This window comes from Aquarana catesbeiana, linkage group LG03 (genome assembly GCF_042186555.1).
Source record: "Aquarana catesbeiana isolate 2022-GZ linkage group LG03, ASM4218655v1, whole genome shotgun sequence".
Taxonomy (NCBI): Eukaryota; Metazoa; Chordata; class Amphibia; order Anura; family Ranidae; genus Aquarana; species Aquarana catesbeiana.
This window is the reverse complement of record NC_133326.1, coordinates 625,663,453-625,788,372: the sequence shown is the minus strand read 5'-3', so window position 1 is coordinate 625,788,372 and position 124,920 is coordinate 625,663,453. Positions and strand designations below refer to the sequence as shown.

The window sequence follows — 124,920 nt, the reverse complement described above, 5'->3', positions numbered from 1 at the left end:
AAAAAAAGAAAAAAAAAAATCCAATTTCTTAGCGTATATTGATTGGTTTGCACAAAAGTGATTGCGTCTACAAACTATGGGATTTTTTTTTATGGCTTTTTTTTTTTTTTACTAGTAAATGCGGCGTGCAGAGATTTTTAGTGGGACATTGCGGCGGACAAATCGAACACCGAACTGACATTTTTTACACTTTTTGGGAATCACACTAATACAGTGATCAGTGCTAAAAATATGTTACTGTACTAGCGACACTGGCAAGGAAGTGGTTAACATCAGGGGCGATCAAAGGGTTAAGTGTGTCCCTAAGGGATGCTTTCTAAGGGGGGGTGGACTGACTGGAAGAACAGAGATCCGTGTTCCTGCTTAGCAAGAACACAAGATCACTGTGTACTTCCCCATATACATAGGCAGATCACTGTTCTGCCTCTCTGGCGAAGGACTGGCGGGTCCCGGCAGACATATCGCGTTTGCCGAACCTGCTCCCCCTCTGGCTATCTATTGCACAAAATTACGTACAGGTACATCGTTTCATGCAATAGAGCCACCCTGCCGCAGTATATCTGCGGTGGGTGGTCTTTAGGTGGTTAACTATGAAGTCTCTGTGTGTGTCTCTCTCTCTGTGTGTCTGTCTCTGTGTGTGTGCGCGCGTCTGTCTCTCTGTGTTTGCGTCTCTCTCTCTGTGTCTGCGTTGCTCTGTGTGTGTGTGTCTCTCTCTTTGTGTCTGTCTCTGTGGGTGTGTGTCTGCGTCTCTGTGTCTCTCGGTCCGCGTCTCTCTCCCTGCCTCTCTCTCTCCCCCCCTCTATGTGCATGTCTCCCTCTCTCTGTGCGTGTCTCTCTCTCCCCCCTCTCTCTGTGCGTGTCTCTTTCCCCCTCTCTCCCTGTGCGTGTCTCTCTCCACCTCCCTCTCTCTGTGCGTGTCTCTCTACCTCCCTCTCTCTGTGCGCGTCTCTCTCTACCCCTCTCTCTCTCTGCGTGTCTCTCTCCCCCCCTCTTTCTCTCTCTCCGCGTGTCTCTCTCCCCCTCTTTCTCTCTGCGTGTGTCTCTCCACCTCCCTCTCTCTGTGCGCGTCTCTCTCTACCCCCCCTCTCTCTGCGTGTCTCTCTCCCCCCCCCCTTTCTCTCTCTCCGCGTGTCTCTCTACCTCCCTCTCTCTCTGTGAGAGTCTCTCTCTACCTCCCTCTCTGTGCGTGTGTCTCTCTCCCCCTCCCCCTCTCTGTGCGTGTCTCTCTACCCCCTCTCTCTGCGTGTCTCCCCCCCTCTGTGTGTGTGTCTCCCCCCCCCCCCCTGTGTGTGTCCCTCTTTCCCCCCTCTCTCTACCTCCCTCTCTGTGCGTCTCTCTTTCCCCCTCCCTTTCTCTGATGCGTGTCTCTCTCTACCTCCCTCTCTCTGTGCGTCTCCCCCCCCCCTCTCTGCCCCTCTCTGTGTGCATGTCTCTCTCCCCCTCCCTCTCTCTGTGCGTGTCTCTCTCTACCTCCCTCTCTCTCCTCTCTCTGTGCGTCTCTCTACCTCTCTCTCTCCCCCTCCCTCTCTCTGTGCGTGTCCCTCTCTACGTGTCCCTCTCTACCCCCTCCCTCTGTGCGTCTCTCTCTACCCCCTCCCTCTCTCTGCGTGTCTCTCTACCCCCTCCCTCTCTCTGCGTGTCTCTCTCCCCCCCTCTCTCTCTCTGCGTGTCTCTCTCCCCCCCTCTCTCTCTCTGCGTGTCTCTCTCCCCCCCTCTCTCTCTCTGCGTGTCTCTCTCCCCCCCTCTCTCTCTCTGCGTGTCTCTCTCCCCCTCTCTCTCTGCGTGTCTCTCTCCCCCTCTCTCTCTGCGTGTCTCTCTCCCCCTCTCTCTCTGCGTGTCTCTCTCCCCCTCTCTCTCTGCGTGTCTCTCTCCCCCTCTCTCTCTGGTGTCTCTCTCCCCCTCTCTCTCTGCGTGTCTCTCTCCCCCTCTCTCTCTCTGCATGTCTCTCTCCCCCTCTCTCTCTCTGCATGTCTCTCTCCCCCTCTCTCTCTCTGCGTGTCTCTCTCCCCCCCTCTCTCTCTGCGTGTCTCTCTCCCCCTCTCTCTCTCTGCGTGTCTCTCTCCCCCTCTCTCTCTCTGCGTGTCTCTCTCCCCCTCTCTCTCTGCGTGTCTCTCTCCCCCCCTCTCTCTCTCTGCGTGTCTCTCCCCCCCTCTCTCTCTCTGCGTGTCTCTCTCCCCCCCTCTCTCTCTCTGCGTGTCTCTCCCCCCCTCTCTCTCTCTGCGTGTCTCTCTCCCCCTCTCTCTCTCTCCCCCTCTCTCTGCGTGTCTCTCTCCCCCTCTCTCTCTCTCTCTGCGTGTCTCTCTCCCCCCCCTCTCTCTCTCTGCGTGTCTCTCTCCCCCCCTCTCTCTCTCTGCGTGTCTCTCTCCCCCCCTCCCTCTCTCTGCGTGTCTCTCTCCCCCCTCCCTCTCTCTGCGTGTCTCTCTCCCCCTCCCTCTCTCTGCGTGTCTCTCTCCCCCTCCCTCTCTCTGCGTGTCTCTCTCCCCCTCCCTCTCTCTGCGTGTCTCTCTCCCCCTCCCTCTCTCTGCGTGTCTCTCTCCCCCTCCCTCTCTCTGCGTGTCTCTCTCCCCCTCTCTCTCTGCGTGTCCCTCTTTCTTTGTGCCCCTGTGTGTCTCTCCCCTTTGCGGGCAACAGCATGTGGTGAAAATTGTGTTTTTTCCCATATCTTACATATTCCTCTCTAAAAAACGCTTATAAACGAAAATGTGCATCAACTCAGATTACAGCTTTTACACAAGATTACAAGCATTTGGTTTGAAATGCCAGTAAATGACAGTCCTGAATGCGATTTATCTGCTTTCATAAAAATGCTAGTAACCTCAACTGCCTCTAAACTGCTGAGTGTACATGTACAGAAGATATCATAGAGGAGAGTTGAGGGGCTGCTGGAAAAAAAAAAAAAAAAAAACCCTACTGCTCCTAAACGTTTATCAGCTGCAGTGTACACAAGGCCTTCGTAGAATGCCAAGGACGGCTCCAATAGACAAAGCATACAAAATGAGGAAAAATGATATTCCTAAATCTAGAAAAACAGAAAACTGTATAAATACTTACCGTAATTTTCCTTTTCTGGTGCCTATACATGACTACATACCCATGTGCTGCCTTGAAGGCACCAGGAAACTTTTTTTTTTTTTAATATATAAAATATACAGGGACTCTGGGGTAAGATACATGCTAAAATTGTTTTAACAATGGGCCAACTTTGAAAAATATGATTTTGGTCTACATGGTGAAACATCTGGATCACTATGACAACCAAACAGCTAACATGATCTGAGTGGTCACCCATGGCTTTCGTGGACAACTCCATGAACACAGATATATAGTCAGACAACACACTCCCGCTCTCTGAATACACTACACACGATATGACTGCGTTCTTACAACTCTGAAGCACCCAGGATAACACACGTAATGACACAACTTCCTCCACACGGCCTTGCGCCATGTCTGCCGCCCCCTCACACCACACTAATCATGGCCGAAGGAGCTTCGCGCAGCTCTAGGACGTCATATCCTTTCCCAGCAGCCAATAGCTCTCGAGCTTTCAGTTTACGCCAGCAACGGATGCCGAGTCGACCAATGGGCGCGGTGTGCTCGAGGTGTGCTGTGCGCAGGCGCAGTGTCTGCTCTGGAAGTTGTTCCCCCGTGCTGTGGACATGGATGGCGGTAATAGAGGTGAGGATGGGAGTTCAGGGGGTGATTACTGGCGGGGGGCATGCGGGGCTTTGAATGGAGTGGGAGTGCGGCGTGAAAGGAATGCAGGAAGTGGTGGCTTCTATTGAAGAGGGGGAGAGGGCTCAGTATAAAAGGAGAAGTGTATGATTGGACATAAGAAATCTGCTTCCTGCTGGGCCTCCCTCATCATTTTGGAGTTAAAAAAAAAACAAAAAACTCACCTTTCAATGCAACAGCTGCTGTATGTTGCCTGACCGGTCAGTGATTTGGTTTCCATAGAAACACAAGCTTCGGGGCATCCTCCTGAGCCTGGTGCCTACTTGCCAACTAGCACCATAGGCTGTAATTGGTTTTTGCCTCTTCCGTTAAGGTATACGGCTAAGGGGGTCAATTACAACCTACAGGACTCCAAGCTGAAGAGGACATCTCAGTCTTGTGTTCCTTCAGAAACCAGGTCACTGTCTGGTCAATCATAGAAATGCAAGCACCCGGTTGTTCTCTACAGCCTGGCACCTACGCGCCCAGTAGCCCCATAGGTTGGAACTGATCTCTTCCTCCTCCGTTAAGGTATAGGGCAAAGGTCATCAATTATAGCCTGCAGGGCTACAGGGTGCCTAGCTGAAGGGGATGTCTTAGCGCTTGTTTTTCTTTGGAAACCAGATGACTGGACAATCAAGGAAACGCAAGCACCTAGGTGTCCTCTTCAAGCCTGGCACCTACACGCCCAGTAGCCCCCTGGGCTGTAATTGGTTTTTGCCTCTTCCGTTAAGGTATACGGCGAAGGGCGTCAACTACAGTCTACGGGGGCTACAGGGAGCCAAGCTGAAGAGGATGTCTCAGGCACTTGTGTTTCTTCGAAAACCAGATCACTGACTGGTCGATCATAGAAACACAAGCATCCAGGTGTCCCCTTCAGCCTGCACGCCCAGTAGCTCCATAGGTTGGAACTGATTTCTTTCTCTTTCGTTTAGAGAAACGCAAGCACCTGGGTAATCTCTTCAGCCTGGCACCTACGCGCCCAGTAGCCCCATAAGTTGTAATTGATTTCCGCGTCTCCTGCCAACCTATAGGTTGATGGGTGTTTGTTACATCCAACAGGGCACAGAGGGGACATCTCACTACTTACAAATTTTTGAAGACCAGACCACTAACCGCTTGGGCAGTTTATAGCAGGGTCAGGAGGCTTGTATTTTTACTCTAAAAAGATTAGAGAGGGCTATCGGGAGCATATTTCTATTAAATGTATCATCATACACTTTTTACTATTATACAGGGTTTATGGAGTACCTACAGTTTGCATAGTGCTTTACAAAATAGAGCGAATTGGTACCAGTGAAATAAAATTCAAGACGAGGATTAGAAGAGCCTTGCTCATGAGAGCTTACAATCTAAAGCAGCCTTTTTCAACCAGGGTTCCACCAGAGGTTGCCAGCAGTTTCTTGGGCAATGAGCAAATTCTTCCACTCAGATCAGTAACCACTGACACCAGCGATCTTCTCTCTGAAAGGGGGAGGAATTATTATTTTCAATGACCACAAATGTAAGGAGTATTCCTCCTACTGACCATCATGCTTATGTACTGTGAGCTGTAGATAAAGTAATTATTAGTAGGGGTTCAGAGACCAAAAAGTTATTTCAAGGGATTGTCCATGTTAAAAAGGTTGAGAGAGGCTGATTTAAACAGAAGGGGAAGTGCTACAAAAGGAAATAACTATGTGGAGATGACTTGATGGAGAAAATAAAATTGAAGTTGTTAGATGGAGGCAGGATAGTTATCTTTAGAGAGATGAGTTTTCAGGGATCATCTAAAGGTGTACAGAGTAGGAGATAGCCGAATAGATTGAGTTAGGGAGTTCCAGAGGAAGGAGGTGACAAGGGAGATAAAGAGCAGGAGGTCCTGGGATAAGTGAAAAGGACAGTTTGGGTGATATTTATTGAGGTAGGGCGTTCCAGAGGATAGGAGATGCTCTGGAGAGGTCCTGCAGGCAAGCATGGAATAAGGTGACAAGGGTGACAAAGAGCAGGAGGTCCCGGGAGGAGCGAAAAGGACAGTTCAGGTGATATTTATTGAGGTAGGGAGTTCCAGAGAATAGGAGATGCTTTGGACAGGTCCTGGAGGCATGCATGGGTGGAGATGCCAGGGGAAATAAAGAGCAGGAGGTCCTGGGAGGAGTGAAAAGGACAGTTTGGATGATCTTTTAGGAAGAGGCTGGTGGTGTAGCTGGGGCAGAGTTGAGGATGGCTTTGTAAGTTGTTAATATTTTGAATTTTATTTGTTGGGCAGTCGGGAGCCAGTAGAGGGATTGGCAGAGAGGGGAGACACACTGAATGGCTGCTAAGATGGATGAGTCTGGCAGTAGGGTTCATGATTGAGAGAAGGTGGGTGGGTTAACCTGTGTGGAGGTACACCAGTGGGGAGGGAGTTGCGATAGTCAAAGCAAAAGGTGATAAGAGAGTGCATTAGTAACATGGTGGGGGTCATTGGTTAAGAAGGGTCAAATTTTGTAAGTATTACAAAGGTGAAAGTGGCAAGATTTGAATGGTAAATGGATGTGGGGGTTGAATGGAAATGTTTGCGTCCAGAATTACATCCAGCACCTTGGCATTAGGGGAGAGAAGAAAAGTTGTGCTATTAATCTCAATGAAAAAGGTTGGGTGGGGGGGGGATATTATTAGCTTGGTTTTTCAAAAATGTATTAAGTTTTAGGAAGCCCTGTTACTTTTGTTGAAAAAACTATGACTAATAATGTCTAAAACTAAATCGAAACTTGACATCAGACAGCGGTCAAAAAGCAATATTCTTGTTTGTTCACAAAACTTGGTTTTATTTTATAAAGATGTTGCTTGATACTTGTTTTTTCATTTTTAACAGAGAACTGTTTAAGTTTTTATATTCAGGTAATATGTGCAATGGCATGACAGCCGATGGAGTTTACAGTTTTTTTGTTATTTTATCTATTAAAGTTGCACTTCTGTTTGTCAAAAACCAATATATGTTTATGATACTGGAGATTTTAGTCAGCTAAAATGTACTGGAGATTTTTGTCGACTTAGGCTGGATTCACACCTATGCAGTTTTAGTGCTTTTTGCAGATTTGCACTACAGTCCATTTAACATGGTTTCCTATGGAACACATTCTGTAGTGCAAATTGCAAAAAGCACTTAAAATGCATAGATGTGAATCCAGCCTAAGACTGAAACAATTCAGATGACTAAGGTATCACTGAAACTAAAATGCCATTTTAGTCAAAAGAATAAACTAAATTGGAATTTGACGTCAGAATTAACACTGTTAGGAAGTGGTTTAACATCCATACCGATAGTAGTTTAGTGTTGTGCAAGACTGAAGTGGTTAGTTCAGGAGTAGGAATACATTTGGTTGTTATCAACATGGAAATGGTATTGAAAGCGATGCGAGATTATCAGATGGTCAAGGGAGGATGTAGATAGAGATTCGGAGGGGTCTTATCCTTGAGGAACACCAAGATAGGTAGAAGGAGAACCAGGAAATAGCAGAGTCTTGGAGGCCAAGGGATTAGAGTTTTATGAGGAGGAGCGGGTGGTCAACTGCGTGGAAGGTAGCAGAAAGGTCTAAGATTAAGAGTACTACGTGCTGGCCTTTTAGTAGCTAGTAGGTCATTAGTAAATTTCTGTGAAGTGTTGTGGGCAAAAGGCGGAATGTGAGGGGTCAAAAATGTTATCTGTGTGGTAACAGGTTATACAGCTGTAGACTAGGAATTATAGGAGTTTGGGGATGAATGGGAGCAAGGAGATGGGTTTTAGATTGTTTTAGACTGTTGGGGTCCAGCGAGGGCTTTTTAAGTATCACAGTGACCGGTGCATCTTTTACAGAGTTGGGGAAGTTGACAGTACAGAGGGAGCAATTGTAAATGGGATTAAGAGAGTGTAAAATAGACCAATAGGGTGACTGGAGTAGTTGAAATGGAATTGGGGGCAGGTGGGGAGGTGGGCATCAGAGGAAAGTTTAGCAACATGGTAGATGTGGTAGAGATGGTATGTTAATTGGCAGAGATAACTGGATAGTATCAATCTCATTACAAATTGTCTATCTTGTTTTTGAAACGACTGGCAATATCCTGGGCAGTGAATGAGTTAGTGGGCAGAGGCACAAATTAGGAAAGAGCTGCAAAGGACTAAATGAGAGGGCTTTATTGAGAGTGATAAAATAGGTCAGTTTGACAGCACAGAGGGAGGTATTGTATTTTAGGAGGGCAGCTTCATTCAGGGCAAAGTCTCGCAGGGACCGAGTTTCATGCCACACCTAATCATTGAAAGGGAGGAAAAAAAACGTTCAACCTAACAAATTCACCCTCTTCATCCCATAATACATTACACAATCCATTCTGATCTATAGGGCCACTTCAGACAGACAATATTACGTCGATTTGTTGCTTAGTCACTCAGTCAACTTGTTTGGTGGCAAGTTCACCAGTGACCATCCCTTTGCATTCACCTTCATGACATAGCTACAAACTGCTGAAGGAGAGCGATTTGTAGCAGCCAACGTTAACATGATGACATGGCACAAGTTTTACCCATACTAAGTTGCTTCTTGGTGGAAAAAATCAGCAGCGCCTATAGTGCTTCTGCCACTAGCTACAAAATGCTGTCAATTACTGGCCTTAGCAATTTGCCACAGCAAGGAATCTCTTCTACAAAATTGCCAGTCTGATGTGACTCATAGATTGTGTGCACATGGAGGGGAAGTTTGCTGAACCTTGGCTTTTGCTACAATCTATTTGTACTGTAGCTTTAACAAATTTTGCAGCCATGCCTCTAAATCAAGTGTGTCCAACCTATGGTATACGGGCCGCATGCGGCCCAATACGGCTTTGAATGTGGCTTAACACAAAATTGTAAACCTACTTAAAAATTTCGATTTATTTTTTATGGGGAATTTTTTGTAAAAATGCATTTACATTTAGCGAACACATGCGGCCGCAGAAAAGTTCGACAGCATCTCTTTTTTGGACTTTTATACATTTTATTTTGCCAAAGAAAAATCCCCCACTCTTCACAATCGCGACTTATTTTTGTCATCCGTTTTCGGCAACACCTATATTTGTGAGCAACTATTTTCAAGGATGAAGCACACAAAGGCCAAAATTAAAACCAAAACTTCCGATGAGCACCTTGAGAATTCATTGAGAATTGCTACTACACCCATCCAACCAGATATTGATGTTTTAGTTTGCCAAAAACAGTGTCAAATATTACACTGGTTTTATGTTGCCCTCTTTTACTTCTATAATAAGAATTTATTACAAAAAAAAAAAATGAAGTTTTATTACTCAGGTACATTATCTATATCCGTGATTAACTTGATCTGCCTGACTTTTCCTGCTCATCAGCTATCCTTATTGTCAGTGTATTTGTGTGGCCCAAGACAATTCCTCTTCCAATGTGGCCCAGGAAAGTCAAAAGGTCGGACACCCCTGCTCCAAATGATTTGTAACTATCCGCCTTATTTTGTTGTTGCCATTCTACTTAATAAGGGGGGCACCTATAAGACAGGATAGGTGCAGAATGAGGGTTTAGATTCCACAGACTGTGAAAATGGTGCCGCCATCTTTAGAGAACAGTAACTTTATAACACAAGGGTTAGTAGAAAGTTTTGTTTTACACATAGACACTTGTTAAATCAGTTGACTGAAAATATTTCCTTTTTACGTATTATTTTTATTTTTTACATGAACAGGATTCGGACCTTGGGGTCAAGGTAGAAATCATCAAGGAGGTAAGGACCATAGATCATCACTGTGTGATTCCAAGTTTATGCTAATTATTATATTTGTACTATTTCTGGATTTAAGTTGCCAAAAAGCAGGACAGAAAAAGTTGGGTGTTTTCTATAGCAGCTAGTCAATGGTTTACTTTCTTATTCTAAACTAGCAGATTTAAAGGGTAAGTGCCAGGCCAAATAAGATACAGCCTTAGGATAGAATCAGAATATGGTTGTTAGTATGATGCCAGGAGTGAATATCCTGTACTTATTGTAAAAATAATGCTGAAAGTAAAATGGAGTATTTGTTTCTCCCCTAGTGTTCAGCCTGCCATAGGTATTGTATGTACAAACTCATCATTTAGAAAGTTTAAGAGGGTGGAGTGATTAAATAGTTTTGGTTTATTTCAAATACATCACTTACTGTATCCTAAAGGAAATCTATAATAAATGTGTATGTTGGATTTATAGAAAATGGCCTCTGCATTGGAAGGGTTTTGTCTTTGTGTCTTGACTGGGCCTCTAGAGGGAAGTGAGCAGAGAACCCAGAAACTCCATGCTTGTCCTCTACGCCTCTCAGCATGTTCTTGCAAGGGCGACAAGAGGTGAACAGTGACAGGGTCAGCAGAGACAGGGGAAACAGGTGGACGGGGGTTAGCTGGTAGAGAAGTGAGGTGTGTTGGACGTTGGGGTTCAGTGTCTGGGAGGCAGAGAGGTTTAGAGTCAAGGGGGCTCCCTTCACTAAAGCATATCACATGCATTATTTAGGTTTCCAGACACAATTTCCTTAAAGTGGAGGGCCACCCTGAAAAAAAAATTGCATCAAAAATCCTAAAAAAAATTTTTTAAAAATTTGAAAAAAAACAATTTAAACTTACCTGAACCCTTGTTGCTAGGCAGTCTTCCTAATCTGCCTCTTCCTATTCCGCGGCGTGTCCTGTTCCTCGGTGAGCGGCCCCGTTGCCTTCTGGGAATTGTGTATGTTCCCAGTAAACCACAGGGCCATTCACAGAGCGCCGCGCCGCTCGTGTGTGCGCAGTAGGAAACTGGCAGTGAAGCCGCAAGGCTCCGCTGCCTGTTTCCCTTACTTAGGATGGCGGTGCCGGGAGCCGAGGGACGGGTCGGCCTCGGGCGGCCGACATCGCGGGCGCCCAGAACAGGTAAGTCTACTTATTTAAAGTCAGCAGCTACAGTCTTTGTAGCTGCTGACTTTAATTTTTTTTTTTCCTGGCCGGAATCTTGCTTTAAACATCACATGCAATCATGAATCTGTCAAATCACTATGCCATTTTGCAGTAGTTATCGCAAAACGCTGAAAACCCTGTAAATACGTCATGAAAAGGCGTTAAACTCAATTCACAGAAGGAAATAAATAATTAAATGCATGCGTAATTAAGTAGTGGTCCAGGCATGCGGTATTTAAGGAATGTAAAAATATAATAGCCAGCCATGGATCAGTTCTCTCAACAGTAATGCATAGAAACCTAAATATGGAAATTATTGGTGTTGATTTGCTTAAAGGGGTTGTAAAGTCAGAAGGTTTTTTATCTTAATGCATTCTATGCATTAAGATAAAAAGCCTTATGTGTGCATCAGCCCCCCTAATACTTACCTGAGGTCCCTCTCTGTCCAGCGATGTTCACGAGTGTCTCAACCGTCTGAGATTCTCCCTCCTTATTAGCTGAGACACAGCAGCAGCGCCATTGACTCCCGATGCTGTCAATCAAAGTCAGTTAGCCAATCAGGGAAGAGAGGGGCTGGGTTGGGGCTCCGTGTCTGAATGGACACAGGGAGGTGTGACTCAGCTCGGGTGCCCCCATAGCAAGCTGCTTGCTGTGGGGGCACTGAACAGGAGGGAGGGGCCAGTAGCACAGAAGAGGGACCCGAAAAGAGGGGGGTCAGGGATACATTCAAATCCACTGCAACAGAGCAGGTAAGTATAACATGTCTCGTTTTTTTTCCTATAAAAATAACAAACTTTACATACAATCCACTTTAAAGTGTTACCTAACCCACCACAGTAAAATTAGTGTGTATATGCAGTAAAGTATGCTTGTTATACTCACCGTGGAACCTAAGGGGTTAATCCTCTGCATTGTGTATAAAGGCTGTGTGATCCTGTCTCTCTGATCCTCCTCTTTAATTGACTCCAACCCATCTACTGCTAGAACAGAGCATTAGGAGTCAGGTTGCACTTGCTCGGTTTGGTGTGTATTGCTGGAGACTTTTTGTTTTCTTGGGAGAGTGCATGTGAAAAGCACAGGGCTAATCGGTAGGGGTGCGCATCTTCACTGGCCTCACAATTCGATTCGATTATGATTATCCTGTCCACGAATCAATTCTGCGATGCATCACGATTACTGCGCACCGTTTCGTCCAAAAAATTCAAGCAGTCAGAAGAACTCCATTTTGTTTTTATTTTATCTGTTCTTAAAAAAGAAGAAAAAAAAAGACAACACTCCCTGCATGTAGCAAAGTATAAACACAGCAGACAACGGGCATGATACAAAGGAGGGTGAGAGACTGCGGACATGATACAAGAGAGGGTGAGAGACTGCGGACATGATACAAGAGAGGGTCAGAGACTGCAGGCATGATACAAGAGAGGGTCAGAGACTGCAGGCATGATACAAGAGAGGGTCAGAGACTGCAGGCATGATACAAAAGATGGCCAGAGACTTTTGTAGCTACACAAGACACTGCACCTTTCCTTCTATGGGTTCCTCTCACAAATCCTTGCACAAAGACTACCACTGCTGGCAGCTATTTACTTTGGCGTAGGAGATCTATAACAGCTGACAACATTTGGATCCTTGCACAAAGACTACTGTTCATCTGACTATATATGTAGTATACTATACAGGGGTAGGTAGGTTCCCAGCACCACACAACCAACCCTTTATCCCACTTTTCATGGTCACAAATTATAAGACTTTGGTGCTTTCCTTTACGTGCCCAGTCCACTCTTTAAGCCACAGGAGATAAGATGGTGCTGTGCTGTCCACAGGAGACAGCCCATTCTTTATACTACAATAAGATGGTGGTTGGTTCCCAAAGTACATGATGATGATGCCCGCAGCAGCAGCCTGTGAGGAGGACTGGAGGACAGAGGTCAACCATGGCCGTCTGGCGTCTCGGGTCTCCCACAGCAGCCTGTTGTAAAGAGGACAGAGGCAGCCTGTGCACAGTGTGAGGTGAGCTAAGGCGGAAGGCTCTGGGGACCGGGTCATGACTCATCGGGAAGTTGGGGGACACTCACCCCAAGTGTCTCGCAGCAGCCAGTTCAACACGGCGATGCCGTGCGGCTGGGGATAACGTCAACGGGGGGGGGGGGGGGGGGCGCAGCTATTGCCCACAGCTCCTTCGGCTGCTTCCGGTTCAGTGCAGACTCAGGCAGGGCATATAGCGGTGCAGGGATGACGTCATCAGAAAATCGATTGTGCAAGTCGTAGCATTGATGCCGCATTGTGGGTGGTCGAATCGGGATGCATCGATGCTACGATTAATTTTAACGCCCCTACTAATCGGCACTGTCCACACAGTGGCTCAGAGGAAAATGAAAACTTCTACAGACAGACACTGATGAGAGTGAATAGATTTCCTAAACCCTCTTGCACATGATACTCCTGTTTGAGCATCTACTTTTTCAGACTTTTTTATTTTGTATTGTACTTGTAAATATTTACACGCATTTTCGCGTATATGTGTTTGCTCAATTTCGCATGCAAATGCTCGAAAGCGTATTTTCGTGTTCTCATTCCGCACAGAATGTAAATGGGCATTTGCGCACATTTGTGTGTATTTGCGCACGAGGCTTAAATTACTGACCAAAAAAGCAGATTTTTCTATGTTTTATTTTTTTTTTTACTGAAGAATGCACGGTGCTTGTTTACGTGCCTGTGTGCATTGGCACATTAAAATTAATGGGCTGGATAAGTACCGCTGGGACCTTGAAGAAGGGGACATACCCCGAAAGCTTGCCCTAAAAAATTGTATGTTAGTGCAAATAAAAAAAGAATCATGGACAGTACTCAGTTGTCTCAGCTCCGTAAACAAAAAGCTGTACTGAGCTTTTTCAAGCTGCAGTGTGCAAGAGGCCCAATGGGGGAACAGACTGCAATAAAAACCAAAAACAGGTGTTCTAATACCTCTCCACTCTATCCAAAACTAAAAAAAATTATTTTCCTTTAGTTATACTTTAAGTAAATACAAAATATATTTAAAAAAGTCAAATATAGAAAGAAAATAGTTCTAAAAATCACACACATATATAAATACACTTCAACAACAAAAAAAATGAAAATACAACATTGTATTTTTTTATCGGTGGACGTATAGTAGTTGTAATTATGTGTGATTTTTTTTTTTTTTTTTTTTTTTATACTATTTATAAAGATATTTTGTATTTACTTAATTGAACTTTGGTGTTTTTGATACACCACCTGTGTCCTGTGAAAGGAGCTTCCCTTTTGGCTGGTATTCTGGTCAACTTTTTTTCTTTTGTATTAATACATATACTGCAGGGATCACACTGACTTTGTGAGTTGGCATATTTCTACAGTTTTAACCATTTTACCTCTCTCTTAGTAATAAAAACTGATAGGTGTTCTAATCCTTCTCCACTGTATACATTCAGCCATTGGATAAATATCGCATGGTTTCACGAGATAAATACCGCATATTTATGCGTGTACTATTTTGCGAATGGCAAACATTTTTTTTTTTTATAAACGTAATGCGGTATTTTACCGCATTTATAAAGCAGTAGATGCCGCTTTGTGAATGGAGCCCAGGGTGCAGTGGTAGTGGAGTAAGGGGTGGTGGGAGGTAGGGAGTTTAGAGTCAGGGGTACAGTGCTGACACCCTCCAACTGGGCTGATCTAAGTCCACCAGCATTCTACCTAAATGTTTACCTGTGGCTGGCAGACCTTTTACTTAGAAACTTATAGACTTCTCTGAGGCAGGGAGACTGATCAGTCTCCCTGCCCCAGAGAAGTCTTCAGGGTTCTACAGTGCAAATGTAGGACCAGAGACCCAGACCAAGTATTTGGTGACAGTGCTGCTGATTTCCTATAAGCTCCAGCAGTCACCACACATACCAGCAATCAGCTCCCAGCACAGGAAGTCTCCCATTACTAGTCTGTGTTGCAATAAGACATAGCATTATAATTTCTGGCCCTGTCAGCTACTTCAACCTCTACCCCGCAGCTTCTGATGCTGGAAAGGAAGACTGCACCTGGAGTCCTTGCTGCCAGCTGTTGGCTTCACAGCTGACACTGTGCCTTCAACCAAACCCCCACCACCATACCAGCAGAGCTGCCCCCAGGTCATCACTTTGCTGCCACCCCTTTTCTCACCACAATGCCTTTAACCTACCTACCACTGCACTTTCAGGCCAACTCCCTTGTGTTCTCAACACCCCAGCTGAACCCCATCCTGCTCCCTACTTCTGCACAGCAATTCCCACGCCTGTGCCTGACCCCATCCCCAAAACTGCAGCCCCCACTTCACTTTCTACTGCACTGATGCATACCAGTGCTCCTCACCATTGTACTGATGTGCACTTCTTTGCTCTCCACCAGTGCAGTGGCAAGTCTCTTCGAATTCAGACCATTTCAAGCAACTGGCACACTTTTGCTAGTGGAACATTAAAGTGAAATTTGCAAGCTCTTTTTTTGTTTTTTTGTTTTTGTTTCAGTGACCGCTGTAAAATGTTAGAATTACTTTGACCTACCATCTTACTTAACAATGCTCACAGCAAAAAGTGATCTTCCAAAAGGGAACACTGGTAGCAATAACAACCTGACTGAGGTTCTACTTTTTTTTTCCTATGTGATCCAAAACTTTGTCTGGAGCTCTCTTGGATAATTATAGTTTCAGATGCAATTACAGTCTAGGTAGACTTTGTGTTGCCAAAATGAGAGTAAATATTGGCACTTCTTTCCTGAAGCAGTATGCTTGAGGTAATTGTTAGTGCACTTGCAAGAAGAACAAAAGTACTGTCTGTGATACTTTTTTTATTTGCACTAACATTCAGATTTTCAGGGTGTTTCTCCTTGGACTTCTGAGAAGGGGAAACACCCATGCAGCTTTTCCTGATAAATTTGGATGCTCATGCAAATAAAAAAAAGTATCACAAACAGTACTCAATTGTTTCTGAAGCCATATGCTGTACAATGTCCATCCTCTATAGTTCAGTGTTTACAAACAAATGGCCCCTGTCCCCATCTATAAGGCCTCATGTACACTGTTGCTGCTAAACAGATGTTTAGGAGCAGTTGGGCATTTTTTTTCAACTGCTCCTGAACTCTCCTCTATGTTATCTTATCAGTACATGTACACAGGGTTGTTTATAGTGGTTTCTAGGCAGTTGAATTTAGAGGCCTTTTTTGGAAAGCAAAAAAATGAGTTCAGACACTGAGTTTCATGGCATTTCAAGCTCCAAACGCTTCTAAACGCGGTAACTCACGTTTAGCCACATTTTGTTTACAGGCGTTTTTCATTTTTGGCTATTTTTTTTCAAATGTTTTTAAACACAAACGCAGCAAAATGCCACTAAATGCAGCATGTAAACACGGTAAAACGCCTCTAAATTCAGCATGTAAATGCGGCAAAACGGACATTTTAAATGTGGGTTTCTATCTGTCAAGTTAAATTGTTCAGGAGAGATTGTAAAAATGTCATTAAGCCTAACTGGCCTTTACAGCAAGCAACACGTGGAAGGGCAGTGTTTATATTCTTGGAGTTCTCTTCTCAGTCCATAGACCAGGCTTGTACTTAAAGTGGATGTAAGCCCTCATATATACCCAGTGAAGTGAACAGCCTCAGATGATGCAGAGATTAAACAAATCTCCCTACATAAGTTTTACATGTATATCTGCTGTCTTCATCTTTATATACTGTTTAGAAAGTTCATATTGTGTTAGGAGATTTTCTCTTCCTAGTTAGCACTGCAGTGAAGCCTGGGCATACAGCCGAGACAGCTGATTGGAGGAAAGGCACACACCCCCTCGCCTCATAGGTAGAGACTTTAAGCTCTGTTTATTGAATCTTTCAGGGCACTGTGACTCTATTTGTAGCATCCTCCCCAACACAAAACTCAGGCTGCTTTTATAATATGTGACAGAACTTGTCAGAAGTTATCATGCTGATAACAGTAGGGAGTAGGAGAAAGCTACGGGACATAGTGCTTTGAAGAGAAATAACAAAACACTGCAGATATGTGCCCAGCTCAAATTTCATGAATCGGGTTTACATCCACTTTAAACCGCGGCAAAGTTTGAAAAAAAAAAAAAAACAGCACCTGTAAGGCCATTGCATATTATGCTAGTATTTGAGTTTAATAGAATGCATGAAGGTAACAAAATCTTGTACCTTTTACAACCACTTTTACCACTTACGGACCGCCCGTCATCGTTTTACGTCACTACTTTGAAGAGCAATATCATTGTTATGGCAGCAGCTAGCTGCTCCAACCCTGGTATCCTCTTCTTCAGCGGTCCGCTTTCAGATAAAAGTGGTCTCTGCGGCAGGTTCGCTGTGTGTTCACTTTTATCGGTGGCGGGCCCCTCCGCGCTCCGGTGCCCTCCGCCTCTTACCAGAGCCATCGGTAGCGGTGGAGGCGATCGGGTTCTTCTCCCTGTTAGGCATGGAGACGAGTGAGGGGAAGATGGTCCCCGCCCGTCTCCATATCATTGCAGGGCGGAAGCGATGTCAAAAACGTCACTTCCGCCCATAGCGGAAAAGGCCTTTTTTATTTTTATTTTTTTCAAATTACACTTAATTTTTTTTTATTTCATTTTAGTGTAAATATAAGATCTGAGGTCTTTTTGACCCCAGATCTTATATTTAAGAGGTCCTGTCATTCTTTTTTTATATTACAAGGGATGTTTACATTCCTTGTAATAAGAATAAAAGTGACACAATTTTTTTTTAAAAGCGAACGCATACGTGAGTAGCGCCGCATATGAAAACGGTGTTCAAACCACACATGTGAGGTATCCCCGTGATAGTTAGAGCAAGCGCAATAATTTTAGCCCTAGACCTCCTCTGTAACTCAAAACATGCAACCTGTAGAATTTTTTAAACGTCACCTATGGAGATTTTTAAGGGTAAAAGATTGCGCCCCGCTCATGGAATGGCGACAATTTTGAAGCGTGACGTGTTGGGTAACAATTTACTCGGCGTAACATTATCTTTCACAATATAAAAAAAATTGGGCTAACTTTACTTTTGTCTTATTTTTTATTTCAAAAAAGTGTATTTTTTCCAAAAATAGTGCGCTTGTAAGACCGCTGCGCAAATACAGTTTGACAGAAAGTATTGCAACGACCGCCATTTTATTTTCTAGGGTGTTAGAAAAAAATATAGACTGTTTGGGGGTTCTAAGTAAATTTATAGCAAAAAAAAAATGTTTTTAACTTGTAAACACCAAATCTCAGGCTTGGTCATGAAGTGGTTAATACATAAGCATATAGCTTGTCCTTTCAAGACAGAGGCCTTTGTTACTGCCAAAAATGGGGCAGTTTTTTAGGGAAATGGTAATGTGGTGAAATGTATTGTACAGCTGGGCTGTTTTCTATTTGTTGCCTCAATAATAAGTTACTGAATGAGTGGCTATCAGGCGAGGGCCATGTTCAGGGAAGATCATGTTTGACAAATCAATGTGCATCAGGGTGAAAAAATAGTCCAGACAGAAAAAGAGAAAAAAGAACTAGATGGGAGAGGGGATAACTTCGTAGGGGAATTGGGGTAGGGGGTGGGGAGGGGGTTAGAGAGTGAATCCATGTCAGCAAGTATCTTCATAGGAGCAAGTCATGGAGATGGTTAATGTCATACGGTCAGCAGACATTGATCAAAATCTTTAGGAAAGCAGTTTTCTATTTATGGATTCCAGATCTGTTAAAATTTGTATACAGTATTGTGTCTTTAAGAAGTTAACTCTCATGGATTAGATACCATGTCAATCCTCCACCTGAAGGATTGTTGGGGTGGGAGACCACCATGCCTTTTCCAGAGTTTATTTTGATTCAGTGAACCGAAACGTCTGCTAAGGTATCTTTAAATGGTTTGAGAGATTAGGCCTTATTCTTGTGCAGTCATTGATTTAGCTAATTTCCTTACAGCGCTGGCTTCAAATGAAGATGATGGGCCACCGATAGATCTGGGTGGAGCTCAAGGTTCAAAGCCTGAGCAAAGCTCAGCAGAGAAAATGGTTTCAGATCAGAGTGCTAGCAAAGTGGAAGATTCTAAAGGTAATGTTACACCTTGTGTCTGTGTGATAGCCAAACAAAAAAGTGTCTTGTTTAAAGCTGAACACTAAGCAAATTTGAGAAGCAGTTCAGTCATCTATTCATAAAAAATATTTATTTTTGTCCACTGAGGGATGCAGGAAGGCCTAAATTCTTAAATCTTCGGGTTATACTGCTGTCTACAAGAGAACTGGACACTGGCAAACAAAAAACCTTTAGGTCAGCCCGGACTAACCCCTCCTACTACCAGCATGGTTGAATTATTTGCTAGTGTACTAAGAAGATGGATTTTTTTTTTTTTTGAAGAGTATCCTATTTTTTTGCTAGCGTTTTTTTCGTCAGTGAAGACTCTTTTCCACATTGCCGGTAGAGTTGGTCTCTACAATTGCAGCTAGCCAGTGCAGCCATCCTCTGCCTAGCTTTTGGAGTGATGCATCCAGACCCTGCTGGACTGGACATTGTGGGGCTAGCCTGGAAGTGAACTTCAGGCACTGGGTTTAGTGTAAGGTGCTTTCTACACCCCATTCTGGTAACACGCTAGCCATGGAATGCTTTTCAGGTTAAGAGCTGTTGACATTTCCCCAGCGCTTGCCCTTTCACCAATGACTTACTCTGTGAGTAGGCTGAGCACAGGGAGCTTCCTCGTTTATTTGGATCATTGGGTAACCTTAAAATTCCTGCTTTCTGACGGTCCCTACTGAGAATTGGGCTAACGTTGCGGAACTGAGTGCTGACACCATCCACTGGATGTATTGACACGTGCGCTTCCAATGCTTCTCCGCAGTTATTTTATCAGTACCTGAGGCCTTGCCTTATTCCCTGACCTTTATTATATTTAACGACCACATGGTTGTAACATGTTTGCTTTTAGACACGGATGACAATTCCCCTGTATTGTTTGCTCCTAGCTCACTCTCTACTACAGCTCTGCTGGTTGCTTAAAGCTCACCCACTGACGTGGTCAACAACGGCAGCATGCAGTCATGTTGCCTTCTGCTCCTGGAATATAGCTAATATATTTACTAAAGTCATGCAAGACTTTGAGACAAATCACCCAGTTATTTGCTAACTGAATGCAGAACACAGAGGCCACAATCGCATTCCCGTTCCTTCTCCTGCATATTCTGTCTTACTTGCCTTCAGCGTTTGAGCCATCAGACGCTGAGACTAATTCTAAGTCCCTCTAGTTCTTATTGGATAAGTATGTGTCAGAGGGTTTGTCTTCTATTACTCCCAAATTAAAAGAGACCATTTTGGTTCCAAATGATGTGATGCACACCACTCTAAAACCAACGGATTAGTCTGTTGCTTCAATTAATGCTATCCCCAGTCTTGGGACTTTTAGAGCTGCCTAGAATTTCCAGATGCACACGCTGTTCCAAATCTTCCTTTATGGAGATGTTTGCTATAACCTCTGCCTGTCTTAGCTGTGAGTTTGCTTTGCCAAACTCTGGCTGAGTGTTCAAAGTCTATTAAAAAAGATCTGACCACTGCTGCCGTTAATTTCTTGGCCATAAACATTTGGAGCAAATGGTCGTAGCCTCAAGCTAGATTTGCGATGGGCTGCTTATCTATCGGATGGGTCTCTTCTCAGTACACATGCAGACAACACCTTATGTAAACTGTTTGACTGCAGAACCCACCTGTAAAAAGTGGGTGCTCTACATGGCCATTTAGGGACAGAGTCTCTTCAAATCTTCTATGGATACCCTTATCAAGGTTACTACAGGTGGCAAGATAATCCATGATTCTCAGCCAGAAAAGTCTGAGGTACAAGCATATTTGTTATGGGGAGAAACGTAATACTATTTTGGAGACCATGTATCTAAAATAAGAAACTTGCACATTGATGAAAATAATACCATTACAGATGTTTTCTATATGAATATTTCAACTCACTTTTTTGTTTTCGTGTTTGTGACCCTATGAGGATATTTCTCAATGTCCACATTGGACAGGAGTGGAAATAAAATCTAAGGGTAGACAAATGGCAATAAAAACCTGGTAGTGATTGTAGCCTTGCCCCCCATGTCAAGAAAAAAACAATGGGGTTGATTTACTAAAACTGGAGTGAGCAAAAATCTGGTGCAGCTCTGCACAGAAACCAATCAGCTTCCAGTTTTTTTTTGTCAAAGTTTAATTAAACAAGCTGAACTTAGAAGCTTATTGGCTACCATGCACAGCTGCACCAGATTCTGCACTCTCCAGCTTTAGTAAATCAACCCCAATGTTTTGGGTGGACTTATGCTCACACGTGGAACTCCAGCTCTTCCCCCTAGGGGAGGGCTGCGGTCTGTGTCTTTGTTGGGGAAATTCACCTTCACTTCCTATGTAATAGTAAGGGGAACAGGAGACCCTTCAGATTCTCTCCTCTTCTCCTGGTGTATGCTATAAAATGTGAGATTTTTCTTTATGATCTTACACAGAGAGCAGTAACATTGTCAGAGGTTCTAACACTTACCTATTAAAATTAAAAAAAACTATGGAGTGGATCTCTTACTTTAAATACTGCTTTTCATTTTAGTATCATTGCAAGCAACTATAGCCTGTTGTGCAAATAAGTTTTTCCTGTGTTTTTTTTTTTTTTTTTTCTGTTTCTAGAACAATGTCAACGGCCTGTAGACTGAGGCTGGAAACATACATTCTTGTTTTGGTGCAATTTTTATTTTCTTTGATGATTTTTCCATTGAAACCAATGCACAAGTATCAAAACAATAATGCTATTGTTAAAACACATTACTTTGCTTTTTAACAGACTTTGCAAAGAGTTTAGCATTGTGTGTTGCACACAATGGGTTGATTTACTAAAGCTGGGGAGTGCCAAATCTGGTGAAGCTCTGCATAGAAACCAGTCGGCTTCTAGGTTTATTTGTCAAATCTTCCTTGAACAAGCTGAAATTAGAAGCTGATTGGCTACCATACACAGCTGCACCAGATTTTGCACTCTCCAGTTTTAGTAAATCAACCCCAATGACTTTCCTTTTTAATATGGATTTCCATAAACAATGATGTGTTTTGTTGTGTTTACATTGAAATTAATGGAAGATGCATTGGGCAGCAACACAAAGGTGTGTGTTTTAGCCTAAGTGCAATCATGTAAGCTGCATTAGCACTAAAGCGATTATGTTCAATTGGTAATTCATTTTATGGTTGATACCCCCGCCAGGCCAAGGTTCCCTTACATGTGAGATGTGTGGAGCGTGCTTTGAGACCCGGAAGGGCTTGGCCAGCCACTCACGCTCCCATCTGCGGCAACTTGGGATTCCAGGGTCAGAAGCCACTGGTGCTGCCATTCATATGCTGAAAGAGATAGTCAAGCAGGGCAAGCTTCCGAAAGATGAGAGCTCATTTGGGGCCAAGAAGGTGGTCAGTCCCCAGCAAGAATCCTCCAAAGCCCGGTGGGGGGATGAGGACGGGCCTTTGAATCTGAGTGAGTGGAGCTGGGAGGCCACTAGTGCCAGGGGTGGGCGTGTTAGGAATGTTGGGAGGCTGGAGGGAGGCATCTGCTGTAATATTCAACCTGCCTTACTCTTTCCTTTTTTTTTCTTCTTTTTTGTCTCCACATTCTTCCCTCACCTGTCTCTGCCTCTACATTTTTACCATTTCTACATCTTTCTTCATTAACACCTTATAATTTTATATTTTGTAAAATGTTTTCGTCATGTTATTTTTCATCATTTCATTTCATCCCCATTTTGTTTTGTGTTTTCTATACCCTCCCCCCTTCATCTTACAGGTGTGGAAGGAGAACCAAACCGAGAAAATGCATGCGAGTTTTGTGGAGCTTGGTTTGAGACCCGAAAGGGCCTGGCCAGCCATGCTAGGGCTCACTTACGCCAGTGGGGAGTCAATGATCCAGATTCAAAGGGTTCCTCAATTGTCTTATTAAACGCGTTTATAAAAAGCGAAGATTTCAAGAAACGAATGTCCGGGCAGACAGCAGTTGACAATGACCCTCCTGCAAAAGCTCCTAGCGTTAGCAGCTCCACAGATAAAGAGCGTAACAGTAGCACAAAAAGCAAAGAAACTGGTTCTTTCGCCAAGCCAGCAGAAAGCACAAATAAGGCAAGCAGCGATGCCTCTCCAAAACTCTCTGAAGTTGGCTCACGATCCATATCGGCAGAGAGTGGTCTGAAATTAGTGGACAGTACAGGGCCTATAGAAACTTCTGCACATTTCAAATCCCCTAGTGGGTCAGGAAACAGCACTCAAATTAAAATAGTTGAAGCTGGTGCTCCTCGTGTCCTGTCTCCTGAGGCTGGGGCTTACTCAAAATTAGTTGATGTTGGCAATTCCCAAGTAAAGGCAGAGGCTGGTCATGGCCATGGTAAGTTGGAACCTGGTAACCACTCAAAGCCTTCCATAGGAGGTCTCCTTCACCATAGACCGCTACATGCAAATACGCCACCTACTAAAAAAATGAAGACGTCTTCTCCATCATTTAAAGCTAACCTGGATTCCTACTGGGCTCAGAAAAATGCCTCCACTCCAATCAATCTTTGTGAGTATTTATTATGGAGATTTATTATAAGAAATATATATTTTGTTGCATGTTTTATTATTGGTTATTATGACCTTGATGATGGATACTTTGTCTGTAGAGACTCTGACTCTTTAGGGTTAAAGTGATTGTAAAGGCAGAAGGTTTTTTTTTTTTCTGAATGCATTATATGCACTAAGATAAAAAGCCTTCTGTGTGCAGCAGCCCCCCTAATAATTACCTGAACCACATCTAGATCCAGCGATGTTGTAGGATTGTATCGGCTGCCCGGGACTCCCCTTCTCATTGGCTGAGACAGCAGCGCTGCGCCAATGGCTCCCGCTGCTGTCAATCAAAGTCAGTAAGTCAACTGGGGGAGAGAAGGGGGGGGGGCGCGGCTCCATGTCTGAATGGACACAGGGGGCTGTGACTTGGCTTGGTTCCTCCGTAGCAAGCTGCTTGCTGTGGGGACACTCAACAGAAGGGAGGGGCCAGGAGAGCAGAAGAGGGACCCAAAAAGAGGAGGATCTGGGCTGCACTGTGCAAATCTACTACAGAGAGCAGGTAATTATAACATGTTTGTTATTTTTAACTAAAAAATAGGAGACTTTACAATCACTTTAAATTTAGCAAAAGGGGCATTACATGCAGTAAGGAAAGCTACATCACTAAACGGTAAAAAAAAAAAAAAAAAAATGAAATGTGCAATTCTTGGGGTTCACTGCTTTTGAATGTCCTTTTGTTTTAATCTGCTTTGCTAAGTAAAATAAAGCAACACAGGATTGTTAGCTGGGTCACTTGTCTTCTGCCACTATTTTTATTCATATACACTGTTTATGATCACCCCTGGCAAAAAAAAATAAAAAAATTGAGTATGGAGCATTTGTTTTCTATGCAGCTTCTGGTAAATTGAAAAACAATGTTTTCATTCTGGTTAAAGCTAAAACGTAATCTGCTTATATTTTCCCTTCCATGGTTTCTTCCTACAGACTTCATTAGCCTAGAAACATTTTTTTTTTTTTTTTAAATAAAACCTTTTTTTTTTCCATTATATACCCTGTTTTATAAGTAGCATCATCGGTGAGTATCTGTGCTTCTCTATGCATTGCAGGCAGATCATGGCTATTGGGAGGGACAGCATGGTGCTGTATATAGCTTTCTGAAAACTTCACAGCACCCTGCCTGAGTACTCCATCAGACATGATGCAAACATTTGGGCTGACTCTTGGAAGGAGACAGCGGGTATAAAAATGCATTGATAGGTGGGTGGTAGTCTGGAGAAAAGGGGTGTCCCTAGGGAGGCTGTATTTGCATGCAGAGCACCCTTGGTAATGCCAACAAGTGATGCTGAGCTGCAGTGAAAGAACTGAAATCCAATGAATGAAAGGGACAGACCATGGACAATAAGCCTGGAGAGTAAAAGACTAGATGATGCTGGATGACCTTCAGACCAGAAATGAGGTGGCCTCTATCTAACTTGTTGCAACTTCTGTTGCTCAGTTTGGGAAGCTCACGGTGTGCAGAGAAATCAGAGTAAGCTATTTCACTGCAGGGAGAGAGACTGTACATCTGGTCAAGTCTAAAGGATTGAGTCCAGCTTTAACTATACTAGTTAAGGTTAACCAGCACCTACACTTAATATTTAATTTTTTTTTTTGTTGGCCCCTCAGTCCTGTGTAAGATTACTTTGAATGGAGTAGTGGGCGGGGGGGGCGCGGGGGCGGGCAAAGGGACAGAGCAGGTATGTGCAGCTGGTGGGGCTGGCACTAAATTATTGCTTTACGTCAAAGTGAGCGAGTTTAGATCATCTTTAAAAACACAAATTCTTCAGCATCTGGGAGAATGGGATGGACAAAGTGATGAAGCATACCTGTTAGTTGTTAGTTTGTTTTTATGTCCTAAGCAAAATTTGCAGCAGCCCCAATTGTAGCCCTGATGTCAACATTGTGTTCGGTCGTAGAAGCTGATGTATGAGAAGTGTGCTAAAGGAAAATGTACTATTTCATTTAGTGAGCTTGTGATGTCTGTTCTACTGTCCAGGATTGAAAACAAAATATGCACTATGATGGTTCTGAATCATGGAAGAATTTTTCTTTAGCACACTTTTCATCTATAATGTCATTGTGAGCTCCATAGATCTGCTGAGGGACATGGAACCTTATGCAAGTTTGAGGTCACACAACCTTAAATTGGGATGCCAAGGGACCCCGCTACATGGCAGTTTTTTTACTTTGCTTTTTTCATACACTGAATTCCTGATCAATATTTCAGTATATATTGTAACTGTTGTTCAAATTTGAGTTTGCGTCTCCTTTTTTTGCATGTACCTTGCTGGGGTTGCGTATCTTCAGTTGTACATAATAAAAATAAGTGGCAGAAGACCTAGCATGTTATTTAAACTGTCATGAAAGAACCAGAAAATCTATATGAACTCACAGCATTTCCCATACATTCTAAATAGCCATGTTTAGTAAAGCTGAAGTCCAGGCAAACCACTACATACCCTGTCTTGCATAGGAGGGGGCCTGATCCTTCTGTGCTGCAATTTTCCCTTCCAGATCCCCACCTTGTGACTGTACAAGAGAAGCAGCACAACAATAAGCTCATCTTACACTCCACGTTCCTCTATCAGCCAGCTCTGCTTGCACATGATTGGCTTACACTCCACGCTCCTCTATCAGCTTGCTCTGCTTGCACATGATTGGCTCCATGTGCTGCTCTCCCCCCCCAGGTTTAAGTCAGTGGTTGTCAACTCCTGTCCTCAGGACCCACTAACTGGCCAGGTTTGCGAGATAACTGAAATATATCACAGATAATATAATTGCTGCTCAGTGATTGCAGCATTCTAGTCTTCATCTCCCCAAGGTAATACTTAACCACGTGCCGACCGCCGCACACCGATATACGTTGGCACAATAGCAGCGGTGGGCAAATGGGCATACCTTTTACATCCCCTTTAATTTGCGGGGCTAGTGGGCGTGCGCGCACCCGCCACATACAGCATGACCGTGCTCGAGGACTTAATGTCCGCCGGTGTCCCGCGATCATGTCACGGAGCGGCAGAACGGGGAGATGCCTATGTAAACAAGGCGTTTCCCTGTTCTGCCTAGTGACATGACAGGGATCTACTGCTGTCATCGGGAGCAGTGATCGCTGTCATGTCTGTGGTAGCCCATCCCCCACAGTTAGAATCACTCCCTAGGATACACTTAACACCTTGATCACCCCCTAGTGTTAACCCCTTCCTTGCCAGTGTCATTTACACAGTAATCAGTGCATTTTTATAGCACTGATCGTTGTATAAATGACAATGGTTCCAAAATAGTGTCAAAAGTGTCCGATGTGTCCGCCATAAAGTCACAGCCATGATAAAAATCGCAGATCGCCGCCAATACTAATAAAAAAAATTAATAATAAATATGCCATAAATCTATCCCCATATTTTGTAGACGCTATAACTTTTACCCAAACCAATATACGCTTACTGCGATTTTTTTTTTTTTTTTTTTTTTTTTTTTAATTACCAAAAAAATGTAGAAGAATACATATCGGCTTAAACTGAGGAAAAAATTAGTTTTTATACATATTTTTGGGGGTATTTAATATTATTTTATATAGCAAAAAGTAAAAAATAATTACCTTATTTTCAAAATCGTCGCTCTTTTTTTGTTTATAGCGCACAAAATAAAAACAGAGGTGATCAAATACCACCAAAAGAAAGCTCTATTTGTGGGAAAAAAAGGATGTCAATTTTGTTTTGGTCTAACGTCTCATGACCGCGCAATTGTCAGTTAAAGTGACGAATCGCAAAAAGTTCTCTGGTCAGGAAGGGGGTAAAATCTTCCGGGGCTGAAGCGGTTAAAATCTGGCTTGTTAGTGGGTCCTGAGGACAGGAGTTGAGAACCACTGATCTAGGTACTTCACTGCTTGCACTTAAACAAAACAATTTAATGATGTATTAATGAATACAGAGATACATTCATTTTAATTTTATATTTGTCTAGGATTCAGTTTTACTTAAGATTTTGGCCCAGATATTTTATATGTGGCAAATAGCTGTTTTTTTTTGTTTTTTTTTTAATAGATTTTATTAAACGATATTGTGGATCTGGCTGCTTAATGGTAACCACTATTAGCAGCCAGATCATCAATATCCTTTAATAAACCCTGCCAAAAAACATTTTGTTCTTTAACTGGCTATAATAGAAGCTGATTGTGTGTTTTTTGGCAATGAGCTTTTGCAGTAGTAGTGTGGAGAGAGATTCCTCAAAATTAAATATTTATCTTCCTGTTAGTTCTATTAAGATTTGGCTCTATATAATTTAGCAGTCTGTTAAAACCCATTTTTATTGTAGGTTTACTGGACTTTCATACTTTTGTTGTTTGGAGTACTGTTTTTGGTTTGTGCATGTATTGTGTATATGGAAAATTATCTCTAAACACTCCACTGTTACATTGTGCTCTTAGGCCCCTTTCACACTTGTGCGACTTTTCCTGCGACTTTGGACATCCGAGTCGCATGACAAGTCGAACCCCATTATTCTTATGGATAACTATTCATATCGGTGCGACTTCAAAGTAGTCCCTGTACTACTTTGGTCCGACTTTGATGCGAGTTGGCATTCCCTGAAATTGCGTCATAATCGCGCCAGCAAAATCACGCGACTTTCAAGTCGCGGCAGTGTGAAGGGGACCTTACTAACATTCTCCTTTCTTCGACTAATAACTGCATTGCTTGCTTAAACAATAAACTTTTTGTTTCCCGAGCGGCCAGACTTGGTACCCTCTACCCCAGCTCTACCATCATGCTATATCAATCGTTTTAAGTCTGTAAAATCTTTTTAGGTGATAGTTCTGTGATCATTTCTCTGAAATCTTGGCACAGTAAGTGGTATAGTGGGATTTTTTGTGTTTGAAAAATTTTGTAGCAGGCGTTATGGGGCTAATGTATGAAAAGTATCACAGTTTTCTTTTTCCACCATTTAGAGCCCTTGTTTAACCATTTGAGTACTAGGAGCTTTCTGCCTAAATCCCTTCGAGTCCCAGACGCAGGTCTGCGATTGCTAAAAATTTGAATTATGTTGTGTTCACTTCTGTGAGCATTTAAAGTGGTTCTAAAGCCCCTGAATTGAGGTAAACATTTTGATAGCTTTCTGTCCATCCCCTTCCCTGTGTGAAAGGAAAGAGAGGGGCTGCATCTCCTCTTTCCTCTTATCCTCTTCACACAAGGACTTGAGCAGGAGCCGCGTTCCACGCGCATTTCCCACACCGCGTTCAAAATGCAGTGCAGTTGCGATCTGCAGAAGATGTTGGTGTTAACCTAATTACACCCCAAATGCAGGTCGCCAACACAGCATGTTTGCCTGCACCAAATCACATGGTACAGTAGTACCATGCAATCCGGTTCCTGTGTATTTTATAAAGTAGTACAATCACTATGTTTAATGCGGTCCAGAGTGGGGTCAGCCCATTCAAATGAATGGGCTGAAATCGCACTGCACCCGGATTGCATGTGGAGGCGCTTTATAGCAGGATAGAGAGTAAAGGAAAACCTAACAGAGCCCTAGATAGCAATAAAAGTCAGACTGGTGTTCAAGTGGCATTCAGTGTGAACCGGGGCTTAAGTGTACATCTTGGTATTAGGCCTCATGCACACAGAATGTTTTTTTTTTTCTCCTCTTTGCTCCAGGGGAGGGAAAAGCAGTGTAACAAATGCCCCTAAAGCCACCTTTTTGTAAACGTGTTTAGGAATGTCATGTGTTTGGGGGTTCCATTATTCCTTTGGCCAGAATATTAATTTATTCTGGCCATTGGAATAATTGAGTGCTAAACATGCCTAGCTTTTAGGCACGTTAACACACGTTTAGGTTCATCCAGTGTTTTTTTTTTTTTCTGTCAAAAAGCTCCAAAAGTCCATTCGTTAGCTAGTCGTCTTCTAGATTTTGTCCAGCACTTGCTAGCAGCTCTAACTATGAGGCAGTCTAGTAATTCTGAGGTTTTGCAGTTGTCCCTAATTTAAATACAGAGCATTCTTTCTGTTCAAGGTATTCTTCAGCAAAGTCTGAATAATTAATCATAGGTTGTTAGAGAAGTGCATGTTCTTGAGATTTATGATAGCTTGTCAGTGGAAAAGCGGTTGTGGAATTAATATTTAGGTCTTACGGCCACTGAAGTTGCTTTATTTAAGACGGCTTTCATACTGGGATGGGGCATTGGCGGTGAAGCGCCACTAGTTTTAGTGGCACTTTACCGCTGTTATAGCGCCACTTTTCGGCTGCTAGCGGGGAGCTTTTAACCCCCACTAGTGGCCGTGGAAAAGGTTAAAATTTTTTGCAGGCGCTTCAGCAACGCTGCCCATTTATTTCAATGGCAGGGGTGGTTTAGGAGCGGTGTATACGCCGTTCCCGCACCACCCCAAAGATGCTGCTTGCAGGACTTTTTTTCCCATCCTGCAAGTGCACCACCCCAGTGTGAAAACACTCGGGCTTTCACACTGGAGAGGCTTGAGAGTCGCTCTTTAGGCGTTATTTTTAGTGCTAAAACGCCTGAAAAGCACCCCATTGTGAAGGGGGTCTAAGGGTCAACTTCAATGATGTGGCTGCTGGTAATGTAAATTGCATGCTTAATCGGCTGTCGAGGACTCCAGTGATGTGAGATGCTCAACAGAGCTCCTGGTTATGACAGACTTCCACAGAAATTACGAAAAATAAATGATGGTGTGACACTTCCTAACAGATCATCAATAAACTAGAATAAACAATGATAACAAACCTCTACAAGGGAATCCAGGAGATATAAGAAACGGGTGGTTGATCCAACCAGCTTGTACCCACCCAAAAAACTTAATTAGTTAAATGCATATAAATACATTCTAGCCAGGTGGAAGCTTTGTTGTTACAAGTTTTCCAGATTCCAGATGGTGGATGTAGCTTGAAGGCTTTCTTCTTTTTCTTAATTTTTTTTTTTTTTTTTTTTTAATCACTAATTTAAAACTGGAACTTATACAGTCCTCTACATGTAATTTTTTTTTCAGCTCAGCTTTGCCTCGCATGGCCTTACCTGATGATCTTGGCTGTGCTAATCTCTCTGCTTTGCTTCCTTGATGCGCTTGCACGCAGTTTTGCTTTCATCAATTAGTATGGTCCTGTGCACTGTGCTCCACGATGAATTTACAGATGCAGACCAAATGGAACTTTTTTACTTAAAAAAAAAAAAAACAAAAAAAAAGTACAGCTTAAAGCTGGATATACCACAAGTTGTATTATTATCCTAATATTTTTTTTCTATTAAGACCATTCTCTGTGCTCCTTTTTAGGTTGATTTTACAGAAGCCTGACTACAGGCCTTGCCCAGCTGCCATTATCCTGTCCAATGAGAGCACTTTAATACTTAAGGACACTCCATAATAGGTGGTCTCTTTTGTAGACGGGACTTAGCCCAGAAATAAAAATTTCAGTCCCTTAGTAACAAAGGGAAAATACGTTTGGAGCACAGAGGACATGGCTATTTAAAGTAATTACAGGGAGCCATGTTGTGCTTTCTCTTACTCAGAACTTTTTAAATGTTAGAATGGCTGACAGGTTTACTTTAATCTTATCGATCATTGATTTAACATTATAGGGTTTGTATATTTGGTAGCAGTGTTACCACATGGAACATGCATTGACTTTAATTGTGTGCTGGTAATAGATCTCTACAGTTACTGCAAGTTTCAGAACAACTCCCAATCTTTGGCCAGTTAACAGCCCTATTTTATTGAATAAAAGATACAGTACAAACGGTACAGTATTCCAATCCAGTGCCAGCAAAAATTCATTCCAGATTTACAGAAACATTCCAAGAACAGAATATCGAATATAAAAAGGGAAGGATATGTTCACATGACCTGTAGGGTAGGTAACCACTCAGGACTAAACAATAGCCTTATTAAAAGGGTTCATAACATAGATGCGAATTCATTCTAATCTTCTTAAAGTGATTGTAAAGCTTTCAATTTTATTTATTTTTTTATGAATAAACATGTCATACTTGCCTAAAATTAAAAAGTGCAATCTGTGCAGCCCTTTACAACTGAATAAATATTATAAATCCCCAAATTTACTAGACAAAACAGAAAAATAACGGTTACATTTGCAAGCTCAAACACTGTTAGGTAAGGCCATACACGTGGGAATTTCTTTTCTGCAACAGTCCATGTTGATGTGGGAATCCCTCCTGCCAGGCCATTGTCTTTTCTGCTGGCAGGGGAAGCCGTCCCAGGTTTGAGACGACATCGGTTATTGCTAGTGTTAATCGCAGGTAAAACCCAGCATGCTGGTTGTACCCAAGATGATCGATTTGATCAACTTGGTACACACAGCCTGCCCATACACTGCTCAAATCTCGGCCGGTTCCTGCTGAATCAGCTGAGCTTCAAACCATGTATGGCCTGCCTTGGAATGAATCCACGGCGCTCCCTAAACTGAACAAATTATAGACACACATTGTAGTGCAACTAAACAATAAACATGGAAATAAAAGAAAGTACGAAAAAAGACCCAATCAGTGAAGGTATTAAACTCTTCAGTATATAAATAATCCATAGTGACATGCATGCACTCCTCCACCCAGAATAGTTGTACATTCGTCTTCTCTTTTGACCTATTAAGGGATGTTGAGGTCAGATAGTGATTCGCCCACTCTTTGGGCTAGTGTAGGGAACTATAATTTATCACTGCTGGTTCAACGGCTCAAAATATCTAGAATATATAAAAGGAAAAAGAGGACTGATAGCGCTCTCTGTATATTTTTTTTATATAGTCAGCAAAGGATTAAAAACGCTTACACAGTAAAATAGCACAAAACAGTGCTTCACAAGCTCAATGGCAAATCTCAGTGTGTCTGTCTCACCACTCAGAAATATCAATTCTAAAATGGCTCTACGGGGCGGAACCTAGCCAATGATAGCATCCCATGGCTGGGTGGAGTGCATGAATGTCACAACACGTGGAGGAGGGCACGCATGTCACTACAGTCTATTTATCTACTGAAGAGTTTAAAAACTTCACTCATCATCATGATTTGATCTCTTTTGGGACTTTGGACTTTCCTTTATTTTCATGCTTACTGTTTAGTTGTACTACACTATACAGGACTAGAGGGGAGAGAGCAGAGAGAGATGCTGCTTTTGCACATGGCGCTGGATCGAGATCGGGCTCAGGTAAGTATAAGGGGGTGAGGGGGGGAACCTGTAGCACAAAAGGATTTTGCCTTAATACATAGAATGTAATTAATGTTATTTTACTGTAATGTCCAAAAGAACCCCATGGGCTACACATAGCATCAGTAGAGAGCCTTTTCACTTTACTCTTGGGCAGAAACACAGTCAGGGAAATTCTTCAAGGGTGTTATAGACACCCTATAGAATTTAGTCAGGGCGCAGCGCTAAAGGTGACACAGTGCTTGCTGCCAATTCATGTACCTGTCATAGACGGGTACATACATTTTTCTGTGAGTTGCTTTAAAATTGCATTTTTGTTTTTTTTGGTGCCCGCTAAAATGCTGTGTAGTTTCGCTTTACACTGTAAATGCTTGCCTAAATTAGGTGCAGAAAGTAGGCAGGTAGTTTGATAACTCCAGCCAAAATGTTCCACTTTAAGTCCTCCTCCCCTGCCACATTTGGCATGTCATTTTTGGGGTGGGGGTTTCTAGTTTTGACAGGTACCCTTTCCCACTTCTGCTTGGATCGCCTTGCTGATCTGACTGAAAGTTTTCTTCTCCCCCTCCCTCCCCATAGTCTTCTGGGACATGTCACAGGTCCCAGAAGACTGTGGGACCATTCACAAAGTCCAGCACTGCTCGCTCATGCACAACAGCTGGCTGGCTGTGAAACCGCATAGCTGGATGCCCACAGTTAGGGTGCCGGCGCCGGGAACCCAAAGACTAGTGAAGAACTAGCCCAGGTGAGGACGGCACTGGATCCCTGGACAGGTAAGTGTCCTTTTATTAAAAGTCAGCAGCTACAGAGTTTTTTGGGGTTTTTTTGTCTTTTACAGAGTGGACAAAGGAAGCAGCAGACAGCTGCTTTTATGCTGATAAGTTCGTTTAGTCAAGTTTTTAAGCTAAAATTTAGATGGTTCTTTTAAAGATGATGCATCTTATGGGCTAAATCTAAATGTTATCAACAAATGGCAAGTTATGTTCATGTGCATTTTCAGTAATGTGTATAGCAACATGCAGTCACTGTAGAAATTACCATGCAGTCAATTCCATGTGTTAATTGCACACCATCCACACAACCACCCTCATACTGGGTCTCATTTTTAAAGCTCAAACAGAGAAATTAGATATATAAAGACGGCAATTTTGTTTGTCATCCACTCCTCCAGCCCCGAGTTCGGAAGTAGTCCGCTGCGAGTTCTGTGGCGAGTTCTTTGAAAACAGAAAGGGCCTGTCGAGCCACGCACGCTCCCACCTACGCCAGATGGGCGTCACAGAGTGGCATGTCAACGGGTCACCAATCGACACCCTGCGGGAGATCTTGGCCAGTGGGATCTGTCCCAGAACGGGCACCAGAATCGGAGGCCCCAGCTTGGAGAAGCTCCTCCCACATCGTCCTCCCGCTTCCCCATCTAGGTCCCACCCGTACAGCGGGTTGGCTCCAGCAATGCATCGCAAGCCTCCTCGGCTTCCTACCTACCAGGCCAGTGAGTGGCCTTCGGAGCTTTCGCCTTTAAACTTGTGTAAGTGGGCAGCTGACCCGCAGCTCTTCATATGCTTGCTCATCCTTTTCATTGCTTCCCATCTTGTCCCATCTTATCTGTTTCATTCATATATTTAATTGAGACCACTTCTGGCTTTCCTGGATAACCCCTTTTGTCATTAAGAATCCATGGTATGACTTTGCATAAGCAGTGAGTTGTTGAAATTGTGTGTTTTTGCAGTCTTTGAAATGTTGCCATGTAAACCTTTGAGCTTCGTCTGAAGCTGAGGCTTTTTTTAAAGAATATTTTGTGTTTCTTTAGCCTAAATTGAACTTGTTTGGTCAGAAACCAGCATCGTATAATCAGAAATCATAGTGTTTTCACAAGCTGTTGGCATTGAATGTGTACTTGCTACGCATGCATAAAGGCAAAGCAATTTATTTGTATTTAAAAGAAATCTGTTCTAGGCAAAATATGGAAGTTGTCATTGTTCACCTTCTGATGATAGCTGTCTGGCAGTTCAATCAATGACCTAAGACCAGGACAAATGTGCATATAAGGATTCTGATGTAGCTTGATCAGCAATGGTAGGCTTCTGTTCTTGTGTTGACTAATTTCCTGCGGCTTTTAATTTGACAGAAAGTGGCCTAAATCTCATCAAAATTAGTAGTTGCATTTAATTTGGTGTAACTGTAACAATAATTTGGCTAGGTACTTCTGAACTGATAGTTTCCCCGATCTACAAAAAGTGGCTGACTCTGCCACATGGGGCTTGCTTTACATGTAAATGAATTAAAGGCAAAACTTTTATTTTGGATAGTGTAAAGGAGAGTTATAACCCTTGTTAGTTTTTTAGTTTTTTAGTTTTTTTTTTTTTTTTTTTTTTAATCTGTGCCACACTGGGGAATTTTTTGCCTTCACTTCCTGTCCCGTAGCCAAAACAAGGAAGTGAGAAGTTGTCCCTACAAAGTGAGGGAGTCCCTTATTATCACTAGAACTAGTGTTCCCATTGGAAGATTTCCCCTCCTATAACTGTTCTGGGAACAGCTCACAATGTGGTATACTTTTGGTGATAACGATAATGATTCAGTCACTGACTTGGAACAAGTATACAGATCAGGAAAGTCAGTAGCTTTGGAAATCCTTAGGCCCAGTTCACACCCGAGTACCATTATCTACTTGAAGCTCGTAGCTCTAAAACGCTCAACAAGGCCATATCCCATTTCAATGACCCCTTTTCGCATCTGAGCGTTCTGTTGCCTGAAGCAAAACACCTGTCGTTCAAAAAAGTACGTGCGATACCTGTTGGCAGATTACAAGTGTTTTTGGCCCCATAGACTTAAATAGAAATGCCTGACTTGAGCGTTTTACGAGTGTGTTTTCTGCTCCAACAGCAGCTCTCCACCCCTAATTTCCTCTCCCTCTAGTGCTTTCTATTGGCTAAAAAAAAAATCCTGAAGCTGTAAAAAGCTTATAATAAATATGCTTCTAAAATGCTTTAAAAACGCTTGTAAAAAGTTGCAAAAACACTTAAAAAAAAATGCCAGGAAATTGCTACGCTCAGGTGTGAATGGAGCCTTAATGTTTCAGTTTGGTAACTCATATTGCAGCTTCCTGTGCCTGGACTGGCTGTATGCTTGTTCTAGGTTAGTGACTGAGAAAGACTTGTAGTCAGAGACAGCCAGAACATTTCAGAAGTGGTACCCTACTTACAGGTTTCCTTTATATAACGAACTGCTACGAAAATAGGTAGTATGTCCCAAACTGTTTTTCTATTAATTGCTACTGGTTGTACTATATTAATGGTTGCAGTGCCATGTTCTTAAACAAATACAATGTGTAATTTTTAAGCCTTCCACATATACAGCTGTACATGGCATTAAGGCTGTTTTCTTCTGGCAAAAGCTTCTATCCCACTGTTGGTGACAATTTTTTTTTTTTTTTTTTTTTTACGCAAACTTTTTCTTCTTCCTATAATTTTACTGTAGCTTGTCATCAGCGTTAGGCAAGTGTTTATTACAGTTTGTATTTCAGAAGAGTACAGTGTATTATGTTAAATTAAAGCAATTATACCTTCATAGATTGGGCATTCTGGATTGTCTTGTAGTAATTTCAATGTTTTTTGTATTGCAAAAATTAGTTTTATTTGAATGGCTTGCTTTCCTATTTTGTAGGGGGTAGGTGTTTTAGTACTTCTTCTTTTTTTTTTTTTTTTTTTTTTTTTTTGCTCTTTCCCATGAGTGTTTTAGGGCCATCTGGGGCACCATTGCGTAACATTAGTCGGCAGCAGTGTGATATCTCCTTATTCCGTCTTTTTCTGTGGGCATGCCTGATGTGATTTGTGAGACGATGAGATTGTTTGTTTCATCTTGCATTGTGTGTGACTTCTGGCAAGTCAGTCTACTAACATTTGTATGTTTTTTTACCCCTTTTCCTGCCTTTCTGCTTTCTTCACCATTTTGGGCCCTCCACTTTGTTGTATTTTTAATATCCAAATTCTTTGTTCTTTTTAGCTTCGCAATCAGACCCCAACCGTGACATCCGCTGCGAGTTCTGCAATGAGTTCTTTGAGAACCGCAAGGGGCTGTCTAGTCATGCGCGTTCACATCTCCGCCAAATGGGTGTAACAGAATGGCACGTTAATGGCTCACCCATTGATACTCTGCGAGAAATCATACGCAAAAGGCGTCCAGCAACACCACAGCAGCAGGTTTCCAACATCAAAATGGAACCTCGTGGTGAGGATGAGCCACTGAGCCCATCACACAGACTCTCACCTCTTGGTGTTGGGCCATCAGTGATGTCACGAGATCTTCCAATTTCACCTCCTGGGCGCCCCCACAACAGTTTTCTGTCACCAATACCAACTAAGAGACCAGCACCTCATGAACCTAGACTTACACAGTCTGAGCCAAAGGGCTATATGAATGCAGAGCCAAAGACTTGCAGCCCATCTAAGCTTTACTTACAGGGTGAGAGTAGACCAAAATCCTATGTTATGGAGGAGGGGCGGCACAAGACCTTTGTTCATAGTGATGTTAAGCCAAAACATTTCTTGCAAAGTGGAGACGGGAGACCAAAGACTTTTATGCAAGAAGGGAGATTAAAGGGCTTTTTGCCAAGTGAAAACAGACCCAAGATGGTGCACGGTGAAGGCAAGCCTAAAATCTATTTGCAAGGTGATGCAAAGCTCAAACCTTTTATTCCTGGGGAAAATAAACCTAAAGCATTCTTGCAAGGTGAACCCAAGCCTAAGTCTTTTTCTCCAGATGGCAAGCCCAAGGCTTACATCCAGACAGAGCTTCCATTTAAGGTCAAGGTGAAGGCATCTCCAGAGAAAGGAGCCACTAGCTGTAAGTAACAGGTTTGAAGTGTGGCTCTGTCATGTGTGTATTACATTGTTTGTAACTTTTTCTTCTCTTCATTCTGTCCATTTCTAATCCTATCAGTGGAGGCAAGCTGTGAGCTTTGTGGGTTGATCTTTGAAAATCGTAAGGCTTTAGCCAGCCATGCCAGAGCTCATCTTCGACAATTTGGTGTAACTGAATGGTGTGTCAATGGTTCCCCAATTGAAACGCTAAGAGAGTGGATGAAGCAGAGACCTCAGAAGGCTGGTGCCTATCTCAGTTACATCCAAGCACGTCCTTTCTCCAAAAAGTTCAAACGTGCTTTACAAAGTCCAAAACCAGGACCAGAGAAGGAAAGCCCAAGTACAACCCCCGTGAAGGTAGCTGAGAAAGAACACAGTATTTCAACGCCAAGCTCAACCTCTGAAAAGCCAGCCGAACCACAGGGGCAAAGTAAGTGTAGTACACTACATAGAATAGATGTCAGGATGGCCTATTTGCATGGATTAGAAGTTTTATGATATTTAAAAATGTATATCTATGTCAGCAGAAGTTGAGCGTCGTCACCCTAAGGCACCTGAGGTTCCACCCTCTCGGGAAGATATTGTCTCTGAACCACTATCCAAAAGTGAAGAGCCACGACCACCTGCAAGAGCACGTCCTGTGCCTTCTCTGGTACCAAGACCTCCCCAGACATCATTAGTGAAGTTTGTTGGAAACATTTACACTTTGAAATGCAGGTGAGATGGCTGTGCTTGTTTTACGTTTTGATCCTCTTATATCGTACTTAAAAAACCAGGTAATAAAAGTTTTGCATAGTGCCCATGTTCCATTTTCTGAGCAAAACAGATTCTGCAACTTTTTGAAAAAATTAAATAAAGATATGGGTTTTATGATGGCTTTCCATTTAAATCCACTAGATATATTCCAGATACACAAAAACAAAACAGTGTTCAGTCTTAGAGTTTGTTTTCTTTAAAAAGCAGCCACAGCTCACGTGGAAAAGCCTGTTCTCTGCCAGCATAGAAGAACCATTGCTGCGTGGGAAGCAGTGCTCTGTCTGTAGAGGGATGACCCGCCCTTTCCAGAGTAAAATGGTGGAAGTTCCTGGCTTTTTTGCTTGACATTTGCGCAGCTATTTATCAAATGCATATTTTCACTAAAGTATTACACTATAAAATGAATTTTAATGCAAACAAATGCCCAATTTTTTTTGTAACATATAAAGGATAGGGATGCGGTGAGTAAATAGATTCCATAAACATCAAGCCTTAAAATTATAAGGCTTTAACCTCCTTTAATTAACATTTTTTTTCGATTAACAATTTTTATTAGTCATCTCAGCAGAGAATGGGACAAAAACAGAACAAAGTAAGCTCCAAGTAATACTGAAACATGGGTATAGCAAGTTCAAGCAACCCTCCTTTTATTTGAATGCACCTGGATTGTATTTAGCTGATTTAAAAACAAAGTTCATTTGGGATTTAGCCCTGGTTCACACTGGTGCGATTTGACATGTCAAAATGCATGTCAAATCGGCAGCAATGGCACCATCCTAATCAGTGCGGTGCTGCATTTGCGGCACCACTCCAATTTCAAAAAGTCGTTTCTGTACTACTTTTTGCGAATTTCGTGCTGCGATTTACACTGCACAGATGTCTCTCAAATCGTGTCCAAAATCGGGACTGACATGCCGGAGTGAAATCGTGTGAGGTCAGCTGAACTCGCACGGCTTCATTCCCGCAGCTCAGTTTGAACTAGGGCTTAAGGGCATCCTCCAGCTAAAACAGTCTCAGTTTTTTGTGGTTGTTTTTAACCGCTTCAGCCCCGGAAGATTTTACCCCTTCCTGACCAGAGCACTTTTTGCGATTCGGCACTGTGTCGCTTTAACTGACAATTGCACGGCCGTGCGACGTTGCATCCAAACAAAATTGACGTCTTTTTTTTCCCCACAAATAGAGCTTTCTTTTGGTGGCATTTGATCACCTCTGCGGTATTTATTTTTTGCGATATAATATCGGCATGCGGCGGCCAGCAAGTGGTTAAAGTAGAACTAAAGGCAGCATTTTTTTTTTTCATTTTGGATAGCGTGATGAAGAGTTATAATTTCTGTCCATTTTTTATATTTATTTTTTTGCCATCTGTGTCGCACAATTTTTAATCAAGACGTTTGTTCACAGATTCGTTCACATTGCTTGGGGATGGTTTGCGAATGCAAGTCCTATACTGTACGATTAAGATAATAGGAATTTTGACTTGCTTGTAAGTTCCTTATCTTGGAGTACAGTACATGACACAGTCCTCTCCTCCCCTCTGTGTTTTAATCACTCATTATTGCTGACTAAAAAGCTGGAGTCTCACTGACTGGGCAGAGTTATGAGTGTGTACTAGGGGTGGCCCTAGCAAATTTTTTTTGGCTGTGCACAATCACTTGAAGGTAGCCTGTGTATAAACATGGTCTTTATGTACAAGTCCTGTACTGTACTCCCAATATAAGGAATTTACAGGCAAGTAAAAATTCCTTTTTTTTTTCCCCCCACTTTGTGTCTTCTCCTTGCTAGCTTTAAGGCCCCTTTCACACTGGGGCGGTTTCGGTGGTAAAGCGCCGCTATTGTTAGCAGGGCTTTATTGTCGGTATTCAGCCGCTAGCGGGGCGGTTTTACCCCTCGCTAGCCACCAAGAAAGGGTTAAAAACCACCGCAGAGCGCCTCTGCAGAGGCGCTTTGCCGGCGGTATTGTCGCGCTGCCCCATTGATTTCAATGGGCAGGAGCGTTGTATACACCACTCCTTCACCGCTCCGAAGATGCTGCTAGCAGGACTTTTTTTCCGATTCTGCTAGCGCACCGCTCCAGTGTGAAAGCCCTCAGGGCTTTCACACTGGAGACACAGCAGCAGCTATTTCGGGTCGGTTTGCAGGCACTATTTTTAGCGCAATAGCGCCTGCAAACAGCCCCAGTGTGAAAGGGGCCTAACACTCCTCTGACCAAAATCTAAACCAAACTGCCAGGGAAACCATTGGTGCTCATGCTAGCCGTTTACTAGACAGTTATGTGCCTCTTTGGTTTTCAGCCACATTAGTTTCCTAGTTTTACGCTTACCAAATGATCAAAAATTAGGTAATGTGAATAGAAGATCCTAAATGCCACCCTACGCAGCATTTTTGATCATATGCCACCCCATTTTATTGCTTGAAACATTTGAATTTGAGAGGTGATTGAAAGCAACATATTTACCAAGTGTGTGACCAGCACTGGGGTATGAAAAGTCCCAATGTGTAGGTTTTCAACTATACAGTAAGTTCCTTAATGCTTTTTTTTACCCCTTTTACCAGGTTCTGTGACATTCAGTTCCAAGGTCCGCTTTCTATTCAGGAGCAGTGGGTCCGTCACCTGCAGCATCACATATTGGAAATGAACTTTTCAAAAGTGCACAGCCCACCTCATGATGAATCATCCGAGGAGCAGTCAGAGGCTGTCAAGACCCAATAAGTTGGCTTTGCAATGATTTGGACGGAGAAGATATCTGCATTGTCTACAGTGGGAGAAAGCAAACCACAGATTATGTGCAAGGCTTGTAGATGGCGGCGTGGAATTTATAACAAAATCCCATGCAGGCTCTGACAGACAAGATGCTTTAAAGCCTGTGAAGGGAAATGGATTATGTCTGGGTATACAGTAAGGGAAGACCAGCCGCAAGGCATCAACACCTTTTAGTAGACTGGACTTGCAATGATAATGATGGATGCAGGAGAGGTGGTGCTATGGGGAACATCAAGGGCATGTTTTGAAGATTTTTAATATTATGGTTAAATGCTGGCAGTTTATCAAATTTTGTATGATTGATTGGTCTCTGCAGATGTAGAATGTTGTGGAAGGTGATATAAATCAATAAGGGAAGAATAAAGATGTAATATGGGTTATTTTTGGATCTGACAGGTTGGTGTTTCACTGTCCCTTTGAAAAGAAATTTCTAATGACCTGTGCTTTTGCTGCTAACACAAAACAGATTCCGATTTTACCTTTTCACTGCAACGTCTTTATTCTACAATGGTGCATAGTCCTTATTCCCCCTTAAAGTGGAACTAAAGTTTGAAATTCTTACCTCTGCCTCAACGGTCCAACACTTGCAAGGTCCCTCCTCACTGGCATTTTCTGTCTGGCTACTTCCAGATGTAGGTCTTCGACCATCTTGGTTGGCCAGTGCAGGATGGCATCACCCATGTGAGTGTGCAGGAGTGCAGTCATCCCGACACGTAGGCACTGTGCTAGAATGCAAACTGAGCTGTACATGCTCAGTGTGCATTCTTCTACAGAAGACTGTGAGCAGACAAGTAGACTTATTTTATAGCTGGAGAGACATTGGGGTTGATTTACTAAAGGTAAATATACTGTGCACTGCAAGTGCAGTTGCTCCAGAGCTTAGTAAATAAGGTAAAGCTTCACTTTGCAAAGAATACACAATCACATGCAAGGAATATGAGGAAAAATAAAACAGCATTTTTGCTTGCACATGATTGGATGATAGGAATCAGCAGAGCTTGCCCTTCTTTACTAAGATTTAGAACAATTGCACTTGCAGTGCACAGTACATTTGCCTTCAGTAACCAACCCCAGTATCTCATGCCGTAAAGAGCCTCCTTTTTAAACTTTAGTTCCACTTAAAACCCATCACAAACCTCCCTTCTAAAAATCCTTTTTAATGCTTTTTAGATTTCCTCTATTGGCTTTGAACTTGGAGCTTAGGCCGAATGTGTGGGCAGTGGTTTTCTTTTCTTCTTCTTTTTAACAAAACACTGGGATACAATTTTAGAAATGTTGTGTACTCCCATCCAGGGAGATTTCTCCATCTTGTCTACAAACTTTTTGATGCAGCCATAATATCAACCAGACCAGGCAATTAGTCTTCTCTTTTGTCTCTATTTATTTCTAATAGGCCTCTGACAGTGGAGATTTGGTTTGACTTGTAGGAATTAACTTCTCCTCAGTCTGTCTGAGCAGGGAATTGTGGTGGCTAAATCTTTTGCACTGGTGTGCCATCTATTTATAAGAGGCTTGTGGCTACTAAGGTGACTCCGTCTACCCCAAGCTAAAATATCAGCTTTGGTGTATTTAGTTCTTAAAATGTTGGTCAACAACAAGCACACAGGATGTATTATTAAATTAGATTTCTGTTTTAGTGATGGTAGTCAACCCATGGTTAGGGGGCTCATTGAGTGCCAACTTGACCCCTTCATTTTGTATTGGACAAACATATCAGCCATGCTTCTTCACTTCTTTTCGAGAAATTGCACATCTTTAGTAACCTCACGGTACACCTTGAGAAAATTTGAAACTGCTTCCACATTGCTTAATGCCAGATTGCCAACTGAATCGAGTCAGGGGCCTTTATGTACTGTATATAATATATAAGTTGTATTATTGTGGTTGTATATATTGTCACGCGACCAACCCCCTCCTTCCCTTTGGGGAGACACATCTTTAGTTTTGGTTCTTTTTCATTTTAAAGATGCTTTCATTTTTATACTCTGAAAATGATGTAAACCCTTTTTCAAACCTGAATGTATGATATACGCTGTTTTAAGTAAACATTAATTACAGTGTATTAAAGTGACATGCCCTTAACAGGATTTGGGCACGGCTTATATAAATATCTCCCACCTCAGTGTTGAGGTATTTTATTTATTTAAATAACTAGCAGTGATAAATTGTCCTTTCCCAACAAGAGTGGTATACATCCTATATTATCAAGTTTAATATTTTCTTCCTTTACTGAGAGGATCTAATGTATGGATGCAACAATATGGGCTTAGTAACGGTGTAGAGGGTTCAGTGACCATAACAGCCAATCATAACCATGCTTTCAGCATCTTGGTAATCAGAGTATTTTGATTGGTTGCCACAGGGTTATATCATGTTCTTGCCTTATTACTGTAAATAAGCCCAGTTGTCTTCCACTATAAAATCCCTCGGTTCTTTTCACTGGAAGCCATGAACTTATTATTTCTTACTCTTACTGACGAAAAGTCCTCCCATCCACCCCATTGTGAAATATTGTGTATTATAGCGATGGGGAGCTACAACTGCTTACACATACATATTTAAGCTTGGCGTCTACCAATGTGGTTTGGCTAGCCATTGGTAATTTGTATCTTTTTTTCACAATTTCTGGCCCTGTAAGGGCAGCTGATGGTTTTTATTATATTTTCTTCTCCTTGCCCTAAGGACTACAATGTGATTTATTTTTTTCTGTCCTTTCATGCCTTTTCTGTACTATTACAACACACCCTTTTCATAATAATCTGCAATTTTATTTACAATTTCAGTTAACCTTGATTTAATACGTTACTGTGTAGAATTAGAGTAAAACAATCAGTTTTTACCCTGAATGTGTGTGCTTTATTTTCAGTTCAACATGGGATTTATAAAATCAAACCTTAGCACAAATTTCCTCTCATTACTTTGAAACTTTGAGTGCCTACATTAAATACTACTGCACAATTGTATACAAAACCATAGATGCTGTTGTTCTTCAACTAAGTTGTTCTACACTTCGCTAACCTGTTTTCAGCCATTGGCTGACATCACTCAGCTGGTCCAGGCTCAGGAAAGATCCCCCAGATGCCTGGACCTGCTCCTGGCTCAGCCTCTCAGCGACCCGTTGAGAACCTGAGCTAGCCCCTCCTGTCCCCTCCATAGCCCTGTGCCCCAGTGAGTGCTGCAGAGCAGAGAGATGGTCCCAGCTCTGCTCAGAGCCTAGGGGGAGAACGATGCCATCATTTGAAGTGCCTCTGATTAACCCCAAATAAAGTTCAGCTGTTCTAGTAGATCTTTCCTGACATTTTCTTAGTCGCATCCTACAGCAAAAGCCATGTTCCTCAGAGAGCTTCCAAAGCATCAGAGGGATCTCAGGAGAAGGGTACAAAAGACTTTCCAAGGCATTAGATATACCATGGAACACAGTGAAGACAGTCATCATCAAGTGGAGAAAATATGGCACAACAGTGACATTACCAAGAACCCTTACCCTCCAAAATTGGTGAGAAGAAAACTGGTCAGGGAGGCTTCCTAGAGGCCTATGGCAATATTAACCACTTACCAACCCGGCCAATTCTGACACTTCGCTCCTACATGTAAAAATCATCATTATTTTGCTAGAAAATTACACAGAACCTCCAAACATTATATATATATTTTTATTTAGCAGAGACCCTAGAGAATACAATGGCGGTCATTGCAACTTTTTATCTCGCACGGTATTTGCGCAGCAATTTTTCAAATGCGTTTTTTTTGGGAAAAAAATAGTTTCATGCTTTAAAAAAAAAAACAAAACAGTAAAGTTAGCCCAATTTTTTTGCATAACGTGAAAGATTAAGTTGCGCCGCGTAAATAGAAACCTAACATGTCACGCTTCAAAATTGCACATGCTCGTGGAATGGCGCCAAACTTCGGTACTTAAAAATCCCCATAGGCGATGCTTTAAAATTTTTTACTGCTTACATGTTTTGAGTTACAGAAGAGGTCTAGGTCTAGAATTATTGCTCTCATTCTATCGTTCGCGGCGACACTTCACCTGTGCTTTCAACACCGTTTTCATATGTGGACGGGATTTACGTATGCATCGCTTCTGCGTGCGAGCACATGGGGACAGGGGCACTTTAAATTTTTTTCTTTTTTTTCTTGTTAATTTTACTTAAAAAAATTTTAGTTTGTCACTTTAAAAAAAAAAATAAAAAATTCATCACTTTTATTCCTATTACAAGGAATGTAAACATCCCTTGTAATAGGAATATGGCATGATCGGACATCTTTACAGTGAGATATGGGGTCAATAAGACCCCACATATCACCTCTAGGCTGGGAAGCCTAAAATAAAATAAAACAATCACGGCTTCCCAGCCGAGGTGGCGCTGTTTTTTTTTAATGCAGAGGCCAGGCGTGACGGCATAACATCGTGCCCAGCCTTCCGACGACCATAGAGACTCCGACGACCATCTGGTCCGCCGGAAATCTCTATGGTGGACATCCGGCGCCAGCGGATCCGTTCTCCAACTCACCGATCGCAGAGGTGAGTCGGTAGAAGCACGGGAGGGGGTGGACGTCCACTATCACTGCCCGTAAGAACAATCAAGCGGCTGACCCGCCGCTATGATCATTCTTGTGGTGTAGGGAATTGCTGGCTGAAAACGGCAATATCTGAATGATACCTCTAGCTGCAGGCATCATTCAGATATACCCCCACGTCCTTGAAAGTCCCACGGTCGGCAAGTGGTTAAAGAAGCTGCAGGAATATGTGGCAAGTACTGGCTGTTTTGTACATGTGACAACAATCTCACGTAATCTTCATATGTCTGGGCTAGAGTGGCAAGACGAAAGCCTTTTCTTAGGAAGAAAAACATCCAAGCCTGGCTAAATTTTGTAAAAACACATCTGATGTCTTCCAAAAGCATGTGGGAAAATGTGTTATGGTCTGATAAAACCAAGGTTGAACTTTTTGGCCATAATTGCAAAAGATATGTTTGGTGAAAAAACAACACTGCACATCACCAAAAGAACAGCATACCCACCGTTAGAATTATGAACAGTTCCAAATACCAGTCAATATTGGCACAAAACCTTCAGGCTTCTGCTAGAAAGCTGAACATGAAGAGGAACTTCCTCTTTCAGCATGACAACGACCTAAAGCATACATCCAAATCCACAAAGCAATGGCTTCACCAGAAGAAGATTAAAGTGGAGTTCCACCCAAAAATGGAACTTCCACTTTTTGGAATCCTCCCCCCCTCCGGTGTCACGTTTGGCACCTTTCAGGGGGGAGGAGGGAGCAGATACCTGTTAATACAGGTATTTGCTCACACTTCCTGGCATAGATCAACGCGGCGCTTGCGGTGACCTAGGCCACTTCCGGCGCCTACACTGTCCTCCCCCGCTGTATTCTGGGAGACACACAGGTCCCAGAACACAGCAGGGACCAGAGAGGACACGCAGCGCGACTTGCGCTTGTGCAGTAGGGAACCAGGAAGTGAAGCCGCATGGCTTGACTTCCTTATACCCTCACCGAGGATGGCGGCGGCAGCAGCCGAGAGCCGACGAACAGGTCGGCTTCGGCTGCCGACATCGCGGGCTCCCTGGACAGGTAAGTGTCCATATATTAAAAGTCAGCAGCTGCAGTATTTGTAGCTGCTGGCTTTTATTATTTTTTTTCCGGCGAACCTCTGCTTTAAAGTTTTGGAATGGCCCAGACCTGAATCCGATTGAAAATTTGTGGTGTGATCTGAGGGCCGTATTTTGGAGATCCCTGCCCTAGACCAATAATAACACATTTCCGGAATGATTCTAATTTCCATTCACATGCAGAGAATTGGGTACCCCAAAGCCTGGTCAGCTGAAGCTGCTTGTAAAACAAACACAGCGAATAAAATAAGTTATAAACACGTCACCATTTTTCTAGGTAAATATATTTCTTAGGCTCCATGCACACTAGCGTTTTTTTATAAGCTCAAAAAAAGTTAGAGAAAAACACTGATAATAGCATTTTTATCCCAGCTTCTAGTAGCTTTTAGGAGCAGTTAGGAACATTAGCATTTTTTTAGCATTTTTGCAGTACAGGAAGAATAAAAATAAGCTGTTAGCATTTTAGTAGCTTTTAGAAGCAGTTATGTGCATTTAGTGTTTTTTTTTTTTTTTTGCTGTAAAAACTCTCCAATAAACGTTTTTTCTGGTCCAAGATGCTGAAGCTCAAAAAATGCTAATAGCCTGAAGTAGTGTGCAGGCACATAGGATAACACTATTTAGCTTCTAGGAGCAGTCAAAAAAATGCCAATAGCTTCTAGGACAGGGGTCTCAAACTGGCCGCCCTCCAGCTGTTGCGAAACTACAGGTCCCATGAGGCATTACAAGGCTGACAGTTTCAAGCATGACTTCCACAGGCAGAGGCATGATGGGACTTGTAGTTTTGCAACAGCTGGAGGGCCACCAGTTTGAGACCCCTGTTCTAGGAGCTTAAAAAAATGCTATCGTGCATGGAGCCTAAAGGTGCTATTGTCTCATTACCAAGGTGTCACACAAGAAACACCTCATGATGGGTAAAATCAAAGAGCTCTCTCAAGACCTTTGCTACCTTATGGTTGCAAAACATACTGATGGCAATGGTTACAGAAGGATTTCTAAACATCTGAATGTTTCAGTGAGCACAGTTAGGGCCATAATCTGGAAGTGGAAAGAACAAAGGTGTCGCCATCCCACACCATCAGGAGATTGTCAATACAGCGACCATACCAAACGATCTGCCTGGCAAAATGATTGCTGGGGAGAACAAATAATGTTCCTCTCAACAGCCCATATAAAGATTCGCCATAGATGGTGAAAATCTGGCACCCATTGATGCCCCTCAGCACTGGACATAATATACACCATCAAATAAAAAATAATTATGCGCCAATAGAAACTCAACACTTAACAAAATAAACTCCTGTAATGCCTGATAATAGGAGCTGTAGCGTTGAAGATGATGTCGGATGGCTTGCAGTCAAGCGCTGTGGGGGATCGAGGAATGAAGAACACACATCAATGACTGTCTGACAGACACTGCAGATGTACTTATGCAACCGCACATCCTGGACACAAACTGTACACTAGCTGAGGAATGACAGCTGTGCCCCCGGAAGTGACATAATACATGGCGCTATCAGTGTCATTAGTGGCAGGAGGGATCAGGGAATGGATGTTCTCAGAGTTCTTCCTGCTTTCTCTGGTGAAGCTGTTAGCATAGTCCTGGGCTCCCTGGAGGAACAGGTGATCCTGTGAGCTTGATTTAACCACTTGTTTACCATGCTATTTATTACTGTGCCATAGTGGACATATGGTTAAAAGAGAAGTATAGTTTTTTTTTTTTCCCAAGAATCATACTTGCCTAGGTGGATGCAGTTGCATCTGTCCCCGCCAGCTCTATAGGCTCGTACACACTATAAGAAAATCGGGCGAACATTTTAGTCCAAAGAACATTCGTACAATTTTTGTATAGTGTGTACACAACTTTCGACTGCCAATTCCGACTTTTCGTACGAAAATTTCCGAAGGGACAAACTCCAAAAATTTTCTTGTACGGGAACAGAACGAATTATTTTCGTTTAATGTGTACCGTTTTCGTACAAGAAAGATCAGAAAAGAAAGCCTGCGCATGATCAGAAACAATAAACAACGAATAAAAAAGCCTTTGTCGTACGAGAATTTTTGTATGAATTTTCATTCACCGGTTCCGGTTTTCTTATAGTGTGTACCCCACATAAGGCTGGGTTCACACTTATGCGAATTGGATGTGGGTTTCTCCGCATTCCATTTGCATAGCAGGAGATTATGACTGGCTCTCTTTGGAACCGTTTCAGACATCTCCACAGTGGCTCCAGTACAAATTGCACAGTCTCTTGGGCCGTTTCAGGTCCAAATTCAGACAAAAATTGGGGATGAAATCGGACCTGGAACGGTGAATGGAGATGCGCCGGACTCCTGCTGTGAACCCAGCCTTAGACTGAGAACCGAGCGATCAAACATCACTGATCGCTTGGTTCTCAGAGCTCCCTGAGCAGGGAGCTGGTGACTGTTAGTCACCAGCTCTCTGCTCTGCCCACCGCGCTCACTGGAGAGCTGGGCTGTGAAGGGGGCGGGAGCGGCTGACTCAGGCTGTCAGCGGCTCACTGAGAGGCTGAGCCAAGTGCTGGTCCAGGGTTGTGGGCGAATCCCGACCATATTGTCTCAATCTTTCTCCAGCCTGGACCGGCTCTTGAAGTCAGCCAACAACGGGCCTCAGTCTGCTGAAAATGAGTCACAGGAGCGCAGAATGAACTGTGATCCACAGGAAAAGTACAGCCAAAAAAAAAAAAAGTACAGCCAAAGGAGCTTTGGCTGTACTGTTCCCTTTAAACGCTTCAGTTTGCTGTAGTGTACCACAACTATTGGTGCTATTTCAGCGCATGACACAAACATCACATTCATTGCACTGCTCGTGGCACTATTAGCCCCATCCCCTCCTCCACCAATTTGCTACCATCTATCTGGGCACTGGATGACCTAGACCCCTTTCACACCGAGGCGTTTTTCAGGCGCCTTTAGGCTAAAAATAGCGCCTGAAAAACGGCTCCCTTGCAGTCTCAGTGTGAAAGCCCGAGTGCTTTCACACTGAGGCGATGGGCTGGCACGACGTTAAAAAAACTTCTGCAAGCAGCATCTTTGGAGCGGAAATGAATGGCCAGCGCGGGCAAATGCTGCTACAGCAGCACTTTGCAGGTCGTTTTAACCCTTTTCCGGCCGCTAGTGGGGGTTAAAAGCGACCTCTAGTGGCCGAAAGCCTCCGCAAAAACAACGGCAAAGCGCCGCTAAAAATAGCGAGACTTTACCGCCGATGCCCCCATGTGAAAGCAGCCTGTCACTTAGTAGGTTCATGTTTCTTAAAAACACTTTGCAGGGAACCACATGGTGCTGCAGCATCATACGATTTCGCAAAAGTGAAAACACGTCACATTTCCTGATTCCTGGAAGTGGCATTAAGAATTAATGGCACTCCTACGCATCTGCTAAAGAGCAGCACATTTTGCCTGCGGGTTAGGAACATACGTGATTATGCTATGTGTTCCTGACCTGGACATTTAGGCTACTTTCGCACTGGGGCGGTGCCGGCGTTAGCGATAAAGCAACTCTAGTTTTAGCGGCGCATTACCGCTGTTATAGCGGTGCTTTATGGCCGCTAGTGGGGTTCTTTTAACCCCCACTAGCGGCTGAACAAAGGGTTAAAAGTGCCCGTGTTGCGGCGCTGCCAAAGCACTTTGCAGGCACTTCAGCAATGCTGCCCATTCATTTCAATTGGCATGGCATTTTGGGAGTGGTGTATACAGGGCTCTTGCACCGCCCCAAAGATGCCGCTTGCAGGACTTTTTTTCCTGTCCTGCAAGCGCACTGCCCCAGTGTGAAAGCACTCGGGCTTCCACACTGGGGAGGCATGAGAGGCGATTTTCAGGCGCTTGAAAAGCGCTTCAGTGTGCAAGGGGTCTTTGAGCGGCTTCACACTGCCCAATGCAGTTCTGCGCTTTGGGCAAAGAGCAGCAAACCTGCGGTTTTCATGCAGGTTAGCTTTGCTTTCCCATAAACTTTTTTGAGGTCTTGTGGTTTCAGATATCACACCAAAGCCGCAGAACCTCGCTGAAGTTTGTGGGAAACACGAAACGAAAACGGTGGGTTAGCTGCGCTTTGGAAAAACCGCAGAAGGGCAGCGTGAAGCCGCCCTTAGCAGTGTATTGTACAGCTGCTGGTGATACAAGGCTGCATTCACACCTCTGCATTCCAGGAATGAGTGAAAATCTTGAGAATAACGCACATCATGCTTGTGGTGCTATTAAGGCCCCTTTCACACCCGGGGGAGGTGCCTTTTTTTGGTGCATAACAGCCCAGGGCAGCCCATTAACCTGAATAGGCTGCCGCACACACAACAAATTTGCCAAAGTGGCTCATATACCTTTTTATTTTGCCATGTTTGGCACATTTTTTTGTACATTTTATCGCTACCCACGTTTGGGTGCCAGTAAGAACTAATGGCACTGCCAGCCTGATGCCAAGGTGTGTATGGGCGCTAATTGTTAAAGGCACCCCACATACTGCAAGGAAACGCATTTTGTTGCGCGACAAACGCACAAAACCACGCGAAGCCCGGAAAAGACGCGGGAGATTAGTTCAGCGCATGTTGGGCAGCCTATTCAAGTGAATATTGTTTTGCGCAAACAAAAATGTGCATTAGCACAAAGTACAGGTGTGAGTGGGGCCTCAGAGACCCCAAAGGGATGCCTGAAATGTGTAGGTATTGAAGAAATACACCCAAAATCACAACCACCCGACCTGAGCTCCCTCTTCTCTCCTGAGGTTATCCCCACACATCCCTACACCCAGAGCGCCCTCTACAGCCGGCTGCAGTCATAATCTCGTCACATGACTCACAGAATTACCAATCTAATGTCATCCGGAAAAGGAGAAGCCTATCAGACCACAATTTAACCAATCACCCGTCAATGACGTGACATGACAGGTAGTGCAGCCAATGGTAGATCTAGAAGGAATGATTAGGAATACCAGCGCCTTGTGTGGGGCGGGGCTAATCTTTGCTGGTCGCAGTGTAGAGCGGAACACACCGGTGTGATGGCGGGGAATAGAAGAGGTGCTTCTGGAGACGGTGCGGGGAGACGGGTCTGCGGGGAGGGGGTGCTAGCTACAGTCTGTGTGTGTACGGCGGGCGGGGGCCCATTGTATGTGTCATGGGGGGAGGGCAAGCTGAACGTTGTAGCCAGACAGATGGAGGGCCTTTAGGCTGCTTCATTGTTCTCACATGTGTTCTATGGAGCTCTTCTGTGTCACTGTGCTTGAAATTCTATGCTGTGTATTGGTATGAGGATACTGACACCCCCCCCTCCATATATTGAGGCTCCGGACACCCCCCCCCCCATAGATTAATGAGCAGCCTGACACCCCCACCCCCCCCCCCCCCCATATATTGAGGATCCTGACACCCCCCTATATATTAATGAGGATCCTGACCCCCACCCTATATATATATTGAGGAGCCTGACACCCCCCCCCTCCATTTATTAATGAGGAGCCAGACCCCCCCCCCTCCTCCTCTGTATGTTAATGAGGAGCCTGGCCCCTCCTCTCTATATATTGAGGAGCCTGACCCCCCCCCCCTTTTTCTGTATACTAATGAGGAGCCTCAAACCCCCCCCCCCCCTTTTTCTGTATGCTAATGAGGAGCCTGACCCCCCCCCCCTGTATGTTAATGAGGGGCCTGACCCCCTTTTTCTGTATCCTGAGGAGCCTGCCCCCCTGTATGTTAATGAGGAGCCTGACCCCCCCCCCCCTGTATGTTAATGAGGGGCCTGACCCCCTTTTTCTGTATCCTGAGGAGCCTGCCCCCCTGTATGTTAATGAGGAGCCTGACCCCTCCCCCTCTCAATGTTAATGGGGAGCCTGACCCCCATATATATATTATTACCATCCCCCATGTATATTGAGGCTGACCCCCCCCCCCCCCCCTCTGTATATTAATGAGGATCCTGACCCCCCCCTCCCCCATATATTGAGGATCCTGAACCCCCCCCCCCCAGCCGTATTATTTAGGAGCCTGACCCCCTCTGTATATTATTGAGCAGCCTGTCCCCCTCTGCATATTAATGAGGAGCCTGATCCGACTGTATATTGAGGACTCTGACCCCCCCCCCCTCCCCTGTATATTAATGAGGACCCTGAACCCCCCTCTGTATATTAATGAGCATCCTATGTATCCCTGGCTCTGCTTGACCGGCATAGTGGGCGCCACAGGGTAGAGGGGAGGGAGGAGAGCGGATATCTCTCCTCCCTATCTTGTTCCTCACTGTGAAGCTCTATGTATGACAACACTTCGGTGTACTCAATGACAGTTTCCATGGCAATCATGGCTGCGAAAGAGTGTAATACAGTGCAGTCTGTACGGCATTTCATTCAGTGGAGTACAGGAGAGACATCCACGGTCTTTTGGACCCTGAATGTCTCATTAAAGAGAACCTGTCACCACATAAATCATCACATAGGGGACTTTTTATTCCCTATGTGATAGAAAAAAAAAGTTAATTGTAAAAAATTTAAGTTATACCAAAGCGCATAAAGTCCCTTGCCAAAAAAAGTTGAGATCCCCCACATGTACACTATATTGTCAAAAGTATTGGGACACCTGCCTTTACACACACATGAACTTTAATGGCATCCCAGTCTTAGTCCGTAGGATTCCATATCGAGTTGGCCCACCATTTGCAGCTATAACAGCTTCAACTCTTCTGGGAAGGCTGTCCACAAGGTTTAGGAGTGTGTCTATGGGAATGTTTGACCATTCTTCCAGAAGTGCATTTATGAGGTCAGGCACTGATGTTTGACATGACAGCCTGGCTCACAGTCTTTGCTCTAATTCATCCCAAAGCTGTTCTATCAGGTTGAGGTCAGGACTCTGTGCAGGCCAGTCAAGTTCCTCCACCCCAAACTCGCTCATCCATGTCTTTATGGACCTTGCCTTGTGCACTGGTGCGCAGTCATGTTGGAGCAGGAAGGGGCCATCCCCAAACTCCATCAAACTATTCTGGACCAGTGCACAAGGCAAGGTCCATAAAGACATGGATGAGCGAGTTTGGTGTGGAGGAACTTGACTGGCCTGCACAACCCTATAGAAAACCTTTGGGATGAATTCGAGCGGAGACTGCAAGCCAGGCCTTCTCGTCCAACATCAGTGACTGACCTCACAAATGCGCTTCTAGAAGAATGGTCAAACATTCTCAGACACTAAAAACATGGTGCCACCTATGTGCAAATTAATACGACAATTTACTGCTGCCTTCAATTTTCGGCTTGTGCCAAAAACCAATCTGTAGGCTGCATTCACACCTCAGCGTATCGTTTTCAGGCAGAAAGTCATGCAATTTTTACTGCAATTTTTGCACAGGTCAAAGGGTCACCAATGTAAAAAGCAGAAAAACGCCTGTAATGTGCCAAAAAAAGAAGCTCCTGTACTTTTTTTAAGCGGCAGGCATTTTGCTTCAGGCGACAGAACGCTCAGATGTGGACAGGGGCCATTTAAATGAATGGGATTTGTCTTGTTGGGCATTTTTAGAGCTGAGGCTTACAGCAGAAAAATGCCAAAAAACATCTAGGTGTGAACAGAAGTGCCAAGTCTCACCACAGGATGGACTGTGGAGACTTAATAGGTAGAGCAGTGCCAACGTCCTAAATCTACAAATACTCAAAACTACACCCAAGGGAGTGGAAAAATGGACTTTGTAGGCACCAATCGTAAAATACAGTAAGAAAATTTTTATTATGCACAAAATATACAAAAATCAACAAACACATATATTAAAAGAGTGTTGCAATACAAAGTAAAGCAATAGCTCATGCTCTCTCATTTTCAAATTGCATCATATAGAGGGGTAGCCCTCACACCATGGAGGGAGACCATAACCCTCTATTCAATGAAAAGAGACAACAAACTAAAAAAGCTCTACATGTTTCGCAATTGAATGCTTCTTCAGGAGCAGTTTGAGTCACCTTCAGTTTTTACTGTTTGGATTGGCTAGTTAATATTCTTTTGCAGAACTTGGTTGTCGTTCTGCTATATACTCATACAGCTATAGTAACTGGCAGCACAATTTACACTATATTGTTTGTATTTAGATCTCTTACCATCCACTGCGGCTGAGCCATTTTTAGGCTGAGCTTGGCAGCATCTGGTGTTCAGCTTTCTGCGCTTTTTTATCTTCCATCGAGGTAGGCCTTATGGTACATGAGTCTCTATACTACTAGCCCCCTTTGTCTTTAAACCCCTTTCTCTCCTAACCCTCTCTTTTCCTCCTCCCCCCCCCCCCCCTTTCTTACTGTATTTTACGATTGGTGCCTACAAAGTCCATTTTTCCACTCCCTTAGGTGTAGTTTTGAGTAGGTGTGAACAGAGCCTAAACGTCATATATTGAGGAACTGGTTAAATGTGAACAAAACTCTAAGACCTCATTAATAAAAACACACTCCAGTGAATACCTCTAATCAATGGATATCCGAATGATAAATACAGTGTAACTTTTGTGCGTTTTCAACCTTCATTCTGCAAAGCCATATGTAGGCAAACGCCTATAATTCTATCTATAAATTAAACAGCTGTGAAAATAACTCTGAAAACAGCTGAAGAAAAATTCCTTGTGAATTTGAATACATCTCCTCACATCCACTCCAATAGATATTCACCACGTGCAATATAATAATAAGTGTTGTTTCTCTCCTCTGTGCTTAAATAATGTGCACCTCCACCTAAAGTAAGGGGGGGGGGGGGCACTCACTAGATCAGTGATGGCGAACCTTGGTATCCTAGATGTTTTGGAACTACATTTCCCATGATGCTCACCTACACTGCAGAGTGCATGAGCATTATGGGAAATTTAGTTCCAAAACATTTGGGGTACCAAGGTTCGCCATCACTGCACTAGATCTATTTGGCCCACTAGGACTCTCACAGTTTTGGGGGATTTGGTTTCTGTGCTGGGTAGAGCTGCACGATTAATTGCCAAGAATTGCTTTCGTGATTTTTTTTTTTTTTTTTTTTTTTTTTTTTTATCCCCGTTTGCGATCTTAACAAAAGTGTTTCGCGATTCTTGCTATGCAAAGAATTCTGTCTGCTCTTCTGAAGCCACAGCCATAAAAAGAAAGGAAGAAAAAAAAAAAACGGGCAGTCTGCCAAGAATCACAACATTCTTTAGCAGTGGAACTTAGAAACATTGTAACAATTTGTCAAAGGAATAGACTTTGTGTAAGTGAGGAAAGGTTAACCACTTAAACACTAAACCTTTTTTCTGACATTTGTTGGTTTCACGTTAAAATCATTTTTTTTTTTGCTAGAATATATTTTTTAGTAGTGACCCTAGAGAATAAAATCGTGGTTGTTGCAATATTTTATGTCACACTGTATTTGCGCAGTTGTATTTCAAATGCAATTTTTTTGGAAAAATATACTTTAATGAATTTAAAAAAAAAAAAAAACACAGTAAAGTTAGCCCAATTTTTTTTTTTTGTATAATGTGAAAGATTTTACGTTGCGAGAATCATGCGAGAGTCCTGAGAGAATCATCTTTTTATTCTAAGCAAAAAAATTGTGATTCTCATTTTGGCCAGAATCGTGCAGCTCGCTGGGTATGTTCTAGACATCCACTCACTAATCTGTATTCTTCAGTGATTTCACCAGGGTTATCTCAGAATAAAAAAAGCCAATAACCGATAATCGTGCAATATGTTTAATAACAAATCTATTAAAATAAGAATAGTGGTGCACACACATTTATTTGTGCCTTGGAGCGGCACCCACTATGCAGAGCCTTGGGTATTACGAATCTCGCCGCCGTTTGGGTACCAGAGGCGGCGTGCGTTCCACCTGGGCCGGATTTGACGTCAATGGATACTTGAAACTTCCACCAATGTAAAGACCTCGATGTATTTCACTGGAAGGGGTCATCGGGAAGTTCCGAGTCTCCATTGATGTCACGTCTGGCCCAGGTGGAACGCTTGACGGCTCTGGTACATGAGCGCTGAGATTTGTAATACCCAAGGCTCTGCATGGTGGGTGCTGCTCCAAGGTGCAATTAAATGCGAGTGCACCACTATTCTTATTTTAATAAATTTGTTATTAAACGTATTGCACGATTATTGGTTATTGTCTTTTTTATTATGAGATAACCCGGGTGAAATCACTGAAGAATACAGATCGGTGAGTGGATGTCTAGAATATACCCAGCGCAGAAACCAAATCCCCCCCCCCCCAAAAGCTGTGAGGGTCCTAGTGGCCCAAATTGATCTAGTGAGTGGCCCCCCTTACTTTAGGTGGAGGTGCACATTATTTAAGCACAGAGGAGAGAAACAATACTTATTATTATATTGCATGTGGTGAATATCTATTGGAGTGGATGTGAAGAGATATATTCAAATTCACAAGGACTTTTTCTTCAGCTGTTTTCAGAGTTATTTCCACACTTGTTTATTTTATAGATGGAATTATAGGTGTTTGCATTTATATGGCATTGCAGAATTAAAGCGGTTGTAAACCCTCAAGGTTTTTCACCTTAACCGGTTCCCGACCAGCCACCGCAGTTATCCTGCGGCAGGTTGGCTCCCCTGGGCGAGCCGTCGTAGCTGTACGTCGGCCCTTTAAGAATGTAGGAGGCGCGCGCTGCCCACAGTGTGTCCCCGGAGCTGATGCGAGTGCCCGGCGGGAGCGATGACAGACGGGCACCCGCGATTGCTTGTAACAGAGTGAGAACCAGGATCTGTGTTCTGACAGGGGAAAGGAGACAGATCGTGTGTTCATACTAAGTATGAACACAGATCAGTCTCCTCCCCTAGTCAGACCCCCCCCCCCCCAGTTAGAACACACATAGGGAACACAGTTAGCCCCTTGATCGCCCCCTAGTGTTAACCCCCTCCATGCCAGTGACATTTATACAGTAAGCAGTGCATTTTCATAGCATTGATCGCTGTTTAAAGGTCACTGGTCCCAAAAATGTGACAAGTTTCCAATTTGTCCGCTGCAATATCGCAGTACCGCTAAAAATCGCTGATCGCCGCCATTACTAGTAAAATAAAAAGGCCATAAATCTATCCCCTATTTTGTAAACGCTATAACTTTTGTGCAAACCAATCAATATACGCTTATTGCGATTTATTTGTTTATTTTTTTTACCAAAAATATGTAGAAGAATACATATCGGCCTAAATTGAGGAAAAAAATAATTATTTTTTTTATTTGGGATATTCATTATAGCAAAAAGTAAAAGATAATGTTTTTTTTTTTTTTTGTTTTTTTTGTCGCTCTTCTTTTGTTTATAGCGCAAAAAATAAAAACCGCAGAGGTGATCAAATACCACAAAAAGAAAGCTCTATTTGTTGGGAAAAAAAGGGCGTACATTTTGTTTGGGTATAGCATTGCACAACTGCGCAATTGTCAGTTAAAGCGACGCAATGCCCTATTGCAAAAAATTGGCCTGGTCAAGAAGGGGGTAAATTCTTTCGGGGCTGAAGTGGTTAATGCATTCTATGCATTAAGGTGAAAAACCTTCTGTGGTGCAGCAACCCCCCTTTTACTTACCTGACCCAGATATTTCCAGCGACGAGAACAAGCCCAGAAGCATCAGCCGCTGTCTCAGGTCCTCATTGGATAGATTGATAGCAGCAGCAGCCATTGGCTCCCGCTGCTGTCAATCAAATCCAGTGACATGGGGGGGGGGGGGGCGCGCCATGTCCTGCCGTCTGTCAGTGGACCCAGTAGCAGGACTCGGGAGCACGCCCGTACAAGTACTCCCTTGAAATGTGGGTCTCCGAGGGATGACGATGTGGGGAGGAGCCAGGAGCCCTGCTGTGGGACCCCAGAAGAGGAGGATCGGGGCCACTCTGTACAAAACCCTTGCACAGAGGAGGCAAGTATAACATGTTTGTTATTTAAAAAAAACAAAAAACCTTTACAACCCCTTTAAGGTTGAACACGCACAAAGTTACACTGTGTTTATCATTTGGATATTTATTTATTTGAGTTATTCACTGAAAAGTGTTTTTATTAATGAGGTCTTACTAAGTTTTTGTTTTTTTCGCATTTAACCAGCACCTCAATATATGACGTTTAAGATTCCCACAGACACTCCTAAACCTTGTGAGAACAGCCTTCCTAGACAAGTTCAAGCTGTTATAGCTGCAAAGGGTGGGCCAACTCAATGTTGAACCCTACGGACTAAGACTGGGATGCCATTAAAGTTCATGTGTGTGTAAAGGCAGGCGTCCCAATACCTTTGACAATATAGTGTACAAACGTAAACACACACCTTGGGGCACCTACGCATGAAAATGTTGATTGTGAGTGCACACAAACTGGCTCCTAACATTTTTAGCTGGCTCCTAGATTCAAAACAAATTGGTCAAGCCCTGTTCTAAACCACTCTGTAGTGATAGGAGGATCCTGACCCCCCTGTATATTAATAGGAGGATCCTGACCCCCCTGTATATTGATAGGAGGATCCTGACCCCCCTGTATATTAATAGGAGGATCCTGACCCCCCTGTATATTGATAGGAGGATCCTGACCCCCCCTGTATATTGATAGGAGGATCCTGACCCCCCCCTGTATATTGATAGGAGGATCCTGACCCCCCCCTGTATATTGATAGGAGGATCCTGACCCCCCCTGTATATTGATAGGAGGATCCTGACCCCCCCTGTATATTGATAGGAGGATCCTGACCCCCCCTGTATATTGATAGGAGGATCCTGACCCCCCCTGTATATTGATAGGAGGATCCTGACCCCCCCCCTGTATATTGATAGGAGGATCCTGACCCCCCCCCTGTATATTGATAGGAGGATCCTGACCCCCCCTGTATATTGATAGGAGGATCCTGACCCCCCCTGTATATTGATAGGAGGATCCTGACCCCCCCTGTATATTGATAGGAGGATCCTGACCCCCCCTGTATATTGATAGGAGGATCCTGACCCCCCCCTGTATATTGATAGGAGGATCCTGACCCCCCCTGTATATTGATAGGAGGATCCTGACCCCCCCTGTATATTGATAGGAGGATCCTGACCCCCCCTGTATATTGATAGGAGGATCCTGACCCCCCCCCTGTATATTGATAGGAGGATCCTGACCCCCCCTGTATATTGATAGGAGGATCCTGACCCCCCCCCTGTATATTGATAGGAGGATCCTGACCCCCCCCCCTGTATATTGATAGGAGGATCCTGACCCCCCCGTATATTGATAGGTGGATCTTGCCCCCCCCCCCCTGTATATTGATAGGAGGATCTGGCTCCCCCCTCCTGTATATTGGTAGGAAGATCCTGACCCTCCTGTATATTGGTAGGAGGATCCTGACCCCCCTCTGTATATTGGTAGGGGGATCCTGACCCCCCTCTGTTTATTGGTAGGAGGATCCTGACCCCCCTCTGTTTATTGGTAGGAGGATCCTGACCCCCCCTCTGTTTATTGGTAGGAGGATCCTGACCCCCCCCCCCCTCTGTTTATTGGTAGGAGGATCCTGACCCCCCCCCCCTCTGTTTATTGGTAGGAGGATCCTGACCCCCCCCCTCTGTTTATTGGTAGGAGGATCCTGACCCCCCCCCTCTGTTTATTGGTAGGAGGATCCTGACCCCCCCCCCCCCCTCTGTTTATTGGTAGGAGGATCCTGACCCCCCCCCCCCCCCTCTGTTTATTGGTAGGAGGATCCTGACCTCCAATGCATAGCTTTTATCTATAGGTAAGCCTATAATAAGGCTTGCGTATAGGTACTGTAAATATCTCCTAAATGTTTAGGAGATATTTACTGTAGATGCAGTCGATGACATCACCGGGGCATGCGCTCTGAAGGAATGGTCACCCGTGCCGTTCCTTCAGAGTCCTGTGCCGTGACCGGCGGCTCCCGCGCAAATGCACAGGAGTGACATCATCGCAGCCCCGGCTACTCGCACAGCCGGAGTCTGTGAACCCGGAAGGAAGACCGGCTGAAGATGGAAGCGCCTTCAGCAGTGACAGCTCGCCGTTCTAAGGTAAGTTTCACATAATGTGCTAGTATGCGATGCATACTAGCACATTATGACATTGCCTTGCAGGTTTAAAAAAAAAAAAAAAAAACCCAAAAAAACAGTGGTCTACTACCACTTTAACTTTGGTTATAGGAACCTGACCCCACTCTATATTGATAAGTGGATCCTCAACCTGCTCTTCCTGGCTTTGGGCATAAACCTTGCTCAACAACTGATCCCCTGTGAAGGAAGAAGATGTCTTAGTAGGCCGAGGTGGAAGTTGGAAGGGCTTAGGCCCTGGATCAAGAATTTAGGGCCTTCATAGCCAAGTAATGGCAATCTCACAAGAGAGGTAGCAGCGGGTGTGTTAAGTAGCATGTTTAGTTAAAGGACAGTTTTTGAAAATTGTGTAATTTGCTTGAATACCAAAGCTATGTTGTTTAACAGTTGTACTGTTTTGTCTTTGTGACCTAATATACTTTTGTGCCTAGACCTGTCTATCAGCAGTTGTATGTCTGAGCCCTTACAGTTGCATATTAATGGCTTCATTAATTCCTCCTATTCACCTTATCCTCCTGTCGTACCTTTCTTCTTTTCCTACAACAGAGCCTGCTCCAGTGAGCTCCACCTTTTAATTAGGCGGTCACAGTAATTCAGCTACAGCTTCAGTGTTACTCATTTTATTGGACAATCCAGGTTTAGATCCTTCAGTTTTCCTTTGCTGATTATTTAACAGGTAATGTTAAATAATGGTGTGCCTTTTAATGCCAAGTAAAGGAGACACTAGGGTATTTTCAGTAAGTACACATTTTGGCAAAGTCTTTTTTTTTTTTTTTTTTTTTTTTTTTTCTTTTGCATTTTTATCTGTTTGATGTCCTGTTTAAATACTTTTACAGTATATCTTACTGATTTTATAAAAGAACAATGCGTTGTTTGAATTCCAGTATAAAGGTAATCCATAAAACAGCTAAAAAAAAGTAATGGTTATTTTATTGTTCAGGAATCTGATGACTGCACACTAGAGCTGCACGATTAATTGTTACAAAAATTTCGATTTAACCCCCCCCCCCCCATCTTAATCCGGCATTTCCACGATTTATTTAACAAGTGTCAAAAAGACAGCAAATGTTTATCAACATTGCTCAGCGCTGAGAGATAACTATATCGTATCATTTGGTTCTTTTAGATCAAAGGGATGAACTTCGGTCTGTAAATGAGGTCAGTTTAACCACTTAAATACTAAGCTTTTTCCTGACACTTGATGCTTACAAGTTAAAATCTGTATTTTTTGCTAGAAAATTTACTTAGAACCTCCATATATATATTTATATTATATTATATTTTTTGGCAGAGACCCTGGAGAATAAAATGACGGTTTTTGCAATATTTTATGTCACATTGTATTTGCGCAGCGGCCTTTCTGAAGCAATTTTTGGGGAAAAAATACACTTCAATGAATAAAAAAAAAAAAAACTAAACGGTAAAGTTAGCCACATTTTTCTAATGTGAAAAATGTTACGCCATGAGAATAGTGATCTTTATTCTGAGCAAAAAAAATGGTGATTCTCATTTTAGCCAGAATCGTGCAGCTCTACCGCACACTAACTATTTCTATATTCTACCTTTCTTTAGTCAAAAAAAGAAATACACATAGATGAATGGGGACCCCTGTCGCGTTTCATGCAAGGCCTTTAATCGTAGTCACACTCCATAGTTAAGCTTCTGTGTACGTAAAACGCATCAAGTGCCTCCATTCATCTCTTGTCTATTGCTTTATGAATGGATAAAGATGGAGTTCTTAAATGGGTGGTGTGCGGTCATCCAATTGATTGAACAGTGGTTATCAGCAAACAAGCTGGAAGGGCACCTGGCTTAGAGTAGGCAAGAGTGGGCCAACCTGCTTTTTTTTCATTTGAATGTGTTTTTTTTTTTTTTAAATACCATAAGTAATGTCAAGCCCCTGTCCTGGTTGGGTCTATCGCAATCTACAGGACCAGGTTACTAGGTATATGATTGTTGGGTATCCTATTCCAAAACAAGCATTACCCCTCAAACACATTCTTTGAGCCTATAATACTCTTCTTGGGAAGCATTCTCCAAGGTATTGAAAGGCCAATTCACACCAGTGCATTTTAGCACAGCTGTAAAATGCAGATCAACGAAAAGGACATCTGAAAAACAATCATTTCTAATCTGTCTTATTAACACCATAATGTTGCGTTGCACTAAAATGCAAAATTATGTCAACGGATGTCAGTACACGTTAAGGCTCAAATAAATTGGATGGAAATGTACATGCATTTAGCACAAGTCAGTATGAATTGGCCTGAAGCGTCTGCTCAGGTTTGTGTCATTCTGTCAAAAAAGGTTTGTATGAGAACCTGGCTTGCAACTGGCGTTTCAGTTCATCTCAGAGGTGTTGAATAGGATCGAGGTTGGGGCTGTGTGTAGTTAATTCCAGTTCCTCCATATTAGTTTCATCAAACCAAGTCTTTATGGACCTGGCTTTGTGCACGGTCATGCACGAACAGTAAAGGAAGTTCCCCAAGCTGTTACCACAAAGTTAGAATTGCACAATTGTCTAAAATGTTCTTTTATGCTACTGTTTGAGGGAGCCTTCGTGGATACATGCTTCATTCTATGCACCTGGTCTTGGAATAGGATGTTCATTAAGCTCATTTACAGCCTCTCACAAACTTGTTAGGACCCTTCACGAAGAAAGAAGAACCCACAGTTTTCTCTAAAATAAGTTGAAAATGACAAAAGTAGTATATTATAGTAGAATATTTTAGCCACTTCCCGCCCAAGGTACATCCAGGGACGTCCTTGACTTTGCAGGGGTATATCTGAATGATGCCTGCAGCTACAGACATCATCAGCCGTGATCGTCAAATTTATTTTTTTATTTCAGGCTTCCCAGCCTAGAGGTGAGATGTGGGGTCTTATTGACCCCATATCTCACTGTAAAGAGGACCGATCATGCCATATTCCTATTACAAGGGATGTCTACATTCCTTGTAATAAGAATAAAAGTGATCCTTTTTTTTTTTTTTAAGTGTCAAACTAAAAAAAAATTAAAATTACAATAAAAAAAAAAAATAAATAAATAAATTTAAAGCGCCCCTGTCCCCGTGTGCTCGCACGCAGAAGCGAATGCATACGTAAGTCCTGCCCACATATGAAACGGTCTTCAAACCACACATGTGAGGTATCGCTGCGGACATTAGAGTGAGAGCAATAATTCTAGACCTCCTTTGTAACTCAAAACATGTAAACAGTAAAAAAATGTAAAGCGTCGCCTATGGGGATTTTTGGGTCCTGAAGTTTGGCGCCATTCCACGAACGTGTGCTATTTTGAAGCGCAACATGTTAGGTATCTCGGCGTAACTTCATCTTTCACATTATGCAAAAAAATTGGGCTAACTTTAATGTTTTGTTTTTTTTTGTTTTTTTTGTTTTTTTTTTAAGCATGAAACAAAAAAAAAACAGTGTTCGAAAAATTACTACGCAAATACCGTGCAAGATAAAAAGTTGCAACAACCGCCATTGTATTCTCTAGGGTCTTTGCTAAAAAAAACATATATAATGTTTGGGGGTTCTATGTAATTTTCTAGCAAAAAAATATGCATTTTACATGTAGGAGAGAAATGTCAGAATTGGCCTGGATGGGAAGTGGTTAAATGTTAAAACAAGTGAATTTTGCACGGACAAAAATTATAGTATTCTTAACCTAATATTTTGATGTACAGCCTATAAAGGCATTTGCAGCAAACAGGCGATTTATGTACCTTCAACAGGTATTTTGATCCATTCTTTTTGAGCAAACTGCTCAGGTTTGAATAGTGACTTTCAAGTTTTAGCTTCTTCCATTGATGTTCAATAGGATTCAGATCAGGGCTCATAGAAGGCCACTTCAGAATAGTCCAATGGTTTGTTTCGGCCATTCTTGGGTGCATGTAGCTTTTTTTGGGTCATTATTCAGGACTTGCAACTGAGACAAGGTTTCTGACACTGGGCAAGTATGTTCCTTGCATGATTCGAGATTTCATTGTACCCTACACAGATTCAAGGTACCCAATGCCTGATTCAGAAAATTAGCCCCAAATTATAACCAAGCCGCCTCTGTTTCACAGTGTAAGCCATAATGGCCAAGAACTGTGAGGGAATCCAAAGGTTTTGAAGTTCCTTAAACACTTTATCAGGTGATTGGGCAACAATCACATCCTATGGTCTCTCCTTCCAGTTTCTCCATGCATTGTTAGTAGCGGCGTTGGGGTTCTGGAGGCTCATGGCATAGTGACGCCCTGTTGAACGCAGGTTTCAGGGGTGTCTAGCCATCTATCCCAGATCTTATTATATTTTTAGGGGCATCCTCTGTGAGAATACATGATTTTTTTTTTTTTTATAGGGCAGAGTGTTATTCACTTTTACTATCCAGTTAGTGAGCTCTGGCGGACTGGGCCTCATCGATAGCCTGGCTATGACTTTCCTCACAGAGAAGAGAGTTTTGTTTGAGAAGATCTTGGTAAATTTATCTGTCTGGTTCTGGGAAAAATGCCCAGCAGACACGGCTTGGGGTGTAATGTCAGGGGTGAAGCCATAGTGTCATGGAGAAACTGTACTATTTGTGCCCAGAATTCCTGAATCTTTGGGCAGTTCCAGATTAGGTGTTAGAACGTTCCTGTTTCTTGATTACACATTGGGGGATTGGTCTTGTTTATACCTGGAGATTCTTAGTGGTGTAAGTTATGTTCGGTGCAGTATAAAGATCTGAGTCAAGTGGTCAGAGTTTGGGTTAGACTAGTTTACAGGTATCTAAGGCTTCCCTCCACTCCTCATCCTCTGGATCCCACCTCTCCCTCCCATCCCAGCTAGTCTTCAATGCACAGGCTGATGTAGATGCGTGAGGGAGTGACAGCATGTTATGATAGTGAGAGATCAATTTTTTGGGGTCAGTGCTTTTAATCACTCCCATTAGAGGGTTATTGTCTTGGGGGGGGGGTTGTCCAGGAGGAATTGTGTTTGAAAGGCGTGGCGGATTTGTAGGTATGGTTTGGTAGCATAAGTTCGGATTTCAGTCTGTCAATAGTCCTTAATTCCCCATCATGTGTAATGTGAGACAAATAGAATATTCCCCTGGAGCACCAAAGTTTGGGGTTTGGGATTGAGTGAAATTCTGGGAGGGCTATATTATGCCACAGGGGAAGTATAGTCATGGGTTTGTGGTAATTTGAGCTTGTCCAATTTGATATCCCACACCCGCCTGTATTGGTAAAGCAAGGATTTGTGATCACCCATCCTCTCAGCGCCCCTTATTCCTCCTGTTATTGCAACCAAGGGGACTAAGATCGAATGCGACCATTTGAGACATAGGTAGATAAGGAACCTGTCTCTGTCAACCTTGTCAATGTGACATAGTTGTGACATTTGAGTAGCTAAATAGTACATGTTGAAGTCTGGTAGAGCAGTTCCGGCAAGGTCGGTAGGCTTTTTTAGTTTGCTCCAGGGGAGTTTGTGTCTGCTGGTACCCCATATAAATGGTTTAAGTATTGCTTCCATTGATTTGAAATGCTTAAACACCAAGTACACTGATGAGGGCCATATCATTTATAATATTTTGTGCAATAGTACCATTTTTACAAGATTTATTCGGCCCATGACTCCCAGAGGGAGTCGGGTCCAAATTTGAGTTTTTCTGTTTAAGCATCTCAAATAATGCCATTATATTAAGTTGCACATAGTCAGCTGGGTCTCGAGTAGTCTGTATTTGATGTTATCTACTCTCTGTAAAAGGAGCAGGGCTTGGTATATTCACGATGAGAAGTTGTCATGAGGGAGTAATTGGGATTTATCCCAATTGATTTGAAGGCCTGAGAAGGTACCAAAACTTTCTATCAAGGAGGAAGTCCCTAAACAGTGTCGTTACCTGACTAGGTTCTGTCACCGGTCCATTCCCAGGAGAGTGCAGTGAAATAACTACGGGTGGCCTCTCCCCGCCCTGCACTGTCCCCAACTGGTGCAGACTTTCAACCCAAACTGCCAACCTGTGAAGAACGCGTTGAAGAGCAATAATAAACACAGGACAGTAGTTAGTGCTGGTGTGCTATAGGCAGCAGTATTAGGATAAGGAGGATATGGGTAGCAGAGCAGTGTCCACCCTTTTCCAGCACAGGTTGCATAATGTTGTACATGGGGCGAAACTTCGCTGTACAACGTAACACATTATAGGACTATGCTCACTTAGTGTTGTGAGCTCTCTAGTGGGTTGTCATCTTCCGCCGGGAAGAACTGGTAAACATGGAAATATCCAAGGAAGGATGGTGAAAGGCTGACCCTATAGTGAGGCCTGCAATCAAAAAGTCATCTTCAGCAAAGGAAAGGGTAGAGCCGGTATGAGTCTATCATTCCAGATATGGGGCAGCAGTGACCCCTGGTGGTAGCTATGATGCAGCGTTGAGGGAATATTTGCAAGGTACATGTCTGCAGACTTGCTGTTTAAGTACCAAGTGTTTCTGTGTCCCAGGGGGGCACATATCGGGCAACAATATCATATCAGAGAGCATGCAGCTTCTCTTTTAGTGTGAAAGGAGTCGGGTAGGAATGAGGGCCCGAGAAAAAAGAAAGGGGTAAATCGCATTATCTGGGTGCTTCTCTCTGCTCAAGCCAGGCAATTGCCGCATCAGGATCTTCAAAGAAACACGCTCTGTCTTCCCCCTCTATTCGAAGATGTGCAGGGAACAGCATTGCATATTTTATGTGTTTGATGCAAAGGCGTCTTTTGGCTTTCGTGAAGGTCTTGTGTCGGCGCTGTACTTCTGCAGAAGAGTCCAGAAAGGCCGCAATCATCTTGTTTCCAAAAGGAATATTCCCTTTCTCTCTGCTTAATTGCAGAATAGCGCCTCTGTCCCTGAAGTTGAGGAATTTTGCGATACCGGTGGCGGTCTCCCAGACATATACGGTGCGCTCGTTCGACGAACGTGGGGGAGAATAACTTTGCCGTATGTGTCACAGAGCAGTCGTTCAAGGAATGTGGGGGGGTCGGGGTCTTTCCCCTCGGACAGGCCAATGAATCTAAGATTGCAGCGGCGGAGTCTGTTCTCAATGTCATCTTGTTTCTGCAGGAGTTGGTGAACCTGCAGCTGCATGGCATCAGTGGTGTTCTGGAGAGGGGGGAGGGAATCCTCCACGTTGCTCAGACAGGTCTCTGTATCTGTGACCCTCTCCCTCAGCTTCTGGAAATCTTGTCTCACTAGGGAGATGTCTATTTTTACCTCCTCAATCCTGGCTGTGAGGGTTGTTTGGCAGGCTGTGATGGCTTCTTGGCAAACTGTGATAGCCCCCAGCACCTTCGCTGTGTCCGCTCCTGTGGATGCCCCCTCCCCCGGCGTGGCACCATCATCTTGTCCCGGGGGGGTGTCCTTGTCTTGCCGGCGATATTTGTCTAGCTTAGCCGCCGCATCTGTGGCTTTTTTTGGCGGAGACATGGTCTAGGGAGATACCTGATGTAGCGGCAGCAAAAGTCGGGCCTTCGGGGAGTAGATGGGGTCCCAGGATAAATGGTGCAGGATATTCAGCCGGTGGAGCTCAGGTCACTAGTGTCCTACTTCATGCCGCTCCAGGCCATGCCCCAACAATCACAGCTTTCTACATGGATACAAAAGCAATATGCAAGATAACGGCAAAATATCAAACTGTGTAACGATAGAAAATAAAGATTTCTAAATACAGTTCATTCATAAAGTATTCAGACCCCCTTTACTTTTTTTTTTTTCCATTTTGTTATGTTGCAGCCTGATACTACAGTTGTTTAAATTCATTTTTTTCTCATTTATCTACACGCAGTACCCTATAATGATAATGTGAAAACAGAATTTTAGAAATGTCTGTAAATTTATTACAAAGGAAAAACTGAAATATCACATCATGTACTTAAAGCGGGGGTCCGCCCACCCCACAAAGAATTAAAAGTCAGCAGCTACAAATACTGCAGCTGTTGACTTTTGATATATTGACACTTGCCTGTCCAGGGAGCCCATGATGCCGGCACACCAGACAATCTTCTGATTGGCTGTCGGGTGCAGCCGTTGCCAGTAAGGGAGCCCTACTGCAACGGCTGCGGGGGGTGGGGGGGGACAAACAAGCGGACGTTCCACTTTTGGGTGGAACTCTGCTTTAAGTATTCAGACCCTTTACTCAGTACTTTTGTTAAATCACCTTTGGCAGCAATTAGAGCCTTGAGCCTTTTTGGGTATATGACGCTGTGTTGCATTTTATATAAATATGATTTTATTCTCAGACTTTAGTGTAGGTGTGGAACAATCTGTTTAGTAGTTTGTCAAAGAAACAGAAATCAGACTGTGTTTGAGTGGATACTTCTCAAACGAATGCCTTTGTAACAATTACACAGGGTGTCCTCAAACAATGGAAACTTAAATACCATTGTATTTCAGTTGACTAAGTCTATTGTTGTGTAACTGTAATAAACAATATATTGACAACCTGGCATATATAACCTATGGCATGTATGATACCAGAGTGCCATCTTGAGGTAGAATTTGAAAATGCCTCTCTAATTGAAAACTCAGTAATCCAAAGGTGCTACGCACATGTGGGGATGGTACAGTTGGAACAGTCTGTTCGGTAACTAAGGTAAACAAGTTTGTAACCGTTGTGGACAAAAGCTTGACAACCTGAAACTTCCCAAATAAAAGCCAACAGCAGAGACAGAGACGACTCCATAATGCATTAACACCAAGGAAGGAAGGTCTGTGCCAGCCTGAACCTGAAGACGCTCTTACCTGATCTCCAGCAACTGCTTAGAAGCTTGAGTCCTCGTTGGCTACGGAGATCATGAACACACAGTAACCTGAGTTAAGTAATACTTAAGCGTACTTCCACTGTTTACAGACCATAATTGCTGCTTATTTGCTTGGCATCTTGCTTGTTATAGCTGTCAGTCTTGTATTGAATTCCTAATATTGTAATAGTTTTGTATGTACAGCATTTTTGTATAGTAAAGCACATTTATACTCTGCAGAGGTCTAAGCTTCCTTGCTTATACCGCAAAGTAACCTTACTAAATAGGTGCAAGCTAAACAGACGTGACAGGCTTTGCATTCTTCTTTGAAAATCCTTTTTTTTTTATAATTCAATTATTATAACATTTTTTATATTTAGGACAAACCATACAATACTGTACAAAAAGATATGTAAAAACAAAGAAAAAAAATAGAGTAGACTGTATATATACACTTTTATCTTTGCTCTTCTACCTTAAATCACTTTTCTCAATTATATCGTTTATCAAACGAACCCTGCTATACAATATCTAGAACCTGCCATCCCCACCTCATCCAAACAATAAAATAAAAAAAATAAAAAAGGGAGGAGGAGGGGTGAGAGGGAAGCCTTTGAAAATCCTTTCAAGCTTAGTCAGATTGGATGGGGACCGTTGGTGGACAGCCATTTTCAGGTCTCTCTACAGGTGTTCAATAGGGTTCAAGTCAAGGCTCTGGCTGGGCTACTCTATAACATTCATAGAGTTGTCCCTAAGCCACTCCTTTGTTGTCTTGGCTGTGTGCTTATGATTGTTTTCATGTTGAAAGGTAAACCTTTGGGCCAATGTAAGGTCCTTGTCGCTGTGAAACAGGTTTTCATTGAGGATATCTCTGTACTCTGTTCCATTCAGCTTTCACTTAACTCTGACCAGTCTCCCAGTCCCTGCTGCTGAAAATCACCCCCACAGCATGATTCTGCCACCACCACGCTTTACAGTTGGGAAGGTGATGAGCAGTTCCTGGGAGAGGCTTCCATCTAGCCACTCTGCCATACTCTGCAATAAGGTCCAGATCGGTGGGGGGCTGCAGTGATGGTTGTCCTTGAACTTTGTGCCATCTCCACACTGGAGCTCAGAGTGACCATCAAGTTCTTGGTCACCTCTCTTACTAAGGCCCTTCTCCCCCGATTTCTCAGTTTGGCTAGGTTACCAGCTTTTGGAAGAGTCCTGGTTGTGCCAAACTTCTTCCATTTGAGAACTTTGGAGGTCACTGTGCTTCTGGCAACCTTCAGTGCAGCAGAACTTTTTTTGGAGCCTTCCCCAGGTCTGTTTTGCAATAATCCTGTGAGCTCCGCAGGCAGTTCCTTTCCACTTCATGGCTTTTGCTCTGATACAGTATGGATTGGCAGCTGTGTGACCTTTTATAGAAATGTGTGTGCCTTTCCAGATCATGTCAAATCAAGGTGTAGAAACATCTGAGCACTGATCAAGAGAAATGAGATTTTTGAAGTGTTTATACATTTGCAAACATTTTATAAAATTTTGTTTTCACTTTGTCATTATGGAGCACTGATTGTAGATTAATGAATTGAATTTAAACAACTCTAGTATCAGCCTGCAACATAGCGAAATTGAAAAGTGAAGGGGGTCTGAATATTTTGTCATAGCTCCCAACTACCCCTAATTTCAAGGGACTGTCCCTCATTCAGAACAAAGTCCCTCTGTCTCTCTTTCCTCCTCATTTGTCTCTCATTTTGGTCTGATCTATATAGTTGTATATAAAATGCACTATTTATCAAAAAGTGTTTTACTGTGCTAAACCTTTCATTCAATTTCTAAATTGATGCATTTGTAAATTCCAATATAAAGGAATAGTAGTGGTAATTGTGGGTTGAACCACTCATTTTATTTTGTACAATACTCCTTTTAAGGGAGGAGTGGGTGTGTCCTATGTAGGGGTTGGGGGGGAGGGATGTTCCGTCCTGCTACTTGTGATAACGGTCGAGCGGCTGCTTAGCCGCATTAGCCGAATCGGTTGTTACAACAAGAAAGCCGACCGTCCGCTCTAAAGAATGGTATAGGGGTGATGGCTGCAGGCATAACCCCAGTACAACCACTTGAAGCAATATCGGTACGTTTGTTACCGATACCGATCTTTCAAAAAAAAGCGAATATCGGCCACGCCGATAATTGGTCGACCCCCTAGTCCTATGCCTGCATACATTTCTAGTAGGTGTCCCTTATTACCATTTCAGAAAGTTGGTAGGTATGACTTTACGAATGCACTGTAAGTATATGTAGAAGAGGGATTTTATATTACATATCCCACAGCCTACAATTATTCACCATACCATAGTCTAAATCCCTTTTTAATCAACAGTATTACTGCTCAAACATCATTGAGCATTAAGGTACTAACAAATGCTTTTGATGTAATCACTTCTTTCAAAAGGAATGAAGCATTGTTTCAGTGTGCTGTAAGGGTGCCAACAAATTTGTCAATGTCTAAATGTTTTATGGTCAGGTGCTATTAACCTTTTATTTCAATATTTTTTATTTGGTTTTAGGGGGGAAACACGACAAAAAAAAGGCGCCCTTAACATTTTGACCATAAAGTATATCTTATACAGGTTTAACTGTCTACAGTAACAGGAAAGGAAAGATGGGTCCTTCCAAAGGTAAGGGGAGGGGGGTAGAGAAGCGGAGAGAGAACAAAAATTGGTTGGGGAACACTTGTGTTCATTATACCAGATTGAGTCGAGACCAGTTAAATGCCTCTGGCTGGAAATATTGTTTCATGGGTCCAAGTTGAAAAAATGTGCTGTACTAATCTATTAAGATGACTAATCATTTTACAGTAATGATTTAATTGCTACAGTTTACATCTACTATAAAATAGGTTCAGTACATTTCAAATAACCTGTTTGGTTGCAGTAAGTGTGGTTGGTTTATTTTTTCTTGTTGAAAAATAAAGCCCTCTTGAACTTTGAGTTTCAGTCCGCAAAATTCAAGCTTCCTCTTGATTACTGAGCTATAGTTTTTACGCAGCATGTCGGACCTCAAATGTATTCAACATATTTTTGTAGAGAAAAAGTTCTTTTTTTTTTTTTTTTTTTTTTTTTTCCGAGGAGCCTGCAAAGCTTTGCACTTGCGATCAGTGGATCACGGATGCAATGTCAGGTTCCTGCAGGCATGCCCTCCAGCTTTCTCAGTTAGAAAGTTGGAGGAAGTGTCAATGGACTACAAGCCACCTGCCACAGTGGCAGACAGGACTTGTAATTTATTTTGTCACAGATCTCAGTAAATGAATGACCCAGCTGTGTGGGTGAAGCTTTTCACAGCTGTCGATTTTGTGACAGCGGCTGCGGGGGAGAAGAACTCCCACCTGCTGTCTTAGGGGGTGCGAGGGAAGGTTCTGGAGCATGTTACACCCTAAATATGGGGTGTAACTTGCAACATGCTCCAAAGGTGACCTTGGCCTTTAAGGTATATTTAAAATTATGCATGGGAATGGGCTTTTAGAACAGCAGCAAAATAACATGAGATTTTATCTTTATTTTATTTTCCGACATGTTGTTTTTGCAAGAATTTAAGCTTGTATTTTATAATGGAATAAAATAATGTGTGCTTTTTTCTTTAATCTGCCCAAAACCTGGATAAAATGGTTACGCAGTTTGCTAGATTGGGAAACAAAGTCTTTATACTTGCCTCCTCTCTAACTTCCGAAGTCCACGAGGTGTCCCTAAACTGGCATCTTCTCCATGAGTACTCGACTTTGGGCATTTTCATTGGCTGGTTTGGGATGACATAACGCCTGTACATGCGCAGGAATCAGTCATTCTAGCACACCGATCGTTCTGGCGATGCACAGCTCACTTTACATGCCATACAATGCTGACAGGTGTATTTTATTGCAGAAGAAACATTACATGTCACTTCTGAGATAAATAGCCTGCCTGTTTTAGAAAAATGCCTTCAGTTGAGCTTTATGAGATGAAGGTTGTGTTTTTTTTTTTCGTTGGAGATAATCAGACCCAGTGTTGGGCATGTACAACTTGAGAAAGGCAAGCCATTCTTTCCCGATTATCAGCATTTCTTGGTTGAAGGTTTATGACCTAGTTGAGGGCAATTGCAAGCCTCTCTGGATGGAGGTACACAATATTGCAAAGGAGATTTTCCAGCCAAATCCTGCAAGCTGGGATGATCTCTTACAATCTTACACAGAAGAAAACACAGTTACTGATCAGCTCACTTGATCCCTCCAACTATTGTCTATCAGCTGAGAGCGCACAGCAGCACTTACTCCATGTGCAGACACAATGGAAATGTAACACACCGGCACTCCGTAAATACATGCAAATTCTTTTATTAACCTAAGATCAGGATAAAACGAGAAATGTCTGTATTTATAAAAAAAAACAAAAAAAAAAAAAACAGAAATGTCACATGTATTTAAGTATTCAGACCCTTTACTCAATACTTTGTTGAAGCACCTTTGGCAGCAATTACAGCCTAAAGTCTTTTTGGGAATGACGCGACAAGCTGGGCACACCTGGTTTGCAGAATTTTCTACCGTTTTTCTTTGCAAATCCTCTCAAGCTCCGTCAGGTTTGAAGGGGACTGTCAGTGGACAGCCATTTTTAGGGCTCCCCAGAGATGCTCAATAAGATTCAAGTCTGGGCTCTGGCTGCGCCACTCTAGGACATTCAGAGTTGTCCCTTAGCCACCTATTGGCTGTAAGCTGTGAGGATCGTTGTCATGTTGGAAGGTGATCCTTTCGCCCAGTTTGAGGTCCTGAGAGCTTTGGAACAGGTTTTCATTGAGGATATCTCTGAACTTTGCTCCATTCAGCTTTCCCTTAACCCTGACTAGTTTCCCAGTCCCTGCTGCTGAAAAAGTATGATATTGCCACCACCATGCTTCACTATTGGGATGGTATTAGGCAGGTAATGAGTGGTGCCTGGTTTCCTCCAGACATAATGTTAAGAATTGAGGCCAAACTGTTCAATCTTGGTTTATTCAGACCAGAGAATCTTGTCCCTCATGGTCTAAGAGTCCTTCAGGTGCTTTTTTTTTTCAAATTCCAAGCGGGCTTTTATATGTTTTGCACTGAGGACATGCTTCTGTCTAGCCATTCTGCCATAAAGCCCAGATCAGTGGACGGCTGCAGTGATGGTTGTCGTTGAAATTTACCCTACCTCCACACTGGATCTCTGGAGCTCAGTCAGAGTAACCATTGAATTCTTGGTCACCTCTCTTGCTAAGGCCCTTGTTCCCCAATTGCAAAGTTTGGCCATGCGACCAGCTCTTGGAAGAGTCCTGGTTGTGCCAAACTTCTTCCATTTGAGAATTATAAAGGCCACTGTGTTCTTAGCAACCTTCAGTGCAACAGAATTTTTTTCCTAACCTTCCCCAGATCTGTGCCTTGCAATAATCATGTTTTTGAGCTTTGTAGGTAGTTCCTTTCACCTTGTGGCTTTTTCTGTGATACAGTATGCATTGTCAGCTGTGAGACCTTTTATAGAGAGGTGTGTGCCATTCCAAATCATGTCCAATCAGTTTAATTTACCACAAGTGGATTCCAATCAAGGAAAAATCTGTTGCAATGGGGGGCTGAATAATTACAGTAAATTTTCCCTCCCTCTTTACCCCTCTCCCCCCCAACCCGTAAATGTGATATTGGTGATATGTTACAATCACCAAACTTATATAATAAAACTGACAAGCTTACATCGTTGTCAGTGGTGTTAAGGGATAATTGTATAGAATCCCTACCAAGTTATGTTAAATATATGGAGAAGCTATTTTCATACTTTTACGTTGGTACCAGAGTATGTTTTGGATCTTAAACAACAATTGCAGAGCACATGTTATTTTTATTCAGTGTAATTCAACCTATATTTTGTGTACCATGTTCTAATTTTCAATAAAAAATATTTGGAAAAAAAAAGGGGGGGGGGGCTGAATACTTATGCCAATGTGATATTTCAATTATTTCCTTTATCATACATTTGTAAACATTTCGAAATTCTGTTTTTCACTTTGTCATTATGGTGTAGCGAGTGTAGATTAATGAGAAAATGAGTTTAAATAACTGTAGTATCAGGCTGCAACATAACTAAATTGAAAAAGGGCGAAGGGGTCTGAATACTATATGAATGCACTATATATCAACTTATGCAATAAGTTTGCATACCATGTTATAAATATATATAAAAAAAAATTAAATCTATTCCTAAAGGGGTCTATTTAAAAAACAGTACATTTAAATGTCACCAAACTAATTAGGAATAATTCACTGTCCTTTAAAACGAAGGACCTGGAAGATTCACCTGCAGAGAATGTTTGCTGAATGTCTGACACACTGCTTTATATACAGTATATGTCCCTTAATAGCTAACAGTAGTCACATTTAACTGAACCTATTTGAAGATGTTTTGTAGCTTATCCAAGCCACTTCACCCCAGCATTTATATTCACACAGGTGGCACTGACCTTTATCCAATCACCATTGAATGTGTAGATGTCATTGTCTAAAGCTGGCCATAGATGGCGAGATGAATGTAGGAATCCAGCCCGCTGTGCTGTTTGTATTCTTACATCTGGAACTTTTCTGCTCTCAGAATACACTGAACAGCACGGCAGCCCCCTAACTAAATTTACATTTTCCAACGTCTCGTTCAAAAAAAGTGGCTAATCAAAATTCTTCAGCCAAGCTGGCTGAATCTCCATCCATCTATGGGCAGCCTAAGAACAGGATGGAAGGTGTAAGCATTGTGGAACTCCCCCTGTTCTAGTTAATAATCCCGTTATTGGTGTCAGGAAGGCTTAATATCCTTCAATTTACATTGTTGAAGGTGTGGATTGTCAAAACACTTGGGTATACAAGGTGACATGGTGTAGTCAGTGCAGGGTAGTGAGGAAAACAGACCTGTACATTAGGGAGATGAAACCTCTCAACAAACGTATAGCCCAACATAGCAGGACAATTCAACTGTTTTGCTACTCAACAGTTTTCCTACACCTTATAGAAAAAGGAAATTCTTTAAGCACAGGGAGGTGCGTGTTTTGGACAGAGAAGAGAACTGGCTTGCAAGAGGTGTGAAAGAGACCCTGTATGTGAAACTGGAACCATCATTGACCATAAGTAGAGGCCTTTGACATATTATCTGCCTTCCTCATATAATGCAGTTTTAACATCTTTACCCTGGTGTTTTGACAGCAATTGACTTTTTCAGCCATCTCATTGGAACAATTATTTCCTGACACTGATTAAAATTGGCTTGGATAAGCTATGAGACATCTTCAACATTATAAAATGAGTCCAGTTGAACGTTACTACCAGATCTACCATGACCTGGATAAATGCCCCAAAATGTAAAGGTCAATGACCCACCTACAATTCCAACCAGACAGTAAAGGGGTATGTAATAATATTGTGCTGGATTGAAGGAGTGCTGTTCTTTTACGTTTGTATAGAAAAATTGTACTATATGACTGCCACTGTTGGCATCAGTCAAGTATCACCCTGGAGCTCACTATGCTCATCCAAGGATGGAACACTCACCTCCTCTGTTTTTGGAGGGAGATCTACCCATCTGTGGACACCCTATGTTATCTCTGTGGGTTTTGCTTTGCTGTGGTTAAACCAAGTTCTTCTTCTTTTTTTTTTTTTTTTTTTTTTTTGAAAACTGCCATAAATCAATAACATAATGCTGCTATTCACAGTACTTAGGTTAAATATACCATCCATTGGTAAATGGAAACAGCTGAAGCATGACGCAAACCCGGGATATACAGGTAACTGCAGTATGTTTTTTCCTCTTCCCTGCATTCCACTAGTCACTGTGGCTGCCAGAAGGTGAGACCCTACTGCAGTAAAAGCTAACTTGTTATGGCAGTTTGATTGCTAATGAGAGTTCTTGATTCCTGTGGAAGTAAATCCCTGCACTATACATAAGTCTGATTAAGCCCCTATATGGTAGAGAATAAAACTGGTCGTATGCATCCATGTACATGATGATAGTAGTGGTACTGCTAAGCCTAGGTTTACATCTTTGCAGTTCCGTGATTGCTCAGGCACAGCAGCCCATTCATTTGAAAGGGCTGCTGTACCTGTGTTTCCTGCAGGAAAAGGGTCCCTGAACCTTTAAAAAAAAAAAAAAAAAAAACACAGCTACACGGAAAGCACGTAGTGCTTTGCCACCATGCGTTTCTGCGTTTTTCAGTATGTGCGGGTGCTATTAAGAGTACATGGCGCCTTCGCATTTTCCTGAAAGCAGTGTTACTGCATGTGGGTACAGGAACCTGTGATTTACACGCAATCCCACACCCGTCCAGATGTGAACCTAGCCTTCGTGAAGATGTAGAGTGTCGCATCAGACATTTCACAGATGTAATATTGTTCTTAAGTGTGTGGGGGAAATACACATACTCCTCTGTCAGGGGGCTAGTTTATGATTCTTCCCTCAGTAAAAAATCAGTTGCCACTTCCTGGATTGAATATCAGGCTTAAATTTAAAAATTTTTTTTACAGGTTTAATATAATTGGTTAATCAGGGGCCACTGAATATTGTATTGTGTAGTAACACTTGAGCTTGCATCTGAGTACTTTGACTTTCCTACAGTGATCTTTTTCTTTCTCTTTGCTGCACATACTGCTGCTAGCTGTCCGTTTGTCTTTCTGTGGCTTTCTAGGCTTTAGATAGTGTAACTCCAACTATGTGACAAATTTGATACCATAAAAGAGGCTGGTGAAGTAACATATTTTGTGAATACTGTTCATTACCTAATTTGTTTGAAGTGTGTTCATTAGTTGTTTTAACATAATAAATTGCTACTGATATCTACGGATCTCTTTCACAGTGCCCAAAAAACGAGAATTCCTAAATATGCAAATAATAACCAAGAAAGTCAGGCCCCTCCCTTTTCTGCACCTCGCTATTGGGTAATGTGTTTGACAGCTTCACAGGCTTTAAGTTTGGATGCTTTACTATTGCTAACCATTTACATGCCCTATAAATTATTTATACAGTCATCTGGATTTTTTTGGGGTATAGGGAAAGTACACACACTTTTCCCTTTTTATTGATGCTTGGCATGCAATTCTGATCACAATTAGTGGTCATTTCGGAGCTCTAAATGTCAGGAAGGTTTTTTTTGTGGCACACTCCTTGGTATTAAGCTTTTTGGCAGAGAAGATAAAGATCACTTCTAAAAATACAAGTCAAAGCGGAATGTGAGCCAAATCTTCTTCTTTTTTTTAAAATTCGGTTTAGGAAGTGTCAAAACTTATGTCTGTGTTTTTGACCGGTGAGATATGTCTACGTGTCCTTTCTCTAAAGGACACAACAGGAAGTAAGTTGGGTCAGAAAATGAGTGGAAGTCGCCTTTTTGACAGTTGCCATTGGAAAATGTGCCCCTGTTGGAAGTTATTCCATTTCTTCCTCCTCTGGTGGTAATTAAAAAATGTTATTTCTTCCTAACTTTTCCACCCATTGATAGTGGCCCCTAGTACAAATAGAGGTAGGATGTCCCCACTGGACTATGTTAGAGGGGACTCCAAACAAAAAAACCCTGTGGTTTATGCTAGTTACCCATTGCACCCTGGCACCTGCAAATCAAACAGCTGCTACAATGGCAGCTTCTTTGGCTGTAAAGGATAAGATGGTCTAGTTCCAGTTTAGGTCTTTATACATATATAGTAGAACACAATAGATAATGAATACTATTCACAAAACTGATTATTTTATTACACTGGTTTAGAATGTTAAATCAGCCAGAAAAGTGAATAAAGATAGAGTAATCCTTTTAGATAAGTTATCATTGTCCATAAGAAATTTTATTTAAAGAACCTCTTTCCTACTGTTCTCTTGAAGGCTATGAGTCCTACGATTATACGTTTGACTATGGTTATGATTCTGCTGGTTCAAACAGTTTTGTATCAGATTCCTGGATGACCTCATACCCGGTGCCCTCTAATGATGGAGCAAAATATTTGGGATCTGGCAGAGATAGGTAACACATGGATGGACGTCCACTGAGGACACAATGAGATGGCTTTATGAAAACTGGATAAAATTATATGGAATTTGTTAGGACTGAATTTTCACCATTGCTGGCTTTATTTGCTTGAAATAGTGGCTCACTAGTCACTGACACTGTGAACAGTATGACAGCCATGAAGCCTATACCTTCAGTATTAACACAGCAATGGCAGGTCCCATATTTCTGTCCACACAGATTCACTTTAAAGTGAACTTGTCACTGTTTATAGTGTTTGCAACTTGCAGTATAATTTAAGAGCAGGAGGCGCCCATGAACCTGGTGTAGCAGCGCATCCCAGAGGGAGCCTGGGAAAGTCCTGTTCGGGGTTTATAGATCTCCCAGGTCATATACATTTAGGAATCCCTGATCCATGGTCCAGTGAAAGGTTTACTCCTCTCCCCACTGGCAATTTAATCTCACCTGGAACCTGTAGCCAGTGCTCTTGGCCCGAGGATCAGACAAGTCCTGTCTGGGAGAGCTGAAAGGTTGGTAAAAGATAACAAGCTGTAGAGCTGCACCATTAATCGTCATGAATCCTTATTGCGATTTTTTTTTTTTTTTCCCTGTTGCGATCTTGACAAAGGGTTCTCCAATCTTCCCGATCTTTGGTATGAAGAGAATCAAAAGTCAGTCTGGGCAGTCTGCCAAGTTTTAAAACATTCTATCAGTGGAATGTTAAGTCTAAACATTGTATCAGTTTTTTTCATCAAAGGAATAGACTTCTGTATGTAAATTAGGAAGGTTTAACCACTTAAACACTAAACCTTTTTCTGACAGTTGTTTTCAAGTTAAAATCATTTTTTTGCTAGAAATTGCTAAACATTACTTATAACCCCCAAACATTATATATATATATATATATATATATATATATATATATATATATATATATATATATATATATATATATATATATGAATATGAGACCCTAGAGAATAAAATGGTGGTTGTTGCAATATTTTATGTCACACTGTATTTTGGAAAAAATTACTTTAATGGATAAAAAAAAAACTACCCAGTAAAGTTAGCCCACATTTTTTTGTATAATGTGAAAAATTTTACGCCGCGAGAATCGTGAGAGAATCATGATCTTTATTCTAAGCAAAAAAATTGTGATTCTCATTTTGGCCAGAATTGTGCAGCTCTAACAAGCTGTTTATGTGGTGGCTGACAAGTGGTAGGCTTGCTCAGCCTGTTAGTTAGGACCTGTATTTTTGTGCAGTTAGTGCCAGAATATGGCTAGGCTTTTTTATTTATATTTTCCTTGTTTATTTTCTAGAACACTGTACAGCACCTGTGAATAGACCTGTATATAGCAATAAACATGACGCTATTTGTCACTGCGTCACTGGATTTGGCATATATGCCTGAGAGACTGCTTACCCCAGGGGGCGTATGTACCAGCTGCCTATCCCCATCTCACATATGGTGGAGGATTGCAGGCACTTTTAGCAAGGAACTGCTATTTTAAAGGGCCTCTACCTTGAGTTGCTAAACATGGAGGAAATCCTCAAACAGTTGGTGTTATCTAACGCTGCACAACAAAAAGCCAATGCTATCGGCCAGGAGCAAACAAAGGCTCTGTGCCATCAGATTGGTGCTGTACAGGGGCAAACACAGAGGCTGTTTGAACAGCTAGCCACTGCTGCAGGAGCAGTTAAAATATATCAGGGCAGATAATACCAAAACAAAAGCCTACTAATATCCCGGTGTCCTGTCGAGAAATGTCCCCATCGGATAGCGTCCGCCCTATACTGCGCAGGCGCAGCGCTTGCGCAGTACGGAGGACGAAGAGGACACCAAAAGTCTCCGAACATGAACAGCTGTTCATGAGCTCTGCACGGCACCTGCACAATTAATAGTACATTCTGTCACGTGCTCCCGATGCTCGTACAACTCTGCAAGGGGCGGTGTGCCTACAGAATGGGCAGAGCTGATTACACAACTGAAGGAGTTTTACAATGATGGCCAGAAGGGCGAGTACTTTAATGTTACATACATAACACAAGCAATTTCAATACTTTACCCGCCCATCAACATTGCTAAACACACCCTTTAGTTGTGTAAACACGCTGCGCAAAGATCCGCCCATTTGAGAAATCCACCCCCACGAGCATCGGGAGCGTGTGACAGAATTACTATTAATTGCGCAGGCGCCGTGTAGAGCTCATGAACAGCTGTTCATGTTCGGAGACTTTCAGTGTCTCCTTTGTCCTCCGCAGTACAGGGCGGACACTATGCGATGGGGGGACCTTTCTCATCAGAACACCGGCCCTAGCTACACAAAAATACAGGTCGTAACTAACAGGCTGAGCAAGCCTCCACATATACAGCTTGTTAGCTTTTACCAACCTTTCAACTCTCCAAGACAGGAGTAGTCTGATCCCCAGGTCGAGAGCACTGGCTACAGCTTCCAGGTCAGAATAAATTGCCAGTGGAGAGAGGAGTAAACCTTGCACTGGACCATGGATCAGGGATTCCTAAATGTATATGAGAGGAACCTGGGAGATCTATAAACCCTTAACATGACTTTCTCAGGCTCCCTCTGGGACACTCTGCTACATAGGCTACATTCAGTAAACAGGGAGCCTTCACTTCTGACTTTGAAGTCCCATAACACCCTGTGTCATCCCACCGGTGATGGCCCTCTCTGTTCACTGAGGTGCTCTGTTAAATAGGTGGATGACAGAGGGAATGTTAAAGACCTAAAGACAGAAAAGTCAGTGCCTTGCCCTACTTGGAGAGGGTGGTCAGGCTCATAGGATCCTGGGCAGTGTATTAACAATGCCTACTCTTAAAGTGAAACCCACTGTTTTGAGGGAAAATCTTGTTGATACTAGTAATATACAGTACATATCGAGGATTTTTAGCAAACTGCCTCTCTTCCAAAGATACTCAGAAGTGCTACTCCAGGAAGATATTCTCTACTCAGTAGTAGCATCTGCTTGATATAAACACTTAATCAGGCCCAGTGTTTAAAACAAAATTTAAATTTCTTCCCCAGCAGCTCTTTAACTGTAAGGTCCAATAATCATGAGTTGAAAGGCTCTTTACAGAGCTGGGGATGCCTGAAACTTGAACCCAGTGAGACAATCACAAGTTTAGGTGATCATTTGACCTTATACAAGGGTTTTGGTGAAACCATCAGTCCCAGTCTTGTACTGAGGAATGGTGCTTCTCTAGCACCCCGTAGATGGTCACAAGGTCATCACAGATGAAAGGCTCTCCAGATGAGCTTGAACTAAAGTTTGAAGTATTTCCAGCTCTATGAGCCCATCACAGAAGCAGGTGATCATCTGGTCTTACACAGGATTACAGTTAATTAATAATTAAGTACATTTGGTCTCATTGTAATAAAAACAGTGCTTCCCTACCACCCCTGTAGACAGTAACATGATCATAAGAGATGAAGGCAATTAAATGTTCACAAAGTCCAGGCTACAGGTGTGACAATCTTCCTGGTAGTCCAATCTTCATAAAGCGAAATCCTCCACCTTGAACAATGCCACTGGCCCACTGTAGGTTACCACCAACTAGAACCACCAATATATGCACTAAAGCTTTGCTGCCCTCTTCAATTCAGGGAAAACCAAGAGATGAAGGGTTGTTTGGTACATTTCAGGATACCTAATGCCGCGTACACACGAGCGGACTTTCCGGCATACTTGGTCCGGCGGACCAGAGTCCGCCGGACAATACGACTGTGTGTGGGCTCCGGCTGACTTTTTCCCAAAAGCCCGCCGGACCTAGATTTGAAACATGTTTTAAATCTTTCCGTCAGACTCAGTTTCTGGCGGAAAGTCCGCTCGTCTGTGTGCTGGTCCGACGGAAAGCCCACTCGTCTGTATGCTGGTCCAACGGACCAGATACAACGCAAGGACAGGGTATTGCACTTCTGGGCTTCTTGTCTTCTTCCCTCTTCTCTTCTCCAGATGTTGACACGACGCTCTTTCTGGCTGGACTGCTCTCTGAGTGCTCCGTTGTGACTTATATAGGCGGAGACCCCGCCCCCTTATGAAGTCACAGTCCCTGGGCATGCTGGGACTGTGACGTTTTAGGGGGCGTGGTCAACATCACCCAGTGATTTTAGGGGGGACCCCATGCCATTTTTTTCGGCGTAGGGGGTTCCCTTTATAATCCATACCAGACCTAAGGGCCTGGTATGCCCCGCGACGGGGCTCGCAAGGTGTCAATCTCGCCGATAAAAGCGGCAAGATTGACTTCCTTTTCTAGTCCCGTCGTACCCGAGTCACGTTCAAAATGAACGGACTTGTCCATGTGTGGGCAAGTCCGTTCATTCTGAAATTCCAGCGAAAGTCCGTTGAAAAGACGGGCGCATTTAGCCCGCCGGAAAGTCAGGTCGTGTGTGGGCAAGTCCGTCTGTTTTAAAGTCCGGCGCACCTGGCGGACAAAGTCCGTCGGAAAGTGTGGCGGACCAAGTATACCAGAAAGTCCGATCGTGTGTACGCGGCATAAGATTTTACCTCAAGCTCAGTGAGCCAGTCTCACAAACAGGAAAATAGCGTTCTGAAGGTGTTCTGTAATGTGGTTGCAAACATTACAATTTTCAAATTGCTTTTGCGGTCATAGAAAGCTGCTTCAAAATGAAATTGATGTGTAATTTTAAGAGCATTAAATTACAAACAATCTTGTGTAACTATTTTATTTTTGATTTTTTTTTTTTTTCTAACAGATATGGGGTTTCTTTAAGCAGTTGCATTATTAGATATATTCAGTGACAGTTTCACCTTAAAGTGTGGCGACCATTAAGATTCCAGTTTTCTTGTATATATGAGTTTTTTGTATGGTTGAATGTACACAGTGGTGATGGCTAACATAGCTTGTAGGGTGTATATGATCTTATCTGAAAATAATTTCATATGTTGCTGCATTGCCTGTCTTATCCCTTGCATTTTATAATTTTAAAAACTACCAGGGTATTGATAAGTTTGTCATTTTGTAAGTGCAGTTTTGCTAAAAGTTCAGGGCCCTCATAGCAGATGCCTGTATTTAATACTATTCCTGGTAAGCAGATGTCTTCCTTCACATTGCTTGGCCTGTTTAAGGTCAGCATAGTGCAATGGTCTCCACACTGCCAGTTGAATGCGACCCTTTGCTTGCCTTTGGGGCGCTATTCCTTCCACTGTGACCGATGGGGCATTATTGATTCTCCCACAAAGTACAGTCGCTAGGTCATTTTTATTTTACATCCACTACTCACCAACCCTGAGCCATGGTATACTCCTGTTGCTGGGGCATTTTCTTCTCCATCTGGCCCCCTAAGGTCTGTAGGCCCATGAACTGGCCCTTTGTTTAGAACCTTTGAAGACCCCTGGCATATTATGAACATACAGCTCTCATACATCAAGGAAGATCAGGGTCTGTGCTGTAGGTGTTGACTTTACCGACATGGACTCTGCGCTCCCATCTTCCCTGAATAGAAACCCAGCTCTCCTTTTTTCTCCATTGTAGATTCAGTGCTGACCCTATATCAACTAGGTAGGGTAAAGGAGGTCTTCTGCTTACCAGAGGCAAGGGGTTAAGCTGGCCATACATTATACAATTTTCTTATTCAGTTTCCTTTAGATTTACCTTCAACTATGTAGTACAAGGACCTGGCTGATTAAATACAAATTGAAAGGCTTTAGGTTTGACCTCATTATATGGTTTTGGTAAATCTAAAGGAAAATTGTATAATGTATGGCCAGCCATACTCTTAGATATTTCCAGGATATATCAAAGCTTTTGTGACCCTGTACTTTTGTAAGATTATTGCTGCAGTTCTTTTTAAACTACACAAAAAATTATTTTACTTTTAGGTGAAAGTTCATTAGAGAACCTTATATGTCTATTTTTGCCAACTGCTGAAACCACCATGTTAAAATTGCTAAATATTTTCCCATGCAATCTCATCTCCTTGCTGCAGAGAATTTGTTTTGGCTCCACTGATTGCACTGGTGACCTTCTGACACACTGGCTGGCACAGCAGTGGTAGTAGTGAGAAGAGGAGATTATCAGGGTAACTTTAATATACAGTGCCTTCAAAAAGTATTCATACCCCTTGAAATTTTCAACATTTTGTCATGTTTCAACCAAAAACGTAAACGTATTTTATGTGAAAGACCAACACAAAGTGGCAGGAAAATGATAAATGGTTTTCCAAATTTTTTACAAATATGTGAAAAGTGTGGTGTGCATTTGTATTCAACCCCCCTCAATACTTTATAGAACCACCTTTCGTTGCAATTACAGCTCCAAGTCTTTTTTGGTATGTCTCCACCACACATTTTTAGAGTGAAATTTTTGCCCATTCGTCTTTGCAAAATAGCTCAAACTCTATAGGACCGGATGGAGAGTGTCTGTGAACAGCAATTTTCAAGTTTTGCCACAGATTTTCAATTGGATTTAGATCTGAACTTTGGCTCGGCCATTCTAATACATGAATATAATTTGATCGAAACCATTTCCATTGTAGCTCTGGCTGTATGTTTTAGGGTTGTTGTCCTGCTGGAAGGTGAACCTCCTCCCCAGTCTCAAGTCTTTTGCAGACGTTACATGTTTTCTTCTAAGATTGCCCTGTATTTGGCTCCATCTTACCATCAACCAGCTTCCCTGTCCCTGCTGAAGAAAAGCATCCCCACAACATGATGCTGCCACTACTATGTATCATGGTGGGGATGGTGTGTTCAGGATGATGTGCAGTGTTAGTTTTCTGCCACAAATAGCATTTTGCTTTTAGGCCAAAAAGTTCAATTTGGGTTTCATCTGACCAGAGCACCTTCTTCCACGTGTTTGCTGTGTCCCCCACATGGTGTCTTGCAAACTGGACTTAAGGCTTTCTTTCAACAATGGCTTTCTTCTTGCCACTCTTCCATAAATTCCAGATTTGTGGAGGTTACGACTGATAGTTGTCCTGTGGACAGATTCTCCCACCTGAGCTGTGGATCTCTTCAGCTCCTCCAGAGTAACCATGGGCCTTTTGGCTGCCCAGCAATTAATGCTCTCCTTGCCCAGCCTGTCAGTTTAGGTGGACGGCCATGTCTTGACAGGGTTGCAGTTGTGCCATACTCTTTCCATTTTCAGATGATTTATTAACCACTTGAGGACCAGCCGCTGCAGTTATACCGCAGCAGGTTGGCTACTCTGGGCAAGCCGTCGTAGCTATATGTCGTCCGCTTTAAGAGCACTAGGGGACACGTATGGCGATGGAGCCGATGGGCATGCCCTGCGGCCGAGGTGTCCATCGGGCACCCACTACTGTTCATGAGAGAGACAGAACGGAGGTCTGTCAATGTTAACAGACAGATCTCCGTTCTGTCAGGGGTGAGGAGACTGATCTGTTGTTCCTAATGCGGTCTCCTCCCCCAGTCAGTCCCATCCCCCCAACAGTTAGAAACACTCCCTAGGACACACATTTAACCCCTTGATCTGATCGCCCCCTAGTGTTAACCCCTTCCCTGCCAATGACCTTTATAAAGTAATCAGTGGCTATTTTTAGCACTGATCGCTGTATAAATGTCATTTGTCCCAAAAAAAGTGTCAAATCTGTCTGCCGCAATGTCAAAGTCCCGCTAAAAAACGCAGATCGCTGCCATTACTAGAAAAAAAAAAATTATAATAAAAATTCCATAAATCTATCCCCTACTTTGTAGACGCTATAACTTTTGCGCAAACCAATCAATATACACTTATTACGTTTTTTTGTTTTGGTTTTTTGTTTTTTTTGTTTTTTTTTACCAAAAATATGTAGAATACATATTGGCCTAAACTGAGGAAAAAATGTGTTTTTTGTTTTTTTTTTTTGTTTTTTTTAAATTTGGGGATATTTATCATAGTAAAAAAGTAAAAAATATATATATTTTTTTTTTTAAATTGTTGCTATTTTTTTGTTTTATAGCGCAAAAAATAAAAACCGCAGAGGTGATCAAATGCCACCAAAAGTCAGTTGTCAGTTGAAGCGTCACAGTGGTGTATCGCAAAAAATGGCCTGGTCATTAACCACTTCCTGCCCAGCCTATAGCAAAATGACAGCCGGGCGGTGGTTCAGTTATTCTGACTGGGCGTCATATAACATCCTTCAGGATAACAGCCGCCGCGTGCCCGTAGGGGCGCGCATCACGGCGATCGGTGGAGCGGTGTGTCAGTCTGACACACCGCTACACTGATCTCGGTAAAGAGCCTCACAGCTGATCACGATGTAAATAGGAAGAGCCGTTGATCGGCTTTACCCTACTCGCGCCTGACAGACGCGAGTAGAGGAGAGCCGATCGGCGGTGCCACCTCATCGGTGCCCACCAGTGCCGCCTTATCAGTGCCCGTCAGTGCAGCCAGCTATATCAGTGCACATCATTGAAGGAGAAAACTTACTTATTTACATACATTTTTAACAAAGAAAAACTTGTTGTTTTCTAAATTTTTAGGTCTTTTTTTATTGCGCAAAAAATAAAAATCCCAGAGGTGATCAAATACCACCAAAAGAAAGCTCTATTTGTGGGAACAAAATGATAAAAAACTTGTTTGGGTACAGTGTAGCATGACCCCACAATTGTCATTCAAATTGCTACAGCTCTGAAAGGTGAAAATTGGCCTGGGCAGGAAGGTGTCTAAGTGCCTGGTATTGAAGTGGTTAAGGGGGCAAATCTTCCGGTATTTAAGTGGTTAAACAGTGCTCTGTGAGATGTTCAAAGATTGGGATTGGGATTTTTTTATAACCTAACCCTGCTTCAAACTTCTCCACAATTTTATCCCTGACCTGTTTGGTGTGTGTTGTGTTTCTTGGCCTTCATGATGCTGTTTGTTCACTAAAGTTCTGTAACAAACCTCTGAGGGCTTCACAGAGCAGCTGTATTTATACTAAGATTAAATTCCGCACAGGTGGACTCTAGTTACTAATTCAGTGATTTCTGAAGGCAATTGGTTCCACTAGATTTTAGTTAGGGGTAACGGAGTAAAGGGGGCTGAATACAAATGCATGTCATACTTTTCAGATATTTATTTTTGAAAATAATTAAATGATTTATCATTTTCCTTCCACTTCACAATTATGTGCCACTTTGTGTTAGTCTATCAAATAAAATACATTTACGTTTTTGGTTGTAACATGACAAAATGTGAAAAATTTCAAGCGGTATGAATACATTTTCAAGGCACTGTACGGGGGTTTTAGCAGCAAGGCTCTGTACTTTGATATTGTTTTTTTTCTAGTCACCATGCACCCAAAAGTAGGGCTTTCAGTTTACTAAATCTATTCTTTCTTTCTTTCTTTTTTATGTAGAGAATTATATTGGCTATTATCTAAAATGTTTTCTCCTTGTAATTTCTGTTGAACAGCTATGGTCCCTACAGTCGAATGGATCGAGGTAGCTACAGGTTCTCTGAGCCGGATGGAGGATATGGAAATCAGAGAGCTCAACACTCTTCCCACCTTTCTCAGATGGGGTGGAGGAGGGATGTAAGCAGAGGACTTGGAGGTAATTTCATACCCCCTCCAGCCATTAGAGGATCCGGCCATCCCACGCCACTCTTGAACCAAGGCCCATTCCAAAACCTAGCTGGTTTCCAGGGGCTAAGTGCATTCACTGGCAACTCTTACTTCGGAGGAGGATTCAAGCAGAGGTCCAAAAGACTTTATAAGGAAAAAGTGCGTACATTCGCTTATCTTTCATTTTTAAGAGCAAACTTACAGTTTATCATGGAGGCAATCTAAATGGGCAACAATGGGCATTGGCTCCTGGTGTTTACAGTGAAATGGCTATTTGCATAAGTGAGTGGTATTAAAATCAACCCCATGGATATTTCCTGATGTCCCAGATAAATATACCAAAATATTTCTCCATGAGACACTCTTTTTCAGGTAGAAAGGTCATAGCCAGAAAATGGATGAGAACACCCCCTGACATCACAGAATGGAAGGCAGATATAAATGCAAACCTTCCCTACAAGAAATTCCTTTATATCAATAGAGGATGCCCAGACAAATACAATTGGATATGGGATTGCTGGTTACAGGAATCTGTAACCTGTACATAATTAATTTAAAAACCCTGAAAACAATTATACCAATTCTTAGAGAATGTTGTATATCTTTATTCTGTACCAAGTGAGAATAACAACCACATAAGAGTTCATTAACACCAATAACTGTATTATACATTGAATACTTATTTTAACATAGGAAGATATGTCTGTATGTATATTGTACTTAACGTGTGTGTACTTGTGTTCAATAAAAAACATTGTTCAACTGGAAAAAAAAAAAAAAATCAACCCCATGGGATTCGTGACAAAACACTAGGGGCTTTTAAGGCCAACCATACACGGTTTGAATCTCGGCTGGTTCAGCAGGAACTGGCCGAGATTCGAACTGTTAATGGGTAGGCTGAATTTATCAAGTTGATTGATCAACTTGGGTAAACCAGACTGCTGTATTCTGCTATAGCCACTAGCGATAATCACTGTCTTCTCCCAGCGGGGATGGCTTCCCCCCGCCAGAAGAAGACCATTGTTGATTCCCACTGTCAACACTGTTGATGAGGGAATCGTGCCAATTTCTTTTCGCACCGTGTATGACCGGCCTTAGATGCTTGCCTTCCTGAGTCCAGTAATCTGCTTTTGTTTGGAACGGGTCTCAAACTATGCTTACCCCAAAGATAACCTGCCTGTGATTGATGGCAGTCCCTCAGAAATGTATTACTGGATTGGGTTGTCCCTTCAGCCTGTTTAGTGACTGCCTGTATTGGAATCATCTTCAGTCATTTATTATTCATGCATGCAGATCTTGTTGGGTGGCTTCTTTAAAATTTTCACATGTAAATCTGTCATGTTTAGCACAATTAGGGCTCCCATCTGATGTTAGAGGCTGCCACTACCCAACTTTTTGAAAGAGCTGTCTAAGGGCGGGCATCTCACTGTGCTCAGGTGTGCCTTACCACTGCATAAGCAGCTCTTCTAGGGGTGTCAGCCACCGGTGCTGGGTGGGAGCCTTGGTTGTGCAAGGTGGCAGCTGAGAACTTGAAACCTGAGTATTGAAGTAGTCAAAAAAACAGGCAAATGGGAGGGAGCCATTAGAATTCTGTGCTCTCAGGCATGGGACCTGAAGTGTTGGCATCTCTATATCGGAGATATTGCATTTTTTAATTTCAGAAGAAGCTGGCAGCAGAAGGAAGAGGACCAGCGGAGAAGAAGATTAAGGCAAGCAATGAGGGTGATGGGGCAAAAAGTGAAGAGTCGGAATCAGAAGGAGGTAAGATGCTGATATGACATGTTATGAAGTATTTTGTTGAGAGATTTGGTTGGATATGTAAGTGCTCCCATTGTCCAGCCACTGTCCACCTGTTAGAATTATATGGGTATGTTCAAACTGTTTTGGGTGGACTCAGTTTGGCCACCCATGACCATGAAATGCCTTGCTCAGCAGTGTACTGGGTAGATGCTTGCACTGGAATACCTGACTCTGTTACCCACTAGAGAAGTATTTCAGATAGCTACAGCTAGACCCATAATAGGGACTCCCAATTACAACCCCCTGAAAAATAATTTCTGAGAACAGTTGAGTCGTGGGGGTACCCACAACATATCCAGCTCAGTGGAACCCAATTTAGGTCCCTTCTGGGAGTCAGCTTTGGGCATGCATTCATGTTAGGATATATTTGTGCAGGTTTGTATTCCTGTCAGGCCAACACAGAGCGACTGACAGGGAGACCTCTTATGCATCGTCTGTATTCCTGCAACCTACCACTTTTTTTTTTTTTTTTGAGTGATTCGCTAATGGGCTTGAGCATTGCACATACAATTAGCACCTACCTTGATGCTTGGATTGGCCAAGTCATTCATGTGATAATATTTCATTGTGACATTGGACGAGCTTGTTAGGAGTACCCCAAGGTATCGATAATCGCCCTGATCCTCAGCCGAGTCTCAGATCTGGATGGTGTGGTCTTCTTAGATTTAGAGTTCAGCTGCATTATCAGGGTATGAGGGCAGGAAACACATTTTTTGGGATCTTAGAGATATACAGGAGATGATGGATGAAAAGGGGAAGGCATTCTTTAGACTACTTCTGATTGATGGAGTGGGTTTTCTTCAGAGCTAAACAAAGCTCAATGTTGTCTAAGCCAGGGCTCAGAATTTCAAGACCTGAGCTACTAGCCAGACCTAAGAGTTACTCGCCACCAGTTGCCCCACCCAACCCCTACCCTGCCCCACCCCTAATTACGCCCCTAAACACATCCTCGTAAATTATCTCATGAAATGACACTGTTAAATGTTTTATGCAGAATTAAGTTACAAAAACAAATATTAAACCAAAAAGTAAGTTGCGCAAAAAGTGTAACCAAATAGTAAAAAAAATTATTTCTGTGACCGCTCCATATATATGAATTTTTTACTCGATTGAATTTATGCACTCTATATTGATATTAACAACTATATTAACATAAAACATATTTAATTAATCTGACTGATAAAATGAGTGGCTGCTATAGATACTGTACACATCATTACTGCTTTAAGTAAATATTTAAATGCTATATTAAATGGACAGGGGAGTGAGAACTGCCAGAGTTAACTTTTCCTATTAACAAGCTGGTGATTGGTTGCCAGGCAGTCTGAGCAAACACTCACCAGCTTATTTAAAAAGAAAAGACAAACTTTGGCAGATCCTGCACTAGCCCCCCCCCAACATCACTGACCTAGGCAGACAAACTTTTAACAAATGTGTCTACAACTTTTGAGTAACTGCAGTGTCTAGTGCAAGGGATAAACTACTGCTTGCCAAATCCATCTTTCCCATTATGTTATGCATAGGCATATGATAGGACCCAGGCCATAAGCAGCCAGCTCCCCATTGTGCATACATCTGTTGATTTGTAGTAACTTGAAAATCTGTACTTTCAGATGGAGAGCAAGGAGCAGGAACCAACACACAGACAGTAAGTCCATAGAAAATGGGGGTTGATTAAACAAATAATATGGGCACTAATACATAATATCTATATTAATACTGAACATCCACTTCTCAAGTTCAAGAGGGGAAGGTCAATAATGAAACACGTTACAAACTGAAGGTGAAAAATTGTACATTGTTAAAAGAATTATACATGGTATGTTCAAAGATTAACCCAGCAATACCGATAAATAAAAAAACCCTACACTTTAGAAACCTATACCTAAAGAACAAAAGGTAATACATTCAAACAGTCAAAAACTGGATACATCAGAACTAACCAACAAGTGTATCAGATATCAACAGTCCCTGGGGGTTTGAGCAATGGATGGTCTCTCTCAGGCTATCTGTTTGTGCCTGACCTCCCTGTGTCTGTATTGGGAAGTCAAAAGTAGAAAAATCCATCAAAGTAATTAGAAAATCGGCAGTACTTTATAACATCCTAGTATCGCAGACCTGGGAAATAAGTGGTCACATCTGGGTGAAGATCAACTTCACTTTGTCTTATATAACCACTTGGAGCTCTCATCAGCAGGGCTCAATCAAAATCTCAAAATCCCTGACTGGGCAGAGCCCAGGTAGTGGACCAGTACAATGCCTCAGATAAATGCAACAGTTATGATTTGTGGTCAGCCACCATAGTGAACAAGCCTTTCCAGTGGGTCAACCATGACATTGGAGCTGAGACTGAAAAGGTATCGTGTCAATTGAGAACTTCATACTAAGTAAGACCATATGAAATCTGTTCTCTCTCTCTCTCTCTCTCTCTCTCTCTCTCTCTCTCTCTGTATATGTGTATATATATATTGTCCTTACAAATTGTAAAACCTCTCAATGCAGGAGTGTGCACACTGCTAGCATGACACCCTCCTTTGCTTTATATATTTTTTTTTTTTTTTTTTGTAGCATGGTTATATTGGTACAGAAGTAGTATACAGTTACATTCAATGAAAATAAACAAAATCACAATAACAAACGGACACAGGAACAAAAAAAATGAACAATAACAGCAAATGAATACTATACTTTAGTGAACAATACCATCCTATTAACCCCTTCCCGCCGAGCGTACGCAGATGTGCGTACTCGGCTTTCGGGAGTTATACCGGGATGATGCCCGCAGCTGCAGGCATCCCGGTACCTTTGTTTAGAGCCGGCGATCGGCTGTTATACCGGAGGAGCGGGAGGGGACGTCCTCTTACCGGGCCTCCTGTTTGATCGGGAGGCCCGCTGACAAATCGGCTGTCTCCGGCGGCTGTGGGTGGGCTGGAACGAAGCTGTGGGTGGCTTCGTTCCAGCCTTCTAATTGTAAACACGGATGCGACGTCATGACATCACATCCCGTTTACTCGGCTGCCAATGGCGCCGATTTAAAAAAAATACACAGTATTCAGAATCGCCGTTTTCAGCGATCTGAATACTTTGAAGTGCAAAGGAGGGATCGGGGGTCTTTTAGACCCCCGATCCCTCCATAAAGAGTACCTGTCACCACCTATTACTGTCACAAGGGATGTTTACATTCCTTGTGACAGCACAATAAAAGTCATCAAAATTTTTTTTTTTTTTTTAAATACAATTTATAAATATATAATTAAAATAAATAAGAAAAAAAATTTTTTAAAGCGCCCCCGTCAGCTTGAGCAGCAAAGAAAACGCATACGGAAGTCGCGCTCGCATATGTAAACGGTGTTCAAATCACACATGTGAGGTATCGCCGTGATCGTCAGAGCGAGAGCAATAGTTCTAGCACTAGACCTCCTCTGTAACTCTAACCTGGTAACTGTAAAAAAAATTTAAAGCGTCGCCTATGGAAATTCTTAGGTACCGTAGTTTGTCGCCATTCCACGAGTGCTTGCAATTATAAAGCATGAGATGTTTGGCATCTATTTACTCTGCGTAACATGATCTTTCACATTATACAAAAAAATTGGGGTAACTTTACTGTTTGGATTTTTAAAAATTCATGAAACTGTCCCAAAAATTTGCATTTAAAACACCGCTGCACAAATACCATGTGACATAAAATATTGCAACAATCTCCATTTTATTCTCTAGATTCTCTGCTAAAAAAATATATATATATAAATGTTTGGGGGTTCTAAGTAATTTTCTAGCAAAAAATACGGATTTTAACTTGTAAACACCAAATTTCAAAAATAGGCTTAGTCATGAAAGGGTTAAATCACTTCATAGAAACACAGACTGAAAAATAACAGAAAATCAATCTGCCACAATGCAATTTCATCAATTTCCCTAGCATTACCCCAAAATTTTAACTCATAGGTAACCTAATTCCAACATAGTATAAAAACTACATGAAAATCTGGTTTATAAACCAGATTAAATCCTCACAACCAGCACTCATACAGAAGGATTATATAACTTGATGGCCGCAGATAAAAATTATTTTCTGTCTCGCTCTGTGGTGCATCATGGTTGTAACAATCTATCACTGAAGATACTCCTCAAACTGACCAGCGCATTGTGGAGTGGGTGGGAGGAATTAACCAAGATTGAACCTACTTTGGACAACATTGTACTCCTAATACTGTTGTTAAAGACTCCAATACCAATCCATTGAAATCACTAGCCTTGCTAATCAGTTTGAGTCTGTTGGTGTCGGCCTAAGCCTGCTTCCCCAGCATGCCACCGCTTACAGGAGAGCACTGTTGGCTTCTTCCAATAAAGTTATTTCTGGTCACTGTTAAATTCTTAGACTCTGCAAACCGCTTACAAGAAAACAGCCGGCTTCCTATTAAACGAACCATACGCTAGACAATATATATAATTTCATGTATGTATATAATCTCACAAAAGTGAGTGCACTCCTCACGTTTTTGTAAATATTTTATTATATCTTTTTATGTGACAACACTGAGGAAATGACGCTTTGCTACAATTTAAACGAACCATAGTAGTAGAACTCAGTAGTGAGTGTTAAGCTTGTATAACAGTGTAAATTTACTGTCCCCTCGAAATAACTCTACAAACAGCCACTAATGTCTAAACCGCTGGCAACAAAAGTGAGTACACCCCTAAGTGAAAATGTCCAAATTGGGCCCAAAGTGTCAATATTTTGTGTGGCCACCATTATTTTCCAGCACTGCCTTAACCCTCTTGGGCATGGAGTTCACCAGAGCTTCACAGGTTGCCACTGAAGTCCTCTTCTACTCCTCCATGACCACATCACAGAGATGGTGGATGTTAGTGACCTCCACTTTCCATTTGAGGATGCCCCACAGATGCGCAATAGGGTTTAGGTCTGGAGACATGCTTGGCCAGTCCATGGACTTTACCCTCAGCTTCTTTAGCAAGGCAGTGGTCATCTTGGATATGTGTTTGGGGTTGTTATCATGTTGGAATACTGCCCTGCGGCCCAGTCTCCGAAGGGAGGATATCATGCTCTGCTTCAGTATATCAAAGTACATGTTGGCATTTATTCTTTAAGCTATCTGATTAGCTTAATGAGACTGTCACTTGGCCCATTTAAAAAAAGCGACGAAGGCTTTTGAAAGCTCATCTGAACACCCACTTATACTGCTCGTTACTTCATTGGTGCCTTGTTACTTGGTCCATCCTGTTATGGAGGATAATATGACCACCAAACCGAATGCCATGCCCAGACCTGAAGAGGGACGGGTGACATCATCAACCCTGTGTAAACGCTTATCACATCCAGCACTGAGCTTACACAGCGTTAGGACTTGGCGCTTTAAAAGAGCAGCAGAGGAAAGCAAAGAATGTGAGTATAAGTGGGTCAGGAGGTGGGCCCCTTAAGACACTCTGTTTGCCCTAAACAGTATCCTATATTAATACATTCTAAAAAAAAGTGTATAGTTTTATAAGTATACCGGATATCCACATTTGATGCCTAGCAGTGCCACACAATGATTGTGTGGTCTTTTTTTCCAATACAGTCTCCTCCTATCAGTCTCCTTAAGCCTGGTATACACTGCAGTTTTTTTTTTTGTTGCACGAAAAAAAACTAACAGCTCCAGTCAGGAGCCGCTGCACTAACCATGCAAGGTTAGTCCAGTAATCTCCCCTGGCGAGCTGTTGTGTTCTGCCAGGGGGACAAACCCCCCCACCCCCGCCAGAACACACCGATCAGTGCTTTCTGCCATTGGCTGCTGGATTTCCAGCATGCACATCAGACAGAATGACACACACGGACAAAATATCGTCTGGTATTTTTTGTACCGGCAAATGTCTCTCGACATTCTGCCTGTGTGCATGGGGCTTTAAACTGAGAATAATAGGCTTCTTGTCTATTATTTTTTTGTCTATTAATCTTGGTGGTGTAATTAGCATGTCTGACATATAGTATGTAATACAGGTAGAATCTACACATCTCTGTACAAAATAGTCATGAAAATGAGAATGAAAGCAAGTAAGTGTGAAAGCTGCAAAAAAAATTATTTTAAGTACCATTTTAGAAAGTGACTTCAAGGTCACATTCACGCTTGCAGTTAGGGCCAGTGCGAATTGTAGTGGCAGGAATCGGAGACTCCTGCTGTGGCCCTCAGCAGCTAGGTGCATCTGCCAGCCACATTCACTATGAGAGGTCACGATCAGCCGCAGCTTTTCGCTGCTGTCCACACAGCCAGTGATTATCTGTGGCACTTTGTGTGCATCCAGTAGCAATCGTCACAGGTAAACGCTGGCTGTGTAAAGAGCCACGAATAGCTGCGACCACCAGTGACCTGTTATTATAGTGGACAGGAGGACTGCTGAGAGCTGCAGCGGGAATCTGTAATTCTTGCTGCTGTTATTTGCACTGGCCCTGTACTTGCTGAAAATATATTCTAGTTTCTCTATGTGACACAATGTAATTACACATTTTCTTTTTCAGGAAGCTGAGGACAAACAAGAAGAGGCAGAAGAGACGGACAAGGGTGACAAGAGTATGCAGAATTACATTTCTAGTAACATGAACCGGTCCCCTTATGTCTGTATAGCAGCATCTGCATTGCTTCCTCTGTTATTGCCAGTTCAGCTATATGGGAAGTTGCAAAGCTCCATGCAGATATAAAGAACAGCATTTGTGAAAGTGTATAGAGATGTCCAGCCTGCTTTTTGTTGGTATACATGCCCCAATCTACATCATAAGCTCCTTCCTGCAAATAGTGACATGCAGAGTGCCTATAGACCTTGGATAGCAGGCAGTGATCCAGCAGAACTTATGTGGAAGTGACAGCCCTGAACCAGTGTTATTGAAGAGCCCTAAACAGTTGCCCTTGTGTAGCTAGAATCCTTACTAGCTAAGAGCTTACTCAAAGATGAGTGACCATGCCCATGCCCCCAAGTTACAACACCAATGCCCATCACCAAGCAGCTGTGTTGTGGCATGGAGTGCGTCATATTCTCCTCCCAGACTTGAAGTGCCAGGTATTTCTTTGTTCCTGGTGGCTGAACTGAGCAGTGGGGAGAGAAGGGAAGGTGATGATAGTTGTTGCCGGGAAGGGGAAAGTTAATATGAAAGTGATGCCTTGTATCAGTTCCGGGGGAAGGAGTGCTTAAGCACACCTGTTTGCATGGGCAAAGGCTTCTTCTTCAAAGATCAGCTTAAAAGGCCAAGTTCACCTTTTTGAGATGCAGTCAATGGGCCCCGGTGTGTTAAAAAAAAAAAACTGGCGCTTTGAAAAATAATTATTGTAATTGCAAAGCCTATAGGCCAGAGGTCTCAAACTGGTGGCCCTCCAGCTGTTGTGAAACTACATGTCCCATCATGCATCTGCCTGTGGGAGTCATGCTTGTAACTGTGAGCCTTGCAATGCTTCATGGGACTTGTAGTGTCGCAACAGCTGGAGGGCTGCCAGTTTGAGACCCCTGCTGCTGGCCATGTGCCTTGAAAGGTGAAGTGTAGTGTAAGCTTATAATGCCTTCCCTTGATCACCCCTTCTCCCTTAAAGTAGAACTGTAGGCAAAAGTTTTTGTTTTGTTTTTTTCATTTTGAATAGAGCCATCTGTGTCCCATTGGGATTTACCCTCACCTCCTGTCCCATAGCCAAACATGAAGTGAGAGGAAATCCCTGCAAGTTAAGAGAATCCATTGACCCCCCATAGTCGCCAGAACTAGTATCCCTATTGGAAGGTTTCCCTCTTACTTTTCTAGGAACAACCCAAAGTTTGGGATTTTCTTTTACTTTCGCTTTCAATAACGGTAAACAAGACAAATAGGGAGATTGAATCACCCTAATGGAGGCACAGACAGCAATAAAAACTGACAGATGTTTTAATCTCTCTCCACTTTATCTAAAACAAAACAAAATTTTAGCCTTTTTAGTTATACTTTAATATGCAATTAAAATTGTGTAATGCAATTATTTAAGACCAAATGATTTCATTACTGGGTGTCTCTGCTACCCTTTTTTCAAAAAGCGTTATGTGAACGAACACATTTCCAGTATCCCTTTAAGACTTGCCTTCTTCTGTCCACTGGGTAATACAGACTTTAGCTATGTGGTCTGCTGATTAGTTGTTTTTGATCATGCACATATAAATAGATGCCGGGGATGTGTTATTTCACATTCAGCTTTGGAACAAAATGATTTATGGTAGAGAGGGGGCCAATAGTAGTGAAGTGATTGAATGACTGAAGTCGTTCAGACAGGAAATGAAGGTGGGCTCAAGATAAATTTTGCAACGTTAAGGGGATTATATTGTGACAAATCAAATTTTCAGGAACTTGAGAGTAATCCTTTTCAACGAAACTGAGGACTTGCTACAAGTGTGGGGGGAAAAAAAGGTAAGACTGGAGTTCAGTTTTAAATTTGAGTGGTCTGTGTGGCTTAGTTACCTGTTATTCTACAGAACAGAAACAAATGCCAACCAAGCAACAGCAGGAGATCCAGAGCAGACGCCTGCGAGACAGGATGGTGGAGAGGTAGGTGACCAAATACCAAAGGAAAAACAGATGACTTTAAACCAGTAAGTATAATCAAAGTTGTCTCTCTGTTGCAGGATCCAGTTTGTGTGTTCTCTGTGCAAGTTCCGCACCTTCTACAGTGAGGAGATGACCAGCCATCTGCAGAGTGAATTCCATAAAGAGCATTTCCACTATGTGGGGGGAAAACTTCCCAAACAGTCAGCTGACTTCCTGCAGGTACGAATGACCCTCCAGCATGTTTCCACCACTCGGTTATCTCATCAGATTAAACATGCTGACACACCTAGAATGATCTTTGCTTAAAGCGGGGTTCCCACTTAAAAAAAAGAGCAGCTACAAATAATGCAGCTGCTGACTTTTAATAATCGGACACTTACCTGTCCCAGGGTCCAGCGATGCGGGGGATCGAAGCCCCGCTCGTCCCCCCTCCACTCGGCGGTGATGGCATTTTAACTGTCGGCGCCCGGCTGTGACTTCACAGCCGGGCACACACTGCGCATGCGCAAGCCGCGCTGCGCGCTGTCACTGGCCGCGCAATCATCTAGGACCGGTCACGTGTCCCAGATGATTGACAAAAGGGAGGGTGGAGAGGCGATCTCCCTTCCTGCGCCGAGGGAAGTGACGTCAGGAGCCCAGGCGCCGAAGGAGGCAAACTACGAGGGACCCCCTAGCAACAGGCATTTAGAGGTGAGTAAAAAAAAAAAATTTTCTCCAAATGTTTTTTTTTTATTTTTTTAAGCACATTAATATTTTTTTTTGGGGGGGGGTGGAACTCCACTTTAAACTGGCACTGTGTGGTTGAATCAGGACATGATCCGGCTTTCACCAATTGTCCTCTAGCTGACCTCTAGTTTCCCCATGAAAAAAAAAATAAAAAGTATGGCCAAAGCTTTTTTGGGCCATACTTCTCTTCTGGTTCACAGGAGTGCACTTATTTCCCAGATTCAGCCGACAGAGGGTTAAAGCCCGCTGTCGGCTGATGTCAGTCGGTCAAGGCTCTGCAGGGACCTCCAAATTGATGTCGGGGTCCACCCAGATTCGTGGCCGGCAGCCGGCTCAACCTCTCAGCGTGTTCTTGACAGCCTGAGCCCAGTCACTTTCACCCCCTCCACAGTCCCCCGCTCCAGTGAGCACTGGAGGGGGCAGGACAGAGAGCAGTGACTAACAGTCACGGACTCTCTGCTTAACGAAGAACAAGAACCTTTTCAAGAAATGGTCTCATAGTTGCTATTATTCAGTTCAGCATGTAAAACTACAAATGTTTTCCATGTATCTACCATGTGTATTGGCCATTTGTAATACTTTTTAGCAGTAAAAGAGTTAATTGGGTAACAGTGAAGACCAAACAAGAAAATTGCATGCATCAGTTGTTTCCTTCGTCTCCTTCCTCAGGAATATGTATCACACAAGACCAAGAAGACTGAGGAAAGGCGTAATGCTGTTGAAGATCTTAGTACCACAATTCAGCAAATTTACCGGGACCAGGATCTTACCCAAGGTAATGACAGATTTATTATCTGTTTTGCCTATTATTTATGTGCATAGACCATATGAAGACCATAAGCTGCCATAGGCTTGAGAGGGCAGCAATTTGTGCAAGTATGATTTCACCATAAGGGCAAAGTGTTCCAGAGGATCAGCTAACCTTACTGACTTATTTCATTGGAAGAGAAATGGGAAGGGGGGAGGCTGGCACCTGCTTATCAGGAAGGAACATTAGCTGTGGGGGCAGGACAGGACTGGACTGTTAATCTGGCTGGCCAGCAGCGTGGGGGGCAACCCATGGACATGTGAAGGACTGAATTATGCCTATGGGTATAGTTAAAGCCCAATTCCAGGCATTGTATTTATTTTATTAAGGGGCAAGAGGCAGAGTATATAAAAAAAAAAAAAAAAAACAGCCTGAAATTTGTAACTTCTATTTCAGAATTGTCCCCAAAGTACTTCTACTCTGTCTACCCTCAATCTTCTAGGTTGAATGATGCCTATTGTCATTTATCCAGAAGACTGAGGACATACTGTGAATGAATAGTCGTTATGGTCCCACCTCCCCTTACCACAGCACCTTTCATTCATAGTGTAAAGCAAAGAGCATGTCAGCAACGCTTTATGCATCAGCAGAGAACTGCCCTGTCCCAGAGAAGAGGTATAGAGCAATGTTTCTCAACCTTTTTTTCAGTCAAGGCACCCTTTAAAAATGTTGGACAGTCTCAAGGCACTCCATTCTAAAATGTAAAAAATATTCTAAGGCTTTCACACTGGGGTGGGGGCGGCGTCGGCGGTAAATCGCCGCTATTGTTAGCAGCGTTTTACCGACGGTATTCGGCCGCTAGCGGGGCGGTTTTACCCCCGCTAGCGGTTGAGAAAGGGTTAAAAACCACCTCTGCAGAGGCGCTTTGCCGGCGGTATAGCCGCGATGTCCCATTGATTTCAAAGGTGCAGGAGCGGTGTATACACCACTCCGAAGATGCTGCTAGCAGGACTTTTTTTCCCGTCCTGCTAGTGCACCGCTCAAGTGTGAAAGCCCCCGGGCTTTCACACTGGAGAGACAGCAGCGGCTGTTTCGGGTCGATTTGCAGGCGCTATTTTTAGCAATAGCGCCTGCAAACCGCCCCAGTGTGAAAGGGGCCTAAAAGTTTTACATAATGGAGCAACATTCACAAGTCCAAGTAGGACACCCAATGTTAGAGGTGATTTATTCTTCCAAAGCAAATACACTTGCAAGCAGGTACTGACTAGTATTCCAGTGTGTCTTTTCTCCCTTCGTTTTTCTCCATCAGTCAGCTAATGTGACCCCAGTGCTGATGAAGGGCAAGGGAGGGTCAAACAAGGATGCTATGCAAGCAACTGACATCCTCCTTATAAAATGATGATGTCATTGGTCATTAGGACACCGGCAGCTAGAAGGGTGTAATGGTGCACAATGAAAACCTGTGGCTTAGTCTAACTAAAAGGCCGCCTTCATCCACTCGCCAGCTTGTGTGCAATTTTTAGGCATTTTGCACTCCTAAAGAAACCTCGGCATGCAGGGCTAAGCCCAAAGTTGAACTTTAACACAATGGTTGGATCTCAACAGTTGCTAACCAAAACAGCCTTATCCAAACCATGCCTGCTTTCCATTTTATCTGCCTGAAAAAAGGAGCACGGTTACCAGATCAAGCCTTCCTTTTATAATGTCTAAATTTGCATATACAGTGCATATACAAGGGTATTCATACCCCTTGAAATTTTCCACATTTTGTCATTTTACATCCAAAAACATAAATGTATTTTATTTGAGATTTTATGTGATAGACAAACACACAAAATGGCACATATTTGTGAAGTGGAAGGAAAATGATAAAGGGTTTTCAATATTTTTTTTATAAATAAATATGCGAAAAGTGTGGCGTGCATTTATATTCAGCCCCCTTTACTCTGATACCACTAACTAAAATCTAGTGGAACGAATTGCCTTCAGAAGTCACCTGATTAGTAAATATAGTCCACTTATGTGTAATTTAATCTGAGTATAAATACAGCTGTTCTGTGAAGCCCTCAGAGGTTTGTTAGGGAACCTTGGTGAACAAACCCCATCATGACGGCCAAGGAATACACCAGACAGGTCAGGGATAAAGTTGCGGAAAAGTTTAAGCGGGGTTAGATTATTAAAAAAATATCCCAATCTTTGACCATTTCACGGAGCACTGTTCAATCATCTGAAAATGGAAAGCGTATGGCACAACTGCAAACCTACTAAGACATGGCCTTCCACCTAATCTAACAAGCCGGGCAAGGAGAGTATTAATCAGAGAAGCAGCCAAGAGGCCCATGGTAACTCTGGAGGAACTGCAGAGATCCACAGCTAAGGTGGGGGAGAATCTGTCCACAGGACAACTATTAGTCGTGCATTCTACAAGTCTGGTCTTTATGGAAGAGTGGCAAGAAGAAAGCCATTGTTGAAAGAAAGTCATAAGAAGTTCCGTTTGCAGTTTGCGAGAAGCCATGTTGGGGATGCAGAAAACGTGGAAGAAGGTGCTCTGGTTAGAAAAGACCAAAATTGAACTTTTTGGCCTAAAAGCAAAACACTATGTGTGGTGGAAAACTAACTGCACATCACCCTGAACACACCATCCCCACCGTGAAACATGGTGGTGGCAGCATCTTGTTGTGGGGATGCTTTTCTTCAGCAGGGATAGGGAAGATGGATGGAGCCAAATACAGGGCTATCTTAGAAGAAAACCTGTTAATCTACTAAAGACTTGAGACTGGGGCGGAGGTTCGCCTTCCAGCATGCCAACGACCCTAAACATACAGCCATAGCTACAATGGAATAGATCAAAGCATATTCATGTGTTAGAATGCCCAATCAAAGTCCAGACCTGAATCCAATTGAGAATCTGTGGCAAGACTTGAAAATTGCTGTTCACAGACTCTCTCCATCCAATCTGACAGAGCTTGAGCTATTTTGCAAAAAAGAATTGGCAAAAATGTCACTAGATGTCCAAAGCTGGTAGAGACATCCCCAAAAATACCCCAAAAAATTTGGAAAATCATTTATCATTTTCCTTCCACTTCACATTTATGTGCCACTTTGTGTTCGTCTATCACATAAAATCCCAATAAAATATATTTAATTTTTTGGTTGTAACATGACAAGATGTGGAAAATTTCAAGGGGTATGAATACTTTTTCAAGGCATTGTATTTTTACCTAAATGTTTAGGTTTTAAAACCACTTTAAACCAGTTAAAGGTTACGTTTACCTTTCTGAGAAAAAATAAATGCACATATTTCTGCAGAAAAAAAATGTGCGTTTTATTATTTTTTCCCCACAGGACCCTGGAAAGCATTGTACCCATGATCAGTGGATCATAGGTGCAATGTCGGGCTCCTGCAGACTCTCAGTATAGCAGTTACTGAAAAGCAGGAAGACCAATGAATTACAAGAGCGCTCACCAGCTCCCTCACAGTTCATTGAGAATTGCACGCTATCTGTCACAGTGGATGACTGTAGTTGTAGTTCATTCATTCACAGAACCTTGTGAATGAATGACGCAGCTGTGTGAGCCAAGCTGTCACAGGGGTAGGATCAAGGGGTGCTGTAGCATGCTGCAGCCTAAGTATGGGTGTAATGTGTAACCTAGCCCAATATACAAAGACTTTTTTTTTTTTTTTTTTTTTGCAGAATTGGGAATGGAACATTTTGTGAAGAAGGTTGAAGCTGCTCATTGTGCTGCTTGCGACATATTCATTCCCATGAACTTCTCAGCAATACATCGACATATCCGAACCCCGCTGCACAATCAGAAACGCAGGGTAAGTCACCTTTGTGGAGCTTCATAGATGGGTAAAACAGGACCCTTCATACAATTGGAGCTGTTATTACTGGGGACCTGGGTTGTGTGATTTTTTTTTTTTATCAGCGTTTTGGTACGTTCAAACTGCAGTTTTCCCTTATCGTCTTTCAGGACAGCACATGAGAGAGAGGCTCCACCCACTAGGAAACAGGAAACACAAACTCCACCACATTTTAAAAGGAGGCTCCTCTCCACAGCTCGTCAGTTTTTTGTGTTTCCTCCGGCAAGGGAACACCTAGTAGGGGCCAGGGTCTCTTATGGTGCTATCCTGAGAGGCCAGGCTGCCTACCCCACCATACCTATTTTTTTCCTCCAAGAGAGTCCGATCCTCCCACACCGCGCCACAGGGTTGCTGGTAAGTGGGCTCCTTTTTTCTCTTTCTTTGCTCATGATGAGCTGAACCGTTCCTGGAGCCGCTCCTTAGGCGGCGGCAGCCGTTCGCGGGCCTTTTTTAAACCGCATGTCGGCGTTACTGGCCGCCGCCATATTGGAAGAGTACAGACTCGACCGGTCGGAAGTGAGGTATCCGACGAGGGGAAGGCACTAGGAACGGGCGCATCATTTCCGATCGGAAGTGGCGCAGAGGAAGAAGGGAGGAGCGGTCCTGGTGCCTATATTCCGGTTCCGGTCGGGCGCAACGGCGTTTTTTGACTCCGGAACCGACGTTCGTAAGAGCCACCGATCGGTGCAGCACCACTATGGATTCTGTGGCAGCTGCATGTGGGACAGGCACAGGCACCAGCAAGGCCCAGGTAAGAGGCTATAGTGAATATCCTGATTACTTTGGTGCCCCTCTCACAAATGTTTTTTCCCCCTTGGTGGCTGGGGCCTGTCTGGGCACATGGGGTTAACTGTTGTTCCTCCTGTGCACCTGTGGTGAGTCCGTTAGGAGGAAGCTTTGGCTTAATGAATGCTGGTGTTTTTTCTCTTTTGTCATTTTTTTCTGGCAGGCTAAGAGCTCTGAACCAGCCATTAAAAAGAGATGCCCCTCATGTAAAGCAAAATTACTGGAGGGTTGGAAGAAGACTTTATGCCAAATTTGCATTGACTCCTTAGTCAAGGAAGAGGCTTCTTCTGCGTGCAGCGACATAATCGCATCAGTTAAGAAAGAGCTAGATGCTACTATACAGGCTTTTCGCTCTTCTCTTGTAACACCAGCATTAAGTCAGGCAACTACCTCAGACCCCTCTCAGGACTCACACTTAACCCCAACGGTAGAGGCTGAGGCTGGCCCGACTACCCAAAAGGGGCATTCCCCCTCATACTCTGGGGAAGAGGAGGAGGAGGAAGAGGAAGAGGCAGATGCACCTTCTAGATACAAACTGTCCTTGGAACAAGTAGACAGTCTGTTGAAAGCAATTTATGCAACATTGGGAATGGAGGAAGAAAAAAGAGAATTATCGCTGCACGATAGAATGTATGAAGGGCTTGGTGAAGCAACAGGTCGCACTTTCCCTGTACATTCGGTAATCTCGGAGACCATTAAGAAAGAATGGGCTGACCCAGAGAGAAAACCCTTTTTCCCAAGAGCTCACAAGAGGCGTTTCCCATTTAATGATAATCCTGAGTCACTTTGGAATAAAGTCCCGAAGTTGGATGCAGCTTTTTCCCAAGTATCTAGATCAACAGATCTGGCATTCGAGGACATGGGTACTTTGAAGGATCCTATGGATAAGAAGGCGGACCAACAGCTTAAGAAAGCCTGGCAGTCCATTGTAGGGAATCTCAAGCCTGCTATGGCTATGACCTGTGTCTCCAGAAATATGGAGTTCTGGCTGAATCAGCTAAAAGCACATATTATAGCTGATTCACCCAAACAGGAGATTCTAGATTCCTTCCCAACCCTTATAGCAGCTGTAGCATATATCTCTGATGCCTCTGCAGATTCTATAAGAATGTCTGCTAGGTCAGGGGCCCTGACCATTGCGGCCAGGAGAGCGTTATGGTTGAAGACATGGCCTGGGGACGCAGCTTCCAAAAATAAGTTATGCGGAGTGCCATTTTTGGGAGATCAGCTTTTTGGTCCCGATCTAGAATCTATTTTGGATAGAACAGCTGATAAGAAGAAATCCTTTCCTGTTAAAAAGAAAAAGCAGCCAGTTAGGCGGTTTTTTCGACCTCAAAAAAATCAGGAAAAGAGTAACAGGCCCCAAGAAAAAAGAAGGAATTGGGCGGCGCAGAGAGGAAAAGGCAAAGGGAATGTCCTTTTCAATCCTCCTACGCAGGCCAATAAAACACAATGACTTGGTGGTGCCTGTGGGAGGAAGGCTTCAAGAATTCCTTCCTCTCTGGGCAAACATAACAAAAAACCCTTTTGTTTTGGATTTAATAGCCCAGGGTTACAGGATAGAGCTGTTGAACCTTCCTCCAGAGGTACTGCATAACAAATCTGCCAAAGGACACAACAAAAGCCCTAGCCATGAAGAACCTGTTAGGGGATCTGATAAAACAGGGTGTTGTGGTTCCGGTGCCTCCGGAGGAAGATTGCCAAGGGTTCTACTCCCATATCTTTCTGATAAAGAAACCATCAGGAAGCTTTCGGCTCATCCTCAATTTAAAACCGTTAAACAGGTCAGTCCAATACAAGCGATTCCGCATGGACTCCATCTTTTCGGTAAGAAATCTCTTAGTCAGAGGATGCTTTATGGCATCAATCGACTTAAGGGATGCGTACCTGCATGTACCTATAGCTGTTCAGTCCCAGAGATATCTGAGGCTGGCAGTGAATATGGGGAGGGAGGTTCTACACCTTCAATTCAGGGCCCTCCCGTTTGGTCTATCTTCCGCCCCTCGGATATTTACCAAAATTATGGCGGAAGCCCTAGCTCCCCTCCGGCTACAAGGGATTGCGGTTATCCCTTACCTGGACGACCTCCTTTTCTTTGCCCCTTCCAGGGAAAGATTACAGGAGGATCTGATCAAGGCTCGCAGTCATCTGGAGACCTTAGGTTGGATTATAAACATCCAAAAATCAAATTTCAATCCAGCACAAAGAGTCCAATTTCTGGGGTATCTGATAGACTCAGTGGATCAAAAGATCTTTCTTCCAGAAGAGAAGAAAGTGAAGGTTTTGCAGGCAGTATCCAGCCTTCAGACGAACCTGGAGGTATCAGTCAGAAGGATTATGTCAGTACTGGGAACCTTGACCTCAACCATGCCGGCCATTCAATGGGCCAGACTCCATTTCAGACCCCTTCAGAGTTTTCTCTTAAAGATCTGGGATCACAGTCCAGAAGCTTTAGACTCAAAGGTAAAGCTTCCCACCAGGGTAAAAAAGACCCTTTGGTGGTGGAGAAATCAGGCAGTGCTGTCAAGGGGTTTACTCTGGTCCTTCCCAACAGAGAGAAGGATGACCACAGACGCCAGCAGTTGGGGATGGGGAGCACACTTGGGTCAAGACTTAGCTCAGGGAGTTTGGTCCCCAGTGGAAGCAGGAAGGTCATCAAATTGGAGGGAGTTAAAGGCAGTCGCCTTAGCCTTGGTTGCCTTCTCTCCAAGCCTTCAGGGGTCCCATGTGCAGATATTGTCAGACAACGCCACCACAGTGGCATACCTGAACAAACAAGGGGGCACAAGGAGCGGGACTCTTCTATTGCTATCTTCAGAGATCCTAGGATGGGCAGAGAGTCATCTACTTTCCCTGTCAGCAGTACATCTCAAGGGCACGCTGAATGGAGTAGCAGACTTCTTGAGCAGACAAAGGATTCAGGAGGCAGAGTGGAGTTTGAATCCAGAAATATTCACTCTAATAACCCAGAAGTGGGGATGCCCGCAGGTGGATCTATTCGCATCAAGAGAAAATGCTCAGCTCCCTCAGTTCTTCTCCCTGCACCGAGACAACGGATCGATAGGAATAGATGCCCTGGCACATCCTTGGAATTTCCAGCTGGGTTATGCCTTCCCCCCTTTTCAGCTGATTCCTTTAGTATTGAGGAAGATACAGAAGGAGAAGGTGTCGGTAATCTTGATCACCCCGTACTGGCCAAAAAGGGCCTGGTTTTCCTCCATTCTACTAATGTCAGTCAAACCATTCTGGCAGCTTCCCCTCAGACAGGACTTATTACTTCAAGGTCCAGTGTATCATCCGGATATAGCAAGACTAAGTCTCACAGCTTGGTATCTGAGGAACAGCTGTTAAAAAACAAGGGTTTGTCAGAGCCTCTAGTATCTACTTTACTGGCTAGTAGGAAGAAGGTGACTAGAGATATCTACGCGAAGGTTTGGAAAGTCTACAACTCCTGGTGTCGCTCGGCAAACCAAAATTCAGAAGACATTGTGTCGGTTCTGGAATTTCTGCAGACGGGGGTGGACAAAGGGCTGGCAATTAGCACTCTTAAAGTGCAAGTGGCTGCCCTAGGAGTATACCTGGATCAACCTATTTCCTCAGTTCCGTTGGTCAAGAGGTTCTTTAGGTCACTTACTAGATCCAGACCAGTTCCCAATAGACACTTTCCAAAATGGGACTTGACAGTGGTCTTACAAGTTCTCACAAAAGATCCTTTTGAACCATTACAGTCAATCTCGTTAAAGAATTTAACTCTAAAGACGATATTCTTAGTGGCAGTTACGACTGCGAGAAGAATTGGAGAACTTCATGCTCTTTCAGTTAAAGAGCCCTTTATGTCAATTTACCCAGACAGGATTGTGCTCAGAACAGATCCTGCGTTTTTACCAAAAGTGGCATCAGTCCATAATAGGTCGCAGGAAATCATCCTGCCAACTTTTTGTTCAGATCCTTCAGGAAGTAAGGAAGAATTATTTCATAAGTTAGATGTAAGAAGAACTTTATTACATTACTTAGAGAAAACAAGGGACTTCAGGTCTTCGGACTCTTTATTTGTTTTGTTTTCTGGCAACAGAAAAGGAAGGCAAGCTTCAAAGGGATCAATTGCCAGATGGTTAAGAATGGCCATTTCAGAAGCTTATGTCCAGTCGGGGTTGTCTCCTCCTCAGGGAGTACGAGCACATTCTACCAGAGCTCTAGCCACTACATGGGCAGAAAAAGCTGGTGCCACCCCATACCAAATTTGTAAGGCGGCTACGTGGTCAAGTTATCTTACGTTTGTCCGTCACTACAGATTGGATCTTCTGTCAGCTGATGATCAGGCATTTGGCAGAAAGGTCCTGCAGGCTGTTGTCCCTCCCTAGTTGGTAAGTCTCGATTATCCTCTCATGTGCTGTCCTGAAAGACGATAAGGGAAAATTCAAGTTAGACTTACCGGTAACTTGTTTTCCAAGAGTCTTTCAGGACAGCAAACTACCCGCCCTTCATGTTTATATTTACATATTTATACGTATATGGAAGTGTGTGTGTATATATATATATGCTGTGAATTAACCGTATTATGCTTATGTGTTCCAGCTTGGGCCGGAGGTACTCTACTACAACTGACGAGCTGTGGAGAGGAGCCTCCTTTTAAAATGTGGTGGAGTTTGTGTTTCCTGTTTCCTAGTGGGTGGAGCCTCTCTCTCATGTGCTGTCCTGAAAGACTCTTGGAAAACAAGTTACCGGTAAGTCTAACTTGAATTTTTAAATGCTTGTCTTTTATTTGCAAACAGCTGAGATAACATTTTTTAGGAAGTGGCCAGTTTGTAGGGCTCATCCTGTCACTCAGTTTCTTCTCGGCGATGGCAGCACCTTGTCCCCACAGCTGAGATTCAAGGAGACAGGCTTTACATCGGTGTGGACTTTATTCACCGAAAGCCCTCACAACACTGATCATCTTGTGTCTAAAATGAATTAGCAAAATGATTGTATTCACATATGCTGGAAATTTGTAAATTGCTTAAGCCCGGCCATACACGGTGTGAATTTCTTTCCTGCAACCACGGGTTGCAGGAAAGAAATTTACACGATTCCCTCATCAGCATGGATTGTGCTGACAGGGGAATCAGCATTTGTCTGTTCCTGGTGGGGGCGGGCGGTGGAAAGCCTTCCTTGCCAGGAGAAGGCAGTGATTATTGCTAGCAGGTACAGCAGCCGCTAGCAAAAATCATAAGAGAATCTGGCAGTCTGATTGTACCCAAGTACATTCAACCTGCCCATTAAAGTGGTAGTAAACTCTGTTACACCACATGTACCTACAAGTAAGCCTATAACAAGGCTCCCTTGGGTACTGTGAATATCTCCTAGAGTGCATGCAACCGAAGACATCACCGTAAACCGGACCTTCAGAGCCTGTGCTGTAAACGGCGGCTCCCGTGTGCATGTGCAGGATTGTAGCTGGAGGCCGCAAACCCAGAAGGAAGACCGGGGGAAGATGTCAGCCGTCTGTGGTGACATTGTGGCACTGTAGGGATTCATTCTAAGGTAAGTCTATCATAATGTGCTAGTGTGGAATGACATTGACTTGCAGGGACATTTTTTTTTTTTTTTTAAACCAACCTGCGGTTTACTACCGCTTTAACGGTTCGAATCTCTGCCGCTTCCTGCTGAATCGGCCGAGATTTGAACTGTGTATAGCCGGCCCCTTTTGTTGAGAAAAAACATTCCCCTCTGGGTGATCAATATACATTGCAAGGATTTTAATAAACTTTGTTAAAGATTCCTACCTTTTGTTATTCTGAAGAAATAGCAGTATTTGTTCTGTGTGCAACATGAAAGTGAATGGGAGTCATTTCATTATCAATCTGCTGCTTCCCTTTAGATGCAATTTGCCTTTTGGGAGTATCTCATCAAAAATGATATTTTTGTTGCAGGGGATGCCCAAAATCTTATTTTAGTGCAGACTTCTGGGAAAATCAGTGAGCCAATCACACTAGCAGGAGTCCTCATTTCTGAGGGGCTTTCTGTACACCATCTGTGTACAGATCACCGCCAGGTAGCCATATTGCATTGCATTTTACAGAAAATTACAGTACTGCAGATTGAAAAAGAAAGGTAATTTTTAATATTAAATTCACAATATGGCTTGTGTCACAATTGTATATGCTAAGTTATTTTTTTATTTGCTATTTTTTTTTTTTCCCCATGAAAGTGAAATTGCCTTTTTAAAGCGCCTTCGTTATATAATAAGGCACTTGTCCTGTGCGCCGATGCTTTGTGGATACTGGCAACTCAACGTATTTGTTTGTGCTTCGTGTGGCTAGAAGATTTCACATCGCAGTTGCTAATTTGCGCTTAACTTTTTTGTGTGAAAAATAAGGAACAAAAAAAAAAATTATATAGCATATACAATTGCTACACAATTCATATTGTAATTGAATGTTATTAAAAATTATAAAATCAATCCCATTAGATGCAATTCCATCAGAAACAAACGTCTATTACTTCAGATTAAGAAAAGGTAGGAATCTGCAACAAAGTTTGTTAAAATCCCTGAAATGTACATACAATGCACTCTTTAATGCTATATTAGCTTCTTCCATGGCATTTACCCTCAATCTTACAGTTAGCATTTCCAAATACAATGATAATTCTGTAGGCAACTATAGGTTGTTACTGAAGTGCAAATTTCTTAAAATTGTGAATTGCTATTCTGAATTGCAACTGGTTGAATCCCAATTGACACTCCTGTTGCTATGCACACACAGATTAATTATGTTGTGCTTCTGGCCGAATCAAGATTCTAATGTTCACCAGTGGGTGTTAAACAGTTGCGGGGTAGTGAATATGACCAGAATCCATGTATGCATTCTCCTAACCTAGGGCTAAACCCGTGATTTAAATCTGAGAGATTTAACTACAGAAGTAGAAAGTATAATAGTATAATTATGTAATCGCGCTGGTTACCGCATCGCACAAGTGTGAACCCAGGCTGAATGCGCATTTTCACCCTTGGACAAGAAGTGTATTACTGACAGATACTTTGGGTGGAAATAAAGGCCAAAAAAGCCTAGAAAAATAGTAAAAAGAATGCAGTCATCACAGCCAAAGGACTAGTAAGCTGCACTATATTTAATTTCTGTTTTTAGTTTTAGATGCACATTAATCACCCATGTAGCCCCAGCCTCAGAGGGAGGATAGCCAAGATATAAGTATAGACAGCAAAGCACTTTTAGGAATCTGTCAAGCTGCAAAAGAGCATGTCTTCACATGGCAGATCATGCCAGGGCATGCAGTTCTTCTGCTGATAGGGGTCTTCGGGTTGCATGTGCCTTCTCTAGTGAGTTTGGTAAATGTCATAAGAAGATCACTTTTGAGCAGTGTCTGAAACACTTTAGCGCTTTAGTCATGAACGTTTTCTTATTCCTCCCCTCTCTGCTTTAGAACACAATGGAGAACTCAAAGAAGACAGCGCTGGTTGTAGCAAGAAGCATACTGAATAACAAGCTGATCAGTCAAAAGCTGGAACGCTATATAAAGGTGATGATGACATAACACATGCAGGAGTCAGTCATCCCGGCCCACAGGGACCATGCCAGCGATGTAAGCTGAACTGCGCATGCACAGTTCAGTTTACATGCTGGAGAGCACTGCACGTAGGCAGGTAGGTATATTTTATTGCTGAAGAGACATTGCATGTCTCTTCTGCCATAAATAATCTGCCTGCTTGCACATATTTAAAAATTCCTTCCTGTCTCCCTCTTTATAGCCACGTGCAATTGCATGTTATGATCTGATTTTCACTTGGAAAAGCCTTCAGAAATACTTTCTCATAGTTGAAATACTGACCAGGTCTGTTTATATTATGAAATGTGCTGGGCAGAGTGGTCAAACATATTTACAGGGGTTGGGACAAAAATATGGAAACACTACGTCATTTGCAGGTGGGAAAGTCACTATATATTTTGCGCTGAAAGTGGAAGTGATGTAACGTTCTTTTGCTTCCGCTGTGTGATGAGACTCCTAGCGAACAAGGGGGGGAAGCCTCACTTTCATCATTCACTGCTTACGCTGCTAGTAATACGGAGTCAAGTCACAGCTTACGGAGTTTTAAAGAGGGAAAATTGTTGGTGTCCAATTAGCTGGTGACTGAAGTTGCCAATTTATTTGCAGGTTGCAAAGTACAGTATGAAAGGTTATGACGGCATATACAGTTTCTGTGAAAATGTCATCTGATAAGGATAATTAAGCACGGTCAACTGACCGAAAGAGGCGAAAGGACATTGCGCTTAATTATGACCCGGAATAAGAAAACTGCTGCAAAAATGACTGCAGAGCTTAATCTATCTTCCAAAGCCTGTGTCCACAAAAACTGTGTGGAGGGAACTCTATAAGCAAAACAATCACAGGCGAGCTGCAATTGCCAAACCACTAGTGACCAATATTCATGCTCAGAAGAGGAGAGAGTGGTGCAACACCCATAAATTGTGGATTATCGAACAACGAAAGACTGTACTATGGTCCGAAGAATCGAGTTTCACACTGTTGCCAACCACCGGATGTGTTTACGCGTGGTGAACACACATTATTTCCTGAAGACCGTGCCATTTACCAAGATGATAATGCTCTGATTCACATGGCTAGCATTGTCAAATCAGGGCTTGATGAGCATGCAAAGTCTCGCACCTTCCCTGGGCAAAGCAGTCGCAGGCCTCAATATCATACAGCCACTATGGTCAATTGTAAAGAAGAAGGTTCGGGCTCGTATATCGCCTCCGGCATCTCTGTAAGAACTGGAATAATTTTCTGCATGAAGAGTGGAATCAGATTTCAATATCCACGACTTATATTTGTTAATTCCCAAGAGAATTTAGGCCCCCTTGGATGCCAAAGCAGTCCAAAACCATATTAGTAACGATTTTGTTCTTTTACCTGGTGTTTCCATAATTTTGTCCAACCCCTGTGTTTAGACATACTGCACAGGTGTTATGACAGTAAAGTGGACAAGCTAATACTACAATGTCTCTAGTGACTATCTATTCTTCCTGGGGTGTGCTGGGCAGGGTTTCAGAGAGAACCTGAGAGGGTGTGCTTAGATGCCTTTTTAGGGACTGATATTTGGCTAGTATGTACATTTTATTGGTGAACCCTAATGACAAGTTTACCTTCTCATTTGTTATGCAGGGTCAGAATCCTTTCATTGAAGAGCAGGATGAGGCAATAGGAAGTGGCACCACTGGCCTGGAGGCCTCTGAAGGTCAGGAAATGGTGGATTCAGCAAATGGTTCCTGTGCAAATGAAGACCTGCTGGCATGTGAATCTTCCACAGCTTCTGCACCAGAGGCTATGAGTTCAGAAGATGCCTCTGATGGAAGGATAACGGAGGATAGTGAAATGTGCACCAGTGGTGATCAGGAGGAGTGTACAGATACTGAAATTATTGAGGATTCTGTTCTTGAGCAATAAAAAATAGGAAGACTGAGCGATACTGAAGATCTTCCTGGAAGACATGGAGAAGAGGGCTTGTCTCCTCACTAGAACCTTTCACTATTCACAATACAGTACAGCTTTTTAAAATACAATAAAGCCCATAAAAGGGCCTTTCGTGAGAGAAATATAGAGGCTTCCATTCCTATTTCCCATTATGCAAAAACTAGTTGCCTGGCTGTTAGGCTGACTTTACTACAGTACTTTCAGTCACTGACTGGAACAAGTATTAAGATCAGGACTTCTGACTTTTGTTTCTGCACACTTGTGCCATGTCAGAATAATAGCCAGGCCATTGGCATCTCCAGAAGGATGTGCACAGTTATGGCCCTCATATTTCTCACAGGAAAGCTTTGCTTTAAAGAAGTCCTGTCTAGAGAAGGAAATAGGCTACCATTGCTGGCATCCTTTCTGAAAATGCCAGTTGTCTGGCTTTAGTACTTTAAGAAAGTAGTCCAGAAGTAGCAGCCTCTGTCTTTTTGTGTGACAGGTTTGCTTCAAAGGAGAGTTCATGAATTTAAATGTGAATTATTTTATCTGTACAAGTCTTCTTCCATGTAGTAAACCGTAATTTCATCTCAGTAAAAAGCATGATTTTAAATCTTTTATTTTTTATTTTTTTTTTTACTTTGCTTGGCTTGCTGTCTGGCCATTCAGGTACAAGGTGCTCCTAGATGACCACAGCAGCTGTCCGACCGAAATACAGTGCCAACATTCAACAACAAATTAAATCTGTAATCTTAGAATGGGAAAACATAATTTAAAGTTCCCAAGCAGATTGAGGATTTCCATTTTAAAGTGAAAATCCCTTTTTAAGGTGCTTGTGAATCAGGGAAGCATCTTGGTAGATTAAAGGCTCAGTCAACAACTGAAACTTCAGTATTTACTAGCTGCTGGAGCACTGAAATAGCAGGGGTCATCTCCTAAACAGTGCTTTAAAGTGTGAATCTTGTTACAGGTGACCCATGCTCCTATTCAATAAATAAGAAAGGTTGCTGCAGTATAGAGTGCAATGATACATTTTCTTTTCTGATTTGCTGAAGTGCGGTGGGCTGGGCCAGCGACTGGGATGTTGCAGCGAAGGCTGTGATTAGCCACTCAACTTAGGCAGTATACAGTTCTTTTTATAGAGTTTCTGATATCTCTTGGGGACTCTGTTGGTAAGACTGCTGAGCTCCTGGATCTGCACACCTACTTCGACTATTGGGAAGAGAGCTGAGTCTGCCTGTTACTTTTTGACATTTATTTTATAATATATAGAGTATGCAGCACAATGAACAGAACACCCAAATTTTCCTGGTGGATATAAACAGGTGTTTGGGTAATGACTGGAAGTAGCCTATACATTTAAGACCTTTCAGTTGACTGAAATGTTCCTGTTGGATTTATTAACCTTTGGGCTGTTTTATAGTTGACCTGCAGTTATCGTGTATATGGTGCAAAATCTGATGCCATCTTTTAGTGTGCGTCATCTTACCTCTGTTCTAGAGCTTTCATGCAGACTATAGAAGTAGATTGGCATGCATGTACACAACTGATTTTTTTGTTAAATCAGTGTTGGAGAAGCAGGTTGGGTTAGAGTTTTGCGCCTTACGGACTTTTCCTTCCAGGCAAAGATCTAAGGAGGTGCATATCCCAACAATTACAATTTGAGCTATCTAATAAGTGTCACATTAGATACTAATCATCTAATGTTTTTGGGTGTCTATCCTTTATTTGGCCAGATTAAAAATTTCAGCATTCTGTGTGTTGTGAAAAAGTCTGGTTTTGCTGGTGTGTAGCAATTATAAGACATGATCTTTTTATAAACGTGCCAAAAAGATACTGTGACTTTAGTGATTTTCTTGTCTTTTTTTTTTTTTTTTGCTCAGAGTAACTCCTACACAGGTGTGCATTTAGAAAAGGATCAGTGTGACATTCACCATTCAGGCCCTGTTCACACTGGTGCGACATGCGCTCTGACTTTGAGAGCACATGTCGCATGACATGTAAAAATCGATGTTTCCCATAGAATTGAATGGAAGTTGCATCCAAGTCGGATCTTAATTAATGTGTTTTAGCTCTGACCTTACAGGAAGATCACACAGGAATTCCCTGAAGTTGCTTCTAAGTCTTGTGGTGTGTTTTTTTTTTTTTTTTTTTAAGAAGATTAAAAGAATCTGAGTGTTTTTTTTTTTTAGAAAGATTAGAACTTTCGTAGTAAGTTCCATATTCTTGTAACTTATCTAAAGAGTCATAAAGTGGGAATTTTGTAATATATATTTGATGGGGTTTGCTTTGCAGAAAAGTGTATGATAAATCTAATATTTACAGCAAATTATGTATATTTCTGTGCTTTCTGTATGTGCATGGCTGATTTCCTTTTATTGCTAAAGGAAGGGAATCGGGATGGCTATTACATAGTATCAGTGAAGTCCTGCAGAATGCCATGGCCCAAGTAACATAAGCAGGGCTTAGTTTCAGGACCAATATGGCACTGTACATGATGCTGATCCTTCTCCTGGGAGCCAAACAATGCAGACTCCACTAATGAATTAGCAAGAAGACTCAACTATACAAAAAAAGTACATTTTTATTTCTCTGGTTTAGTGCCATTTCATGTGTTAATATAAAAAAAGTGCTTTCTTTTTTATTTTTGTTGCAGATATGGAACACATTTCTTTAATGCAAACTGCTTTGTTCATGAATAATAACCTCCTCACCAGAAACACACAATTACCTTTGTCATTGCTCCCCTGTCAATTTTGACAAATACTCTGTACACGCCTCACTCCCACGTGAGAGCACTGGCGATTTGTTACTGGCCCGGCGCTGTCACATAAGGGGATGGAGTTGTCATCTGTATGTAAGTTCTGACTAGAGTGACTCAGAGCTCACACTGAACTCCCTTTCCTTGCTCCCGGCTACTTGGAATGGGGAGGTGGGCAAAGGGAGTGGCAGTATGTGTTGCTGGAGAGGAAGAAGGGCATTCAATTTTAACTTGCTGCTTTTCTCTGCTAAGGCAAACTACAGGTTCACTTTAAATTTACATTATGGTTCAGTCAGAATTATTATGCTGGAGAAAGCAAATTTGCAATGATATTCCACTCTTCACATAATAAAATGCGGGGGGGAGGGAGGGTTGTAATATAATTTAGTGCATATTGGCATGCAAGAAAACGTTTGTGAATTAGATGTTTGTTAACTGGCACAGCTGGATTTTTTGGTCATACTGCTAAAAAGAAATAAAAACTTGCTGGATTGCAACTGGGGACTGACTTCTGTATTTATTTGTTCAGCACCAGTGCTGACCTGCAAAGGAACTGTGCTCATAAGGCTGCATAGCAAAAGCGGCTTCAAATGGGAAGACAAAAATCCAGGTCTTAAAAAAAATAAAGGACGAATTAAAGGAAAATCTTTTTTTTTGTCTATGTCTATGTGTCAGCCTACGTTGTCTTTCTGCCACACTGACCCTTCTGCATTTCTGAATTTCCGACCGAGTAGACAGATCAGGTATTCCAACTCAACTGGCTGAATACTTGTTCTAGCTCAGTGACTGAAACAGTGTCAAAACCGGAGACAGCCCCAGACCTAGCAAAGGTGTCAACATTAGCATATTCCTCTTATGTCAAGCTTCCTTTAACTTTTTTTTATAGGTGTTTTTCTGAACAGCATTTTATCCTGCCTCTGAAAATCTACTTGGTCTCTGTGTGTATGCTTAAAATGTATCCATAGTCACAACTATTTTTTAAAGTATTTCTGAACAATGTGATGAGATGGGAATCTCATGGCAAAACAACAAAAAATATTTTTAGCTAATTTTGCCTAGTTGTGCTACATTGTGAAATTAGTAGCCAAGTGTTCATACACCAGTGGTCTATAAACTGCGGCCCAGAGGCCAAATGTGGCCCTTTGCCGACCCTTAGGGCACTATTCCTCCCACTGATATGACACTATTCTGCCATCTGACACCAACAATGGGACATCAGTTCTCTCACTGACACCAATAATGGGGCACTATTCCTCCCTATGATACCAACAACGGGATACTGTTCCAACCCCTTAATACCAAATGGGTCAATGTTTACTTCCACTGATACCAGGAAAATTTCCACTCCCACTGTCCACACTCCACCCAGCAAAAGTCTGAAGAATAATAAACTGGCCTTTTATTTAGAAAGTTTGGAGACTCCTGCCTAACACTGGTATAATGGGCCATCTATTTAGGCAGCTGGTGCCAAGTGCAGCATACAGGCAGGCCATGCAAGTCCATGGGGATTCAGTGGCTACGGGGAAACAGCCACTTGTCCTAATTTGACAGGCATGCAGGTGTAGTCCCCATAATGTCTCCTGTAATGTTCCATAGTGATAGCTACCCTGTTTCAGGTGCAAGGAGTTCATTGTTTTGGTATCCAAAGTTTGTCTATGGTGGTGGGCAAGACGTGCTTCCAGTACATTCTGTTGACAATCGGACTTAATGGTGGGATTTACAGTATCTCACAAAAGTGAGTACACCCCTTTTTGTAAATATTTTATTACATCTTTTCATGCGACAACACTGAAGAAATTACACTTTGCTACAATGTAAAGTAGTGTGTGTACAGCTTGTATAACAGTGTAAATTTGCTGTCCCCTCAAAATAACTCAAAACGCAGCCATTAATGTCTAAACTGCTGGCAACAAAAGTGACTAAGCCCCTTGGGCCCAATAAGCCATTTTCCCTCCCCGGTGTCTTGTGACTCGTTAGTGGTACAGGGCCTCAGGTGTGTTGAATTTGGTGTTATCGTTATTGCTCTCATACTGGTGTCTGGAAGTTCAACATGGCACCTCGTGGCAAAGAACTCTGAGGATCTGAAAAAAATAATTGTTGCTCTACATAAAGATGGCTTAGTCTATAAGAAGATTGTCAAGACCCTGAAACTGAGGTGAAGTACGGTGGGCAAGACCATACAGCAGTTTACCAGGACAGGTTCCATTCAGAACAGGCCTCACCATGGGTTGACCAAGGAAGTTGAGTGCACGTGCTCAGCGTCTTATCCAGAGGTTGTCTGGGAAATACTTGTATGATTGCTACCAGCATTGCTGCAGAGGTTGAAGGGGTGGGGGGGTCACCCTGTCCGTGCTCAGACCATACGTCGCACGCTGCATCAAATTGGTCTGCATGGCTGTCATCCCAGAAGGAAGCCTCTTCTAAAGATGATGCACAAGTAAGCCTGCAAACAGTTTGCTGAAAAAAAGCAGACTAATGCCGCGTACACACGGTGGGACTTTTCGTCTACAAAAGTCCGACAGCCCGTCCGACAGACTTTCGACGGACTTTTGGCGGACTTGCGGCAGACTTTCTAACGAACGGACTTGCCTACATACGATCACACAAAAGTCCGACGGATTCGTACGTGATGACGTACACCGGACTAAAATAAGGAAGTTGGTAGCCAGTAGCCAATAGCTGCCCTAGCGTGGGTTTTTTGACCGTCGGACTAGCATACAGACGAGCGGATTTCTGGGTCCGGCGTAGTTACGACATAAAGATTTAAAACATGTTTCAAATCTAAAGTCTGTCAGATTTGCGGCTGGAAAAGTCTGCTGAAAGTCCGGGGAAGCCCACACACGATCGGATTGTCAGCCGGCTTTAGTCCGTCGGCCTTTTGTAGACGAAAAGTCAGACCGTGTGTACGCAGCATAAGGATATGGATTACTGGAACCATGTCCTATGGTCTTATGAGACCAAGATAAACTTATTTGGTTCAGATGGTGTCAAGTGTGTGTGGTGGCAGCCAGGTGAGGAGTACAAAGACAAGTGTGTCTTGCCTACAGTCAAGCATGGTGGTGGGAGTGTCATGGTCTGGGGCTGCATGAGTGCTGCAGGCACTGGGGAGCTACAGTTCATTGAGGGAACCATGAATGCCAACGTACTGTTACATACTGAAGCAGAGCATGATCCCCTCCCTCCGGAGACTGGGCCACAGGGCAGTATTCCAACATAATGACCCCAAACACACCTCCAAGACGACCACTGCCTTGCTAAAGAAGCTGAGGGTAAAGGTGATGGTCTGGCCAAGCATGTTTCCAGACCTAAACCCTATTGAGCATCTGTGGGGCATCCTCAAAAAGAAGGTGGAGGAGTGGAAGAGGACTCCAGTGGCAACCTGTGAAGCTCTGGTGAACTCCATGCCCAAGAGGGTTAAGACTGTGCTGGAAAATAATGGTGTCCACACAAAATATTGACACTTTGGGCCCAATTTGGACATTTTCACTTAGGGGTGTACTCTCTTTTGTTGCCAGCGGTTTAGACATTAATGGCTGTGTGTTGAGTTATTTTGAGGGGACAGTAAATTTACACTTATACAAGCTGTACACTCGCTACTTTTACATTGTAGAAAAGTGTCATTTCTTCAGTGTTTATAACATAGATTGATGCGCTCTGATACAAAGTTCAATCAATGTGAGAAAATAATTTTTTGTGCTAAAAAAAACAACGTGAAAAAAATTGCTACCAAATTGCTAAAAAATCGCATATATATAAAATCGCAAATATATGAAAAAATCGCAAATATTTAAAAACTGTATTCCTCCAGTTATACAAATCCACTGGAAGTGGTGCGATATCTCCAAAGTAAACTGAGCAACAATTGTGTATAAATATACTAAAAATGTGTTTACAAATAGTAATCAATCCAAATTAGTGCCAATAAATAAATAAATTAGATATATTCCCTGTGATAAGTGTTGAATCCTCCATAATAAAAAATAAATAAATAATAAACTTATAAAGGTGCAATATATATACAATTGATGAGGATAAATAGTGCCAATAGAATCTGATTAAATATAGATGATTAAATTAAATTCATGAGATAGGATAAGTAACAGGCGACAGTTCAATCCTCAGTAATCTGGAATATCTGGATTTCTGCAGTACTTATTTGTTCACCCTCTGAGCTATTTCTTCCACAGCCACAATGAATGGTAATTTTCTCAGTATCAAGTGGTTTTATGTGAAATAAACAAAGAGAGAAAACATTGCGCAATATTGTTACAATAAAAGTTCACAGGCAAAACAGCACAGTGATACTCACATGTGCCTAACTTGTTTTAGGCATGCAGATAGGCAGATCTCAGCTGGCTTGTAAGGACAAGGCTTGCTACGCCTGCTGCTGCTTGATACAATGTATTCAGCAGACTGTGTCCTAGGCTCCTCCCACGCATTACATCACTAACACGTGATTTCTTCAGTGTTGTCACATTAAAAGATATAATAAAATATTTACAAAAATGTGAGGGATCTACTCACTTTTGTGAGATACTTTACAAATAATTCATTCAGTTTATTCCAAGAAATCTACGATGTCCTGCTACTTTTATGAACCCCAAATGGCTTGTAGGCAAAGTGAGGTCCTGCTCAACTTTGCTTGCATATTTCTGTCTGTTATTTAATCCATCCAGTAGAGGAGCATTGCAGCACATGGAGCATATATAAAGGTAAGTGACCACAGAACACCAATGCTAGGGGGAGTTGGGGGGCTTTCCTAATCATTGACACCAATAATAGACACTATTCTACCCTCTGAAATAAACACTGGAGCCCTGTTGCTTTCTCTTACAATAACAATGTGGCATGATTCCCCTGACGCCAAAAATGGAGTAACATTCCCTCAACTGACACCAAGGATGGGGCATTATTTCCCCTACTGACACCAATGATCGGGTACTATTCCTTCCACCGATACCAGTGATGGGACACTATGCCTCCTCCCAGTGACACAACAAATGGGGTGTCATTCCTCCCACTGAGACTAGTGAGTGGACAATATGCCCCTCATTGACACCAAGGATGGGGCAGTATTTGACCCACTGACATAAGTGATGTGACACCATTCTGACTGACGCTAGTGCTGGGGAACTTTCTTTTTCAATCATTGAGGGACACTGGAAGTTATTCAAAGAAAATGTGCCATGCTATAATTCCACTACATTTCACAAATTCAGTATGGTATTAACTAAAAATAGCAAATTCCTCTAAGGCTTCGTGCACACTGGGCTTAAAAATGCCTATATAGAGTGTTTTTGTACATAGTTTAGGTGAGGTTAGCATATTTATTTTCTGCCAGAAAGCTCCAATCACAGACGCAAACCAGAAGGGTTATTTTTTCCTGCTTCTAAACGTTGAGCTTAAAATATGCTTGTAATCATCCTAATGTGCATGGACATATAGGATAACATTGAGCTACTTCTACAGGCAAAATAAAACTCTTGTAGAAGTAGTGATCTTTAAGCCAGTGTGCATGGACCCTAAAACTTAATAAATATATCATGGCACAGAAAGTTAAAATTTAAATGGCAGTACTTCCAGTTTAATGGATAACACTTTCTATAATCGTATCATACTTCCAAAGAGGGTAAAGGGTCTGTGATATATTTGTAAAACCTGGCTATAAAATGCAAATGCAGTGCCTGAAAAGTGCAAGTATTTGTCCTATCCCAAGATGAATCTTCTAAAATAGTGAAAGATTCAACTCCAAAGAACTTTGTTTTGATAAGCTATCCAGTTGGACAGAATCTCGCCTATTGCATTGGGTCTGAAAATTATAAACGGTCATAATGCACCTTTCCCCATAATGGAGGACCATATGATGCAGATGGCTCTGTAGAAAAGATATGGATCAAGCACACAGAAACATAAGGAACCCCCACTGTGATTTTCATTAAACTCTCATATCAACTTTGTTAAAAACACTCTAAAAATTCATATTAGTTGGTGGAACCAGATCATATACAGAATAAAGTTCTTACTAGGAAGACTCCACCCTCAACAAATGTATTCTGTGTGAGATGAACTTGATCATTTTTATTTACCACCATAATGAATTTGTTAAGTGTAGTGAAATTATAACATGACACACGTTTTGTTTGAATACTTTTTGTTACTCATTAAATTTATTTATTAGGTGCTTGCAGTTTTTCTACTTAGGTTAGGGATTAGGGCTGCCTCCTACAGAAGAAAAGGCCACTACCAAACAAGCAAACTGTAGACCAATCCAGGATAACCCCTCCTCCCAGCACACCTCAGTTTTTTGCTAGTGACTTAGGCAGATGGATGTTTTTTCTTGAGCTCTGATGTGAAAAGTCTACCATCATTTTTGCTAGCATTTTTTTCTTTATTTTTATTTTCCTAATCAAAACTGATCTTCTCAATATCACTGCTAGAGCTGGCCTGTATGACTGCAGCTATCTGGCACAGCCAATCCTGAGCCCGGCTTTTGGAGTGCAATTACCAGACTCTTTTGAACTGGGTGTTGCAGGACTAGCCTGCGAGGTGTTTTCCAGACCCCAATCTGGTAACAATTCAGCCATGGAGTACATTCTATGCATGAAGGTGAAAAAGAACTGCAGCAGCACCCCCAGCCCCCCTTATACGTACCCAAGCCCCATCTCGATCCAGGGATGTGCGTGGAGTCTCAGCTATCCTGTGTCTCTCCCTCCTCATTGGCTGAGACAGCAGTGGTAGCCATTGGCTCTCATTGCTGTCAATCACAGCCAGTGAGAAGGGGGGTGGGGCCAAGCCAAAATCCCTGTGTGAATGAGCACGCAGAGCAGTGGCTCGGGAGCAAGCCTCCTGTGGTACCCCTATAGCAAGCTGCTTGCTGTGGGGGCAGGAGGGAAGGGCCAGGAGCGCCAACGGGGGATCGGAGAAGAGGAGAATCAGGGCTGCTCTATGCAAAAACCACTGCACAGAGCAAGTAAGTATGATATGTTTGTTACTTTTAACAAAAATGAAAACCAAACCTTTAGCCCGGGTTCACACCTATGCGAATTAGAGGTGCGTTTCCGCACCTCTAATTCGCATAGCAGGAGAATGTGACTGGCTCCCTATGGAGCCGGTTCACATATCTCCGGGGAGGCTGCGGTGCGCACTGCACAAAAACGCTGTGCGTCTTTGGCTGCGTTTCAGGGCTGAATTCAGGCATAGAATTGGCCATGATTTGTCCCTGAAACCGTGAACAGGGACGCACAGTGCTCCTGTGCAGTCCGCAGCGCATTATAGTGTGAACCCGGGCTTAATGTCACTTTAAAGAGGAACTGCAGTCTGCTCACATAATTTGTAATAAAAACATCTTTGCCATTCTGAAGCTTCCCTCCAACCACTTTGCATATTATTCTATACATACTTTGATTCTGTACTTGCCAAATCTGAAGCAGATATCTCCTTCCACTGAGTCTGGCTGCAATTGTTTTAACTGTGGGCAGCTGAAGCTGCTGCCTGTTCACTTCCTGGATTTACACACCTCCAGCTCTGCAGCTCTCATTGACCCTCTTATGACTCACCCCCCTCCCTTCCTGGCAGTCTGGAGATTTATCTGACATTTTGCTTGGTCAGTAATGATTTGTAGACCAGCATTTAGAAAACCAGCAT

General features: G+C 42.8%; 2 protein-coding genes across 6 annotated transcripts; both read left to right on the top strand.

Moving 5' to 3' along the window:
- Nucleotides 1-3,561: 3,561 nt before the first annotated feature.
- On the top strand, nucleotides 3,562-43,568 carry LOC141133190 (protein Wiz-like). Its single transcript, XM_073622400.1, has 10 exons — nucleotides 3,562-3,678; nucleotides 9,399-9,437; nucleotides 18,548-18,676; nucleotides 21,840-22,103; nucleotides 22,410-23,174; nucleotides 33,521-33,874; nucleotides 36,349-37,188; nucleotides 37,285-37,635; nucleotides 37,730-37,922; nucleotides 40,515-43,568. The coding sequence occupies exons 1-10, from the start codon at nucleotides 3,660-3,662 to the stop codon at nucleotides 40,669-40,671; spliced, it is 3,111 nt and encodes a 1,036-aa protein (XP_073478501.1). The 5' UTR covers nucleotides 3,562-3,659; the 3' UTR covers nucleotides 40,672-43,568.
- Nucleotides 43,569-51,244: 7,676 nt separating this feature from the next.
- AKAP8L (A-kinase anchoring protein 8 like) lies at nucleotides 51,245-116,667 on the top strand. 5 transcript variants are annotated; one of them, XM_073622391.1, is made up of 12 exons: nucleotides 51,245-51,376; nucleotides 78,937-79,075; nucleotides 88,436-88,745; nucleotides 90,248-90,347; nucleotides 92,000-92,034; nucleotides 96,901-96,952; nucleotides 98,862-98,934; nucleotides 99,012-99,153; nucleotides 100,330-100,435; nucleotides 104,104-104,234; nucleotides 112,485-112,580; nucleotides 114,225-116,667. In XM_073622391.1, the coding sequence occupies exons 1-12, from the start codon at nucleotides 51,358-51,360 to the stop codon at nucleotides 114,504-114,506; spliced, it is 1,485 nt and encodes a 494-aa protein (XP_073478492.1). In that variant the 5' UTR covers nucleotides 51,245-51,357; the 3' UTR covers nucleotides 114,507-116,667. The 5 variants fall into 5 exon arrangements, with proteins under 5 accessions (XP_073478492.1, XP_073478495.1, XP_073478494.1 ...); XM_073622390.1 differs by having other exon boundaries at nucleotides 51,268-51,391; XM_073622394.1 differs by lacking the exon at nucleotides 78,937-79,075 and having other exon boundaries at nucleotides 51,255-51,376.
- The last annotated feature ends 8,253 nt before the right edge of the window (nucleotides 116,668-124,920 follow it).

Bases quoted from the DNA above. Each gene is read 5' to 3' on its own strand.
- LOC141133190 (XM_073622400.1), top strand. The intron at 33,875-36,348 runs GTAAGTGGGCAG...TGTTCTTTTTAG, and splicing joins GCTTTCGCCTTTAAACTTGT to CTTCGCAATCAGACCCCAAC. The intron at 37,189-37,284 runs GTAAGTAACAGG...TAATCCTATCAG, and splicing joins AGAGAAAGGAGCCACTAGCT to TGGAGGCAAGCTGTGAGCTT.
- AKAP8L (XM_073622390.1), top strand. From the start codon at position 51,358: ATGGCGGGGAATAGAAGAGGTGCTTCTGGAGACG. The intron at 92,035-96,900 runs GTAAGTCCATAG...TTTCTTTTTCAG, and splicing joins CAGGAACCAACACACAGACA to GAAGCTGAGGACAAACAAGA. The intron at 96,953-98,861 runs GTATGCAGAATT...GTTATTCTACAG, and splicing joins GACGGACAAGGGTGACAAGA to AACAGAAACAAATGCCAACC.